Source organism: Pholcus phalangioides, unplaced genomic scaffold (genome assembly GCF_987345545.1).
Source record: "Pholcus phalangioides strain wild (caught in Gottingen) unplaced genomic scaffold, Ppha-v1.0 ptg000172l_1, whole genome shotgun sequence".
NCBI lineage: Eukaryota > Metazoa > Arthropoda > Arachnida > Araneae > Pholcidae > Pholcus > Pholcus phalangioides.
Genome location: NW_028301637.1, coordinates 6,710,744 through 6,854,922, shown reverse-complemented (window position 1 = coordinate 6,854,922; position 144,179 = coordinate 6,710,744). Strand labels below are relative to the sequence as shown.

At 37.2% G+C, this 144,179-nt stretch overlaps 2 protein-coding genes and 1 non-coding gene across 4 annotated transcripts in view; all 3 read left to right on the top strand.

Moving 5' to 3' along the window:
* The window catches only part of Lon (lon protease homolog, mitochondrial), a 54,129-nt gene extending 9,450 nt beyond the window's left edge, over nt 1-44,679 (top strand). Inside the window, exons 6-21 of the mRNA XM_089255784.1 lie at nt 5,516-5,648; nt 5,984-6,042; nt 9,213-9,296; nt 9,899-10,030; nt 11,005-11,093; nt 11,203-11,341; nt 13,601-13,723; nt 15,044-15,099; nt 16,374-16,461; nt 17,896-18,018; nt 18,175-18,291; nt 29,461-29,601; nt 29,799-29,964; nt 35,695-35,906; nt 41,060-41,224; nt 44,180-44,679. Coding sequence (XP_089111910.1) covers nt 5,516-5,648; nt 5,984-6,042; nt 9,213-9,296; nt 9,899-10,030; nt 11,005-11,093; nt 11,203-11,341; nt 13,601-13,723; nt 15,044-15,099; nt 16,374-16,461; nt 17,896-18,018; nt 18,175-18,291; nt 29,461-29,601; nt 29,799-29,964; nt 35,695-35,906; nt 41,060-41,224; nt 44,180-44,323 — 1,971 coding nt within the window. The 3' untranslated portion in view covers nt 44,324-44,679. The remainder of the gene's footprint in view (nt 1-5,515; nt 5,649-5,983; nt 6,043-9,212; nt 9,297-9,898; nt 10,031-11,004; nt 11,094-11,202; nt 11,342-13,600; nt 13,724-15,043; nt 15,100-16,373; nt 16,462-17,895; nt 18,019-18,174; nt 18,292-29,460; nt 29,602-29,798; nt 29,965-35,694; nt 35,907-41,059; nt 41,225-44,179) is intronic.
* Nucleotides 44,680-60,163: 15,484 nt separating this feature from the next.
* Syt4 (Synaptotagmin 4) lies at nt 60,164-143,883 on the top strand. 2 transcript variants are annotated; one of them, XM_089255789.1, is made up of 4 exons: nt 60,164-60,559; nt 117,381-118,288; nt 126,397-126,520; nt 135,704-137,480. In XM_089255789.1, the coding sequence occupies exons 1-4, from the start codon at nt 60,520-60,522 to the stop codon at nt 136,012-136,014; spliced, it is 1,383 nt and encodes a 460-aa protein (XP_089111915.1). In that variant the 5' UTR covers nt 60,164-60,519; the 3' UTR covers nt 136,015-137,480. The 2 variants fall into 2 exon arrangements, with proteins under 2 accessions (XP_089111915.1, XP_089111914.1); XM_089255788.1 differs by lacking the exon at nt 60,164-60,559 and adding an exon at nt 80,660-81,025 and having other exon boundaries at nt 135,704-143,883.
* TRNAA-GGC (transfer RNA alanine (anticodon GGC)) lies at nt 102,124-102,195 on the top strand. Its single transcript has one exon. It is a non-coding gene; the product is annotated as a tRNA-Ala (tRNA).
* Nucleotides 143,884-144,179: the final 296 nt, after the last annotated feature.

Sequence of the window (144,179 nt, the reverse complement as noted above, 5' to 3'; positions counted from 1 at the left end):
GTGATAACTAGGGATGGGACGAATAATGATTTGGCCGAATATACAGAGTGTTTGATGGCCGAATATTAATTTTCTTGAAATCCATCACAATTATAAATAAAATTGGCATTTTTAATTGAAAATAAAATTATTGGTAATTTCAAATGATATTGGATTTTAATTATCGTATATACTCGTGTATAAACCGACTCATATATAAGCCCCCCCCCCACTTCAGGACCACCAAAATCGCAATAAATTCAAAACCTGTATATAAGCCGACCCCAAAAAATCCATGCATTTCAGAGAAAAAAAAATTCTTATCTTTTCATGCAAAATTAATAGTTTTTACGGAAATTTACAATAGAAAACGATTCAAACTTTTTAATTAGTTTCTTCTGAGTCTCCAAGCTCATGGTAATCCATCAGATCATCATAGGGGGTACCGCATCTTCATTTTTATCTTCATCTGGGCTGCTATCGCCATTGCCACTTTCATCGAGGATATCATCTTCATTTCCGTCCATCGCATTGCTGATGCAACACTTTTTGAAGGATCGGATGATAATTTTGGTGGAAACAGAATTCTATGCCTCGTGTACCCATTGGCACACTAAGCCAATGTCAGGTTTCTTCAACGCACCACTTTTTTTGTAGTTTCTTTATCATCGGAACTCATCCATTCGATCTACAAATTCTTCAAATAGTCTTTGAAAGACTTGTTGATGCTCACATAAGGCTTTACAATCGAAGTTAACCACTTGGTATCAAAGCCAATGATGTTTCGATTTCTTTGTCTCGTCTTTGACATTATTGAGGTTTGAACATATCCCATACCAATAATGCCAGTTTCTCGAACACTGCTACAAAAATTACTACTGATTGTGGGGTCGAAATTTTCTCATCAAAAACTGACCCGAGTATAAGCCGACCCCCCCCCCCCACTTGAGGAACAAATTTTTCCACAAAAAAACTCGGCTTATACACGAGTATATACGGTACACAATTTATTATGTAAATAAATATTAAAAAAACTGGTAGCTAAAAGATTTTTATTGCCATGATACTGACAATGAAATTTAACGATGATATATTGTGTTTTAATATTACAGTGATACCTCGGCTAACGAAGATGGTTCATTCTACAATCACGTTTGTTAGGTGAAACGTGATTTCCCATAGGTTTCTTTGGAAAATAATTTGATTTTTTTCAGGTTCTGACCAAAATTAAAGAGAGGGGTTTTTTAAATCACCAAGGAATGCTATAAAAAGACAAAAACTAATTGAAGGCTGAAATAAAAAGCTTAAAAATCGTATGAATGTGAATGTACAGGAGGATGAGAGATGCTGAAGATCTTATTTACTTCACATTATGTACACAACCAACACACACCAGCTGTAGTCTACTATAAAGCTCGTGTTGACGCAACCCAATCGATTTCGCAAGTGTCCCCATCCACATTTGTGATTTGGTCAGCTCATTTCTTTGTCTAATACATGCAGATGGTGAAGATAATCTCTCAGACTTCAGCTTGATGCTAAGAGTGCACTAAAAGAATGCATTCTCTGAAAACATAGTGGATACTTTTTTTTTCAATGCATTTTCTATTTTGGCTGAATCTTTCAATTAATATGGAAATGATTCAAAGAATTTCAAAAAGAAAAGTGTAGGTACATCTGAAAAAAGATTCTGAGGTGGACGTGAGTTAATTAGGCCCTATTGACAGTAATTCTGATGATGATTTGTGCGAAAATCTAGCTCATGATGCAGATATTTTGTTAGTACGTGCATTTATATATTGAAAATATTCGTTAGCTGAATCTTTATTTATTAGCCGAAGCAGAAAAATCACAAAAAAATCTTCATTACAAGGAAAATGTGTAAGCCAAGGCATTCATTAGCCAAAGTATCACTGTACTTACAAAATCAATTTTTTTTTTCAACACTTGTTACAATTTTACATCTAATTCAAAGAATGTCAACCATTATTTATTCTCAAGTATTAATGCATCATAAAATTTAGGACTTATTTTCCCACTTTAGATGTTCTTTGCCCCTTTCAGTTGCTCAGTACATTTCTTGTCTAGATGCGTCCTTTAATTAGTGAACTTGTGTAATTCATGCTCACTTCCACATTTATTACAGTAGAATTCTATTTTCAGTTTCATGTTTTACTTTTACTAGAAATTCACCCTGACATAATCTCTTGCACATAAACTGATAGGTATGCACCACACAATAAAATATAATCAGTAAATTCTTAATTTATGTGAAAAATTCTAATTGAAATGATTTTTTAAAATCAGTTTGTGTCATGCTTAGATTTACACGGATATTTGGCTGAATACTTAAGCCAGCATTTCTCAATCTTTCAGTATTTGCGACCCAATTTTCAATCATAATTTTCATCGCCCCCCCCACAAGTGCAGTACAGAGGGGCACCCCCCCCCCATGAAATTTTTGGAACTTTCATATGGAATATTACATTCAAATAATTTGCTGAAAATTACTTTTATCAACTTATTTTAAACGAAAATAAAACAATCTTTCCTCTGAGAAAGTCACGAAAATACTGAACAATATGGGATGTATTCTAATTATTAAATACATTGTGCAGTACTGATAAAGTCCTATTTGAAGTGTATTATATCAGTGTAAATGCGAATTTTATTTTTTATTATCTTATAATGCATTTTGTTTTGCTTTCCTTTCAGAGTAAAATCATTTTTTTAAATAATACATATTTCTTTCGATATGCTAGCGCCCCCCCCACAGGTTGAGAATTGCTGACTTAAGCATTATTATTACTTGGCTGAACCAAATATTCGGCAAAAGGGCTGAATACTGAATAGACGCTGAATATTCATCCCATCTCTAGTGATAACGTTTTAGTGAAAAAATAGTGCACCATTTTTAAATTAAAACTTTCTTTTCAGCACTCAAATTACATGGAATAAATTTTAAATTTCTAACTTCAGAGAACGTTGTTTGGCATCATGTACAAATTTCATCAATATACTCGGGTCTCTTGTTTTTGTTGCATATGATTAGAAACAAAAAAAATGGTTACATATATTTTTGGTCATTCTTCTATACTCCAGATTAAAAAAAAACAAAAACACACGCACGCATGCGCGCACGCGCGCACACACACACACACACACACACGTAGAAAACATTGGATTTGGAATGGAACTTGGCATTTGTAATTATCATACTGAAATGTATGAATGATTAAAATATCAGAACAAATCAATGATTTATTGCGCAATGATATGGAAAACATTAGTACCGTGTTGGGGCCGCTGTGGTGGTCGACTGGTCATAGTGACGGACTCGCATCGCGGGGACCCGGGTTTGAGCCCCACCGTCACCACAGTGGTGGTCGGCCGAAGTTGGTTTTCTGTGGTTCCCAACTTCAAGGCGCAAATGCGAGCCGATCTCCCCGTTAAAAAGTCCATGGAAAGTAGATGGGCAAAATGTAGATGATGTTTACCTTGATTTCCAGAAGGCATTCGATCAAGTCCAACATGGTAAACTCTTGAAACATTTTCACGAGGTTGGGATTGGAGGCAAGTTGCTGAAACGGATAGAATCGTGGTTGAGAGATAGGTCACAACGGGTTATGGTGAACAGAGAATTCTATGATTGTACAGGCGTCACCAGTGGAGTTCCTCAAGGAAGTGTCTAAAGTGTGCCCATCACTTTTTATCGATAAACTCCATCAGGGTATCTGGTATTGCCCATGGCGATAGACCTGAGTTGTGCTCGGCTTGAAAAAAAAAGGGAAAAAGAACCTTGTTGGCCACCTTTGGTGCGGATACAAGAAAAGATATGGTCTGGGACTGATGCATATGGGTTCAGTATGTTAGTCTGAGGCAGATTTGTCCATGTTTGTTGTAACTGGGTCTCTAGTTCCTGCAGGCTTGCAGATTGATGAAGTCTTCGTTCCCAGCTGGTTTCTTATGTGCTCTTGATTTGCTCACGACTGCTGGTCATCCTTCATTTCCGTGTCCAAACTTAAAAATGAACTTCATCTCCTCCCTCTCTCTACTCTTCGTCTCATTTCTTGATTAACATTGTTATATAAAATTTTCCATTGTCAATTCAACATAGATACTTCTGGTATCTTAGCCAAACCATCCTACATCTCTAGAAAACTCAACCATTCCCTTAAATTAAAACCTATTTTTGCTTCCACTGACTGCTTTAAATACAGCTTCTTTCCTCATACCATTGGGGAATGGAACAAACTCCCAAGCTCTATTGTCGAATCTCCCACTATCACTAGTTTTTGTCTAATATCAAACAATATCTTTGTCATTTTTAATCGCATCCTCTTGTATAGGCCCCAGGGCCAACAATATTGTATAAATAAATAAATAACTGATTATACATCGGATGAGTAAGCCTCAGAGAAGGCTTCCAACTGGATACAGACTTTCTGGAGACACTTTTTCCGTATGTGTGAGAGCAGTATCATACTGAAAAATTCCTGCTAGAAGCCCTACAATAAGTAGTTGAACCTGTGGCTGCAAGATTTGCTGGACACATTGTCAAGCTTTTAGGGTGTCCTGCATCACGACCAGAGATAGCCTTCTTTCATAAGTGATGGCTCTCCAGATCATTCCACCTGCATTTGGGACTTTATGCCTTTCCAAAGAATAAGCTCTAGTTAACTAGTAGTTGCTAATCATTGGGGTTCTATTGTCTAACATGAGCATCATTGGGGTTACATTGTCTAACATGAGCATCATTGGATGCCAAACAGAATCAAATTGCAATTCATTGCTAAAGACAATATAGTACCAATCCAGAGCTATCCAGGTTCATTGCTCGAGACACTCTAGTGAACAGTCAACGGTGTTGGTCTGTCAGTGGCGCAACTTGAACAGGTGGTATGAGAAAAACTTCCTTCTCCTAACTATCTGGAAATGGTCCAGTATGATAGCAGGTTTCTTGATGAATATGACATCTGCGATCGGATGGTCTGTGCAATCACCATTGGTGCTGGTTGGGCTTGCCTACAGATGAAGTTACTCTCTGAAGTAACTCCCTCTGCTGTTGGTCAACCAGAGATCCTGTTTGATGTGCATGTGTGCCTTCACACATCCACTGCTTCCAGTATCTCCTAATAGTTTGGTCAAAATGGTCAGGTCGAGGGCAGAAAGTTGATGTGTTCATCCTGGCTTAATCCATTGATGCAATCTCATTCAAAATCCTGCAGTTGCATAATAGGTCCTTGAATGTGTCTTAGAGGCATTTTTAGCAAACAAAAATAGTTTATTTACCAAAACAGAGGTACAATTTGTAAAAGCAATCTCTAAGGTTGTTTTGAAGAGCAATGGGAAAAGCACTTTTATGTCCTCTGGTGGCGGGAATATTTGCATAATCCTTTTGGAATACTAATCATTTACATAACTACATATAATGACTTTCTGCCAATTCTTGTAGCAATTTAACTATTATTTCTTTTGACGGCAAGTATACATGAAAAAAAAGAAGATATTCAGATATATTTTTCTTGAATTTTAGGCATTATCACAAGAAGTTGTGAAAACCATACGTGATATAATAGCTTTGAATCCTCTATACAGAGAGAGTGTCCAACAGATGATTCAAGCTGGACAAAGAGTTGTGGACAATCCAGTATATCTATCGGATCTAGGTAAAAACTCATAAAATATATAGCTATTTTAATTGGTTGCATGGTTTTTTCCTTTTTTACTTAATAGCATTCTTAGTTTTTTATTGAAATTGTTCAATCCAAAATATCATGAGTATTGCCCCCTATACTTGTAACAATAATCGGAGGATCCAGTAAAAGTATGCAATTATGTTTTCTTTTCATCCCAAGCAATCTGGTTTTTTCATGCTTACTATAAGTTCATCATACATGCCAAATTTCTGTTGATTTTCATAAGGCTATGATATAACGTGTAGTATCTATGAAATTTTTTCTTTAACATTTTATTTATTTTGTTTTGTATTATGTTCCTTTAGGAGCAGCATTAACAGGTGCTGAGCCCCATGAATTACAAGAAATTCTGGAAGAAACTGATGTGAGTAGTAATGGCATAGGTCAGGGGTTCTCAAACTGTGCGCTACGGTACCCTGTGTGACACCTCTGACAAAAGTTTTTTTGACAAAGACTCTTTGTTGAATTGCTTTGGGGGGGGGGGCTGCGGATAAGCATTGATTAGGGAAAGGGGTGCTGCGGATGGAAAAAATTTGAGAATTCCTGGCATAGGCTAGTATTTTTCAACCTGTGGTCTGTGAGGATCGGTGAGAGGGGAGGTTAAAGGGGGGGGGGGATGAGGGTGTAAGAGGTCCATAAGATCATTTTCATTTACTACCATTGCATGAATGACACATTTTGTGTTGTGAAATCTCAATTGATTCGATTTTTTACGATATGCAAATTATAATAAAGCAATACAGTTTGGATTTTGTGGGAAGATGGCATCGAAATAGACTTTTTAATGCTATGTGGGGGGGGACCTCAGAATATTGGCCTTCACTTGACTACTTCATGCACTAACTGTGGTTATATCACTATACTGCAAGTTAACACCGTTAACGAGTTGGATTGGAAATGAAGACACCATCTGTCGGTGGTAGCCTCAAGAATGTTAGGAGAAAGTATATTGTTTTCTATATTCTTCCCTCCCCCCTTTTCAAACCTGGGACCTGATGGCAACCTTCACGGTGGTAGACGAGCATCTTAACATCACACCGCTCCAGGGTTTAAGCTACGGTCGCATTTTTTGCAAAATGCAAAAGAAAATCATAGAATGTAAAAGAAGTAGTAGCCACTTTCGTAAAAATGTGTACAGGAGGTACGAAACGAGTAGACATCCATCCATCAATCATTACATTAGCATTGTAGCATTTTGCTAAAGCTCCCCCCCCCCCATTTTCACTTTTTTGCAAAAAGAATTTTTTATCCAGCTTAAACCCTGCACCACTCTGGCACAAAATGGCTTCACTAGATGGTTTTGTGCATGTCTCCAATTGCAAATGAGCATCTGAAATCTGATCTATCTTAGCAGTGTGCTGTAAGTAGGGGAAAATATATGTAGTGATCTCTCTTTCACTTATATACCACTTATACCCATCTGTATAAGTGGTATATAAGTGAAAGCAGTCCAATTATCGTCCAGTAAGTTTGATGAGCTCCCTCTCGAAAATTTTGGAAATTATTATCAAAAAGCAATTGGTAAAGTGGCTAGACGAGAATAGTGTATTGTCGATAATCATCATGGGTTCAGAAAGGGGAAGTCATGTGTAACTAACCTCCTTTGCTTCTATAATCATGTGACTAAGGCTTTGGGTAAGGGCAAAAATGTAGATGATGTTTACCTTGATTTCCAGAAGGCATTCGATCAAGTCCAACATGGTAAACTCTTGAAACATTTTCACGAGGTTGGGATTGGAGGCAAGTTGCTGAAACGGATAGAATCGTGGTTGAGAGATAGGTCACAACGGGTTATGGTGAACAGAGAATTCTATGATTGTACAGGCGTCACCAGTGGAGTTCCTCAAGGAAGTGTCTAAAGTGTGCCCATCACTTTTTATCGATAAACTCCATCAGGGTATCTGGTATTGATAACAAATTCGCAGATGATGTGAAGCTAATGGGTGTAATTGGGAAGCAAAGTGATAGGTAGTTGCTCCAGACCCACTTGAACAGGATTGGAACATGGGCAAATGAATGTAGCATGAAGTTTAGCATTGCAAGTGCATGGTCACTCGTTTTGATTTGAACGACCTACGTTTCTCTTACAAGTTGAATGGTTTCACTATCCCGAATACAACTAGGGTGACTGATTAGGGAATTCTTGTTGACGAATGACTTAGGTTTTCTGAGCATTGTTCAGCGGTGGTCAAAAAATCAAATAGAATGCTCGGTTTTATTTTCAAAAATGTGGCTTCACGTTCCTCTAAAGTCATTCTTTTGTTTTTCCAAGGCCTAGTTCGTCCTGGACTAGAGTATGCTGTAAGGCTTTACGGAGAGGACTTGGTTGAAGTGGTACAGAGAAGAGCTACGTGTGTCCTTGTTGGCACATGCGGCTTGAGTTATGAAGAGAGACCTCATTTTTTGAATATGTTTACACTGGATGAACGCAGATGTTGGGGAGATATGATCGAAGTGTTAAAAATTTTCAACTGTATGGATAGGATGGACCATGATTCATTAATTCGCCGTGAATCAACTGCTTTTACAAGGAGACACCAGTATTGTTTGGTAAGGGACAATTCTGGGTTATGGTGTCGCAGGGAATTTTTCTCTAATAGGGTTGTTAATAAATGGAATAGCTTACCCCTGGAGACAGTAAATTCTAACACAATTGACAGGTTTAAAAGGAAATACAATGAAAATGTTGGGGTAAATTGAGAAGCTATTCATACTTAGAATAAGACAACCATAAATACATTTTATGTGCATTTTATAATATTTTATCATGTATATGTATATATATATATATTGTTTGTAATTTTTGTGATTAAATTTTTAATTGGATTGCTGTATTTTAGTAATATATAACATCCATACTTGTTATGGGCATCTTTTTCTCAGCCACCTCGGTGGGCATTTTGCCTGTTATGGCCTTGTATTTGTATTTGTTTCTCTCAGTTATAAGACAATTTTCTACTCTTCTGGTCAAAGAGACTGTATTAGGTTGATAATGCTATTCACTTATATGTCTCTCTCACTTATGTGTCTTTTCTTCTTGTTCCCTCACACCAATGCACAAATGAGAGATCACTGTATTATGAAGAGGAGGTCTCATGAGTTCAGGCAATCTGCAGCAGGGCTGGCAAGGTTTTGCCATAGTGGGGAAAAAACCACAGAAAAAACCTGAGTAAAAATCATGAAAAAAAAGAATTGCCCCAGCAAAAATAGTTTTAGTCAAAAAAAATTTTAGTTTAAAATATTGCACCTTTGTGGAGCAAGTTAAGATTCTCCGAACTTGCTCCATAAAATTTCTATATTGTACTAACCATGAGAATAATAATTGAGTACAATGAATAATTAATGGAGTTATACACACATAAAGTTATTTTTGTTCCACTGCATTATTAGCAATACAATGGATACCACAAGTTACCTCAATTTGATAATTAAAAATTTTGCTCCCTTCAAATTGTTCAATCAATATTTGAATGTTCTTTAAAAAAATTTGTTTTACTATAATGCAAATTTTTTTCAATGTAATATTTGTTACAGATTCCAAAAAGACTACTTCTAACTCTCTCACTCCTCAAAAAAGAGCTGGAACTGAGCAAACTACAGCAAAAAATTGGCAAAGAGGTAAATTTTCATTTGATTTGTGGAAAGTTAGAGCTATATATAATACTGTTGCATAACAGTTTCAATGAAATAACGATGCCATTGGGATGCAGGTGTGGTGCTCATACATAGTTTTCACATATATATTGCACTATCAATTTCCTTCTTTTTTTTACAAAATTATTGTTTATGAAAATGAAGCTTTTTTGTGTTTTTTATTGGATATGAGAACAGAATTTCGTCCCCTGCATGCCAGAAGCATGAATGTGTGAATTTTCCCTTTTTTATCAGCTGGTTAGATAGCTTATTTTGCTATCTAAAATGGCCTGAAATGCAAATGTGTATCACCATTGAAACATATGCTACAAAACATTTTAGGAAAATAACTTCCAAAGAGTAACATAGGTAGAGTAAACATTCAGATGCCATTTCCCATGTTTTTTTTTTCAAGATCATTGCACATTTGTACTTCTGGCATGAGAGGGGATGATATGTACTTAGTTTGTAGTATTTACATTCCAAATTTATTTTATAAAAATAATGGTATTTTATCTGAAAATTGTTATAAGTAACAATGTTTATAAATTTTTGGATATGTCAATAATTTAAATTTTGTCTTTAAGGTAGAAGAAAAGGTGAAAACCATGCATAGAAAATATATGCTTCAAGAGCAGCTGAAGGCAATTAAAAAAGAGCTTGGATTAGAGAAAGAAGACAAAGATGCTATTGAAGAAAGATTTCGGGAGAGATTGAAGGTCTGATTTTTCTTATATATACGTGTATATATATATATAACACGATCTTCATGTTTTCTCGAGATCTGTATGATCTGTCTAGGGAGTTTGTTAGCGTTAGTTTACACCATGCGCAAACCAAGATTCGAACCCAGACCTGCACAGTCGAAAGCTAGTATGCTAATCACTCGACTGCCAGGTGGCAAATTTGTATACTAATCTGATTGGTTCTGATTGAGTTCAAAATATGTGTACTTGTGTCTTAGTTAATTTTTAAGTTTTACCCGGGTGAACATAAATGAATCAGTGAGAAAAAAACAATACTAGTCCGAAATTCTCAATTCAGGATAATCAAGTTGTAAGTTTCAAATTTTTAGGCCACAATTTGTTGACCTCAAAAGTGAGCTAATTTTACCAAGGAAGGGAGGCTGGTCTAGCACTGTTCTTAAGCTCAATGTTTAGATCTACATTTATCAAACTGATTCATAAGAAGAAAAAAAAAAGTGGAATTCAGACATGTACTGTTCTTCTCGACAATTCAATTTTATGTATTCTCCTGTGACAAATGAGAAATATATCCATAATTACCAGCTATTATGCATGGTTACCTATCATATCAGTAAGTTTGATAAATTTTCCTAAATTTATCACTTTTACCAGTGATTATATATAATTTACTTTAACATTGTCTCTATGGAAGAAATTTTTGTTCCAGAGAATTTTATCCTTATGAGCAGGTTATCGGTTATCTGATTAAGCAGGGCTGACTATAAGAAAGAATGTTTCTAGACCTTCCAATGCAGCTTTAGTTTGTCCCCCACCCACCTCCAGATTAGTCATAAGAATACAATTTGCTCATATGTGATCTGATAATTATCTGGATAGAAAGATTTTATTGAATTTCTATTATTTCAATCTATTTACCTTTTGAATCACTGTAACTCAGGAGCTCTTTTTAATATACTTATATTTATTCACTTAAATTTCTACCTTAGGAACTGACAGTTCCAGCTGTAGTGATGGAAGTTATTGATGAAGAGCTTAATAAATTATCATTCTTAGACAACCATTCTTCAGAATTCAGGTAAGATGTCTCATTCATTTTTGTTTCTCATTCTTCACTTTGATCTTTTACATTGCCACTAGATTGGCCAATGAAATTGAAATCATAAATTTGTTCATTTGTATTAAAGTGTAACAAGAAACTACTTAGATTGGTTGACCAACATTCCATGGGGTAAGAGTAGCGAAGAAAATCTTGATCTAAAGAGAGCATCAGAAGTCTTGGAAGAAGATCATTATGGCATGGAAGATGTGAAGAAACGAATACTCGTAAGACTAAGAATAAAAATAAAAACAATATCTTTTAGTTCCTTCAAGTTTTTTAAATGTAACAAAGATACATTTCTTTGTCAAATGATGAAACCTCATAAAAGGATTGAAGAAAAACTGATCTAGAGATTATAAAGTATTTGCCTCTTGTACAGGCTGTCCCAAATTGTTTGTACAGCAGATATCTCTGCAGCCGTTGACTCTAGAAACACATTTTCAATTACACAAAGTTTTGAAATGATGTGCAGTTACTTAAAATCTCAATTTGTTTGAGAGGTTGTATACATGAAGAAATTAACATTTATACGGTCCCTGTGTGCTAAAAGCTAGGAAAAGTCATTTTTTAAATTAATTTAAAATAGATATTTCAAAAGCTGTGGTGTTACACTAACTTCTCGTTACCGTCATCCTACATCACCACTTCAATGGCACCACTTTTGGCAATTTGTGAACTGCACCTTCATTCATTGGTGATAAATGCTGAAAAATTCGAAGTCAGATATCTCTGTTAATATTGCATTTAAAAATATGAAATTTGTTGTAAATGACTTCTCAGAGCTGCATTTACATTTCACTAATTGGAAGTTTTAGCACACTTGGCCTGCATAAATAGTTGATTTTTCTATGTATACAACCCCTTGGAAAATTTAATCCATTCGGAGTGACTGTACGTCATTAGAAAACTTTTAAAACTTTTTAGATATATATATATATATATATATTCATTCAAGATGCGAGAGTTTTCAAGAGAAGTCAAGTTCACAGTTGATTTAGATTTCTACGAAGGCACATATATTCGAGCCTTCAAAAATACACTAGTAAACGATAATAAATCTATTTATACAAAATCTATTTTTTGTGATAATAAATCTATACTCTATACCCCCCAATCGCAACACCATGACTTAAATTCATTTCGAGCGGGAATTATAAGAAATTTTGATTAGACCAATCGGTTAGCACTATTCCGCAAGCATCCAATCAGGGCGCTGCATTAGTATCTCACACAGGCTCACAGCTTCATTCTGACCACAATGTTTGAAGTGAACAGACATAATTTTTCCGCTGAGCAACCGAGCGTTAAGATTTGGTATTCAACCCAAGTGGGAAATTCGGTGTGACTAGTGGTTAAATTTTCCTCTGAAGGCGGCACCCATTGGTGTTGAAATGCATTAGGACTTTTTGTATTTTTGTGTATTTGCCTTATTCGTTGGTGTCGTCTTAGTAAAATTTGTACGCTCTATGCTTACTTTGCTTCTTCATAGTATATAAGGTGTCCCATAAATTTAGACTTAGTTTAGATTTTAAAAAATCACAAAAAATCAACAAATCGATGTACCGGGTTGTGGTTTGCATCTTTAGACTTTTCAAAGACTCGGAAGACCATCTAGATTGAAGCAACTTCACCAATGTGTCTTTTCTGCCAGTGTCGACACCACAGTCTTTTGAAAAGGTATAATAATGAAGCATAGCCTTAATTTGATTCACATTCACTAATACCTGGGAAGAACTTGTTGATTCTCCCAGTGTTTTTTAACGGGATTAAATTTAGTATCGAGAAACAAGATCATGCAGCTCCACCTATGGATGATAATTTTGACTATTTTTTTCTTGTGTGAGAAAAATTTGACTTGATTGACAAAACCAAGGACACAAACCGCACCTCTCCCCATTTAAAAAATTTCTCTCCCTACACACATATCGATCAGGCATTTAGCATTTCAAATTCACACATAATATAACAGGCAAAATAGCCTGTCAAGTTGTTTGCTTCTGAATGTGGAAGGTAAGATGACAGTACTTCTCAATCATATAACAAGCATTTCTCAAACGAATATTAGCTGCATGCACACAACACACATGACACATTCCAACGTGCGCCTATTCATTAGAGAAGTGAGGGAATGTTTTAGAGGAATGTTATGGAGGTGCATGTGTGATTTAGTACTATGAAATTGCTGGGTGTTCATCAGGGTTTAAGCTATGGCCGCATTTTTCGCAAAATGCAAAAGAAAATCGTAGAATGCAAAAGAAGTAGTAGCCACTTTTGCAAAAATACGTACAGGAGGTACGAAACGAGTAGATATCCAACCATCAATCATTACATTAGCATTGTAGCATTTTGCTAAAGCTTCCCCCTCCCCTTTTCGCTTTTTTGCGAAAGGAATTTTTTATCCAGCTTAAACCCTGGTGTTCATTAATGTTTGTTTATTGCCATCATTGGTTGAATATAAATGTTTTATTATTATTTTTGTAAAGGAATTCATTGCTGTAAGCAATTTGAGAGGTACCACTCAGGGAAAGATTCTCTGTTTTCATGGTCCTCCTGGTGTTGGTAAAACAAGCATAGCGAAATCGATTGCCAGAGCATTGAACAGAAAGGTGAGTATCTCATACTAATTCTAATTTGTAATATTCTTTCATTGAATGTATGTTTTTGTTGCAGTGGTACTGTTTTTCTGTGTGCGTGTGAGGCTATGAAAATTTCTGGATTTCAATGTCAAGTTTGATACAGTGAAACCTTGCTACAATCCTTTCCATTCTTTTTTTCTGGAATTCTCAAAATGTTTTTGCATTTTTGATACTCAAAAAATGCATTAAAAAGATAAATGCCAGCAAATCTTTGTTTTAATTTTTTCAAATTTTGTTTCTGAAGAAATAATTCACTTTGTGCAAGTTTTTTCATCCAAGATGATTTAAGTTATATTCATCTTCACATACAATTTTTTCCAGAGTTTTATTACTGAATTTTATGTAATAAATCACACTTTTTCCAGAGGCATTTTCTCGTGGAAGCGATCTTAAACCTTCCCAAAAGTTGAACTTTAAGTGTCACCCTCTGATGAAAGCCCCAGAGTTTGTATTCACCATATTCCTAACTCAAAACTTGTCAAAGCTTAACTCCCTGATGGCAAAAGAAAAAAATTCGACAGTGAGAAAAAGCAACCCACATATTTGTGACACCAGTGTCTGAAAGGGATATATAATGATAAATCCCTCTACCATGATACTTTTTCAAATAGTGTTTGGAATTGCCTATAGTGTAATATTAAACTCCTCTTGATACAATAATGTTCTATACTATGAAAAATCTTGCAAAAACAATATTTTCTATATAATTTTTTAAACTGCTACAACAATATTATACTAATCTCACTGAAAATAGACTTCCATATATTTTTTAATTCCTTACCAGTTTTTGTGCTTTCAAATGGTGTTTTGTAAAATCAGCATTTTTAAACATCTACCTGCTGAAAGGAGTAATGAAGTTGCTGTTAAGCGGTTTTCTGTGTAGTATATAAAAGTATTGTGCGATAAACCACTTTGCAGGTTGAAACAGGTCGTCAAATTTTATTCATCAACTAATCAATTTGAATTTTTCGCTGCAAATTAATAGTTACAAATGCATTTTAGGATGGTACTAATAATGTCAATTTAAAAAAGATGCCAGCAATAGTATGAATTTGGCGGGGGACTGATGATAATGCTACTTCTTGGTATAAGGATAACCCTATCGACAACAATATTTTTTCTTGGTGTGCAGAGTGTCGTTATATTGAGCTTCACTGTATTCTCGAAAAAAAGAGGATATTAAATCAAAGTAAAAAAAGTAGGCTATTTATGGTAGCATTTCTCGTAAATCATTGTTAATTATAATTGTGTTAAGATTGTATGAGATTATAATAAAGTGATGTTTTATAGTATTTTAGGTTTAGTGTTGGTGGTATGACTGATATAGCTGAGATAAAAGGACATAGGTTTGTGTGGATTTCTTTCATTTTGGTAAACTGATTCTATCACATGACAGATTTATTTTTCTCATCCTTTTCATCAAAGCATTTTGGAACCAAAATATGCATCACCTTGTTGATGAAATTAAATACAGTCGAACCCTGTTGTAGCTCCAACTCCGCTTAGTACCATAACTTTTCTGTCAACAAATCTTCCATATAGGGATTATAATGTAAAAAAACTGTTTTAGTGCCAACTCAATATAACACCAACTATTGTTTGAATGCATAAAGTGATGTGTCAGTTTGCGAGAATTTCCACAACATTTCTTCTCCCATTATTTTGCTTCTTTTTTTCAAAAGAAGTTGAGGATTTATCTTTTTCATTCCACTGTTATTATCAATAAGCAAATATGAAAATTTTTAACAGCTGGCTGATGCGAAGATGAATTTTAGGAAAGAAATTCAACTTAGAAAATAAATTCTGCCCTTGCAAGGGCGTAGCAGGGGGGGGGGGACTTAGATGGTCTGGTTCCCCCGAAACGTGAGAAAATGACCGAAAAAAGGGAAAGAGATGGCCAAATCTATTGTTCTATCACTTTAGTCCCCCTGAAATGAAAGTGGTTCCCCCGAATTTCGTTCGGGGGACCACTTGCTAGGCCCCTGCTTGCCGGGAATTGAACCCATATCCCCTTACTTGCTGGGTGAAATCAAGTGAGGGAAATTTCTTTTTTCGAAAGATTTTCTGTGAATGGATCTGTGAAACGTATTGTACATTGAAAAAAGTACAGTAATTCATGATATGCATTACAGTTTCATTTTAACACCTCACAATGTCTGTGGCAGCAGGATTTTAGCTTAAAGGAGAAAAAAAATGTACTTTGTGTTTTAAAACTAAAAAAAAATTAATGCATTGAACATTTTGTAACCAATGTGGGAAAGAAAAACAGAGTTATCTTGTTTTACCAATCCAGTATCCATTTACCATACATCCTGTTTGATCAAATGGGATGTATAGTAACTGTATTTGCAAACAGGAATTTTTTTGGATATAATTAATTATTCAGGTATTGTTATCATAAACTCAGAGTCCCAATGTGTGCATATTAAGCGGCATGGACTGTATTGACTATTTCTTTTTTAATGCTTAAACATCTGTATAACTTGCCATTCTGAAATTTATAGTTCAGGATAAGTGTACCAATGGAAAGTTTCAAGAATTTAAAAAAATGGTATGTTTGGTTCCTTTGATATCAAGTATTTTGGAATTTAAAATATTTATTTTACTTTTATTTGCATAGGAGGACATATATTGGTGCAATGCCTGGAAAGATCATACAGTGCATGAAAAAAACCAAGACAGAGAATCCATTAATATTGATTGATGAGGTACTGTTAATGTGCATTTTCCTCCCTAACAGAAATTTGTGTGTTATTTCATTTGAGGCTTTAGTGCAGTGGTTCCCAAACCTTTTTAGGTTACAGAGCACTAGTGTTTTATCTAGCCTCCAATACGACTTTAGTACACCATTTCCCAGTCTTCTCATGAAGCACAATTTGGGAATCGCTGCTTTAGTTCATTAATACAGTAAAACCTGTCTTTAACGGAACCTGTGTTAAGTAGAAACCTGTCTTCAACAGATAAAAATATTGGTCCCGTGATTTTAATGCTAAAACCTTAAAAATCTGGATTTAACGGAACCTATCTAACACGGAAACGGAAAGGAAAATTGTATAGTATGCTCTTAACGGAAAATTTCAAACAAACACTACAGATGTTTCCCAAACCAATAGGCCAAGGGAATCACACAAAATGTTGAAGTGATCTACTGAAATTTTTTTATGCAATCTCTGTTTGCCAATGCGAGTTCTTTATCATCTGCCACTACATTAGCAAAATCTGTTTCCATACTTGATGCTGGGATTTTAATAAGCCATATGTAGTAAGGCAGTTACTTCCTGAGAGAGAAATCGTTACAAAATCTTTCAGAAAAGCAGGCTTTTCTACAAGAGAAGCCAGTGCAAATGATATGTAAGCTGTACAAAATTGCATGCAAGCTGCTTTCCGTGAACCCAGTGCGAAGAATTACATAAACCTAGATGAAAAAGTACAAACTGAACCTGACACAACTAATATAGACACCCTCATTGAAAGTTTTAGAAAAAGCCAAAAAGAAGAGAATGAAGATGAGGTGAATGTTGCTATTTTCAGAAGAAAAAACTATGTAGGGTGAAATTTTATACAGGTGCTGTCAAAAACCTTCAAAGAACTGCATGAATGAAACTGCTTTGAAGAAATTTAGCTTTGCAGCATAATGACTTGGGCATTTTTTGCATTATTTCTGAAACAAAACTATTTACTGAAAGTCAGGCAGCGAAGAACGGGAACTGCATGTAGAAAATACTCTGTTATTGACCATTGGAAAAAAAATTATTTACAGTAGTGTTTTAAATTTTTTACTCACTATTCGGCGATGCGAATAGTTAATGTATATAGTGGACAGTATATAGTGTAATGTTCAAGTAAATGCATTAAATAATGTATCATATCAAGTGATGAATATTTCATAATTACTTATTATTTACTAATTAATGTATGTTTTATTTATTTTTAAATTTACTTTATTTCAGTTATTTTATTTTTATTTTATTTCAATTTTTCCAAGATTTTTACATAATTTTACACATTATGGCAATTGCAATTGAACCTCTATTAAGCAGAAACCTGTGTTCAATGGAAAAAATTTTCTGTCCTTTGCAATTCCGTTGAAGACAGGTTTTACTGTATGTAGTATCAATGTTTTTAAGTTTTAATTCCAACAGGTTGATAAAATTGGTAGAGGCTATCAAGGCGATCCTTCATCGGCGTTATTGGAAGTGTTGGATCCAGAACAGAATGCTAATTTTCTTGACCATTATTTGGATGTACCAGTTGATCTTTCTAAGGTGATAAAATTTCAGAATCACAGCTTAACTATATTTCCTTTTTCTTCTCTTCCTTCTCACAACTTGTATATATTGTGATGGTTTAGATTGTGTATTACACATTAGATGTCTGTTGATGTGGCAAAGAATTTAATTTTATATAATTTATGTTTGTAGGTGCTGTTTATATGCACCGCAAATGTCACAGATACGATTCCTGAACCCCTCAGAGATCGCATGGAAATGATTGAAGTTTCAGGATATGTTGCGGAGGAGAAAGTTGCTATTGCTGAAGTAAGTGCTCACAAATTTATATATTTAATCATCTGTGAAATTTCAATTGCTTTATAATGAAGTTTTGACTAATAAAGGGATGAATCACATCACAATGATGACCAGCTAATATCCATAATAACTTGTGCAACTACAACTAGGTGGTCTCAGATTGACAAGCACTATGTACCAAGTGGTAAAATCACACCTACAAAATTGAACAAAGCTAAAATTTAACACTTGTACTACTAAACCACAAATCCTCCTCGTCCATATTCCTCTGTGATACTTCTAACGAATTGGTACATGTTGTGAACCTAAACATAAAGCTTGGTTTTTTGTTTGATGCTTGTTATAGTGCTGTCATCTGGCATCTATTTTTCAAACTATTAGTGAATTATAATGACTGAAGATTTGTAATGTAGGTTTGTTGCTCTCTGTGGCGAGACTTTTTAACAAAGAGATCAGCTTGCATTCATGTATCAAAGTTGGGAACCACAGAAAACCAACTTCAGCCAACCACCATTGTGGTGCCACTAGAGTTTAAACCCGGGTCTAATGAGACTAGTCTGTCACTATGACAACTCAACCGCCAAAGCGGCAACAACAACACTATGTACTGAAATATATTGAGCGTCGGTTATTACAACTGTTAATGTCAGGTCTTCAAGAACTATTACCATCATGAAGGCGCAAATCATCGTTTCTTTGACAATGATTCAAGGAGTACCAGGACTGTCCCTTTTTTAGCTGTTTGCCATCCTTATGAAAAGTTCTTGAAACAATGAAATGATATTGCATGAAGCTGCATCCTCATACAGCTCTACGATTTCATATTTTCTTTGCCATTTTACTAAAAAACCCTTTTTTGATTGAAAGTTCCAATGTTCATTGTAAATACTATCCATTTTTTTAGAGATAGAATGACATTTGTACAAGGTTTTAACAACTGGCTGTTGCAAAGATGAATTTTTTTTGTAAAGAGAAAACTCAACTGTCTTTGTGGGGAATCGAACCCACGTCCTTTCACTTTCCGGGTGAATGCCCTTGACCACTAGACTAGAGAGGATACAAATATCTCAATCTTCCCTTGGGGCTCGTGTGCACTGAAAGGGACCATACATGAACGGCTAGACAAGATTTGTTGCCTTTGTAGTCTAGTGATCTAGGGTGTTCACCCGGAAAGTGAAGGGACATGGGCTTGATTCCCCGCAAAGGCAGTTGAATTTTCTCTTTCCAAAAAAAAAAATTCATCTTCGCAACAGCCAGTTGTTGAAACCTTGTATGGATAGTGGAGAGTGACATCATCCTTTCAGAATGAGTTGTATCTCCATATTATTTTTGCTTGTTCCTGTTAAAAAATGTCTTTATCATGTATAGATCTATGGAGTAAAAAGTGCAACAATAGGTCTTTAACTCTACAGCAAAATACTATACTTCTCAAGATCTAGGTGATTCTGGATAAGAGAATTTTTAGATTATGGATCCAGTTTTTTTATTTTCCAAGTTTTCTTATTTAAAGCAGTGAAATGCTTCTTTGATTCATATTTTCTTTTGAAAGAAAACTAATGAAGCAATATAAAGGGTCATTAGTTAATTCTCCTTGTTTCATTTCACTGGCAAACGTTACTCGTAAAGGTATACTTCCAATTACAAAAATTCAGGGCTCCCACTCATCCTACTTTTCCTACTTTTGATTAAAATATCCTACTTTTGTCCTACTTTCCCTAACCAAATCCTATGTACAAAATTTGTGTAATTGGTTTTAATTGAGCAGAGAATCATTGGTATATTATCAAATAGTACAAATGTTGTAGATTGCAATTAATGATTCTGCCAAAGCAGAAATTTTATAGCTTACGAGATTATTTGGGGGGGGGGGTCATATGTGGACCATTTGGTTTATTAATTTTTGATTTGATTAGTTTAAGGGTTCAACAAGTAGAGTAGTCATCTAAGACTTTTGCCTAGTTGAATTATAGGTATTGGGCAGTAATTAATATTCATCATTCAAAATTATGGCACACATTTTGTGTATAGGTAAAACAACAACAGTTTACATTACAAAGTAGTTGGATACATAAGCTTATTCTAGGTTTGCTGATTCTGATGATACCCAATAGCATTCCATTGTGTTCTGTATAAACAATATATACACTCATTGCCATAAAAATTTGTGCACCCAGAAGAAGTCGTCAAAATGAAACGAAATTTTACACATGTAAGTACTACGTTGATATAAGTAAGTGATTAGAAAATCCAAGAAAAAGGATAATTTATTGCAGAAAAAAGTACAGATGAACAGAAGTTTTAGTACTCTGTTGGACCTCCTCTCGCGCGAATGCACTATGCGATACGAGTGGGCATTGAGGCATACAAGTTCCGTATGATGTCCTGAGACATATCGTTCCACAGTTGCTGCAAATGCGCCTCTAGTTTGACCAACCTCGTAGGGTGTCCAATTTGCCGTCCCAAATGATCCCAAATGATATGCTCGATTGGTGACAAATCTGGGGATAGAGCAGGCCAGGGAAGGGTGGTAATGTGGCGGAGGCAGTCTTGTGACATCCTTGCTGTGTGTGGCCTAGCATTGTCTTGTTGGCCTGACAAGGCCTGGGAGCCCTGCCATGAGTGGCAACACATGTGGCTGAAGGATGTTATGGACGTACCGCTGGGCTGTCATTGTGCCATGGATCAATATTAGGGTGACCGTGTATCGTAAGCAATAGCACCCCATACCATGACACCAGCTGTGGGAGCGGTGTGTCGCTGTAAAGCGAAGGCAGGATTGAAGCATTCACCATGGGGCCTCCACACACAAGCACGATTGTCATCACTGCTCAAGTTGAATCTCGATTCGTCGCTAAAGACGACCTGGTTCCATTCCGTTGCAGTCCAATCCCGTCGTGCTCGACACCACTCCAAACGGAGGCGTTGGTGGGTGGGTGTCATTGGCAGCACATGTAATGGGCGCCGCGATACCAGATGTCCTTCAGCCAGGCGCCTTACGATGGTTCGAGAAGACACAGGGGCCCGTAGTGAAGCTGCTGCCTGTGTCTGGATAGCGGCCAATGAGGCAGTTGGCTCTACGCGTGCGTTTCGGATGATGTGACGGTCTTCTCGACGACTGGTCTGTCGAGGGCGTCCTGAACCTGGTCGCCATGTAAATGACGTCTCTTCTGTCCACTGGTCCCAACACCTTCTCACAGTAAAATCAGAACGGCCTAGTTGACGAGCTACTCGCCGAGCTGACCACCCAGCTTCCATCATCCCAATGATTCTTCCCCTATCAAACTCTGACAACTGCTCATATGGTCTTCGACGGCGGTGTAACGGCATGTCTACCTCAGCATTTCCTTTGCAAACGATTAAATACATTCCAGCAAGCTCTGCTTACCTGTTTTATACTCCAAGGAGAACGAAGTTCAACGCCCTCTAGTGGCATTACGCAATGCGCAATCACGCTGCATTTCTAATCATTTGCATATCTGCCCGATATGTACCTTCAGGCCAACTTTCGTTTCGATCCCACAATTATTTCTTGGTGCGCAAATTTTTATGTAATGAGTGTATATACAATACTCAGCAAAGAGCTAGAAATGAAAGTGCTTCATTTTTCAAAAAACTATTACACTGGTATTGAACAGTAAAATGTAAACAAATCCCTTTAAAAAGGGGATGGCAATGCAGTAAAACCATCTGGTTCACCTTGACTTATTTACATCGGAACTTGTAATTTACATATTTTGTACACTGTGCTTTTGAAAGTGGTCCCCGAAGGAGCATAATTGTTGAAAATCTTACATGCCTTCATAATTTGCTGTACGTTGTCGAAGAGAGTTGACAGGTTGGACTGTGGAAGACTAAAAAAAAATTTAATTTATAATTTGAGGAGAACAGAAAAGAATTTTCTTGGCTGCTAGTGCACTGTTTTGGCCAAAAATTGTTTTTGTAACCAAGTCATTTCTGTCATTTTGCTTTGACTTAGTCGTATAGGATACTGAAATAGTGCTATTGAAAAAAATTAATGGGCCGAATTAATGAAAAGAAGGAAATGCTCACAAGTAAAAGGGTCGAAGTAGAAGCATGAACATTGAAGTAAAAGGAAATGCTAAAAGCAAATCCTTTAATCTGTATTAATAATGATTATCTTTTACTCACAAGTAAATCATTCTCATCTATTAGTAAAAGGCGAACAGGAGCCAATCACGTTGTCTCCTGGAAATCAGCTGTTTTGCCCTTTAACTACCTTCTCTACAGGTTGGGGGGGGGGAGGGGCTCTTTAATCTGAATCCTGAACTGATTGCGAACTCACAAATTTTTATAAATTTGAGTTGAAACAAATTTTTTATTCGGGATAATTGTCTATTAGCTTAGCTAATTTTTTTCTCACTACTTTTCCTTGATATTGAAGGTGATTTATATTCCCATCATAATCCACACCTCCGTTGTCTTCATTTTCTTGAGGGTCCCTTTCATATAGTTCAAAGATTTGGCTATATTGTGCAAGCAACACATGCAATCACGAAAATATCCGGAAAATTGTGATTGCATGTGTCATGCAGTTTTACACGACAAAAATATTTCAGGATAAGAAATCACCGCTTCAGCTGTCCGAAACATCTCAACTATTTCTTTTTTTAGAAGCCATTGGATTTCTTTTCTGCATTCTCGGCTGCATTTGAGAATGGAGTCATCAGGCAAGGTTCTAGTCCATAACCGTCATCAATCATTAGAATCGTGTCTTGCAGTTTATGCATGGCTTTTCTGACCTAAGAATTTCTCCAGATTCAGGAGTCGTGAACAGATCTAGGCCAACTAACATCAACCCCTGTGAAAATTTCTCCGCCATCACAAGTTGCTTGAATATTTAGAGTTGGTTTCCCTTTCTGGTTTATGTACTCATCACCATAGATTTTCGGTTTCAGTATCCCTACATGGGCACAATCAATCACCTTGATAACTGTTGGAAAGCGATATTTTCTCTGCCATAATTCCTTTGCCTCTAGTATTTCATCTTGCGTAGTTGAGAATTTTATCCAGCTATCGACCTGTGCTATTGTACAGTCTACGACATCACGTACAATCAGCGATACTGTAGCTTGCGAAACTCCAAGTTCCTCGGCAATTAAATTTTGATAACCAGGACCATTGAAATACCGCAAACATATTTTCATGTTTTACGATGATAAAAGTGTATCGTCTCTACATTAGACTTTTTCATCTATAAAGTAATTTGTTAGCCATTTCAAATTGTTTTCTTCAAAATGAAATAACCTTTTAAAATCGGAGGTATGTGGGTTTCGATGAGACTTGTAATTTTTCACTTTTCTCACATTAACTAACTCAGCCATAACAGAATGAAAATGCAGAACAATCTTTTCCTTCACAGATGAGTCTGCCACTGACCAGCTTCATCATTTCTGAAGGATTTGCTCTTGCTAGTAAATAAAAGGTGCTTTTTATTAATAACCACTTACTTGATTCTCCAGTAAAATGCCAACTGAAGAAGGATTTGCTTTTACTAAAAAAGAAAAGGTTTTGCTTTTTTTATTAATATGAGAGGAAGGATTTACTTTATTTTTTAAAAAAAAGTTTTTTAGGAATTCCTTTTTGTTATCAAATTCACATTCCTGTGATCGTAAGGAGTTGCTATAACAATGAAGTACCGGTTTTTCCTAATGGCGAATCCACCTCAATATACGAATGCAAAAGGTTTAACATTTTTTTGTTGGCATTTCTCAGATCAGAAATATATATATATTTTTTTTTCTGAAGATAGTAAATGACAGATTTTTTGATTATCACATGTACTTAAAGCATTATGTTTCCATTTGCAGCTTTTACCTGCCACATCACTTGGCGTTTTCAGCTTGCTTGGAAATTTGCTTAATCACAGAAAAAATAATAGAGCACTGGATAAGTTCTAAAACACTTAACCCTTTACTGATTCTTGGAGGATACTCTGAAGTCCATGAAATAACATTTTTGCTTTCTGAAATGGACTACCAAACTTTCACTGCTTACCTAAACCCCCCCTTCCCCCAAATCCTCTCTTACCATTCAGCTCCTATATTGTGTTGTTTCAAAACAACTGTGAGTTTTATCGTGAAGCTTGAGCTGACTTTTTTGAAATCCAATTAATGGAGCATCTACACTTGTCTTTCTCATTCCTGCCCCTAACAAAAGTTGTCAATCATCCCTCCCTACCCTTTCACAATAATCTCTTATATACCCTTAAACCCCCCTCCCCCATATATCGGGTGTTTGCTTGTAGAGCCATCTACGGTTGTTATGGCCAGTAAAGAGTTAATTAAGTAAACTGTTCAGCACGAAGAAATGAAATTAAGAAATAAAATTTTTTGATCAAAGCTGACATTAATGGCTGATCACATTCAATCGCTTTCATTGTTTCCACTTTACAAGAAATTTGAAAACTGCAGTAGACATTAGCGATACATCAAGGGGGAAAAAAGAAAGTGAATCAAAAACATAAATGTAATAGAGAAAGTTAAAATGATATTGGGTAAAGAAAAAAAACCTAAGTCCCCTGGTTGAGGAAGAAAGAAAATCTCAGCAGTGGGTCTGGATTAAAGATAGGTTTTACTGTACATTAGGGATAGACAAATCCCAGGTTCTAGGTCATCATCGCAGCTAAAAAAACAGGTATTGGTGCCTAAAATTTTCTTTGTGTAGTTACATAATTGCAAGCACACTCAGAGTTACGCAAAATGTTTGGAAATTATACATGGTTCGTACGGTCCTTGAAAACCTTGAAAAGTCCTTGAAAAAAAAAAGTTCATTTTCAAGGCCTTGAAAGTACTTGAAAATAAATAAGAGTCCTTGAAAATAAATAGGAGTCCTTAAAAATAAATAAGAGTCCTTGAAAAAGAATTTTTTTTTAAGAATTCTGTGAGAGTCCTTGAAAAATTTGTGTTTTCCGAAATAGTTTTCGCCACTTTTTTTTTTTACTTCGTAAGTGACGTCCTTAAAAAAGTGCAAAGCACAGGGAAAAAGCCTTAGTAGCCAATAACCCTGGATAATTGGATTTAAAGCACGTTTTTCCCCATTATTATAAAGCCGGGTTTTCGTAGGAGCAGGTTTTTTGTGCCGCGTGCAAAGTGAATCGCCCAGCGTGACACGCCGTCCACTCAATAATAATAAGAAAACAAGTTCGACTGTTTTCCTAGAGAGCGCGACAAGCCTCACACGGCAGTGTTTTACGTCGGGCGTGATTGGCTGACTGTTTCTGGAGGAGTCAAATGCGTTGTGCGCCACTCGTTTTACCGATCTTCTCTTCATTTTTGTTTTCTTTTACTTCCCTTCATCGAGCTCGATGCTTCCCTTCAAACCGGAGCATGCAGATGACAGAGTAGCTGATAGCAGGGCCGTGAGCTGATGCGCCACGGTAGGAATACACAAACGCGTAGTGTGATTATGTGAAACGTTTCTGTCGACGCGAAATAATACAGTTCGGTTCATGCGGTGCCAAAAACCTATGTTGGAATGTTTTTTCCCTTTTTATTCTCTGTGCACGTGGAACCGCTCGGCCCGACGCAATATGTAAATCGCTGGCGGCATGCTCACGGGAGCTCGGCTTTGTACTGTAGGCTGGTTTTTTTCCGCGTCTATGTCGGGATTGTTTTTTTTTCTCCGAGATTGCCGGTTGTTATTTGTCGGCCGTTTTATTTATTTATTTCTTTTATGATCGTAAATAATCTTGTTTTTTTTCCTTGCAACTTTTATGGAATAAAAGCTAGAGTTCAAAATGAACTTCCGATCGTTGTTTTTTTTCTTCAGCTCAGTCGGCACACTCTGACCCTCAACAACCAACCAATACCTATTTCTAGAGTAGAAGTCCTTCTGTTCTAGAAGGTATCGCAACAACCCACTTCTAGGAAAACCCGGCTTTATGGTAGCATGTATTCTGTGATCGTACGTAGACGTATTTGGAGTCGTTGGAAGTCATTAAACTTTTGTACTAGGTATTTTTTCTGGAGGACTTGAGAAATCAATATCTTAATAAAAAAGTGCCATAATTTTTGCCGAAATAAATAATTTCAGCCTTTCGGTCCGTAAGTGAGCGAAGCTTCCTCTGATTACTGTAAACTATAGGCGAAGATTGACTTGGAAGTCTGGGGGGGGGGGACACGATGTTGATGTCAATTCATATATGCATATATACATTAGATCAGTCAACTTCACATCCCCCCCCCCCGTATCTCCGCCCATGCTGTCTAAGGTTGTATAAGGTTCTTTAAAGAAAGAAAACAAAAAATGAGTAACAAGTGTGTGTACTTTTAATTACTTGTGTGGCTGAAAAATCCCTTCTATCAAGATTGGTTGCTGAGTGTGCCAGACAAAAATGTCGCCAAATGCAAGCTGTACTTCAATGGGTGAATCGGCGCTGAAATCCATTGAGCTTATATTACTGGAGGGAGTATGACGCAGGGCTATAACTAGGATTTTTGTATTGTCTTGCCGCCCCCACCAATTCGGAATTCGATAATTTTATAACGGTGTTCACCTAAAAATTGCCACCCGGGGCAGTTCCCCCCCCCCCTCCCGCGTTCTAGTACCGGCGCTGGTATGACGTCAGTGGTCTACATAATTACTTGGAAGATCACGTGACGCGTTGGATGTCGGCGCATCTCCGTTATTTTCTAATGGCATCCATAGTTGTTTAAAGGAGTTTAAAACAATAAATGAAAGAAATAATTTCAGTATCGATGATATGATTCCAAAATTAATGAAAGAGATAGTTCCAGAATTAATGAAAGAGATAGTTCCAGAATTAATGAAAGAAAGAATTACTGAATTAATGAAAGAAAGAATTACAGAATTAATGAAAGAAAGAATTACAGAATTAATGAAAGAAAGAATTACAGAATTAATGAAAGAAAGAATTACAGAATTAATGAAATATAATTCCAAAATTAATGAAATATAATTCCAAAATTAATGAAATATAATTCCAAAATTAATGAAATATAACTCCAAAATTAATGAAATAATTTTAGAATCAATAAAAGAATTCAGCATTAGCGAAAGAAACAAATCCAGAATTGATGAAAGCAATTATTCCAAAAGTTATGAAAAATTATTCCAGAATTGTTGAAAGAAATAATTCCAGAATTGGTGAAAAAATTCCAGAATTAATGAAAAAAATTATTCCAGCATTAATGAAAAAAATTATTCCAGCATTAATGAAAAAAATTATTCCAGCATTAATGAAATAAATAAATTCAGAATTAATGAAAGAAATAATTTAATCTTTTTTTATCTTTAGAAGAGTTCTTTTTTTTTAGTCTTTAAAAGGAAATTAATTGCAATATTTAGAGACTAAACTACGTTTCAATGAGGAAATTGACAGGCACGAACTGTGTTATTCAATGTGTCATATGTTTTGTATGATATATATGTGTATGTGGCCTCCTTTATTCATTACAGATGATGTGAAATAAAGTAGGGAGAAATGTAATCTCTGAAAGTTTTAATCAAAATTAAATATGCGCCTATTCATGTTAGAAATATGCTTTTGTAAAAAAAGTCCTTGAATTTTTAAGTTTTACCTTGAAAAGTGCTTGAATAGTCCTTGAATTTTTTTTCGTTGGAAGAGTACGAACCATGTTATAGCAGCATATCTGCCAACATGAAAGAGGGTCACTGTGTCCTAAAAAAGTCAAACGAAGCATTTTTTGAACCTTTTTCTCTGGGTAAAAACTTTTTGGCACTTAGATTTTTTGCGATTTGTTCAGCTCTGATGTACATAATACTTTTCGGATGATACAAGACAATTCCAATGAAAAAATCATTCTCATTCTTTATTGAATAGGCCTTGTAAATATAAAATCACTGAAAATGATTGTATTCCAGATGTACAAGTGGATCCAGAAACCCCTTGTAAATATTTTTCAGAAAACAGATTGCAAGAGTAATAAAATTCATCCTCTGGAAACGTGCAAAACATGCTCTAAGTCGACAGATATATGTTCAAATGTTTTATACACATTTCAGCACTTATTCCAAGAAATCCAGTATACAAGGTGTCCTGTAAGTGTAATGCAACCTTTATCTCATCAACCATCTGTCGTATATAGAGATATGATTCTAATTTAAAAAATACTCAAAGGGGGGGGGGGTTAAAAAATTACCCTGTACCAGTTTTGAGAGTGAACAGAGTGAACATATAGTGTGTAACGAAATAAAAAATAATCTAAATTTTTATACGGTCCCTCCGTCCTCTAATTTCCAATTAAGAAGTTGTTGCGCTGTATCTCCTGAGGCCAACAGAAAAAAATGCATGTTTCTAAAAGTGCAATATTCGCTAAGGTATTGGTATTGAAGAATTGGAAAAACGTTATGAAAGACCAGCACATCACTCACTTCACTTCTGAAATATAGATGGCGGCACTGAAAAATCAAACACAATACTACATACACACTCAGACTGTTAGGTACACACACAGCTACACTTCCGGCACAACTCACTAGGTAGTAAATCGCCCATAGATGGTGATAGACCTGAGTTGTGCTCGTTTGAAAGAAAGAAAAAAAAGAAAGTATAAACAAATTACATTCCCGCATATACCAATTCGTTAGAGGTTCCGCAGAGGAATATGGACGAGGGGCATGTGTGGTTTTGTAGTAGCATAAAAAAATGGGGAACAACGCTTCTTTCCCTTATTTATGCTGCCCTTTCCCAAATTTTTCCCGATTTTTGAATCTGAATATCTCAGCAAATAGCAAGGAATATAGAGGAATATGGACGAGGTGCATGTGTGGTTTAGTAGTAGCATAAACAAACAGGGATAACAACGCTTCTTTCCCTCATTTATGGTTTTTGAAAAAATCATGAAATATGGCACACTTAGAAACATGGCATGAAAATTTAGATTTTATTTTGTTACGTACTATGTTTTCTCTTACAAAACTGGTACAGGGTAATTTTTGAATGCCCCTTGATAATTTTTTTAATTGAAACCATACCTCTACAATGGACGTTTGATGAGATAAAGGCTGCATTAGTACTTACACCCTCTATATTTTTCACCATGTTAAATATGAACTTTTCAAATATATGTACAATGGAAAACTTTGGTGAAATTTCTGCAAATTATCAAAACTATATTGCATATTCATGATTTGCAAAATATACTTTAACATGTATGTTATTTTTTCTTACTGCAGCAATACTTGATACCACAGGCCAGGGAACTTACTGGCGTTACTCCAGAACAAGTCACTATAACCAAAGAATGTTTACAAACTCTTATAAAGTCATATTGTAGGGAAAGCGGTGTGAGAAATTTACAGAAGCATATTGAAAAAGTGAGCATCTGATCTTGTTATCTCTTGAACATTCTTGTCTCACCCACATTTTTTTCCTTCTTTCTAGGCCACCTCAATTTAAAAATCAAATTTTTTCATTTGCACATTTGATGTTAATGATAGTTGACCCTAAAATTCAGTCATTACTAATAAGTTTTCTTCAGTTTGATCAACTTTAAAAGAATTTTCCTCTTTAGATCCTCCGCAAAACTGCATTCAGCATAGTGAAGAAGGAACATGATCAGATTGCAGTGAGTGAAACTAATGTTCAAGACTTTGTGGGCAAACCTATTTTTACACATGATAGGTTATACGAGAACACTCCTCCTGGTGTAGTTATGGGATTAGCATGGACAGCAATGGGTAAGTCCTTAAATTTGATTCATATGAGAATCATGGTTAATATATCAAAGTTAATTTTTTAAAATTTGTTCCTTGTTACCATTTTTAGAGATAATTATTTTTTTCAATATACTGCTTTAATGAGAAAATAATTAACTCATTTTTTAGTATATATGCACTGAATATTGATCTAAAAAAGGGTTCATGGTCTTCATTTTATTGGTACATGGAGTCCATGGAGCACAAAAGGTAAAGAACCCCTTGATTATAGAGGAAAACTATTTATAATGCTTGTACAGTCTTTATAACGACTCTCATCGTTCTGCAGAAAACTGATGCTATTTTGGGACACTGTTGTATCAAAAGTTTAAAAAACTATCTTCATATTTTTTTGTAAGGAATATAAAAGATTGAATTTGGAATAGGAATTCATATTTGTAAGGAATAAAAAATTCTGTTATTCAATTTTTTCATAATGCAAGTACTTGTACTGAAAATGCCTCTCAGGTTACAAAATGAAATTGTGTAACAGTGAATGCATGTGCACACTTACTTATGTGTACCGAATTCTCCAATATCAAAGATCAAGGTTAAACACGCTCAAGAATTTATTGTTCATTTCTTAGGGGCAGAGTCGAGTGTGGACATTTTATCAGATGAAATTGTTGTTATACTGGATTAAAAATTACATAAGATAATCTTATCTTACCAGTCATTATAATGGTGAGGCGCAAATGCAAGCTGATCTCCCAGTTAAAAATTCTCGCCTCAGAGAGCAATGAGCCTGCTAACGGTCTAAATATTCAATCATACACTTCACTTCTGAAGTATAGATGGCAGTACTGAAAAATCAGGTGCAACACTAGATACACACTCAGACTGTTAAGTACAGACACTTACACTTCCGGCATAACTCAGTAGGTACTAAATTGGCCATGGTGATAGACCAGAGTTGTGCTCAGTTTGAAAGAAAAGGAAGAAAGTCATTATAATGGAACAGTTGCAATAATGCATAGTCATTATAACGTGCATCAACTGTATAAGAATTGGGAATGATTTTAAAAAAAAGGTTGTTTCTTTGTTTCTCTTCTCAAATCAGGCCTATAGTTTTCATCTTATAAAATTAGAATGTTAAAATTAAAGTTTTAGAATAGCAGTTGTCAACCAGTGTATCACAGAATTTTTCTGTTCTTTGAAGGTTAAGAAAATACTGTGAAAAAAAAATGAGGTGCAGGTTGGAATTAGGGACAGACGCGTAATAAAATGGAAACATTGAATTTTCTATTCCTCACTTTCCTCAAAACTTATAGTCACATTTTTGTGATGTCTGAAGAGATGGTAGTCACATTGAATTTAAGATCAGGATTACTAGGGGGATGATAAAAAATCACCCATCCAAATTTTTTAATTGTTTTTGTAGTGCATGCAGCCATGTGCAGGCAGGCATTATCGCTAGGAGAAGTGTTCCTGAGCTCAGCATTCCCTGTCATTTGTTTCGAATGGTGCAGCACAGTTTTGAAAGTGTTTCACAATAAACTTGTGATGTAACACTTGCTCCAGGCTCCACAAAATCAATCAAAAGCAAACCCTTTTGGTTCCAGAATACAGTTGCTATGATTTTCCTTTGAGACGATTTGTTTGAATTTTTTTTCTTTTCGGTTTAGGTCAACCAAAATGATGCCACTACACGGGTTGTTGTTTTGTCTCAGCATTAATGTATGAAATTCACGTTTCATCACCAGTGACGATGTGAGAAATAAATTTGTCTCCCTTGTGGTTAAAGCAATCAAGAAAAACATCTGCAGATGCCATTTTAAGAACTTTGTGTGCATTTTCTATGCCCATCTTGCACACAGTTTCTGATAGCTTAGAGTTTTAGTCACGATTCTCAACGATGTTGTCCTAGAAACTTCTCTGTAAATTCTATAGAAAGAAAAAAAAATCATAAAGCAATGATTGGATTTTCTTTCACTTGTGCATCCACATGCTCAATGAGATCATCACTCCTGACACTAGGTCTCCGCCACTCCACTCTTTGTGAACATGTGAATGGTTTTCCTTAAACTCACGACACCATTGTCTCACTTCTCTTTCCAGGACCGTAGCGTACCTTCTCGGGGCTCTGGGGTAGACTTTTTCTTAGAGGCCTCCTAAAAAAGTTATTATGAAAAATAAGTGTAAATTTTTTTTTAGGCCCCCAATCGGCTTGGGGCCCTGGAGAGGGCTCTGGTTGTCCCAGCCCTGTCTCTTTCACTCATTGCGTAAGCCCATATGTTTCACACAATTTACTGTAAATTTTAGCAGCATTATGCCCTCTTGTGTTTAGAAATGATTGAATTTCACAACTGGCTTTATTTGTTAGTACTGCACTCATTTTAACACACTGTCTTGCAAAGGCGGGTGATAATCAACTGACAGCAATATGAAGGTTGCTTTCCCAACAGACTAATGCTACTGTGCATGCATGAACCAATCAGTATTGCCAATCGCTTTTTATATGTTATTGGCCTATAATTTTGAAAATCGCTTTGTATAAAAGCTAATTATACAAATACAACGCCACAACAGGCAAAATACCCAACGAGGTGGCTGAGAAAAAGATGCCCATAACAAATATGGATGTCAAAAATATAGCAACCCAATTAAAAACACAATCACAAAAATTATAAACAATACATGCTCATGATAAAATATTATACAATGCCCATAAAGAATATTTATGGTTGTCTTATTCTAAGTATGGATATCTTCTCGATTTACCCCAACATGTTTATCGTATTTCTTTTTAAACGTGTTAATTGTGTTAGAATTTACTGTCTCCGGGGGTAAGCTATCCCATTTATTAGCAACCCTATTAGAGAAAAATTCCCTGCTGCACCATAACCTTGCATTGTCCCTCACCAATCGATACTGGTGTCCCCTTGTAAAAGCAGTCGATTGGCAGTGTACAAAAAGTTCATGGTCCATCTTATCCATCCTGTTGAAAATTTTGAACACTTCGATCATATCTTCTCGACACCTGCGTCCATCCAATGTAAACATATTCAAAGAAATGAAGTCTTTCTTCATAACTCTAGCTCGTGTGCCAATAAGGACATGCGTAGCTCTTCTCTGCACCCCTTCAACAAAGTCTATGTCCCTCTGTAGGTATGGTCTCCAAAACCTTACAGCATACTCCAGTCCTGGACAAACTAATCCTCAAAAAAGTGGAAGAATGACTTTAGGAGAACGCGAAGAGACATTTTTGAAAATGAAACCAAAAGCATTCTATTTGCTTTTGTGACCACCGCTGAACAATGTTAAGAAAACCTGAGCCGCTTGTCAATGAGAATTCCCAAATCGGTGACCCTACTTACATCCTGGAAAGAGACACCATTCAACTCATAAGAGATCCGTGGGTTGTTCGAACCAAAATAAGCCACCATGCACTTATCAATGCTAAATGTCATGCTCCATTCATTTGCTCATGCTGCAATCCTGTTTAAATTGATCTGCAGTAACTCCCTATCGCTTTGATTCCCAATTACCCCCATTAGCTTCACATCATCTGCAAATTTGCTAGCAATCCCATCGATACCCTGATCGAGTTTATCGACTAAAAGTGAAAAGGGTATGGGCCAAGGACACTTCCTTGAGGAATTCCACTTGTGACGCATGTCCAACCAGAGAATTCCTGTTCACCATAACTCGTTTGCGACCTATCTCTTAAGCACGATTCTATCCAATTCAGCAAGTTGCCCCCAATCTCAATCTTGTGTAAACGCTTCAAGAGTTTACCATGTTAGACCCGATCGAATGCCCTCAGGAAATCAAGGTAAACAACATCTACATTATTTCTCTCACCCAAAGCCTTAGTCATGTGATCATAGAATCAAAGGAGGTTAGTTACACATGACTTCCCCTTCCTGAACCTATTCTCGTCTATCCACTTCACAAACTGCCTTTTGATGATAATTTCCAAAATTTTCATCAAAAATTTTAAATGTATGATGTAATATCTTTCAACCCAAACAAAAATATTCTATAACTATTGAAATTCATAGTTAAATTTAAAGTTTATCACACTAAATTTTTGTTTTTCATTTTATCAAGTAGTTACAAACTATTATAATATTCAAAAAATATTCTTTATGTATTGCCACCCGAAAAATTGTTGTATGTTATTCAAATGAATTTTGAAAAATTTGATTAAAATTCTTGTGTATTCAACTGAAAACATTTCCATAACCAACAAAGGCAACATTGAAGAAATTTCTACCATTTGTAATATTGTTGGTGTTTGGAAAAAATCTAGGTTTTCATCACACATTAAAATGAAACTCAGAAATTAAATGGATATAAATAGTGATGTTTCCTTTCAGAAGAGGGAACTTTTTTTCTCCAAAATACTATTTGAAATGTAAACAACATATTACAGTAAAACTTTGGTTTATGAGTGTCTCACAAGATGGGCAAAAATGTAAAATCGTTTTAACAGATTTTGAGTTGATAAATAAGATCTTTCTCACAGTATGATCAGTAGATATACTGCAAATTGCTAGGGGAGCATTAGTCTGCACGAGGCCTTGACACCCTCCCTGTTGAGCATCCATGATCACAAGAGGGCCATCTTACTGCATGGGGTCAATCCAGGCACGGCTTGTTGTTGTCAAGTGCAGAGGTGGCCTCATGAAAATGAGATCTGATTTTAAAGTTTTGAGAGTAAGCATGCAAATTGGTTGGCGGGTTTTTCTAGCCAGATAGAGGGGGGGGGGGGACTAAAAAAATGAATTTGCCCAGGGGGAAGCCATAATGCTCTCAAGACAGCCCTGGATCTCAACTAAAAAGCTGCCTGTTCTTTTTTTCTTGCTCCAGGCAAGGTCATCTTAATGAATTAAGAGGACTGGCTCCAGCATTTTTCGGGGCTCTTTTTTATTATTATTTTAGTGGAAGGTTAGATTGAAAAATATGTTGCATGCATATGTGCATTAACAAAACCATTCATTAGTTTAAGGGCTATTTGATTTGGGTCAATTCATTAAGACGGTGAAATCACAGGCCCATGATGAAAGACTGTTTCACTCTCTTATCTGATGTTTATACAAGATGGAATTTCAAAGGAAAACACTGCCCTTCTGTATCATTCTGGAAATAACAGAACCTTCAGTATAAAATTAGTAAAAATAAGTCAACTCACACATTATATCTTTGAAAAGAATTGTGGCTGGCCTATGGGGAACAGAAGTCAATGGAAGAATCACATTTGAATTTAAATTATTTCTTATAGGGAAGTTTGATTCAATATATGAATCTTTTGTATTACGGGCATGTTCACAGAAGGAATTATGCTCGTAAACTAATGGTCCCCTGTAAATTGACACGATGAAGTTTTCACTTACTCAAATGGCCCTGAAAATTAGTTCGGGAATGGGAAAGGCATTCAAAGAAATGACATATTGATCAGGACCAAATGACTAACTCATAAAAACATGTTCACACACACATAAAATTGAGTGCTGACTCTGTTTGATACTGATTTTATCTTGATAATTAAGCTCTTTTCAGTAAATTGTCTTGCAGTAGAATTTAGTAATATTTAGAAATATTTCTGGGCACTCATCTATTTTTTTTTTTCAAACTGAAAAATAACAATTATGTGAATAATATTTATGATTTCTATAATTGATACTGTCCATTTAGAAAAATAATATGGGATTGTCCATCATTCTAGTGCTGTTTTTATTAATGAATTTAACTTATACACACACATAGGTGGATCTACACTCTATATAGAAACAGCCATATGTAAGCCGCTTCCAAATGATCCGAAAGTTGATGGATCACTCCAGTTGACTGGCCACTTAGGAGATGTTATGAAAGAAAGTGCAAATATCGCCTATTCATTTGCTAAGTCGTTCTTGATCAACAAGTGTCCGGAAAATACTTTCCTTCAAAAAGCAAACCTCCATCTTCATGTACCTGAAGTGAGTATGGAATATTTACCATTTATAAAACTAAACAAAATTACTTTGATATTAAAATTATTTCACTTTAGATAAATACTGCAAGAAACAGTGGAATCTTGATTATCTGATGTGATTGGGACAAGCCTACGTCAGTAAATGAAAATTTGTAGATAAAGAAAAAATCCATTGACTTAAGATCGCAATAAAGTTTAAATAGTAGAATCTCTTGATTATCCGACATGATCGAGATATGCCTAAGCCAATGAATCGAAAATCCATAAATTTACAGGTCCAATATTGTCTATATTAACTTTAATTGAATGCATCTGACAATATGCAATTCAGTTGCACTTTTCTTTGCAGATGAATCAACATTATTGAATAGAGCAAATGAATAATCACAACACATTGTGATTATTCATTTGCTCCATTTACAACTGATATTCGTCATATTGAAGGAAAAAGCAACGTTATTGTGTAACATTTCTTGAATATTCAGTCTGTACCAGCATCTCACGTCAATAAATCTATAACATTCATCCATAAAGAACTGGATCATTTCACTCCTGTTTTCTTTGTAACGGCATTGTCAAGAAGCCCTTGCAATGGCCATATAAAGGCTCCTATGAAGTGGTCGCAAGGAGCGATAATACTCTCACCATCTGATGGAAAGGAAGAAACATATGTGAGCATTGCATATAAGTCAGGGCACTCAAACTTTTTCTTCCCACAGCACCCCTTTCTTTAACTGTTAAAAGGCCAATGCTCCATAAATGGAACATGGTTTTTATTTGCAAAAATGTCAGACAAAAATTTATTCAAACATTTCCGGTTTTTTATCATATATAGAAGAGAGTTTAAAGTATTTTTGATATAAATTCAGAAACTTCAGGTTGATATAAACGTTTTTGACAAAATTGTGAAATTTGACATTTTTTGGGCATTTTTTCCCCATTTCCATTAAAATTTGCCAAAATTTTAATTTTGAACTAAACTGAAAATTATTTTGAGTGTTTCTACCACTTATAATATATTAATCAATTTAAATCAATTAGTTTCTTTGTACTGTTACATGTCAGCAAGCTACATGCGTTCAAAAATGCATGTTCCAATTATGGAATATTAGCCTTTCGGGAGAGTGGGATTCTAGTGATCTCCAATACACATTACACTGCTTCAATTTTCCCATTCGAATCACGGGTGTTGTCATCATTCAACATGTTTAAAGGGGGCAAATTCTGGGTAGTATGACACAGAGGAATGTGTTTTCTGGGGGTGGAATGTTTGTATTGGGTGACTACTTTTTTTATCCTTGCTTTCTTAAAAATGCTTGTTTTTGCAAATTGCAGACTAGTCAAACCAAGATTGTCAATCGTAGATAGTCTTGTTATGTTCAGCTGTGTGTAATCATGTTGTTAAAGATATCTCACATTAGAAGAAGCTGTAAGATATTCAGAAACTTTCAGAGTCTGAATCAAAGGACATAGATATATGTCAATTACCTGCTGATGAACCTGGGAACATCACAGATGAAGAGGATAGTGTTGAAAATGATCTAATGACAACAGCTGTTGTATGTAGAATGGTAGATATATTTTGCAAGAACGAGGATGAAGTGTTTGAAACTCCTGAAAAATGTTCTTCAAAAGATTTGGGGTGGAAAACAAGGGCAAAACGTAAGTGCAACACTCATGTGAAAATTTCAAGGAAAGGTAAGAAGGCTTTGAGCAATCCAAAAAAAAAAAAATATTGCATGGGATAAAAAAGTTCTTTCAAGAATCCGTTCAAATCCATGACTGTGGATTCCATTGGAAAAATATTTACCAATTTAGTACATCTGTTACCCATAAAATTATTTTTTAAGATTATACATTGAACATTTGGTAAGCATGACTCAACTTTATGCAATGCAGAAAGGAGAGAACATTGATGGTGAATTCAATGACATCTTGCAATTTTTTGGACTCTTACTTCTGAGTGGTTATCGCGTTCCTACTGAAAATTCATACTGGAGCACAGCAGAGGATACATCTGTCTCCATTGTTTGAAGTGTCATGTCCTGCAACCGACTCAGAAATTATGGTAAAAAAATGTCGTGAAATTTGTGTCATGAAACGTCAAAAAAATGTCATGAAAAATTTTCATGATGTCATATGAATATTAATTCACAAAAATTTTATTCTCTTCACATTTCGTATTCCAGAGCTATAAGCACTTATACCTAGATCCGTGGTTTGGGCCATTTTGACCCAACGTACTATTTGATGGAAAAAAACGGGTGTAGAATTTTCTCGGAAGTAGTTACTCCTTTCAAAAATGTATTTCTAAAAAAGATAATGAAGAATAAAGGTCTTTCAAGGTCAAGGCCAATTTATTGTCCAAGGGGATTATCTTTTTTTTTTCAATGAAGGAACGGCAAGTAGAGTTAAATATATATATATATTTGTAAACTTCATGAATACCTGGTATTTTGACAGAACACGAAAATGATTTTGGAAAAGTAAAAACTGAACTCTAGAAAAAACGTGTAGCTGAAATTTAATTTCTGTATGCAAACGATGTCACAGAAAGGGAATAGAATTCTGGCTTGCAGTTGAAGTGGACACCAAATACATTTTGAATTGATTACCAAATCTAGGGAAGGATCAGCGTTCAACAAGTCTTTCTTTAAGAGCATGTAGTCATCCAACTGATCAAGCCATTTGAGAACAAGGACAGAAATCTCACTACTCACAACTTTTTCACTACACTGAAGCTAGCTGAAATGCTAAAATCCAAAAAAATACTAGCTTAGTAGGGACGGTGAAACGAAATCGAAGAGAAGTACCTGCCACAATAAAGGTGGTGAAACTGCAGTTGCACTAAATATCACTACTGGAATACAATGATGTCATAATGAAAATTTATCAAGGAAAAAAAACTTTTTATCAGTCAGCACGCTTCATCTGACAGTCCCAAAAAGCCTCCGCAGAAACTATTTCATACTAAAATTCAACAAAATTTGTTGTAGATGTACCGATAAAATGACTGAAAAAATAATCGGTGAAGGTAGCCTCACAGAGATGGTCTCTGTCCACATTTTCTACAACATCCTAGTTCTCACTATTATAAGTTCCTGGATTTTTGATAGAATAGTACAGAACGGCAAAACTATTTTTCGAAAGCAGTTGCTATAAAATGTTATTGAAGAAATGCATTTATCATATGTGTCACCCTTACGCAAGAAGACACATTTGTGCGCTCTTGATCTAGTAATTTCGTTAACCATCAGAAGAAAGAAAGAAAAAAAAGGAACGAACCTGATTTTTTAGGTAACATCAAAATGTAGAAACAAATCTGTTAATTTTTACATGAGTTGTGCAGCTTCAACATGCAGTAAAGTCCAAAAATCTCATAAATGATTTGCTCCAAACTGCTCATCATAAATGATTAAACCATTTATCGGTAAGAAATCTATATTTATTTTGACAGGATCATATTATAGACTTTCTCATTCTTAATTTTACACGCTCGTTATACATCTTTTTTGTCATATTATGGAATTACTGAAAAAAGTTTTTGTATTGAGTGGTGTATACAAAATCTTATTTTTACTGAATTACATCATTTTTTAGATAATTTTGAAGCCTATTTCATATTCATAAACAAGCATATTTTTCGGTTATTGAATACACAGTTAAACAACGTTGAATAAGAGTAGAGATAAACTCCGGAACCGAAAATAAATTCTTGTTTTCGCTACGGAACACCGTTTCTTCATAGTTTGGGTCAATTTGACCCAGTCTGTGGTTCTAGGTATACAGGAAGTGCCGCGGTTCTAGTGTTAAGAGGTATTTTCACTGAAAAATGATGACAAACTTGGAAATCCATCTATGAAGACATTTCCAAAAATCTACGGCGGTTTGGAATATGGCATGAAAAATTGAGCATTGATGAATCTGTGGTTCCTTATTATGGTGGGCACTCTTGCAAAATGTTCATTAGAGGGAAACCGATATGGTTCGGATTTAAAATTTGGATGTTATGGTCATCAAAAAAATACCCTATGAATTTGTCGTAGAAAATAGAAAATTTTGTATGATAAATGTAATCCCGAAATCAGAATATAGACGATACCAGTTTTCGCTTTTACCTTTCCCCAAGTGCCAATGTTCTATTTATGGAACATTGTGAAAAACAAAGAAGAAATTTGTTTTCAAATTTCAAATTTGATCTACTTATAGCCATGTAAAAGGACTTTGAATTCCAAATTTCAAACAATAAGTGACTTTGTTCATAGTTCGGCCTTTAAACGGTTAATCAATGCTAATCCACAGCTCCCCAGAGCAGTTTTGCAATGAGTCTCTTTGAAAAACGTTTGTCATTGCTGCCATTCTGTGGCGCCCCAACGAAGGTAGGCAGAGCACAGTTTGAGAACCCCTGGCATAAGTGAAACCAGCACACAGAACCAAAGATAGTAACAGTGAAAACAATGAGTGCACTAAGACTCGTTAAAGCAGCACAAGTCTGCAGAATTGCCTCATTTTATAATTGCATTTGTAATTTCGTCCTTGTGTTTGTATATATTGTGAATAATTAGTTTGTGTGACCTGCACTGGAATGGAGTTATTGTGATGCTGCTGTCTCAAATAGAAACACAAGCTACAGGAAAAAAGAGAAATTTTTCCCTGACACTGAAGAATCAACATTAATATTTACTCTGTAAATGAATCTGAGATGTCTGGTATTACATTGTTTCTTGCTTATATTATCTTATTATTGTGCTTATATTATTACAGTGTGTCTTATCTCACGGTCTTGTGCAGACATTATCCTCCTTCTAACCAGATCATGGCCCTCTGCTCCGTCTCAATGAAGAGAAATAAGCAGGGGTAAAGAAGACCTGTGCCACATGCTGGAAAATTTACCTTTATGTGATGTGAAGTTTGTTTCTGTGTGATGCTTGTCATAGTGCTGCCATCTGCCATCAATTTTTCTGACACAGTGAAGTGTGATGATTGAATATTCCTACCATTGTATACCTGTTGCTCTTTGTGGCGAGAATTCTTAATATCGAGATTGTGCAGACATCACCCAGAACAATATATTGGGCTTAAAAGAAATTTAATGTAGTTTTTGAAGTGATTTTTAAGCAAATTGAATAAATAATGTACGAAAATAATGTATTTCAGGGTGCTGTCCCGAAAGATGGGCCCAGTGCTGGCTGTACAATGGTCACAGCTCTACTCTCGTTAGCCTTAAATAAGCCTGTCATACAGAATGTTGCAATGACTGGTGAAGTATCATTGACAGGGAAAGTCCTGCCTGTTGGTGGTATTAAGGAGAAAACTATCGCAGTAAGTCTCTCTTCTTGTGTCTGTTAAAGCACCAGCAAACTTACAGGGGGTGATAAAAGGCATTGAGAGAAACAAAAATTTCCATAGAAAATGCTAACACAAATCATGTATAGTTAGTGAAAATACTTATAAAGGGTCTGATGTCGATCAGGAATAACAAAAGAATACAATAATACAAAAAAATGTGTTCTTGGCAGCATGTTTGCAGAACAGTCCATGGTTCAATGTCAGAAAGGAGACGATGAGCGGTTATTACTGAAGTTGCTTGAAGTTGTGGCTACAGAGACATATACTGCTCACAGCAGTAAAAAAGTTATTCTTTGACACTTTTGAAGATACTTTACTAACCATATGCAGCCCTGGTCCTGGCAATTCACTACCATTTTACCTCTTTAGAAATGGTAGGTAATGGCTGTGTTGAGGAATTAATTATTGTTGTCCGTAACTGTGAATTTATTTGATTTTAATGCATGCACATATTCAGATACTCTTTCTTTCAAATCGAGCACAATTCAGGGTTATTGCCATGGGCAATTTACTGCCGAATGAGTTGTACCAGAAGCATGAGTGTGTGTATCTAACAGTCTGAGTACGTATGTAGTGTTGTGTCTGATTTTTCAGTGCTGCTATCTATATTTCAGAAGTGAAGTGAGTGCAGTGTAATGATTGAATATTTGTACAGTTGTAGACCTTTTGCTCTCTGTGGCGAGATTTTTTAATGGGGAGCTCAGCTCACATTCACACTTCAAAGTTTCGAGCCACAGAAAATCAACTTCATCTGACCACTATTGTGGTCCCAGTGGGATTTGAACCTGGTTCCTCGCGATTCGAGTCCGTCACTATGACCACTCGATCACCACAGTGCCACATTTAGATGCTGTTATTTATCTTCTGAAGATGAAACTGGCAATGAATAAATTTTTATGATTGCAATTAAATGTTGTAAAGTCTGTTACTCTTTGTGGCATGATTTTTTTCAAAGGGGAGACCAGCTCACATTTTTGTCTCGAAAGGGTGGTGCAAATATGAGCTGGTCTTCACCATTGAATAAAACCTCTCGCCACATTGAAGATGGAACAGAATTATTGACAGAATCTCAAAAATACTGGGTGTGCTATGTATAGGTGCCAATGTGATGAAAATGTGCTGTATGAGATGCTATACCATCATAAGTAAATGATTTAGGGCAATGTTTCTCAACCTTCTTCACGCTATGGCCCCTTCTAAGACCATATTTTCTTCTCGTGGCTCCTTTCCAAGAGCCAAATTATATGGGAAAACAAATATTTTTTTTTTCAAACCGAGCACAACTCAGGTCTATCGCCATAGGCAATTTGCTACCTAGTGAGTTGTGCCGGAAGTGTAAGTGTGTGTACCTTACAGTCTGAGTGCATATCTAGTGTTGTGTATGATTTTTCAGTGCTGTCATCTATATCTCAGAAGTGAAGTGAGTGATGTGTAGTAACTGAATATGGGAAAACAAATTTCTTTTTTTTTATCCGAGCACAACTCAGGCCCATCGCCATGGGCAATTTACTACCTAGGGAGTTGTACCAGAAGTGTAACTGTGAGTGTACCTAACCATCTGAGTGGGAGTGTTGTGTTTGACTTTTCAGTGCTGCCATCTATACTGCAGAAGTGAAGTGAGTGATGTGTTATGATTGAATTACATTTGTACTGTTTGTAGGTCTGTTTCTCTCTGTGGCGAGACTTTTCGAAGGGGAGGTCGGCTCACATTCGCACCTTGAAATTGGGAACCACAAAAAACCAACTTCAGCCGACCACCACTGTGGTGACGGTCACTATGACCACTCAACCACCACAGCGGCGGGAAAACAAATCTGTAAAATACTGGACGACTCTCTGATGAACCTGCACAATAAATCAGCCCTTCTATCACATCACCCTGGGTTCGCAACTACCTTTGGCTACTACTGAACCACACATGCACCTCGTCCATATTCCTCTGCAGAAAACTACCCTGGGCTAGAGTTCAGTGACCTTCCTTCTTGGCGGGGTGGGCTATGTATGCGCTATCATAATATCATGCATTTCTTTGAGCAAAATTATGTTCTGGGGGCGGCTGGAAGTAACGACTTACACACATATACTTATATTGTAAAATCATAGTACCAGATCTCATGCAGACCTCATATAAGTATGAGGTCCCAGCAGGGGCGTAGCCAGAAATTTTGTTTGGGGGCGACCAAAGTAATAGAACAATAGATTTGGTCATCTTTTCCCCCTTTTTTTGATCATTTTCTCACATTTTGGGGGCCCCCCGCTATGCCCTTGGGACCCAGTTATGCTGACATGAACACAAAGGGTCAACATGGCCTTGTTTCTACGCATAGCTTATGTTCTGAAAAAAGTTGTCATATCTTTTTTTTATCATATTTCACTTGAAAGATTTATTTTCTCAGAGCCCTCTGTGGCTCCATTCACCATTTGTCATGGTTCCCCCTTTGATGTAATTGTCACCCATCGCCCCCTAGAATATTCCAGGACATGGGGGGGGGGGGGGCTATGTGGTCCCAAGTTGAGAACTACTGATTTAGGGTATCCCTAGAATAAGTTGTCCAAGGGATTAAGGTACTGTGAGTATGGAAGCTGAGCAACAAGACCAGCATGTCCAATTTATTTCTCAGGATGGAGGTGGATGGCATGGAGGTGGTTATGCACCCTCTCTAGAAAAATGTGTATGCATGAACCACATGCTGTGCAGATCTGTGGAGCGCACCCTGCACAAGTACTTTTTTGCAATCTTCATTGACTAAATATAGTTTGCAATAACATTTTTCTATTGCAATTTATGGTTTCTCTTGATGCCTACTATCACCGCTCTGAGGTCTGTCGCCACTTGAACAGAACATACTGTAGACACTCTGTCTTTTAAAAATTCATTATCTAGTGAAACTTCTCTGGAATCATTGTTATTATTTTCATAAACTATAGGCGAAGAGAGCTGGTGTCACTTGTTTGGTCATACCTGCTGAGAATCGTAAAGACTTCGACGACTTACCAGAATTCATAACTGAAGGAATCGAAGTACATTTCGCAGAACATTATAATGATGTTTTCAATATTGTGCTTTCCTAGCCCAGTACTTTTAAGCTAATGTTATATAATCTTATGGTATATAAATGTAATACATTGTTTGTATATATAATACTTCTGTAGATAATTATGATCAAATCACGTAAATTTGAGCTGATTTATTTTATATGATACTTTTGTAACACATGTTACCAAAAAATGTCAATTAAAGAAACATCTACTGTAGGTATTTTTAAGTACACAAATCTATGGGGTACATTATTGTGTTTAAATCGGTACAATCAAATCCAACGAATGCAAAATTAGTGTTGAGTTTTTAAGTTTGACTTCCAGACCGGTTATTCTGTACCATAGTAAAAATATGTTGATCCCAATTAAAAACTGGTTGCGGTTTAAATACACATGTGCAGTGTTTTTTTAAATCACATTATGTATGGCAGGACCTATAGAGTATCCATATAAAGGGGGGGGGGGGGAACCTACCATGTATAATACACAACTTATTTGGTTTTTTAAAGTTATTCAAATGAATAAAGACATGAAAGATGGAAATTAAACTTTTGCTCAAATATAATTTTATATTTTATGGTGCAATAAAAATATCAAATGAATACAGTATAAAGTTCAATTAAGTACTGTACAGGGTGGGCAACAAGTCTGTAGGAACTTTAAAAATTGATAAAAATTGGAAAAATAACCAAAATAAAAAACGGGCTAGGTTATCGCTAGGTCACAGGAATTTTTTTAAAGCAAAAAAACCGCAAATAACAGCCGATAGGTGGCGCTAGTACGAGCGAATTTGGTAGAAATGTGCAAATGAGATGGTTCAGGGGTGGGAACACTGCACCAAAATTAACATCTTGCACTATCCTGCTCCAATAGTGTACTTTCGTATTTTTCTGCGCCAAATAGCCAAAATAGTGAATTTTGCCTCAGTAGGTCTGGAATTTCGGAAAGGACAGCAAAAACTTTTTGTTCCTGCTCGCCGCGAAACGATTCTTTCTGAGAAGAGCATGTTCGATTCCTCTGTACTTTTCACCACCACCTCCTCCCTTCTGTAGTCGTGCTATCTTGTGATCTTGAAAAAATAGAGGTCTCTAGGAAACAGTTATTTTCCGGATATTATTCTGAGGTGAGCTCGGAAAGAAAAGTCATTACGTCTCCACCGGACTTTTCTTTCCGAGCTCACCTCAGCATATTATCCGGAAAATAACTGTTTCCTTGATATCTCTGGCTGAGAAAAAAGCCATCTATATCTCTCTATCAGCCACCTCGTTGGGCATTTTGCCTGTTGTGGCGTTGTATTTGTATTTGTATTTGTATAAAGGTCTCTGTTGGAAAGTAGCTTGACTGAAAGCTGGTTAACCAGCTCTTTTAACCAGCTTAATCAGCTTAAATTACTCTTTAACCAGCTTTGGTTTGACTACACTGTAAAGTAAAGTGAAAAAACTCCCGGGCTAATCATGTGTGCTTTTCACACTTTGTAAGCACTACAGAGATATTTTTACATTTGAACAAAAATTTTCATTCAAAAATATTTAATTTTTATTTACCCTTTGCAACTTTACCCCCCAAGACAGTTTTTTTTTTTTTTTAAAGTGCCACAAGCATGTCAAACCGATAATCCATCTGGTCTCTTGTTGAAAGAGTTGTCGGAAGTCCAGAAAAGTTTTGGAAATTAGACAGAAGGTAAGATAATTTTTTTTTACAAATGTTCCCGGCAAGTTCCCACGCTAAACTTTGCCCCAGAAAATCAGATTGGAATAACTGCGATCCCTTATTTAAACTATCGGCCTCTCACACATCAGGCTTTCCATCGCGAAACCCCAATAATAACCATGATCATGCAGCTGAGGATGGTTTGCAATGGTCTTTCAGCTTTAAAGCACAAATGTGAGTCAGTTTCCATTTTCAAAAAAAAGGAAAAAAGTTGCCAGTGCAAGCAGCAGAAATTACTATAGTCAATCGTCATTGCGTCAAATCCCGATGTTTCGTGAAAAAATTTCATTCCGGGAGTAAAAAGGCAAATCCATCAAATTATGAATGCTAATTTAGAAACTTTGTCGAGTAACGAGCGTTAAATGGCCAATGTTGCCAAATAACGAGTGTCAAATCGCCAAACATTGTGTTAATTCTTCAGAAATTCTCTCCCATTTTGCAACAATTTCTTTCAAAGTATAAAAAAATTGAAAACTTATAGAAAATTTTTAGCCCATTTAAACTGCGGCTGTTCCAGACGGCAAATAGTGCCCTCAGTAAACAAAAAGTGTGTCATCTTAAATAGACTAGTGTGAAAATTTTTATTTGTGGTTCGCCTGCAATGTGTTATCCCCTGTGGTGGTGATCATGTGGAACACATACTGCTGTAATAAACGTTTTGGAGGTATTCTGTTCGTTATTTGCGTATCTTTCCTTTGACTTGTGTATGTCAGCGCCACCTATCGGCTGTTGTTTTTTGAGTTTTTTTTTCCCTGTCTTAAAACAATTCCCATGACCTAGCGATGCTAATCCTGCAAACCATTTTTTTATATCAGTCATTTTTCCAGTTTTTATGAATTTTAAAGTTTCTACAGACTTTTTACCCACCCTGTATTTTACATACAATTTACGTTTCAAATATAACTACATACATACTGCAGAGTATGGGAAAAAATCATGACTTTAAAAAAAAATCAGATTTTTTTGATTAAAATTAACTGACTGCTTATCAGGGTTGGTAAAAAAAACCCCAAAAAACTCTGGTTCTTGGTTTAAACCAGGTTTTTTTTTGTTTAAATAGCATTTAAATTGAAACAATTATATTTCTGAAAAATCATTCAAACTTCTAACAAGTAATTGAAATGAAATGTTTATTAATGTAATTAATAGACTATTCTCATACTAATTCATCTATAAATGTGTCTTAAATTTTAACAAAAACCACCTTTTGCAATTTAATTATTTTATTGTTTGCATAAAGCTTATTGCTTACATATAGCTGATTATTTTTCATAAATCACTTACTAAAGCTTAATATCTATTGAATAATGACACAGCCTGGTGGTGATATATAATATATGCAATATGAGATGTGCTGCTTCTTATGGAAAGAAAATAAAAATTTCTGTGAGGCAATGTAACTACTAGTAGACTGGTCTTTGTCCTTTAGGGGCAGCTGGTGTCTTTATTAGATTATAAAGACCACCTGTGTGTGTGCCCCTAGCATGATGAAGTCATTACTATTGATGCTTCTTTGTGAAGGAGAAAAAAAGAAGCCTGTGAGAGATAATACAACACAACATTTAGATTTGTGATGCACTTCTAATTCATAAATTTGTTAAACATTGAGCATCAGAATGTAACTGGAGGTTAGAAAATGTAGTAAGAATGATAAATTTTGGTACTGTATATAACTTCAAGTATAACTAAGGTACTTTATATGAAAAAAAAAAATGAAGAAATATATATATATTCAGGTTACTCTCTTATGAGATTTTTTAAAAAACACTTTTTTATACAATTTAAAGATATACCATGAGAATGTATCCCAAGGTTAGAAAATGTGGTAAGAATGGAGCATTTTGGCTAATGCAGAACTGATATGATACTTTACAAGGAAAAAAATTATATTTAAGACACTTTTATGTGTGATTTGAAAAAAAAACAAGATTGGTTTCTTTAAAAAAAACCACTTGGTTAAAACCAACATGGCTTATTATGGTTTATTAATCCTGCTGCTTATTAATTAAAACAAATTTTGTTAACCATTAAGAATGCATATTTTCATGTCACCTACCTATTTTTTTCACCTAATCTCTCAAATTTCAGCATTAATGAATAAACTACAAACTAAACAATAAACAAACTACAATCAAAAAATATGAACACCCAAAATCTGTGTTTATGTAACATGAAAGGTAGTTGAGCCCAAATTAACTCCATGAATTAACATTTCTCTTGTAGAGAAAAGTGCTTTTATTCATGAGAACTTCCCCCTCCCCTCCTTTAAAGTAAATGCCTGGTGGTGATTCAGTATCATACATAATGCAAAGTTTCTCAATTCACTTGATGTATAATCAAAGCATCATATAAATGAAGAACATATTCTATTGGCAAGTTGTGCAATTGATGCATGCATTTATTATGTGTTTAAGCATGATGTGTTGCGTAATAATTCAAAAATTTTTATTTTTTCACAGATTTTATAAGTTTTGGTAAAAAATAAGCAAACTTTGTACCTTTTTCACTTTTCGTATTAAAATTTCAAGTCCAACAGTATTTATGTTGACACAATATCTATAATTAGCTTTAATACCTGGTGCTGCCCTGGTTTTCTTCAATTACTGGGAGGATTGAAAAAGTGACAAAAACCATTACAAAGGAATAAACTATTATATATATGCTGACAGTATTAAAAAAATGACAATCTATTGTAAAGGCATATGCATGTCTGAAACACATTGCTAGGGAACCACGGTAATCAAAGTAAACATACCAAAAGTGGTTGTTGAAGCCCAAAAAACATTGTTGCTCGACAGTTTTTTACCCATTTCAGGCATTTGCCCCGAATATATACACAGAAAATCAATTATATAACAAGTTATCTAATGCCAGATAACTTAAGCCACATTACAGCTCTTATTGACAAGCTATCCTTACTTTCATTTATCCTGTGAAGAGCAAAAATATAATGGGGTGACCTCTATTGAGAAATTTATTTCAAAGGCGTGTTTCTGATGCTTCAAAGACCAGACGAGGGAGAAGCCGAATTTTTCTTTTGCCTTTATTTGATTGTTCCGGAAAAATTACTGGTTGGGGGCACCAAATTTACACTGGTCCCCCTAGTGACAGTGAATTCTTGTTTATGGTAGTACAGTTCCATGCCCTGTCTGTTTCCTCAAATTTTCTCATCTCCGTCATCAGGGTATGGCTCAATAGCGTGATGTCATGTGAATCTTTACTACTGGAAATTTTTGAAAATTATGTCATTCATAAGCTAAGCTGCCGCCCCTTATAACCTGCCACCCGGGTGCACTGCACCCCTTGTACCCTCGCTTAAACCGCCTCTGCAATAATGGCCATACATACCATGCTAGGTTATTTTTACTTCAATATTATTGAAGTTAATACAAAGGAAAAATGAAATTAACATTTTGTGATTTAAATCAATGATTTTTTTGACAAATTGAGTGATTTTAATCAGCATACCCTGGCACTTTATGCATAATATAAAAACAGGTCATGGGAACAAAATTTCACATAAGGACCGGAATCCGTATCGAAATGAAGATCGATCTGAAGTGCTTCTCAGCAACTAAAAGGAAGGGTGGTGGAAGAGCGACAGAGAATCCGAATAAATGATACGAATTTCGAAAGAAGTTACGGGGCGGAATGTCAATAGAGAGGAGAATAAGATCGCATGAAATACCGCTAAGCGACTCGACTCGAAGTTGTTATTAGGCTTGTGCTAACAAAGTGTGTGCTGAACCGCGAGCCAATCACTTCTGAGGAGCGGATTGTGTCTGCTACCTCCGCAAACTAGAACGAAAAGTGGCACTCCTGCCCCGTAAACAAGAACGAAAGTAGTTGCCGCCCAGGCACGCATACGAACGTAAGTGACTGTGCTGGTAAGCGTATAATAAAGAAAGCGGCTGTCCCAGCTTTTCAAACCCTTAACACTAGAACAAAATTGCGAACCCGCACATAAGTGGCTGTCCAATCGCACATGTACGAGGTGTTTTATTTTCAGGCATATTTAAGATGAAGTTAAATGTAGCAAATCGCCAGCTAAAATACAATTGTGATAGTTTCATCCTTAATAAAGATATTTGAGAGAAATACCAAAATTAAATAATTTTTTTACACATATAACTTGCAATATAAATTAGTCAAAATTTGCACTTTTTTAAACCGACATTTTTGTCGAAATGTAAGCAGTTGGAACTTTCATTTTTTGCCGCTTTTCATTTGAAAATGATAGCAAGTACTGAGTAGTAAGTCTTGAGATTTTACATAATTGGTCAGTTTAGCATGTGAAAAGTGGTAAAAATCGAAAATTTTAATCATCGAGATTATGCGAATGAAATTCTCTTTAAATGTTTCGTTATCAATTTCTTTCTCAGTGTTGCAAGTTTAACCGATTTACAATTTTTTATTGGGAACCGTGTGAAATCTTATAGTTTTATATTTCCCTCAATCATTATTTAAGAAATATATATATCAAAACTGAATTAGAGCTTGCGTAATTTTCCAAACTTCAACTAAAAAACGGACACTAGAATTTTTTCACTTTCCAACGCATACCTTGATTACGTTACGGTAAATGTAACAAATCGGTAATTATGCATAATTGACAGATCTATATCAGTTACTATGCGTATTCGCCGACCGAAACGTCGGTGATGATGCATAATTCACCAGATTCATCACATTTACCGTAAAACACATACACGGCACCAATGTATAAGTATTGTCGAAATTAGTGCTCCGTGATAAAGTTTTCTTCTGAAAAGTGCTGCGCGACGTAAAGGTTTGGGAACCACTGCTTTAGACAAATCAAGTGTCAGCACAACGTCCCTTGAGAATTTTTTAAATTGAAACCATACCTCTACGACGGAGGGTTGAGGAGATAAAGGCCGTGCTTCCACTTACAGGACACCCTGTAGGCCTCTATAAAATTACATATCCCGAGTGATTCATCATCGCCGAGTCGAAACTGCTGAAGCTATTCTATAATCACGTAATTTGGTCAGTAGTTTCATTTTATAATTCAAAGACTCAATAAGAAGGAGTTTTTCAAAATTCGACCCCTAAGAGGGTTTAAATATATATATATTTTTAATTTTTATTTATGACATATAATTACACAACAGTAAGTGTTCGAAACACCAAGGGATCGCATGGACCATGTTGGTGATTACAAGAAATTATTCAATATGAACATGTCGATTACATGCAAAAAAAGTAACAATAAATAAAAAAAAAATACAATCACGAAATACGTGTAATACAGAAGTGTAGTTTGATTAAATATTCAAGGTAGAGTGAATCAAGGAAAAAAACTTAAATTTCGTAATACATGTTGGTGGCAAGCAGAAGTGTCAGATCATGATGTAAATAAATATTTTCAGTCATAAAAGCGATTATTTTAAGAGAAATCAAATACCGTACATGTAAAGAGAGAGAAAAAAATCATGCATACACTGTTTTCAAAGTTCACGTATACACATGTTTACGTATACATAGAAGGGCTAGATTCAGTACGTTGCTTCAACATCAAGACGAGCTCACATAGTAATTCACTCCTTCAATAGTAATTTTCTATGACATGTAATTGACAAAGTAATTGTTGATCATGACAAAGTAATTTTCTATAAAAATAAACTCATTTTGAATGTTTTTTATGACATGAATGTCGCTCTCCACTTGCCAACACAAGACATACAGAAGACTGGATGTTGTGAAGATATTTATTATTTGAGATGTTAATTTTTTAAGGAAGGAAAAAACTCATCTCTGCCTCTACCGGGAGTCGAGCCCGGGTCCCTCGATTGCCGGACGAGTGCTCTGATCATTAAGCTACAGAGGAGATAGAGATTTTCCTTCGCTAGAGCGTATATATGCCGAACGGAACCGTGCAATGGACGGTTTTGAATGTTTTTTACATTTACTGGCAAACTATTATATTGTTGAGGGGCTAGGTATATGAAACTTTTGCATAAAATGTTCTCATGAGGTTTGGGGTTCACTAATATCTGGTTTAGTCTCCTTGGATTAATCGCTGCACGTTTTTCACACAAGTTGAAATTTCTGTAAACAGTTAGACATACTGTATAGAAATAGAAGTGTCTGATTGGTAAAATGTTTAAATTGTTATATGGAGAAATCATGTCGAGCGTAAATCGCTGAAGCTATAAATATGAAATTTGGTCAGTATTTTATTTTATAATGTAGCTACCCACCATGATGGTATTTCTGAAAACTCAACTTCCAACGGGGTCATGAGGTGTTCAAGTGTTACATGGGGGGAATTATTGCAAAGTAATTTTCAGATTATCAAATCCACGTTAGCGAAGCCGCGGGTAATATAAAAAGTTGGTTTCCTCTGATTTTGACCATTTATTCGGTGTCAATTGGCTTGTACTGCATATTAAATCCTCAATTATATACCGGTTTATCAATCCCGACCATGTGAAGTACCTGCAATTGTGACTAGATTTCAATATCAGGAGTCCACCCTCTCCCCCATCTGCAGCTGAGTTTTGGGCCGTGCCCCATGCGTTAAGACGACACTATTCTGAACTCTGTGAAATGAACTCGTTAGGGAAAACATCTTATCTATATCCTACATCGGGTTTGAACCAGGGACCATGACGGTAGGTAGATGAGCACCACGCCACTCGGGCAATATGTAGCCCCCGCTCTTCTAACTTCCGAATCCGATAGTTATTGTCCCGTCTCTTCTGAGCCCAGCAAGAAAATTGGAGAAAAGTTTCGAAAGAAGAGATAAAGTAGTGTGGGTGAACAATGTGACCCCCCTACCTCGAGTTTGCTGACTTTTGATGACAAAGTGAGAGGTGGGGTTGTTTGGATGAATCTTACGTCATAAACCCCCCGTAATTCATACTGTTCTTTCCCAACTTTTTCCTTTGTTTTTTTTCATTCAAATATCTCGGCGAATATTGCAGTTAAAAACCAAGGGTTTTCGTGGGGGGGGGGGGTGGGGAGGCTCAGAAGAGACAGGGCAACAACTTCGTTTAAAATCTTAGATTTTTTTTATTTTGTGACACTGTATTTTCACTTTCCAAACTGGTATAGAGTGATTTTTGAACACATTGTGATCATTTTTTTTCAAATGGCCGGAGATACCCCAGCGTCAAAGGTGGGGTCGACTAATCTAATGTATATATGAATTAACATCATCATCATCGTGCCCCCCCCCCCCCCACAGACTTCCAAATGTATTTCCGCCTATGATCAGAACCATACCTCTACGACGAACGGTGGATGAGATAAAGGCCGCATTAGGACTTACAGGACACCCCTTTAACATTTGTTCGTTTGGCGTTTGATTTGATATTGTTTGGCAGTTTTTCCTCAGTCATGCTCACGACTGTATAAATCCAAGCTCTACATTCTTTAATATCACGAGATAAAAATGTAAGCAAAATGCAAAAAGTCTCGAGAGTATTAATGATATCTTTTCCCAATTCAAGTGCAATTGCTAACCGAAAAATGTACTTTTTAACGCAAATTTATCTCTCTCTCGTATGACGCATTCCCGTGAGGGGGGGGGGGGACATTCAAGTATTACGTCAGCATCGATGGGGGTGGGTGGGAGGATTTCCTGACTTTTGATGACAAAGTGAGCGGGGGGGGGGGGACGAGGCTCACGTCATAAACCGCCCTCTTTATAAACATGAAATATCCTTAATGGCATCTTACTCTGTGTGCCAAAAACGAAAGGAATCTTTCGCTATTTTGTGTGCGTCTAAACCAACATTCCCCTATTGAGTCCTTTGTAGAGCCACTTTAGTGATCTTTAAATGTTCCGCGGATCCTTGAAGAAATCCGGGAATGTTCCCGGGACGGTCAAGTGCTATAGAAATGTGTTGTGGGCCGATTAAGTGTTCTGGAACCAGGCCGCGCGTCAGTCAAGTGATTTGTAATCACGCCGCAGATCACTTAAGTAATCTGGGAATGTGCCGCGGGTAACTTGAGTGATGTAGAAATGCGATGCGGGCTGCTCTAGGGTTTTAAAACTGTGCCACTTCAGGGATCTCTAAATGTTCCACGGACCGCTTAAGTGTTCTGGAACTGTGCCGCGGGTTCAGTGATCTGCGAATGTACCATGGACCTACTTGAGTGATCTGAAAATGTGCCATGGGTCGCTTAAATGCTTTGTAATTGTGCCACGGGTTACTTAACCGACCTGTAAATGTGCCTCTTAGTTCATTTTTAGAAAGTTAGGGTTGAGGGTGGCGGGCAGGCCGTTGGCCCCCCCCCCCGGCTTTCGAAAATACACTAAAAATGGTATATTTATATACATACATTGAGTACATGTGCTTTGCCCCCCCCCCCCGGGAAAAAGTTGAAATGACGGTCCTGGTGGCGGGCCTCGTCATATAACTCCGGGGGCCACATTTCACCCACGGATCATGGATTTAGCATATATGGCTTAGGCAATGGGTAGCTATGAATTTCTTAATGAGAAATTTTGAATTCTTTGCTTTCAATAATAGCATTGAAATTAATAGAAACTGATTATAACAATACATAAAGGTACTTTCTTACGAAATTTTAATTTTTAAAAATTTTTTTTGCATCAAAAGAATAAATTTATGATCGCCTGGGGGAGAAGCGTAGGCCCCCCCCCCCTCCCTTCCGCGTACGTCTCTGATACCATTATGCGTTTAGGAGGTAGGAGGCAGAGCTGACGAAATTTTGCTAACAAGGAGGGGGGGGGGGGAGTGGGTCAATAATGACTAAAAATCTGCTGACGTAATACTTGAACGGCCCCTAAATGAAAGCAAAGTAATGGTGTCAAAATTTCGCTATGGTCGCAAATCGTCCGATTATATTGGACATATTCCGTGGAAAGGGTCCCCCCACCCCCCTCCAACCCTTTTGTTATCTTGAGTTGTTGAACTCTTTGTCCGCCAATTATTTTCCGGATTTCGTCTTCCGGAAACGTGTAGAAGTAACGGAACATTAATTTCATTGCAATACCGAACGTTACAGGGTGTGTTTTTGAAATGAAAAAAAGAAACAATAACACAGGGCAGGGCTAGTCTGCCAGAGAGCGAGAAATGGCGTCAGTGGGGTCGTCTCTTTTCTTTCCCCGGGTCTTTGTGCATATCTTTATATGACGCCATATTTATCGGGAAGACAGACCACTTGTTAGTGTTTCAACGTTGACAAGGCTCAACGCGAATATTGCAAAGGTACAACAGCAAAATCGACTCGACTGAGGAAATGACAGCCAAAACGTCGGTCGCTCCTGGCAACCAACGCGCCCTAATGAGAATGAGAGAGAACTGGAAACGTGTGTGTGTCTCTTTGCGCTCATTTTTGGTGCAGTTCTCTCCATTATGGCGGATAATGCCCACAACCCCCCTATAGATGGGGGGGGGGGTCGAGATACCCTTTCCCCGCTGTCTTTCTACTACACCAAAAAATATAGAGTACTGAATAAAGTTTTATTAAGTAGGGCCGTGGCCAGAAATTTATTTCGGGGAGTGGGGGATCCACCATATTGATCAAACAATAAAACCAAGTATGTTATTTCCTTTTATTCGAGATCCGGAAATTTCGCATGCCCTGACTGTCTGTGTGAGTGACGGAGTTATTAGGTGACTGACCATATAAGTGGGTGGGTGACCAAGTCACTGTATAAGTGACCGTATAAAGATCAGGTGAGTGACTATGAGTTATCAAGTGAGTATGCAATGGACTGAGCGAGCGAGCGAGGAGTGAGTGAGTGACCAAGTGGGTGACCGTATGATTGTCAGGAGGAAATGACAATGTAGGTTATTCGTTTTATGAAAACATTTGGAAACTCATTCAACCGGTCGTTTGAAATAAAATGATCGCTTTAACGAGGCGTCGTTAAATTTGATTGTCAATATCATGACAATGAAAATCTTTTAATTACCAGTTTTTTTTAATATTTATTTACTGTAAATAATTAATTGCATAATTAAAATTAAATATCAATCATTTAAATTTACCAGTAATTTTATTTTTAATTAGAAGAATTTTATTTTCATTTATAATTGTGATGAATTTTAAGAAAATTGATATTCATCCGCCAAATATTCGGTATCCGGCCAAAACATTAGCCGAATATTCGGTTATTCGGCCAAAAATCACTATTCGTCCCATCCCTAAATAAAACACCACAGCTTATAAAGCTTTAAAATTCGATTTTTAGCTCTTGCGGCCGATTCAATGCCGTGGCCTATTCAATAACTTTTTTTTTCTGACTTTGGGATAGGAATTTTAATTATTAACTATATATTATAAGTATTTTCTATGTACAGTCGGCCCCCCGTATTCGCGGGGGTTACGTTCCGGGGTTGACTGCGAATACGGGAAATCCGCGAATAACCGAAACCATAGTTTTCTTCTGGTATATGTCGATTATTGAACATTATGGGAAAGAGCATGGTGACGCAGAGGATAGAACGAAATGTAAAAGAGGGTGCAGCGATTGTTGGCGATGTTTTCTGAAAGAACATTGTGATTTCTGTTTGCCGTGTCTTCTTCATATCATCAAGCATGTTGGAATATGATGACAAGGCTTCCTCTACCAATTTTTCTAAATGTGAAGAGCGTACCATATGGGGATCTATGCCATGAAAACAATCCATTGCTGATTTGAACGTGCGAAGTTCTTCCGCTATGTTGGTACTCATGGTGAACTTGTCTTCTACTTCTTTATCTTGATCTTCATCTGGTACTGCTTCAGTTTCAGGAGCAGTTAACTGCATAATTCTTCACTGGTCAATACTTCTGAATTGCTATTAATTAGCTGTTTCACTTCTGTATCCATACAATTGAACCCTTCTCCACCCACTTCTTTCGCTAACGTGACAATGTCTTTTATAGTCTCTTCAGTTGGCTCTGTAGAAGTGGTTGTATCCTTTAGTGCACATTGTGGCAAAAGGTTAATCCAACCCAAGAGGACTGTTTCTCTCTTGGGGGGGGGGGGGCTGCTATGGCTCTGGTGATGACAGTAATGTCATTAGCGAGCCATTCTAAATATGAACAACTCAAATTTTGTAAACAAAACACATGAATGACGATTTCTGAGTGTTGGAAAAAAAAATTCCAATAAAGGAAAGAAAACCGCGAATACAGGGGGCCGACTGTACTGTGCATATTTCTTATCAATTACAGTAAAAAAAAAATGTTTATTCTAAAGTAATGTCTAATAGACTTTTTTCTGGATATCATGCCGAGGTGAACTCGAGAAGTCATCTGGTCTCCGTCGGTAATTGAACCTAGGTCCCTCTTGCAAACAGAGCAGGTGTGTTACATAAGGGGGGGGGGGGGGTACGGACGGACGGACGGACCTGGGTTTAATTCCCGGATGAATTTCCTTCCCGAGTTCACCTCGGCGTAATATCCAGAAAAGGTCTAATTTTCCTTGATCTGTTGAGCTGAGAAAAAAGTCGTTCCACTAATGCAAGGGTGCTTAACCTTTTCGGAGAGCGCGGGCCACTTCATTGGTTTGAAATGTGCCGCGGATCAATTAAGGGATTTGGACATGTGCCGCGGATCACTTAATTGAAGTGGAAAAGTGCCGCGATCAACATGACTGAAGTAAGAATGTGCCACGGGCCACTTGAGTGATCTGGATCAGCCCCTCAGGTCACAAGTGACTTGTTAATGTGCCACGGGCCACTTGAGTGATCTGGAACAGCGCCTTAGATCACAAGTGACTTGTGAATGTGCCCAGGTCACTTTAGTGACATGTGAATTTCCCACGGGCCACTTAAGTGATCTGGAAAGGTGCCACAGACCTTTTAATTAAAGTGAGAATATGCCACGGACAACTTAAGTGACCTGGAACTGCATCACGGGTCACTTGAATGACCTGTAAATGAGCTGCGGGTCACTTAAGTGATCTGGGAATGTGCCGCTTAGTTAATTTTTACAAAATTAGGTGTGAGGTCGCGGGTCTCATAAGATGACTCCTGGCCCGCGGGAAGGGGGGGTCGTAAACATATCCCTGCCAAGAAGTATTTTTATCAAATTTTTTTTTACTGCAGAAATTGCCCGAAAAAAGAAACCCCCCTGTTTTGCCCCATTTTTCCATGTGTTTCAACAACTTTTCCCACAAATTTCTTCTACACAAAGGATACACGTTTCAATGGGTTTTCCACTGCAATTTGAATTTTAAAAGTCGGTTAAAAAATAACGAAGACAAATAGGTTTTTATTCCACCGCCGAATCTTGATTTATGAGTACAAACGTTGCGTTGATCAAATGCATTTCTTCTTCGGTGTGCGTACAAGTGTTGCTGAGATCAGCGTATTCTTTTCTGCTGTGTTTATGAGCAACAATCAAATACAATCACGTGAATAAATCTTTAGTGAGTATTTGAGTATAATCTTCGGATGAAAAATACAGGATTTTTTAAAATAATTCCAGGAAAAATTCAGCTTTAATTTCCTGATTCGTTACACATTTTATCATTGCCAGATACGCATTCACTTCCGCCGGGACATATACAGGGTTATTCAGAAAAATTGTGGGGGAAACTTTAGAGTTGTTGTAATACACACCAATGCAAACAATTGTCATCAAAGAATGCATGGTTTGCACTTGCCAGCGCGTTTGCGTTTCATGTTAGAACATACATTCTTTGATAATTTTTGTCGCACCACGGTCATTTTCTGTACACGAGGGCTAATTAGACCGGGACCTACAATTTATCGTTGATTCCGAACGGCAGCCTTTTTTTTATACTCACCGAGAGGTTGGTGCGCTAACGCCTTGGTGTGGGACTCCATGCGGTAGCAGTCTTTTTCTGTGGTCGTGTAGCCGTATCTGTTGCCTGTGTCAGGAAAGTTTCTGACAAAGACGAACCGGGTATCGAACTCACGACACCTCTAAACATCCTTTTGGTACTTTAGGCGAGTATCTCATCGACTTGGGCTACCACACCCTGCATTCTTCGATGACGATTGTTTGTATTGGTGTGTACTATCACCTCTTAAAGTTTTTCCCATATTTTCTGAAATTGGCAGCGTAAAGGTTAAATAATTTTTTTCACATGTTTATATGAATTTTGTGCTCTGTGTTTTGAAACTTCATTTGCTTTTTTTTGGGGATCAGTTTGAAAACTTTTTTTTTTTCAATTTCCTCTTTATTACACCTATTTTTCATTCTTTTATTTACGAATACCGTGTTTTTCGGCATCTTCAAACACGGGGAGTTCAACGCACGTTCTGCGGGTCACGTGTGTGGTCCGAAAATCAGAATTACAGAAAGAAATACAGAAAGAAAGTCTCATTTTTGTCCCTGTTTTATTCGGGGATCCTATCGGCCCCCTTCTATAAGATATCACGAAATTAGATGAACTGCTACCCCGCGGGCTTCGTGGGAAGTTTCAATTTGTGTGTATCCCACTTTGTCTGAAAAGTTGAAGACCCCTTTCATAGGTGGCCCGCGGGCTGACTTGATATAATTATTCATCCGTTGTAATTGATATTAGTGACATTCATATGGGTTCAACTAAAATTATACCTTCATACTTTGGTTCACTATACATCATCGGAGGAGAGAGTGCAGGATATTGCAATCCTAAATAGGGATATCACTAAATTTTGCCAAAAATTGTAAGTTATTGCTTTAAATGCAATTTGCTAATCACTGCTTAAATTACTGAAGTGTGTAGAAATAAAGGGCTGCTACAAACTTGCTTGTAACTTTAATTGAAATTAATTTTTTTTTTCGCTTACAAAATAATTAATAGAAACAAATCAATTTTTGAACTTTCAAATTATTAGATCTTATTGCTACTTTTAACATTATTGAATCACTTTCTTTCAGATAAGCCTGGAAAATACCGGCTGATTGAGCTACACAATTTTTTCACGGGGCGAGCAACGTCGCCGGGTATCACCTAATATTTAATAAGAAATTAATAAGGTTTTTTTTCGTTTTTTACTTCAAAAACATCGTAATCTTGGCTCAGCCCCCCCCCCCTCCTCCTTGCGTATTCCAACTATATAGGAGCAACAGAAAAAATCCCCGGATATAAAGAATCAAAATGACTGAACCAAAAGTAATTCTTATAAGCGGCGGCTACTTTGTAGCTCCAATTTTCGCCAAAACGAGAGCCAGGTACCGGAGCCAATACGTAATTCCCCGTGTGTGTGTGTGTGTTCGTTTGAGGCAAACCTATTAAGCGTCCGGGGTACTTCTCCGGAATCTAGAATCCTGGGAAAATAATGAACTAGCTCTCGCAGCTGCGAAAATTCCAAGAAAGATCGAAAAATACCCATTTCTTAGAAAATCTTTCCTTAGGAAAAATCTGAAATAATAGCGTGAGGCACATATATTGCATCGATAGTGTTTTTCGTACCGACGATGTTCCTTTTCGTATTGAAGCTGTGCTTAATACGTCTGAGTTTCACCGGCTAGGAAACAGCAAAAAAACATCTGGAATACACAATAACACTCAAATATTATACGCAACATTTATACATTTATATAAATATTCTCGGAAGAAGTATCTAAAGGGAAATATGCCTCCCACGGGACCAGTGGAAAGTATCCACGTTTCAGGTGAGTCTAGATTTCCATGTGTGTGTGTGTATATATTCCGTGCATAAAATGTTATTGCGTCATTTTCAACGCTTTTATAAATGCGTTCAGAAACGGAAAACAACGCCCAGGGGGAAAATATAACTGCAATATTTCCTTGGAGTAATAAACGCGCTGCGGTGTTTTATTTATTTACGATTTTCAACATTGGACCGTGTGACCGGGTCCATTCGCTCGCACATTTAAGAAGCCATTAATCCTTATTGCTATTTTAAATTCCCATTCCGGTATTTAATTGCAAGTTTTGCATCTTCTATTTCATTGTGGCCCGTTAAAGGTTACAAACCTATAAAGTAGTTCAATTTTTTTTTTTATTCACAGGTGCATATAAAGTTTGCACCATTTCATTGTGAGCGTCAAAAAGTGAAAAAAAAATCACTCAAGTGGCCCAAGAAAAGTTAAAAAGCCATTGAATGATTTGTTCGAATTTGCATTCATAGGTTCATAAATTTTGCGCCATTTTATTGTGGTCCATAAACAGTAAAATAAATCACTTAAGTGGCCCGCGAAGAGTTAAAAAAATCTAAAAAGTGGTTTAAATTTCCATGCACAGAGGTATAAATTTTGCATTCTTAATTCCATTGTAGCCCGTGAAAGATTAGTAGCTATGAAGCGATTTGAATTTCTATTTATAGATGAACAAGTTTTGCAACCTCAATTTCATTGTGTCCCGTAAACAGCTTAAAAAAAATCACTCAAGTGGCCCGCGAAGAGTTAAAAAAACTATGAAGTGGTTCGAATTTCCATTCATAGATGCATAAAGTTTGCACCATTTCATTGTGGCCCTCAAACAGTCAAAAAAATCACTCAAGTGGCCCAAGAAGGGTTAAAAAGCTCTATTAAGTGATTTAAATTTCTATTTACAGGTGCATAAGTTTTGCAACTTCAATTTGATTGTGTTAACAGTTAAAAAAATCACTCAAGTTGCCTGCGAAGATTTAAAGAAACCTATGAAATGGTACGAATTTCCATTTATACAGGTACACAAAGTTTGCACCATTTCATTGTGGCCCCTCAAACAGTCAAAAAAATCACTCAAATGGCCAGAGAAGTGTTAAAATGCTATGAAAAGTTATGAAAATTTCCATGCATAGATGTATAAATTTTGCCCTATTAATTCTATGAAGTGGTTGAAATTTCCATTTGTAGGTGCATAAATTTTTCACCATTTCATTGTGGCCCTCAAACAGTAAAAAAAAATCACTTAAATTCCCAAGAAGGGTCAAAAAGCTATTAATTTCTATTTATAGGTGCATAAGTTTTGCAACTTCAATTTTATTGTGTGAACAGCTAAATAAAATCTCTCAAGTGGCCTACGAAGAGTTAAAAAAGTTATGAAGGGGTTTAAATTTCTATGCATAGGTGTATAAATTTTGCACTCTTAATTCCATTGTGTCCCGTGATCAGTTGAAAAGTCACTCAAGTGGGCCGCGAAAGGTCAAGAATCCATTAAGTGGTTTGAATTTATATTCGTGGGGTGCATGAATTTCGCACCTTTAATTTCATCGTTGCCCTCAAACCGTTTAAAGAAGGTCACTCATGTGGCCCGCGCGAATGGTTACAAACCTACGAAAGTGGTATAAATTTACATTCGCGGGAGCATAGATTTTATACATTTAATTTCATTGTGGCTCACAAACGGTTAAAAATCTATGAACAGGTTTACATTTCCGTCCATAAGTAGATGAATTTTCCACATTTAATTTCACACATTGCAGCCTTTAAACGGTTTAAATAAAATAATTCGGGAGGGCCACGAAGGGTTACAAAAAGCTTTTTATCTAAAATATCTATCTTTCTATCTAAAATACAAAAATAAGCGATGTCGGAAGGGGGTAGATCTCGAGATCGCTTTTGAGAAGAGTCATTTTACAAATTGTTATGAATAGGGTGACCATACGTCTCGCATTGTATCCCGTATTTTCCGGGACAATCCCTTTTTTTTTCTCCGTTCCGATTTTTTAGTCGAAGATTTTTTGAATTTTATTATTTAATCAAAAACATTGATACAGGTAATTTTCTACGGATTGATTGAATGCAATATTGTCATATAGAAATCACGAAAATTTCATGAATTATCGCATTGGAGGCAATATTGCATATATATTGATCACTCCTGATCACCCCCCTCCCCCAGAACCGCACCTGGTCGAGTGGTTCGAGCACTCCCAGTGTTTTGTATCACAGGACAGAGCTCTCCACCCCCCAAGTTGATTCAGAATTCAAAATCTCTTATGTAAAGCTTAGGACAACCATCCACGGGTATATATATATAAAAACAACTTCAGCTTCCCTGACAGAAATTAATAGAATCTAGAATTGATGAAAATTCGGAACCATCAAAATTTTTTTGAACGAATTTCAGAATTAATATGAAAGTCTTTAATACCTGAAGGCCCCTGTTTGACTCGAAGCCATGGGCTTAGGATTATGAGTAGCATACCGCTATCATTTGGATACCATAGTCTTGAAATCATTGAAAATAATTCTTTGAAGTTGTTTTATATTTCAAAAATGTATGTTCTTATAATGATTTTTCATCTGCTACTCATGTAGCAGAAAAATATAAAGGGAAAAAAAGGAACAGTTTTTCAATATTAGTTGAAAAAAACGCAAACATTACTTACCAATTATTTTTCCATGAAACTAACTGAATAACCACACTGATTGCATACAGGCTGTTTCGCCATAATTGACCAACCGAAAGGAATATAAATTCTATGGTTCATTTTAAAATTCAACACAAATATGAAAAATGATCAGCAAAGAGAACGGAATCAATCTGGGTAGTTGAACCCCCCAATAATGATTTTTGGGAGGGGGGGGGGGGAGGGGAGAAATACAAAAACACTAAAATTCGTATATGGACTCCAATCTAGAAATTCAAAAGAAAAAATATTGCGTTTTGACTGAGTAGCCAATTAGGAGCTGGCACTGTGACGTCACAAAACTTGCGTTCCCGTGCGAGATATACTCTCGTCTGGCCAGGGGGGTGCGGCGTCACGGGGAGTTGGGAAACATACTAAACTGTCTTTGTCCGACACAAAAACTGTGCGAATTCCCTCCACCCAACTTTATTTTTTTACACCACCGAACGTCTATTGGCATCCCCCCCCCCACCACCACAACACATCTGCTTCTCGGACCTTCATCAAACAATCAGTTAGAGCGAAAAAGAAAGTTTTGTTTTGAGGGGGGGAAAGCTTTTCAGTTTTTATGATGAATTCATTTCCCTCACAGAAATTCGCTATTATGTTGCTTTCACTGCTATGTCGCTGCAGAAACTTCACTTCAAAAATTCAAAAAAAAAGTAAATCTGGTCTTTTTAGCCATAATATAAAATGGAGTTTATGATTTAAAAGATATTGTGAATATTTTTATTTAAGTGAAATTTCTACAGCGACATAGCAGTGAAAGCAATATAATAGTGAATTTCTGTGAGGGAAATGAAATTCCTCATAAAAACTGAAACGCTTTTTCTCCCCTCAAAACCAAACTTTCTTTTTCGCTCTAACTGATTGTGTGATGAAGGTCCGAGAAGCAGATGGGTTGTGGTGGTTCGGTGGTGTAAGATAATAAAGTTGGGGGGGGGCGAATTTGCACAGTGTTTCTGTCTCGGACAAAGAGAGTTTAGTATCTTTCTCTACTACCCGTGACGCCGCACCCCTCTGGCCACAGGATAGTATATTTCGCACCCGAACGCAAGTTTTGTGACGTTACAGTGCCAATTGGCTGCGCTGTTATGACGCAATTTATTTTATTTTGAATAAATTTTTATTCAATTACATTGATGTCGGGCTATTTTATCACGCGTGCAAGCTGTGTTTGATACATTTTTAAACTTCATTTGACACAATTTATATTACATTAGCATATTTATAATAATTACAAATTTTCGGAAATTCGTGAATCTGGTCATGTCAAACCTAGAAGTTTCACTTCTACCGCGCGAGATTCTCACGCAGATTTTTATTATTCATTTATCTAAATGAATGCGCAAAACAATAAATAGAACAATAAAACGTGAAACAATACATACAGTTGAATTCATACATTACAAAGACAGTTGGTGAAATTAATTGTTCACACAAATGAAATGATTGCATCCCAAAATATTCATTAATTAACACTAACCACACTATAGGTTCGAAATTCTTGCATTGAATTTAGAATGCAAAGCAAAATGTGTGCTTTTCTTTTCATTATGCGGAAAATTCTTCTTCGTAAATATCTATCTTATAATTGTCGACAGTAAAAAACTAATCATCAAAGATAATTTGTGATTCCGCTCATTCAGAAAAAAAAAAAAAATTTCCCTTTCTCATTACTGGTTAATCCCCCAAATGCCGTTAGATGAGAGAAACTAACATCACGTCGAATTTAGATCCAAATATTACGGAATAGTAAGGAAAGAGACCTTTTCTGGATGTTATGCCGAAGTGAACTCGGAAAGAAAAGTCATCTCGTCTTCGCTGGGACCTCTTGCAAACCTGGCAAGCATGCTACCACCTACATCAATTCTGGCCATACCGTTATATTGTAATCAGTGAGATGGGTTGGAAATGAAGGCGATGTCTATCGGTAGTTCGCCTCAAGCTCGTTAGGGAAAATATCTTATCTAAATCCTCCCTCGGGTTTGAAACTGAGATCATGACAGCAACATTCACGGTGGTAAACGAGCATCTTACCACTACATCCACTCGGGAGCTCCACCTACGCCACTGGGGACATGACCCTGCTTTCTTTATTTCACGCACTGGTGTGAGGCGGTGAAGTAGAAGCATTAGTAACCTCTCTTGACTCCAACAAATGCCCTTCCCCCCCAGGTGGGACGGTAGAGAGAGATAGACTGCCTTTGTCTCAGCCCTTGAAGATATCAAGGAAACACATATTTTCCGGATATTATGCCGAGGTAAACTCGGAAAGAGGAGTCAATAAAGCAGGGATAAGAAGGGTAGGTTCGTGTCTCCTGTGGTTTGGATGGTAGCGTGTTTTCCTGGAATGCAAGATGGCCTAGGTTCGAGTCCCGGTGGAGACCAGGTGACGTTTCGAGTTCACCTCGGCATAATATCCAGAAAATATCTGTTTCCTTGATATATTGGGCTGAGAAAAGAGCCGTCTATATCTCTCTTCACGGAGTAAATTTCTTTGAGTTACATAGAAAAAGGTGCAGAATTTACTAATTGACATTTTTAAAAGATTGGGGATCCATATTCAAATTTTAATTTTTGTATTTCCTCCCCCCCAACAATGATTTTTTTTGGTTGGGGGAGGGGTAGGTTCAACTATCACAGATAAATTCGGTTCTCTTCACTGATCATTTTTCATGTTATTGTTGAATTTTAAAATGAACCATATAGAATTTTATATTCCTTTTGGACAATTATGTGGTGAAACAACCTGTATACCTATTCTCAACGAAATTCGTTTTAATATGAATTGTAATAATGTTAGATCAAATTGTTTATTTTCCTTCAAGTCTTACCAATATTGGTCAGATACTGTGTTGTATATACTGCTTCCTCGACATATTGATATTTTCTATTCTGTACCACTGGTTTCAGGAAGTATGTTTTGTAATTGTATTCTTGAGTAGAGTTTTTTGTATTTTATTTGTTTTGTGTATTTTATTATTTTATTAGTACAAGCTGTTATTGGGTTTTGGCCTGTTTCTTTGTGGCTTTTTTTTTAGATAAATAAATAAAACCCACACAAAAGATTCAACGTCCGCTATGCAGACTGTCTGACAAATTGTTTGTACAGCAGATATCTTTGCAACTATTGACTTTAGAACAATATTTTCAATTACAAAATTTTTTAAATGACATGCAGTTACTTGAAATATCTTAAGTTTTCCAAGTAGTCATATGCATAAACATGTAGAAGAATTTACTTTTTATGTAGACCCTGTATGCTAAAACTTCCAACCAGTGAAATGTAAATCGCGCTCTTAGAAGTCATTTACAAAAATTGTATATTTTTAAATGTAATAGTAATGGAGATATTTGACTTCGAAGTTTTCATCATTTTGTCGCCAATGATTGAGGGTGTGGTTCACAAATTGCGAAAAGTAAAGTAAATACAAAGTTGTGGCAATTCTGTAATTATCAAAAAATGTAATTTTTATTCATTGCGAGTATAAGAAATGAAATGGTTCAGTACAAAGTATGAAAGACTGCATACCAAGCGGAGATGGATGGAGTTCGGAAAAAAAATTCACAGGCCCACAGAAGCATGCAAATTTCTGCTTTAAATGAGGAAAACCATTTTACCCACATTTAACGCCTTTCCCCCCCCCCCCAAAATTTCCTCTGTTTTTGAATTCCAATATCTCAGTGAATATTGCACTTAGAAAAGTAGAACTTCTTTTGTTGGCATCAAGAAAGACAGGGCAACAACTTTTTAATCGGGTTTCTGAACATAGGGTGTGTCGGTATAAAAACTTAATTTTTTTATTTTAATAACTATACAACCCCTCGCAACATGGATGACATATCTGAGTACCACCAAAACCTCCTAGATCGACTAGATAGTAGTATCTAGGAGGCTTTGGTACTACACGTTATACGAAAACTTTTTCCTAATTGGAAATATACCTCTAGGATCAACTAAAATGTCATACCCCTGTTTGGTATGCACCCTGTATATGATAATTCATACATGTATTATATCACTATATCGGGTACGATCGTAAAATTTGTTTTCATTATATCGGGGTGCAACTATATTCATCACATATGCTAGACTAGTTTAGAAATTTTTTCATATCTATCAATTCACCAATAACACAAGGGTATTTATGCATAATCACAGATTAAGGCTATAAATTTCAGGTATTTATTACCAATGATACACACACAGGCGCGCGCGCGCGCACGCACGCACGCACTTGGTTATGTATAATCACTGGTAAAAATGATGTTTTCAGCATTAATGAAATTTACCAACGACGCTTGGTTAATATGCATATTTACCGGTAAAAGTGATATATTCGTCAAACATGCCAAAATGATTGGCAAGAATCGGCTATTATACAATAACCGATTCATCACATTTCTCGTAACACATACAGGGTAATTCAGAAAAAGTGGGAAAAACTTCAAGAGGTGACAGTATACACACCAACACAAACAATTGTCATCAGAGAATGCATGGTCTAACATGAAACGCAAACGCGTTTCGAAACAACCGCTCTGCAAACGTTAAAGCGGCATTCCTGTTGAAATTTAACGGGAGAAAACACCATGCATGTGAATTTATTCCAGCGTGCAACTGTTCTTACAGTTGTAACGTACGGGATACTGGCGCACTTTAGTAATACTGAGTCCGCGCCTTTTATTCAATGTGAAGCAGATTTGTATACGATTTTTTCTTCTTCCCCAGTTTACATTTGCATGCATATGGTGTTCTTTTTCTCTGGTAAATTTCAACAGGAATGTCGTTTTAACGTTTGCGGAGCAGCCGTTTCGAAACGTGCTAGCGCGTTTGCGTTTCATGTTAGATTCTTTGATGACAATTACTTGTATCGATGTGCATTATCGCCTCTTTCCCCAACTTTTCTGAATCACCCTGTATACAGGGTGCATAGCAAACGGGGTATAGCAATTTTTCTGGTGAACTATTGATCCTAGAGGCATACTTCCAATTAGAAAAAGTTTCCAAATGACGTGTAGTACTCAGATATGTCATTCATGTTTTAAGGGGTTGCATAGCTGTTAAAATAGAAAAATTAACTTTTTATTATACATTTTCCATGCACTCCAAAACCCAGTTGTAAAGTAGTTGCCCTGTCTCTCCTGATGCCAACAAAAAAATCCATATTTCTAAGTTCAATATTCACTGAGATATTCGAATTCGAAGAACAGAGAAAATTTGGGGGAAAAAAAGCGTTAAATGCGGGTAAAACGGTTTTTCCACATTTAATGTTGTCTTTTTCCTAAATTACCACCGTTTATCGTAATTGAATATCTCAGCGAACATTGCACTCAGAAACGTGGAATCTTTTTTAGTTAGTCGGCATCAGGGGGAGACAGGACAACAACTTTCTAATTGGGTTTTGGGGCACACGGGGACTGTATAAAAAGTTTTTTTTAATTTGATTTTTCAATAATTATACAATCCCTTGAAACATGACATATCTGAGTACTACACGTTGTTTGGTTGGAAACTTTTTCTAATTGGAAGTATACCTCCAGTACCAATGGTTCGCCAGTAAAATGTCATATCCCTGTTTGCTATGTACCTTGTATATGGACTGAGTGGGAGAAGAATGTTGCTGTACTTTCTGTAAGTTTGTTTCTTTGCACTAAGTCTGATTATGCAAAGAAAACATTGCCGTGTCTTTCGTATCCATTGGCAAGAAATCGAAAAGAAGCTGTCGTTTTGCTAAGAAATACACAGCATCCGAGGATAACGTCACTCTCCGCTATCCATACAAAAGGTTTTAACAGCTGGCTGATGCGAAGATATACTTTGGAAAGAGAAAAAATTCAACTGTGCCCTGCGAGGAATCGAGCCCACGTCCTTTCACTTTCCGGGTGAACGTCCTAGACCATTAGACTACAGAGACAACGAATTTCTCGATGTTTCCTTAAAGCTCGTGTACACTGAATGGGACCGTACATGGACGGTCGGACCTAACTCGAGCCAAAGCTCACAATTGCTGACAATGACACCAGATGGCGACTTAACCGAGGATGATGTTACTCTCCGCTATCCATACAAAGGTTTTTAACAGCAGGCTGGATGACACATTTTGGAAGGACGTGGATTCGATTCCCCACAGGGGCACAGTTGAATTTTCTCTCTTTCCAAAATATATCTTTGCATCAGCCTGCTGTTAAAAACCTTTATAATGCATAGCATACAATCAGGTTCAAAGATCATGTGTAAATGGTTAGAAAAGGGACGCTACCAAATGAACTTAATTCATCTAATATTTCTTGTACAGCATCAGAGGATGTAAAAATAGCTTTTTTGTTGCTATTTTGGAAATAACCCCCATTAGCCAATTTGTGGAGAAACGTTTGATCACTGGAAACAAATTTACGACGTATTCGAATTCATAAAAAATTCATAGAATTCATAAATTTTTTTACGTTTTCTTTTCTTTTGAAATGAATGAAGATAGATGATCGTATCAACGAATAGTTCGGCACCTAGGTCCAATAAATTGTTTCTACGGGCAGTACCTAATTGTTTACACAGCAGATATCTCTGCAACCGTTGACTTGAGAAACATACTTTCAATTACGAAAAGTTCTTAAATGAAATGCGGTTGCTCAAAATCTCAAAATTTGTTTGAGGTGTCGTATCAGTATAATCCGAAGAAATAACCTTGAACAGTAATTTTACTCCTCCCAAAAATTTTCAGCGGTGTTTCTCTGTTAAAAATAGAGGGGTATTTTTTTATTTACCAGTGAGAAATAACTCTATATTTATGACTTTGCATATATACGCTCTAGCGAAGGAAAATCTCTATCTCCTCTGTAGCTTAGTGGTCAGAGCACTCGTCCGGCAATCGAGGGACCCGGGTTCGACTCCCGGTAGAGGCAGAGATGAGTTTTTTCCTTCCTTGAAAAATTAACATCTAAAATAATAAATATCTTCACAACATCCAGTCTTCCGTATATCTTGTATTAACAAGTGGAGAGCGACATTCATGTCATATATATAGCCCTCTGGTGGCTCGTCGTCCATGAGCTATTAGCTGATCGGTTTCACCGTCCATTGCACGGTTCCGTTCGGCATATATACGCTCTAGCGAAGGAAAATCTCTATCTCCTCTGTAGCTTAGTGGTCAGAGCACTCGTCCGGCAATCGAGGGACCCGGGTTCGACTCCCGGTAGAGGCAGAGATGAGTTTTTTCCTTCCTTGAAAAATTAACATCTAAAATAATAAATATCTTCACAACATCCAGTCTTCCGTATATCTTGTATTAACAAGTGGAGAGCGACATTCATGTCATATATATAGCCCTCTGGTGGCTCGTCGTCCATGAGCTATTAGCTGATCGGTTTCACCGTCCATTGCACGGTTCCGTTCGGCATATATACGCTCTAGCGAAGGAAAATCTCTATCTCCTCTGTAGCTTAGTGGTCAGAGCACTCGTCCGGCAATCGAGGGACCCGGGTTCGACTCCCGGTAGAGGCAGAGATGAGTTTTTTCCTTCCTTGAAAAATTAACATCTAAAATAATAAATATCTTCACAACATCCAGTCTTCCGTATATCTTGAACTCTATATTTAAAAAAATACCTAAAATTTGAAGGAGTATTTTCAATCCTCAACGAAATTTGGGAAGGAAGGGGTAAAATTGAATTTTAATGCGTGAATCGCGCATCTGGATGCGTATTGGCGAACACTGGGTGGTATGAAGTATGAGAAATAGGAAATTAACTTTCCATACAGTTCTCTGATGTTAAAAGTTCCAATTATTCAAATGTAGATGCCGCTCTGAAAAAAGTCATATTTCTAATGAATTTTTTAAATGCAATAATTTATCGAGGTATTAAATATATGAAATCACTATGATTTGGCAACTTATCACTGTATTGGCTCGTTTTGATTCATTCGAACGTCATCATTTTTAATACATAAGTAGAGTGAACTCAACCATTTTATTTCTTTATTCACATAGATAGCAATTGCATTTTCTGGCAATTATTTTGACAATTGCAGAATTTTTACAACTTTGAATTAAATTTACGTTTCGCAATTTGTGAACCACACACACTCAAGCATTGGCGACAAATGCTGAAAACTTCAAAGTCTAATATCTCCATTAATATTGCGTTTAAAAATACGCAATTTTTTTCAATAACTTCTCAGAGGCGCATTTACATTATTTCACTAATTGGAGTTATAGCAAACGGGGGTCTACATAAAAAGTTAATTTTTCTATTTTTTTTTTGTGCATACAACCCCTTAAGAAAGTTTATACATTTTGAGTAACAGCGCGTCATTTGAAAACTTTTTGTAATTTAAAGTATGTTTATAAAGTCAACGGTTGCAGAGATAACCACTGTGCAAACAATTTGGGACCGCCTATATTGCAGAAGTGGTCTTCAAACCCTGGCCCGTGGGCCAAATGTGGTTATCGAAGCTTTTTTGCCGTAGCCCGCCACCCATTTAGAAAATAAAGCTATTTAATATACAAAAACGATTAAATTATGTAAAAAAAAAATCGTAAAAGAGCCTGGCCGCTTAAATCCGTACTGCTGTATTTAGAACTGTGAGATACTTTCCAGATTCAATAGTAAAGCTGTGCATTTAGTACATGAAAAGGGCCACCGTAATGAATTCGGGGGGGGGGGGGACAGAGCCAAAACACTTTTTGAGAACTATGACTTCATACAGGCTACAAGCAGTGCCGTCTTAAGGCACCCGGGCACAATCCGTGGAGCATGGGCGGAGATATGGGGGGGGGCATTGCTTCCCCCACCCCCCAGAGTCAAAGGTTAAGTTGACTGATCAAATGTGTATATGCATATATGAATTGACATCATCATCGTGCCTTCCAGAAATAATTACCGTGCCCCCCCCCCCCAGACTTCCAAGTCTATTCCGCCTATGCCATGGAGGGGGGAAGGTCTCAAAAAAATGAGATCTGGTTGAAATTTTTGAGAATTTGCCTGGTAGGGACTCAGAAAAATCACTTTTCCCGGAGACACATGATGCTTTTAAGACGCTCCTGGCTACAAACTGCATATTTCGATAGGCCGATATTTGGCATCCCATCCAAAAGGTATAGATAAGTACAGAATTCGCATAAAAATGCTGAAAAACAATTTAATGATAAAAACACTGAAATCAGTTTAGAATTGTTGAAAGAAAATAATTTCATAATTGATGAAAAGTTTTTATAATTAACTGAAAAAACAACTACAGAACTAATGATAGCAACAATTGCATCACTACTGATAGGAATAATTTCAGAATTATTTAGAGTAATTTCAAAATTGTTAAAAGTGATAGTTCATGAAAAGAATTAAGAATTTGTCGGAAAAAAAATAATTTCATAATTAATGGAAATTTGAAATTAATGAAAAAATAATTTCAGAATTACTGACACAAATTTCGGAATGAATGAAAAAGTTGTTACGGAATCATAAAGACAAATTTCAGATTTAAGGTATCCGACTACGTTGAAAACGTCATTTTGGAAGAAAATATCACAATTTCCATTTTTTATGAAAAAGCCCTATTCTTTTTATATTAAAAAACAGGCCTTGTTTTGTTTATATGATGCTTAGAATGAAAGTTACGTCCACTTCAGAGTTGCGTTTTTTACATACAAGTGCAATACGTGAATTAAAAACTGTAAACACGCTTAATGAAGAACGTTATTTTTGATATTTTACTCGAGTTTGAAACATGATTTCAAAAAATCGGTTCATAGTATCATTACCAAATTTTGATATGATATTCTACTATATATTGTTGGGGTTATGAACTGAAATCTAAGGCCTATCACGTATATTTGTCTAATTACAATGTTTTATAGATAATATGTGGAATGAAATTTCAAAAAATGTACCCGTACATTAACAGATTTGAGTGTAACTTATGGGCATATCATACAATCCAGTAAGTTTTGGTCCATAACTTGCACCATTACTAGCTAAATGTACTGTAAAAATAACAAAAAAAAATTCGTTCGTAGATATTTTTGCAATCGTGTATCGAATATTACACGACTTCTCGAAAGACTGGTTATATTTTTGGAGATGATGATAAAATGGAAGAAAATTCATCTTTGCCCCCCACGCGGACTCAAACCCCAATTTCTCGTTTGTCGGACGAGTGCTCTATTAACTAAGCTATGAAAGCAGATAGAATATTTCTCAATTGGAGCGTATATTGTTTAGTTGGTAAAGCACTCATCCGGCAAACGAGAGACAGATGGGGGCAGAGATGAATTTTCTCTTCTTTGTTATCATCATCTCGAAAAATATAACCAGTCTTTCGAAGAATCTTGTATTAACAAGTGGAGAGGACATTTCTACATATACGAATTTCGCTTAAAATTTGACATAAAAATTAATTTTTTTCATAAAATTGGCATAGATAGTCCAAAATTTACTTCTGTTTTCATCATTTCGAAACACTTTCTATCAAAAAATGGCACATTAAAATTCACTCCAGTACCATTTTATGGAAAGGTGCCTCTAGAACGTAGTCGGATACCTTAATGCAGTGGTTCTCAACCGGTGCTCCGCGGAGTCCTTGGTGCTCCTTGTGCATTCTACAGGGGCCCCGTGGACGCTCGGGGAAAATAAAAAAAAAAGCCAGTAAAATTTAAAAAACACCAAATTCAATGAAAGAAATTATTTCAGAGTAAACAAAGAAGTGTTCAATATAATTCAGGGTTCATTGTTCGAACGGGGAATACCACGGATATGTATTGGTGGCCCGCGGGCTTCATGGAAAGTTTTAATATTTGGACCGAATGTCTGGAAGGCTAAAGACACCTGCTGTATAGTAGCATTTGAATTTTTTTTTGGTGACTGGAGATTTTGACATTTTTCAATATTTTCATATCGCAAAACCATAAAGAATTTCAGTTCTACGAATATTGAAAAATGTCAAAATATTGAAATTATTATTTAAGACAGAAGAAGAATTACAGATCTTGATGAAGTGTGATCTAATCACCCAGAAATGACCATGAAAAAAAAAATCACGTTTTTTTCTCTACTTCCTTGTCTCATTAAATCTGAAATAAGTGGAAAGGAAAAACGCGATTGTTTTTTTTTTTTTGCTTTCGTGCCAACGAACGATCGATCGATCCGATCGATCACGTCCCTCTCTCTCTCACTCTACATCGCTGCATAAGAGAGCCACACGAGCGAGCACACCATATGCTTGAATGGCTCTTTCCTAATTGCCGAGAACCTCGAGGATGCGCAGAAGTGTTGAAGGTTAAAAGACCTCCTTCCTTCAGGCTGAATTGCATTTACAGACTTGGCGGCATTCGACACCAAATGGGCGTTTGATTCCGGGACAACCACCCCCCACCCCCACCACCTTTTTTTTTCAATGTCATTTACGATGACGTCATTACGATGGCTGTCTTCTAAGAAGATATGATACTCTCTCTCGAGATAACACTTTCGGTTTTAAATTATTCAATGAATTGATATCGGGTGAAACGGTGTATTTTTACGTTGTAGTACTATATGTGAAAAGATCTCTTTCTACATATTTACAAATAGCATGTGCTATCGTGCTTTATAACGAAATTTCGTTATAAAGGAATTCCAGGTTCTTTCATTGTTCATATATAAACTTATCTGGGTGACTAGAAAAGTGTTCGTTAAAACGAGATTTTCGCTACAACAGTATTCGTTAAAACGGGATTCGACTGTATTTTAATGAAGAATCGATATATATATAGAATATGTAGACTATGTGTGAGGAAAAGAAATATTCAACGAAAGGAAAAAGTTAAATTTTTCACCACTAGGTTAGTGTCAGTTTAATTACACTTCCCACCTTCGACGTGCAAATGCGAGCCGTTTTCCCCGTTAAAACTCTCGTCACAGATAGCAACAAGCCCTACAACGTCACAGTTTTTCCAATCATTACATTTCACTCATAGTTAGACAAATTGATGGAAGATGGCGGCACTACACATAACAAGCATTACACAAAAACAAAACTTTTGTGTTAGGTTTGCAACACGCACATTCCATTATGTACCAATTCGCTAGAAGTTCCGCAGAAGAATATGGACGTGGTGCAAGCGTGGTTTAGTACAGTCGAATCCCATTATAACGAACGCCAAAAGACCGGAGGAATCACTTCGTTAAAACGCAATTTCGTTATAAAGGAATTCCAGGTTACCTAGCATTGTTCCTATGCAAACTTATTTGGGGGATTAGAAAAGTGTTCGTTAAAACGAGATTTTCGCTATAACGGTATTCGTTTAAACGAAATTCGACTGTAGTAGTGGTTTAATTATAATGAATGGCACTACCCCGACCTATCTCGCCCCCGTTGTGCGGTGGACGTATTTCATTAAAACTTGGTATGTACTTTATTATGACATTGGAAAAACTGCAATAAAAGAATTAAAACTGCAATAAAAAAGCGCAACTTTTTCACCTGGTGGTCGAAAATTAAACTTTTTTTAAATCGAATCTTTCTTTTTCCCCCCATGGTCCACACTCCCCCCCCCCAATCCTATATAATTCCAAGTTACATCAAAATACCTCCATAGTCAGTTTATTTATAGCCTGTGTAAGCATGTTTATAAATAGCATGTAATGGATCGTGAAGTCATACACACACTTACAAAATGGCTTGTAATAACTAGGGATAGGATTTTTATGACCCAAAAAAACCGACAGAATATGCTCCATGAAAAATGTATTTACACCCTAAAAAACTAAAAATATGCTTTCATAAATAGGTTGACCATATTTCCTCGAGAAAAATACGGGAAACCACCAATCATTGTCAAAAATGATGCCTGATGTAAACAAAATTTTGTAATCAAATTAATTCATAAAATTGTAATTGAATTAATAAAATTATCATTTGCTGTGCTAATATCGCCGAAAATTGCCAATCATTTCCACAAAAGATGCCAAGTGTAAGCAAAAAATCGCCGATTGTTGTTCATTGTTCCGCTGAAATGTGCAAAATAATGCTTTAAAATACAAAAATATGCATTAAACTCTGAAAATCATGAAAAATGTGCAAATACTAGCTCTAGTAAATTTTAATTTTGGGTTTCTTTACATTTTATTTTTGGGATTTTTTTTAATTTTCAATTTCTTAATAATTTAGGTTAGTTAATTATTGAATACAGTCCACGCCGCTTGTTGTGATCACATCGAGACTCGGGGGTTTCTGATAATAATAACGAAACGGTAACTGTATCCAAAAAAAGTCCCGTTTGAGATCACCCTGACCATACATCCAGTTTGGTCGAACGCGGCATATGGTTAAGGGCTGCTGCTAAAACTCGACAACTCCACTTTCCTTGCGTGCATAGTGGATTGCGAAATGTTCAATCGTTCTATTTTTTTTTGTTCTTTTTCTTCTAGAACGGGACTTCTTTTTCCGTTAAGCTAAATTGATCCTGCATTTTTTTGCATTCAGCCATTGTGAGGCGTTAGAACGAAACTGTCTAATGTATAATCGTGAATTAATATTTGTTAATGAACACAAATTGTACACATTCATTGATCCCTTCAGAGTAAGCTTGTTGGAAAAAGAAATTTGAATTTAGCCAACTGAAAGGAAATGATCAAGAACTGAAGGAAACTGAACAAGATTTTTTTTCATACATTTGCCTTCACTATAGGAAAACCATTGCACAAAAGCAGCTCCGCACGTACATAGATCACGATGAATACTACGGACCGCTTATGGAGTACGGAAATGTTTGTCAATAAGGGGAGGATAAAACACCTTCTAGTCTCCGACATAGTCTTGCAACCTGATAACGATAACTTACAGGGGAAAAAATAAGTTTGGCAAAACTTACCTTCAGAATGCGCAAAAAAAAAAAAAAAATTCGACAGAAAAAGAATGGATAACATTTTCGAAGTAACGATAACTATAAACGAATTTCTCCCCCCCCCCTCCCCATGTCATGGTATTGGTCCGTTCCGTTCTTTGTAAAAGTGATAATGATACCAGAATGATTCCATCATCCGTGATTGTTATGAGTCGCATCGACTGTAAATAGATACAAACATATAAACGTAAAGAACATACACTTTGTGACCTCAAGGCAGTTTGAAGGTCCTTCCAGCAGGCTACAGGGTGAGAATTTCGAATATTTTTCAAGCAACAGCTTATATAAAAAATACACACGTCATATTGTATATATGTTCGTGAATTTACGATTTCAGTGTACTGTATACAGTCAAGTTACTCATTGTGAAGATTATACAGATATACAACGTGCATAGCAAACGGGGGTATGACATTTAACTTTTTTATACAGCCCCGTGTGCCTCAAAACCCAATTATAAAGTTGATGTCCTGTCCTTTCTGATGCCAAAAAAAAAGAAATTCCAAGTCTGTAAGTGGCAATATTCACCACAATATTCTCGAATTCGAAAAACGGATGAAATTTGGGAAAAAAACAGCGTTAGTTTCATCCGCATTTAACTCAGTTTTCTGAGAAATATGGCAACAACTTTGTAATTGGGTTCTTGAGCACAGGGTGTCCGTATAAGAAGTTTTTTTTTATTTTAATAACTGTACAACCCATTGAAACATGAATGACATATCTGAGTACTATAAGTTACTTGGAAACTTTTTCTAATTGGAATTACTCCGCTAGGGTCAACGAACGGTTCATCAGTAAACACCATATCCCCCTGTTTGCTATGCTCCGTGTATAGTTAAGGTACTCATTGTGAAGATCATACAGTTGTACAATTAAATTACCTATTGTGAACATCAGTACAATGCAGTGTAAACATTACACATATATGTACAAACACACATATTTGCACATCTGAATAATTCACACACATATACATTCATTAAAAACTATGCGATTTTGCTTTTTCTTGTACTTTTTTTAATATCTAATTACAATGTATTTGCCATAACCGTTTAGTAAACAATTTTTTAACAAATAGTATGAACCGATTTTCAAGGTCAAATTGGAAGAATAAATTTTATAATCTCCCCCACCCCCATTTATTTCGTATTTAGAATGATTGTTTTAACCAAAAATTATCAACTCGGAGGAAAAAGAATTATTTTTATATACAGGGTGTTTCAAAAATAATCACCCAATTTGAAATGCGTGTATTACGAAAAATATTGAGCATAGACACTTAAGATTAATTTTATATTACATGGCTAATCATAATCTTTTTTCACAAACCAAATTAAAGGTGCTCAATATGTCACCTAGGGATGCACGGCATGTGTCTATACGGTAGTCGAATTCACCCCAAACTTTTGCGAGACTGTTTGCATCCACTGAGACTAGATTTCTGTGGACTACGTGTGAAACTCTGTCGGATGCCCTCTACATTTTCGTCTGACATGACGGCGGCCTGTCCATCCCCTTCAGACAACCGTGTCTAGACAAACACAGACAACCCGTGTCTCGAAATTGTTTATACCATCGCTTAATGCTCTGAGCGGTAGAAAGTTCAACATCATGGTATTGTCGACGAACAGTTGTTACGGAGCTTGGAACACAAAACGATTTCTGTTGTGTAGTCGCCATCTTGATAAACACCGAAGTTACGGCCGAAGGACTGCTCATATCATACTCTTTTTACTCCGGCGGTGACCTATCGGTTAGAAATTCTTCGGAATATGGACTGGGTCGCCGTTTCGGTTAGTAAGTAAGTAAGGCCGAAGGAAGAGCGTTAGCGCTACCTGTCGGTAACTGCGTGAAACTCGAGATTTCCCTCTTCCTACCTATACATTATTCAATCAAAACGGATTAAAAGTTGAATAGTTTTGAATTTTTTTAAATCGGAAGATTCTTTTTGAAACACCCTGTATTATTATTATTATTATTATTTGCGTTTTAAACGTAGCATTGCTAGTGTTTTTGGTGGATAATCAAACACTTTTTGCCACGGGTAGCATGTACATAATAACAATATTTCCTTATACTCTGAAATCTCGTTACAACGATACTTGATATAACGATAAATCCCTCTACAACGATATTTTATTCCAATTGTCGTTTGGAAATTTGTATAATGTAATGCAAGTGTCTTCAACCTATGGCCAGCCGCGCATTTTTAGAAAATAACTGCTTTACACTGAAAAAATGATTAAATTACAAAAAAAATAGTCATTGAAGAGCTCTGGCTATTGAGAAATCTGTACTGTGCAATATTTAGAACTGTGAGATTCTTTCCGGATTCAATAGTAATACTGTGCATTTGATACATTAACGGGGGGATCCTGAGCCAAAACAGTTTTTGAAGCCTGTTATTTCGTACAGGCTACATATTTGCAGAGGCCGAACTTGGCATCCAAAAGGTATACATAATTACAGAAATACTAAAAAAACACCTCAATGAAAGAAATAATTTTAGAATTATTGAAAAAAAAATAATTTCATTTATAGTCAATTAAAAAATAATTACATAATTACTGAAAGAAATAATTGCAAAATAGTAGTATATTGGAAGGATTATTAAATAGAAGTATTTTCAGAATTGTTAAAAGCAATAATTTATGGGAAAAAACTTGGAATTTTCGGGAAACAAGAAAATTTCATAATTAATGAAAATTTAAAATTAATGAAAATTTAAAATTAATGAAAATTTCATAATTAATGAAAATTTCATAATTAATGGAAAACAATTATCACAGGACAAATTTCAGATTTAATGAAAAAATAATTAATAAGTATCAATTAATTAATGAAAAGCAATTATTTATTAATAAATAATTCAAATTTAATGAGAGAGATAAATTCCGAGTAAATAAAAGTGTTCATTAAAATTCGGGGGTACCCTTTTTTTTAATAACCGGTATGACATGGTGGTCCGCGGGTTTCGTGGAGAGTTCAACTCGGCCAGCAATGCCTGAAAGGTTGAAGAACCCCCTACTCTTAAGTTAAACATCTAATTCCCGATATAACGATTATCCCTCTATAACGATATTATCTCTTGGTCCGCAAAGTATCGTTGTATCGAGTTTTCACTGTATATCAATAAGCTCGTTTATGTTATCGGTGAGTCATTATCGTTTATCCATCCTTTTCTCGTGGACTATTTATAGTCTACAAAGATTTTCCTAAGAAGGAACGAAACGAAAAAAATCAGTTTTTTGAGAAAGATTCGGAAATATCACAGCGGAAAATACCCGTATTGTTGAATATTATCTCACTCGCCCCCCCCCCCCACCCCCAACGGAACATTAAACCCATTGTCGTCGAGTTCAATTCCTAAACGCGTATATGACAAAACACGTCCTTGTGTATAGTCAGTCACTCATTGGTGGATGGTTCCCACGGTAACACTCTTGCGTTTTTGGAGCATGCGCTCCGTAGTCACTCGTGGGCGAGCACCAAAATCGATATCACCCAACTCTCTGGGACTCCAATATTTTCCCGTCGTGTGTGTGTGTGTGCTTGGCTGAGTTTTTTTTGTGTGTGTGTGTGCGTATGTGTGGTCCGATGTTCGGTACCACCGCCCCTCATGTACCACTCGAGTGTTTTTGCCCCTTGAAGAAGAAATTGACTGATTTATTTTTGTTTTCTTCATTGAAGGATTCCGTCTTGATTTCCTCGAGTATATAAATTATGTAAGTGTGTTTTACGTGCCTGATGTGCGTGTTGGTACTGACTGACCGAAAGGGTAAAAATTTGTTGACCGTATACCGAGATATTACCGAGAAATAAAAAAAAGGATTATGAAGCTGAGAACACATACGCCGAATTTCGGAGAAGAAATAGAGGTGAAACCTGTCGAAGAAGGTAAGGGAACAAATAAGTGATATTTTACGTGTATAACGAGAGTTTCTTCTGTTGTTTTTTGTTTTGTTTTACTACGCGATCCAGATGGAGCAATAAATTAGGCTTAATGGGAGGTTATTGCGAGTGGAAATCTGTGCTTGTAACGCTGTAGGTCATTCATACAGTAGTGTTTAGTCGTTTTCTCTCGCTATCAGGATTACACTGAGAATGAGTCTCGTTTATCGAAACGAGTCTCAACGTTTTCTTCAGTCCAAATGTACGAACTATGCCAACAGCATGCGTAACCTTCAGATATATACATGTACAGTATGAGTCATACATGTCCGTTGATGTCGTAGAATAGAGTTTCGCAATCTTTTTGAAAACAGGGACCAGTAAAATGAACGAGACAATTTAACGGAAATTTCCTGAAATTACTGGTTTGGTTGTCCCGATTCTTTTATTTTTTATACATTTGTCACGTTTTTAAACGATACTTATAGTCGAATCCCGTTTTCACGAATACCGTTATAGCGAAAATCCCGTTTTGACGAACACTTTTCTAATCCCAGATTAGTTTACATAGGCACAATGCAAAAACCTGGAATTCCTTTATAACGGAATTTCGTTATAACGAAGAGATTTCTCCGGTCACTTGGAGTTCGTTATAACGGGATTCGACTGTATTTGGATTTGTAGTATTTACTAAGGTAGTGAGTACAATGTGCATTCATAATGTAAATTATATTACGATAATTATGGCAAAAAATTATAAATATTCATCGCCCACATATTTGCCAGGCTTAACGTTTTGTCCCAGTTTTTTTTGGAATTTTAATTATGATTGGTGATTGTGCCTACTTCTGACAGTATTGTTTGATGACTATTGGCGATGCCCCGTATATTTTTTATGGATTGTTATTTAAGATCAGAGATCAGATCCCAGTTTACCGTATTTCATTTTTCCTCAATGAAATACTTTTTTTTCATGAAATACATTTTTTGTTTGTAGAGATTGGTTTCAGTTCTTTATTCCCAAACCCTTCAGCAAGTTTGGCAGTTATTAGAAAATTGCATTTAAAGCAATAAATTGCAATTTCTGGTAAAAGATTTCGTGATATCCTGTGTTTAGTATCGCAATTTCCTGTATGCTCCTCGATGATGTATGGTGAACCAAATTATCAAGGTATAATTTAATTTGAACTCGTATGGATATTACTAAGGTCAATTGCAACCTATGAATAATTTTATCAAATGTGTTTGCGGATCATAGGTTGAGAAACGTGGTCATAGAACGAAGACTCCAATTAGAATTTTGTACATTTCTGTTTCTACGAAATGTTTTTAAACATAATTTTGTTTGAATATTGAATATTTTTCCCAAGTAAACTCATTACTAAACACTTTTTACCAACGTAACATTTTTGTTTAGCTTAGTTATTTTAAAATCAATCGAAGTCTATAACCGTCATATAAGAACCAATAACTGTCTTTAATTTGAAGGTGTTATTCATATGACTCGCAATCTTATTTCATCAAGGTATCTTTCTCTTTCTTGTCACTTTTATATAAAATGTGACACTGGAGTGAACTTTAATAAAAAATTTTTGATAGAAAGTGTCCCTTAATATAGAAAGGGTCTGGTGTGGAAACCAATGATAAATTTTGGACTACATATCTCAGTTTCTATGAAAAAGTCATTTTTATGTCAAACTTTAAGCGAAATCAAAACGCGATTGCAAAAAATTCTATAAATCAATTGTTTTGTTATTCTCTCAGTACATTTAACTAGTGATGGTGCAGGTTATGAACTAAAAGTTAAAGGATCGTATGACATGCTCATATAAGTCACACTAAAATCTGTTGATGAACGTGTGAATTTTTTCCTACGTATCGTCTATAAACCACCGTAATTAGACAAATATATGTGATAGACCTTAGATTTTTGTTAATAACCTCAAATATATATAGCAGAATATTGCATTAAAATTTTGTAATTATACAATTAATAGATTTTTAGAAATTATGTTTCAAACTCGAGCAAAATGTCAAAAAATAGTATTCTCTGTAAAAACGCATGTAGAGTTTTTATTTACAAATTATTTGTTTGTAAAAACACATCACTAAAGCGGGTGCAACTTCGGTTCTAAGCATAATATAAACAAAACAAAGCCTGTTTTTAGAATGACAAGAAATAGGGTTTTCATAAGAAATAAAAATAAATAAATAAAAATCAATATTTTCTTCCAAAATAAAGTTTCAACCTTTTAAGTATCACATTATGAAAAAATCAAATAATTATCATGAAAAATATTTTTGGTTGGTTATTTCAGTTCTAATTAAGACCTAATTTTTTTTTACATTATTTAGTGCACAATGATTTAATTAACCTGACACAAGTTTCGTCAGTGTTATAGCCTGCAATAAAAAAAAAATATATTTCAAATATGTCAAATAATGCTTATTGTTTCATTTTACCATAAGCCATAATTTGTTTGATACATTTATTAAGGAACATTTTGTGTTTTACTGCATCAATCAAAAGTATAATGCAGTAAACATTTTTACAGGGGCCAAACATCTGACCGAATTTTATTAATCAACATATTTAAAAAATTGTTATTCCCACACTTGTGCTCTCATCTGGTAATCATAAAGTAGTTACACAGCCTTTACACGAGGTGGCTGGGAAAAAGATGCCCATAAAACAAATATGGATGTCATATATTTCAAAAATACAGCAACCCAATTCAAAATGCAATTAAAAACAATATATATATATACATGATAAAATATTATACAACGCCCATAAAGAATACTCATGGTTGTCTTTATATATACTTAGTATGGATAGCTTCTCGATTTACCCCAACATGTTTATCGTATTTATTTTTGAACGTGTCAATTGTGTTGCAATTTACTACCTCCGGGGGTAAGCTATTCCATTTATTAACAACCCTATTAGATAAAAATTCCCTGCGACACCATAACCTTGCATTGCCCCTCCGCAATCGATACTGGTGTCCCCTTGTAACAGCAGTCGATTGGAGGTGTACTAAATGTTCATGGTCCATCCTATCCATCCCATTGAAAATTTTAAAAACTTCGATCATATCTCCTCGACACCTGCGTTCATCCAATGTAAACATATTCAAAAAATGAAGTCTCTCTTCATAACTCAAGCCCTGTGTGCCAATAAGGACACGCGTAGCTCTTCTCTGCATCCCTTCAACCAGTTCTATGTCCCTCTGTAGGTATGGTCTCCAAAACCTTACAGCATACTCCAGTCCAGGACGAACTAAGCCTCGAAAAAAAGGAAGAATGGCTTTAGGAGAACGCGAAGAGACCTTTTTGAAAATCACACCAAGCATTCTATTCGCTTTTTTCACCACCGCTGAACAATGTTCAGAAAACCTAAGCCGCTCGTCAATGAGAATTCCCAAATCGGTGACCCTAGTTGCATCCGGGATAGTGACACCATTCAACTCGTAAGAGAACCGTGGGTCGTTCGAACCAAAATGAGCGACCATGCACTTATCAACGCTAAACGTCATGCTGCATTCATTTGCCCATGCTGCAATCCTGTTTAAGCGGGTCTGGAACTACTCCCTATCCATTTGATTTTCGACTATCCCCATTAGCTTCACGTCATCTGTGAATTTGCTAACAACTGCGTGCCTAAATGAGCGACAGTTTGTGTCAAAGTAATGTCAAACGTCAATAACTCAAGCAAAAATGGACATAGTGAATCCATCTTAGTCTCACTTTAAAGAGGAAGGATGGATGCTTTTGCTAATACCACTTTGACATTCGTGAAGGCAAGACTTAAGGAACTGCCCACGCGCAAAGTGAACCCACGATTTTCGACTTTTTGAATTCGATATGAAACATCGAATAAAGTAAAGTAAACGGTATCAAAATCAATTCAAATATCTCATCAAATACAGGGCGTCCATAATTAAAAGACCCTACTTTACAGTGGTCTACAGGCGAAACCAGTCATCAGAAAAGTGTGAAATTTTGTGGAGGACTTCATGAAGTTATGGGAATTTGTTTCGGAGAGGGGGTAATTAGTTGCACATGTCGCGACCAGAGGGCATTTTATTAAGAAATGGCACATTTAGGCAAACGTTAACAATTTTAACAATTGTTAAATACTTTTACAATTGTTACTGCAACAAAACATGTTCCACATGATGGCCGTCATTTTCAGATACCATGTGGAATCGCAAGATGGCATGTTTCACAACTGACCGAAGTGTGTGCGGGGAACCGTAATAATTTCGTTCTGTAACGGCAATGTATATCGCTTCCCGGTAATCGAACATGTCACTGGACCTGTAGAACGTAACTCCTCGTAGAAGTAGGGACCGAGAACAAATGATGCAGTAAATCCACACCATATTTGCATTCACTTTTAGTGAATACAACGAAACCTCTAAGATAGCGTGCGGATTTTCGGGTTCCCAAATTCGGCAGTTGTGAGTATTGATTGCACCATCCAAGTGAAAATGCGCTTCGTCTGTCCAGAGGATATTCCAAGGCCATTATGAATCGACCTCAACGCGAGCTGGAAACTCCAGTGAGAACCGGAGTTGAGCGTCATAATCGTGTGGAAGCAACCGCTGCACAAGTGAAAGTTTGTACGGATAATATCGGAGGATATTCCGCATGATCTTATGGATAGTTGAACGTGGCCTATCCAACGCCTGTGCTACACGCCTGACACTAGTGCCAAGAGAATTTGAAGCTCTGTCCTCTTCCACCTGAAGCGAAACCTCCTGTACTGCGTCTATAGAAAGAAACGGGTTTTAACACTCTTCCAGGACGAACAGCTAACGATCCTGTGGTTTCAAATTTCGTTATCATACTTCGAAGGTTTTTAGCATTCATTGGACCTTTTCGAATCCTCTTCCAAGTCCGATATTTCCGTAGAGCAGTTGCTGTTTTGGTAAAACAACTTGACCAAGAAAGCGCGATCTCGTGAACTTATCGTCATTGTAAGCAGCAAACACATTGAGAAACAAGATCTCCGCGAATATTTCTAGGTTTTATAATAGCTGACATCACACAAATTTACATTACTGTACTACAGGTATTCAAAGTGAAACGCCCTGTGGGGGGCGACATGTGCAACTAATCCCCCCCCCCTCCCCAAAACAAATTCTCATCCCTTCATGAAGTCCTCCACAAAATTTCACACTTTTCTGATGACTGGTTTCGCATATAGGCTATTTTAAAATAGGGTCTTTTCATTATGGAAGCCCTGTATTTCACTTAGAAGCGTGGATTTTGTTGTTTTTTTTGTCGTTGGTCTCAGGCAAGATAGCAACAGATAAGACACGGAAACAATTTTCTAATTGGGATTTTTAGTACAGCGTAACCGCAAATAAAAAGTTTTGTTTTTCATAATTATGCACACCTTTCAATGTGAATGATCTGTGTAAATGAAATCTATATACACGTTTTTTGAATAATTTTTCTAATTGGACGTATGCCTCGAGCATTAACGATTTGCCTATTAAGGACCAAGTTCTCGAATTGAGGTATCCCCCCGTAGGCAACGCAATTGCGTCAAGTACGTATGTGGATTACAATGTTTCTTACATTGCTAATGTATCCAAACATAATCTATGATCCCTAGCACAGAATTTTATAATACGAAACATTTAATTTCAATTTACTCTATGATTGAAGTTTTTACGCAAAATAACAGCAGCAGTGTCCGGCACTACCTATCCGTTTTTTTTTACGCTGAAAGTGCATGAGAGGTAGTCGCCATCATTTTTAGACTTTTCTGTTGTTTTGCTATGGAAAGGAAAAGGAAAAGTTTGGGCAATCGAAAAAGAACCTCAGATTCCATTACTTTTATTCGAATGTGAAAAAAATAATGAAACAAAAAGTGAAATCGCTAAAAAATTCGGGCTTCCAACTTTGTTTTCTTATATACTGTATATACAGAGTATCCTGTAAGTCAGTAACGCGAAAACTTTTTGAAGCGTTACCCTCTGGTGACCAAAAACTAAACCGGCGACCCCTACATAGACTGATCACATGTCGTGACTTTCCGGGATATTCCGATTTTTTGCCAATAAATGTGTTGCCCCAAAAGCACTTTTCGAAACACTTGTTTCGATTTTAATTGACTTCCAAACATATTCAATTTTTTTAATATCATATAAATATATACTTTATTTTTCGATGTACTTAGTGTCTCTTATCCAAGATGGAGGTATTGCGAGGTGTATGGGGTTTGATTTTCGTATGAACAGGGTGATTAAGAAGTATCCGATTTCAAAATGTGATTTTCTACACTTGAAATCGACCGTTAACAGAAATTTTTCATAAAACGTAGACACATTCCCCCCCCCCCCGGTATATTCACATATCACTTATCATTCTATTCTGTGTTTTTAATTTTTAAGAAATATACAATTTTGAGAAATCGGGTGATTCTCTCCGAGTCACCTTGTAAAAGTACTAACTTGATATCGTCCGCCGCATGCGCGCCAGAAATTACGAATGTACAATTTTTTTTTATATACATATACCAGCCGTTTGGATACCTTGTTTTATTATGAAAGTTGTGCCTGAATGTGTATCCCTACACACGTTACAAAACATTTTAGAAAAATGACTTCCATAGAGTAACATGGGCAGAGTAAACATTTATCGCGTATCTCATCAACCGTCCGTGATACAGGTATGGTTTCAATTTCAAAAATTCTCAAAAGGCCTTTAAAAATTACCCGAAACCTATTTTGAGAGTGGAAATACAGTGTTTGACAAAATGAATAATCTAAATTTTTACGCTGTCCCTCCGTTCTCTAACTTCCAATTACAAAGTTGTTTGCCCTGTATCTCCTGAGGCCAACAACAACAATAACAAATTCCAAGTTTCTAAGCGCAATATTCGCTTAGATATTCGCATTCAAAAACCGGAGAAAAGGTGGGAAAGGATAGCATAAATGAAGGAAAAAAGCGTTGTCCACCAGGGGTTTTGCTGTTTTAGAATTCAAATATCTTAGCGAATATTGCACTAAGAAACATGATACTTTTTCCGTTGGCTTCAGGAGTAATTTTGAACATCTTTTGAGCATTTTTTTGAATTGGAAGCAGGCCTCTACGACGGATTAGCAATTACAGGACACCCTGTATACAATCAGCATTGTGTATGCATAAGCAATTAACTCTAGATTTCAGCAAAAAAAAAAGAAAGGTAAATTTATCTAGTTTGTTTTTTTCCTATTTATATGTTCCTATGCAAAAAAAACTAGAATTCGTTTACAGCCAGAAGTCCGTTATAACAACAATCTTCCCTCTGATTGTGAACTGCCGTTATAACGGACTTTTAGTGTATTTCTTTTACGTTCAGTAGTTTTCCAGGAAATAAACTTTTCCTCCTGTGCCTAAACATTTAAAACAAACTGTAAATATTTTGCATCCATATGCTTATAATTAGTGTTTTAATTGTGATTGTGATTGAATTCAGTTGATTGGTTTCTCTTGTAAAAGTAACATTACACCATGACGACTCGTGTTTCGATTTTTTTTTCTCCTTTCCTTCCACTTTGTAAATTTGTGAATTTATATGATTTGTTTATAATTGATAGTTATACAGTCCAAATCGGTTATAGCGACATTGATTGTAATGACACCTCGGCTATAGCGGCAATAGTTGATAGTGTGGGTTAATTCCCACGGAGCCTTTCTTATAAGGGATCATTCAAGTAATACATCAGCATCGATGGGGAGTGGGGTTTCAGGTTTACTAACTTTTGATGACAAGGCGGGGGGGGGGGGGGAGGGATTTGAATTATGCCGGCGTCATCAACGCCCCATTATAAAAATATGAAATATTCTTAATCGCATCTTTGCTGAGTGTGCCAAAAACGAGAAAAACCTTCCCCTAGTTTGTTGGCACCTGAACTAACATTCTTCCTATTCATAAGTCCTCTAAAGAACCCCTTTAGTGATCTCTAAATGTTCCGCGGATCCAGTGATCGGGAAATGTGTCTGGGCCGCTTAAGTGCTCTGTAACTGTGTCACGCGCCGCTCAAGTGATCCGTAATTATGCCGCGGATCACTAAAGTAATCTGGGAATGTACCGTGGGTAACTTCAGTGATGTAGAACCACATTGCAAGCCTCTTAAGTGCGCTAAAACCGTTCCACATGTCAAGGGGGGACATCATTAAGGGATGTCTAAATGTGCCACGGATCGCTTAAGTGTTCTGGAACTGTGCCGTGGGTCACTTAAGTTATCTGTGAATGTGCCTACTTGAGTGATCTGAAAATGTGCCACGGGCCGCACATATATACTCTGGAGTACTCCCCCCCCCCCATTTCCCGCCGAATTTGGTCACCCTGATCTCAGCTAGATAGCAACATCGTTCATAGTACACTGCTGGCCACCCAAATTGCAACACCAAGAAAGATAAGAGATATGGCAACAATATTTATTTTGTAGATAACATGTTGACCAAGCATCAAATGATTAAATTTATAGACTTCTGTGAAGTGTGGTTCCTGCCAAAATCAGTAGCCAGAGTAGCCGCCATTGTTGGAGATCACCGCTGCCACACGCCTCGGCATTGATTCAAAGAGACTTTGGATGTGTCCTTGGGGTACAGCAGACCAAGCAGCTTCCACGCGTTGCCAAAGTTGATCTGGTGTGTCAGCTGGGGATGTAATCTGGGTCAATCGTTGAGCAACCATGGACCACATGTTTTCTATCGGCGAAAGATCCGGAGAGCGAGCTGGCCAGGGAAGCAATTCAATCTGGCGATTGACGAAGAACCTTTGGACAATGCGTGCCACGTGTGGTCGCGCATTATCCTGTTGAAATATGGCTGTGGGCAAGCCCTGAAGGTAAGGAAGGACAACTGGCTCCAACACCTCGGAGATGTAGCGCTGGCTTTTTAAAGTACCGGCAATGCGTACTAGAGAAGTGCGAGAGTGATATCCAATACCGCCCCATACCATAATACCCGGTGCAGGACCAGTGTGGCGGTGCATAACGCAGCTGTTCAGCATCCTCTCTCCACGGTGTCTCCAGACTCGAATCCGACCATCGTGGTGTTGCAGACAGAAGCGTGACTCGTCAGTAAAGACAATTTCATTCCATTGTGCCGTCCACATCCTTCTTTCATCGCACCATTGGCGGCGGAGACGTCTGTGGTTCTGCGTCAAGGGTAGACGAAGCAATGGACGTCTTGCGGACAGACCACTCTGCTGTAAACGGCGTCGAATGGTACGCGCAGACACTGGATGATGCGGTACAGACTGAATGTGCTGTGCTATGGTTCGTGATGTGGCTGAGCGATCCGTCACTGCATACGCCTGTCATCACGTGAAGTGGTGCACTGAGGTGGATGCGATCGAACACGTCAGTCCGTCGTACCCTCCTGCATCCAACGATCACATATCCGCATTACAGTTGTTTGGTTTCGCCCAACACGACTACCGATTTCCCTGAAAGATAATCCACAATCTCGGTAGGCCACTATCCTTCCTCTGTCGAACTCGGATACTTGATCAAAAGATGATCGCTGTTTTCTACGAGGCATAATTGATCGTTTTTTTGAAAAAACCACAAGAAAAACACAATTGCCGTACTTCAAATCGTCGAAATCTCCAAGCCTTAAATAGCGCTTTGAAGTTGCGCCACAGGCGCGCGTGATGTGCGTCTGCGCTGAAATTCTAATCATTTGCATATCTCACCTCCGCTAATGCATGTTGTAAATTTCATATTATTTGCATGCTTCCTTCAGGGTGTTGCATTTACGGTGGCCAGCAGTGTATTTGATTGCATCTATAGTTACATTTTTGGTAAATAAAGTTCGTAAAAACGCGTCAACCCCGATTGTAACGAAAAAATTTAATTGAATCTTCAATGTCGTTATAACCGAGTTCGAATATATAAATTAAAAATTTAAAAAAATCCACGTATTTTGAATTTTTATTATTAATAAAGAATATAGGCCAGAATCAGTTCGATTCTGGTCTATATTCTACTTGATCACAATTTCAAAAACCAATGGGCCACGTTCCGGCGTGTTGTACTAACGTTAGTTTACCGTACACAAAACAACAACCATTGAAATTTTGGAACAAACATGACACTTTAACTATTATTATCGCTCATAAAATATTTATAAAAATAATTTTTTATTGACTTTTTCTATACGGCACATTAATCAGAAACCGTTCACAAATTTCAATAGAAGAATCACAACAGTTGTATATTTTATTTGATAGGTGGCAGCAGTAGTTCCGGTTCAATGATGTTTCTTAGATGTAATATAATACCGTACTGCAAAGGTTTTCAATCTTTTAGGCATTGCGGGCCAAATTAAAACATTATATTCTGCCCGCGGCCACCAAGTCATACCATGGCATTCCCCGTTGTTATAAACAGGGTTCCTCCAAATTATATTGAGCATCTGAAATTATTTCTTTCATTAAATTTGAATTTTTATTTGTTTTGAAAAAAATTTCTTTCACCGATTCCTATGTTTTTATTTATTAATTATTTTTTTTATTAATTCTGAAATTCCTTCCGATAATTCTATAATTATTTTTCATCAGTTCCGAAATTTCTGCCAGCAATTGTGAAATTATTTTTTAAAATTTATTATGGAATTATTTATTTCAATTTTTAATTTCTTTTTTATGAACCACTTTTAAAAATTCTGAATTTAGTCTCAATAATTCTGAAATTATTCTCAATAATTCTGAAATTATTCTGAAATTATTCTCAATAATTCTGAAATTATTCTCAATAATTCTGAAATTATTCTGAAATTATTCTCAATAATTCTGAAATTATTCTGAAATTATTCTCAATAATTCTGAAATTTTTTTTGGTTCCGATATTGTAGTTTTTTTTTCATTAATTCCGAAATTTGTGCCAATAATTCAGAAATCATTTCTTTCACAAATTACTGATTTCTTTTCACATGAACTACTACTACTCAATAATTCTGAAATTATTTCAATCGGTAGTTTTGGAATTATTTCTTTTAGTAATTCTGCAATTATTTTTTCATTGATTACAAATTTTCATCAATAATGAAATTTGTTTCTTCAATAGTTCTAAAATTATTTTTTCATTGAGGTGTTTTTCTGCATTTTTCAGTAGATTCTGTAATTATGCATAATTTTCGGATGCCGAGTTTCGCCTCTCGGAATGTGTAAAGTCATAGATCTCAAAAGAGATGTTTTGGCTCTGACTCCCCACAAATTTGTAACTACGGCTCTTTCAATGTACCGAATGCACAGCAGTACAATTGAATCTGGAAAGTATGTCACAGTACTACATACCGCAGTACAGATTTCAGTGGCCAGCGCTCTTTAACAATTTTTTTTTTTAATTTAATCGTTTTTCTATTTTGAATGTCATTTTCTCAAAATGGTCGCGGCAGCCACAGCAAAAAAGCTCTGGCCCCTGAAGATCCTTGACTTAAGTGATCCTCAGTTACAGATTACTCAAGCACCTAGCGCGTTACATTTAAAGATTACCTAAGTGGCCTGCGGCGCTGTTTCAGATCAGTTAGGTGACCTGCGGTGCGATTTCAAACAAATGAAGTGACCCACACTCTCCCTAAACGTTCAGCACCGTTGCGATAGAGAGTCCTGTCGAACACTCCCAATTCCTCTCAATTTAGAATATTTTGTAGGGCCGCAAAATGTTTGAGCCCGGACCTGCATGTGAGAGTCATTTTCGCGGCGAATTTGCTGTCATGAATAACGAATGAAAACAGGATCAAATGCGTGTAGGATGAGAAAAGGTTTTAACTTCCACCCACACGCAACGTTGAATTATATATTCATAATCGCAATGATGATTTCCAGTAATGGCATACTATTATTAGGACAAATCAAAATATACTAAAAGAAGGTTTTTTTTAGCAATAACGATGTGTCGCAATTTCCGATTCATTTTAGAGTTATTTTTAGGACATCATTAGAGACCTTTGCACGTTGGAAGCGTCGTCGTCATTAGGCGGCCTGCCCTTTGAGTTTCTTTGAAAAAGTGGTGATGAAACTGCCTTCGAAAAATTGTCTTCAATATTTTTTGAGTCGAAGCGTCATTTATGCCTCGCATTAGAATAAAAGGCGTTAGCTAAAGGCGTAGAATACGTCAAAATGGGTCAAAATCGTGAATTAAATAAATACAGTGAAGCCTCGATACAACGATAATCGATATAACGATGAATCCCTCTACAATGATTTTTTTTTTAAATCTTGTTTGGAATTGTCTATAGTCTAGTGTTCAACTCCTCACGATATCCTATACAGTGGAACCTACCCTAACGGACACTTTTCTGATCCCCGATGCCGTAGAATGGGGCTTTAATGTATTTAACTCCCCGTTAGCGGACAGTAAAAGTTTCTTTCCCAAACTCTAATTCATTAATTTTTGGTCATGGTTGGAGAATTTATCACATTCAATTAAGATTATATTTAATCCCAAGCTCGTGTTGGTAAATATGAATCATCAATTAATTACTTGATTTACTGAACATATCTATGGTTCAGGATGGTGAATTCGAATGATATTGTTGGTTTTGTTTGCTGATACGTGTGAAGAAGCCAACATTATAAGACTGATAATGTTGTTACGTATGCTTTAACTTCTTCACACTTATTTTAGTTTAGTTTTTATTGCAAAATATGTGAACAGCCCGTATCATGTACGGGTAAAAATAATACATTGGTATAATGAAGATAAGAATGGCTATAAATTTTTCCATTTTTATCAGACTTTCTAACTTTATATGGGAACTAGGGGGACAAAGCCCCCTGACCTAACTACTCGTCACATCCTCTTTCATCATCAAGCAAAATATTCCTCGGGCACTGAAAATGGCTGCAAAATAGTCATTCAATTGCCAGTTTCCCACTCTGGTTTCGATAAGGAATGCACTGCCATAAATACAGCACAATACTCGATGCACCGCAATACATACGTGATATATCATGATAGGCAATACAGCACAATAAGTAATGCACCACTATACACAGTGCATCACAATAAGAAATGCACCACTATACACAGTGCATCACAATAAGAAATGCACCACTATACACAGTGCATCACAATAAGAAATGCACCACTATACACAGTGCATCACAGTAAGAAATGCACCACAATATGCGGATAAATATGCACTAAAATACGATAAGCAAGCGATGCACAACTATTTTCAGTGCACCACAATAAGCAATACAGTCCATTAAGTCCATTACGAAATGCACCACAAAACGCAATAAGTACTGCATTGCAATGAGAAATACAGCATGAAATGCACAATGATGCATAATGCATAACAATACGCAAAGCACCACAATCAGCAATGAACCACAATACGCACTGCATTATAATAAGCAGTACAGCACGCAATGCACCACAATACGCAATACAGTACAATACATTATGCATCACACAGTAAGCAAAGCACCATAATAAGCAATGTTTAGAATAAGCAATGTTTAGAATAAGCAATGTTTAGAATAAGCAATGTTTAGAATAAGCAATGTTTAGAATAAGCAATACAGCACGCGATGCTCTACAACACGCAATGCACCACTATTTATAGTGAACCGCAATACAGCATAAAACGTAATGCACTACAATACGCGATGTATCGCAATAAGCGAAGCGCCATAATATATGCAGAAAGTACTGCATTATAATAAGCAATACACCACGCGATGCGCTGCAATGCACCACAATCAGCAATGCGCCACCACCGACTCAGTACACAATAAGCAAATGCGCCATCATAGGCAATACAGCACAGTAAGTAGTGCACCCTTATATTCAGGGCGCCACAAAAAAGCAATGGACCACTATATTCAGGGCACCACATTAAGCAATACAGCACAATACTTAATGCACCACCATCGGCAATCACACAATAAACAAAGCATCATAATAAGCAATGCAATGCTTTAGAATAAGCAAGCAGCGTTAGTGCATCGCCATGTATTCAAAACACTGCAATAAGCAATGCATCACTATATTCAGTGCACCACATTAAGCAATATAGCGCAATACGCAATGCACCACCATTGGCAATACACCAATAAGCAAAATAACACAATGCGTAATGTACCACTATCGGAAATACCGCACAATAAGAAAAACACCACCACCATACGTAATTTACAGCACAATAAGAAAAACACCGCCACCATACGCAATACAGCAAAGCACCACAATATGCAGTGCACCAAAATACGCAATGAACCACAATACACCATAAACACTGCATTAGAATAAACAATATGGCACGTGATGCACTAAAATACGTAATGCATTATAATATTAATATGCGCAATTGACTAATATTTACAGTGCACCACAATGAGCAATGCAACACAATACGCGATGCATCGCAATAAGCAAAGAGTCATAATACGCATTGAACAATGCAGCACGTAAAGCATCACAATCAGTAATATAGTGCACCACAATAAGCAATGCAGCATACTACCCAATGCACCACAAATCGCAAAACAGCACATTATGCGATGCATTTCAATAAGCAAAGCACTATATTACGCAATGCACCACAATACGCAATAAACACTGCATTACAATGAGTAATACAGCACGCGATGCACTACAATATGCAATGCACCATTATTTGCAGTGCACCACAATAAGAAATGCAGCGCAATGCGCAATGAAAAGCAAGAAAACCATCAGATTCATCCTCGACTCGAAATGAAACTTGTTAATGAAGATATCTTTCTAATGCTCCGCCCTGGGTACCCGGACCCTGTGTGTTGGGAGCACTCGTGATGTATAAATACCTCTGGGTACATGCACGAAACTTGGTTCCTACAGGGCAAGCAGTTCCCGATGTGTTCAGGAGTTAAATGAAAACTCAACCCAAAATCGTCACCGATTTCCGTAACATAAAATCGTCACTATTTCCGTTGCATAGAAACGGGCTCTTTTCGAGTTTGTGATTTTATATTATAGAGTAGAATTATGCATAATCGCCAGTAAAAGTGATAAATGTAGTGAAATCTAATCAAACTCTTTCTGGACCCGATTAGTGATTATGCATAAAACACCGGTGTTTCTCTTACAGTAATTAAAATGTACAGAAACAAATTGTGATCAAAGCCAAACGTCGTATAAATGAAGTTCTACTGCATACCGCACCTTCTCATTAGTGGACACAATTTTTGGTCCCATGGGTTTTCGTTATCGAGAGGCTTACTCTACTACGACAAATCCCTCCATAAAGATATTTTCGTAAAGAATTTTTGAAACTGCCACAAAACGATATTTTATTGAATCTCGCTCAAAATAAATATTACTATATTTTTTAAGTTCCTCAATCAGTTTTTGTTCTTTCCAGAGTGTTCAATAACATGCGCATTTTGTACCATCTACCCTTAGAGGAGAAATAAAGGTTGGAACAATGAATAATTAAAAAAAAATTGTACACATCTCATCTTTAAGCATCTACCAGCCAGAAGTGAGAATGGAGTTACTGTGAAGCTGTTTTCTGTGTAGTACAAAAAAGTATTGTGCGATAAACCCCTTTACAGGGTGAAACAGTCAAATCTCGATAAGTCGAATGTGTAGCGGCCGACGAAAAACTTCCAATTATCGTTAGTTCGACTTAACGGAAATTCCGATTTCAGAGCGGGAAAAAAGAAAGATTTATTAAAAAATGTCAGTGATATAGTATATACACTCATGTCCATAAATTAAGGATAATTCAGAATCACACGGAAATCGAAATGTAAAGTAACAATTTTACCTGTAGAATTATCACACACATCTGCAAGAATGATATGTAAATTTCAGGGAGCCACTAGATGATGCCGATAGTACGTCACAATGACGAGAGTGTAAGAGGGGGGTATATAAGGAATGGTGGCAAAGAAGTAAAATCGTTCACAAGAGTTCTGTAAGGCGCTCAGTGCCATAAGCGAATAGTTATGACACAGAGGACGCATGTGGATGATTTTTTACGTGGTAGAATTATCGGCCGCCTGGAATGTGGGCGTACTCAGATGGAAGTATCCGAGGAACTTGGAATTGCCCAAAGTGTTATCTCTAGGCTTTGGCAACGATTCCAACATAACGGAAATATCAGTAGACGTTACAGTACAGGTCGCCCCCGAGTTACAACGCCGAATGAAGACCGGTATTTGGCAGTAACTGCCAAAAGAAGCAGACGGAGCACAGCATCCGACCTGTCTCGTCAGCTATCTGCAGCCACGGGTACCACAGTTTCAAGGCAAACCGTGTACAGACGTTTGGGAGATATTGGTCTAAATGCTCACAGGCCTGTCAGATGTGTTCCGCTCACGGCTACTCACTGTCGGCAGCGATTAGCCTGGAGTAGAGAACATGCAATGTGGATATCGTCACAGTGGGCTCGTGTGATGTTTTCCGACGAGTCCAGGTTTAGCTTGCGGTCTGATTCACGTCGGACTTTCATATGAAGAACGCCAGGTACCCGTTACCACCAAGACAACATCATTGAACGACACCGTTACCACCGAAACCACTGAATTCATGAAAGCAGTTTATTTTGTGACATAAAAACCAAATAAGAAGAGGTTTCTCGACATTCGACCCCTAACGGGGATTCAATAAGGGAGGGGGAGGTGACATACGGAGAAATCACGCCGAGGAGCTATAAATATGAAATTTTATCAGTATGTTTTAATAGCTGTTGTAATGCAGAATACACACAAACCATAAATATGGAATTTAGTCAGTGCTATATTTTATAATGTAGATACCGACTCTAAGACGGTATTTCTCAAAATTCATCCCCAAAGGGGGGGGGGGGAATCACGAGAGGTTTAAGTGTTATATGAGGGAATCATCGCCGAGTATTTTTCAGATTACCAAATCCACGCGAGCGAAGCCGCAGGTAGCAGCTAGTAACGGATAAAGTAATAATACTCAAAAGTTTTGATATTTAAAGTTTATTAAGTGATATCAAATAAATATGTGTTTAATCAATTTGTTTTATTCAATTTTTTTTTTTGAATAACTGATATATTAAGGAAACAGTTATTTTCCGGATATTATGCTGAGGTGAGCTCGGAAAGAAAAGTCATCACGTCTCCGCCGGGACTCGAACCCAGGTCCTCTTGCATACCGCTTGCAATGCTTGCCCGGTATGCAAGAGGGCCTGGGTTCGAGTCCCGGCGGAGACGTGATGACTTTTCTTTCCGAGCTCACCTCAGCATAATATCCGGAAAATAACTGTTTCCTTGATATCTCTGGCTGAGAAAAAAACCATCTAAATCTCTCTAACTGATATATTGTTTTGTAGAAATAATTTGTTCATCTTGACACTAAAAGTTCGACTCCTTAACACGTCGATTGGTCTGGGACAGAGGTGAGTGTACCTCGCGGATGCCCCAATACGGCTATAAGCCTAAAATACTGTTTAGTAATGGATGCGTTCAGGGCCGCCCTTAGGTGTGTGTGACAGGTGCGGTGGCACCGGGCCCCGCGTTCATAGTGACAATAGTATCTTTCACAAATTCTGAATTTTCATCAGTTCTGGAAGTATTTCTTTCATTTTTTTCATTCATTCATGTTCATAAATTTCTAGAATTATTTATTTCTTTTATTCTGAAAATTTTCAAAAATTTAAAATTATTTGTTATTAATTTTTTTTTCTGAATTTTCAATTCTGGAATTCTTTCTTCCATTTATTCTGAATTTTCTTGATTTTCATTTCCTGAATTTTTGATTACCTTCTCTCACAGAAGAAAAAAAAATCTGGAGGCCCTGCTGTTACTTTCACACCGGGCCCAGCATCTGATAAGGGCAGCCCTAGGTACGTTTAATAAATTAATTAAACTATTACACACACACTATAATATTTGCATTAATTAGAAGAGTTATCGCAGCATAAACTATTGTACAGGGTGGGCAAAAAGTCCGTAGAAACTTTAAAAATTCATAAAATCCGGAAAAATAACCGAAATAAAAAAAAAGGATTGGCATCGCTAGGTCACGGGAATTGTTTAAGAAAGGAAAAACGACTCAAAACACAGCTGATAGATGGCGCTTGCACGAGCGACTTCGGTGAAAATATGCAAATGAGACGGTTATAAGAACTTCGCTACTAATCCACAACCAGTACACATCATGGGCGGAGATACGGGATCTTTAAACAGATACAGATCTTTAGATGTGCCGCTGGCCGCTTAAATGCTCTGGAATTGTGCCACGGGTCACTTCAGCGATCTGTAAATGTGCCGCTTAGTTCATTTTTACAAAATTAGGCTTGAATTTTGAATTGGCTAGCCACATCAGGTAACCCCGAGGGCCACATTTGACCTGCGGGCCATGGATTGAAGATATATGGCTTATTGGGTGGCTCGCAATGGATTTTTTAAAGAGAAATTTCGAGTTCGTAGCCTTCCACTAGCATTGAAATATAGAGTAATTTATTATAGCTAATAATATATTTTTTGCATCAAAAAATAAATTTTTAATCATCTGTGGGGGGGGGGCATAGAAGGCTCGTGCCCCCACCCCACGTGTGTCTCTGATCCCAATATGCGTTGCTGACTTTTTTTGACAAGAAGGAAGTGGGGAAAGGGGTTGAAAATGGCTAAAAATCTGCTGACTTAATAGTTGAATAGCCCCTAGTCTTTAGTTAAAGGCTAGGGGCCCTTGATTTTAGTAAATAAAATCATTTTCTTTGAGCTCCTTCGTTTTGCGCCTTTATTGGAGATCCTTCCAATATCAAGTGTCTGGGAAGGGACACACCCCCACGTGGCATCTTGCAAACTGGCGCCCGACGTCGTGGCTCGAACGCAAGGTGGCACTACCCGCTGAGTCATCCCCGTATCGACGTCAGACAGATGAAGGCACCCACCTTTTCAGCAGCGAGAACTTTATTCATTCTCAGAAGAATCCCATAGATGCTCCAAGTCAGGGAGAGGCCTGAAACCTTTCCTCGAGCATTATATCAACATGAGTAGTGGTGACAGAGAGGTGGCGCTGTAGAGAAGGCTACGAAAAGTATCGCTCATCGAATTCTCGCTCAACCTTGCGAGAAAGCAATGCTTTGTATAACTGTGGTCAACGGGGACACGTTGCCCGAAGATGTTTGGATCAGATGGTGTGTTACCAGTGTATAACTCTTGGTCATACTGCCCGTAACTGTCTAAGCAGCCACGCTGATAAGCTATCCCGCTCGATTCGTGAAGGAACCCAGCGGTGTGAGCTGTTGAACCTTGTTGTAGTTAAGAAGACTTCAAGGACTCTCCAAGAGACACGACCGGGGAATGATGTTTAAGATAAGACCATCGAAAACGTTGAATCTACCCAGGAAACTGGAGATTACGCAAACGAGAGAAAACAAGAACTCATTTTAAATCCAGTAAAGCAGTGCCGACTCCGAAGGGAGTTGGTTGACTCCATTACGAGATGCTGAGATCACAACCGTAGTTACCCGGACCCCAAGACAGCGTTCTCCAAAAGTGCATCCGAACCCTAGTGGACGTCCTGAGAACCGACTGAACGACGACCCGAGCCAAGACTGTCCGTCAGAAATTACTCCCAAAGGAAAGATGACTCGGCTCCTCGCCGAGACATCGTCGGTGCCATAGGGAGAGATTATAACGAATCTATTTTATTTCAGTATGGCCATTTCTACTAACTTTCTGTGGCCTTGTACTACATGACGTGCTTTGTTTTGTTTATGCGTTGTTAAAGGAAAGTGTGAGAAGAAGGAAAATTCTGTCTTTCGCGTGTGAGAAGATAGCGTGAATGTGGCTTCCGTCATGGAAGGTGGTGTTTTTAAGAGTTGTGCTGTGAAATAAAATCATTTTCTTTGGGCTCCGTCGTTTTGCGCCTTTATAGGAGATCCCTCCAATATCAAGTGTCTGGGAATCTTCCGCCACCGCTTCGGAAGTGACACACCCCCCACCTGTCGTCTTGCAATTTTATGATAATAATTATTCTTTAGAGAAATTTACTGAACTTTATCAAATTTAAGAAAAGTGTTTTTTTCGTTTTTCAATAAAAAAAAAATTCTCTTAATTACATAGGCGGAGATAGACTTGGAAGTCTGGGGGGCACGATGATGATTATGTCAATTCATATATACATATTTACATTAGATCAGTCGACTCCACCTTTGACGTTGTCTCCGCCCATGCTTAATTAGTTTTGAACGAGATTCGCTGTTGCAAAAAGGCTTTATGTTCTGCACTTACAGCAACCTTTCAGTGATGTGGACTAGTTAACCCTTTAAGCGGCACAGCAGAAATCATTGAAGGCCTTTTTTTTAATTATGCCAAATTTCTTCCGATTTTATGCAGGTGCAAAATAAAGGCTAAAGGCTATTCAACTATTAAGTCAGCAGATTTTTAGCCATTTTCAACCCTTCCCTCTTGTCAGCAAAAGTCAGTAACACTCTGACTCCCTCATGTCAGCTGTGCCCCCCACCTCCCAACGCATATTGGGATTATAGACGTACTCTTTTCTCTTTAAAAAATCCATTGCGAGCAACTCTCTAAGCCATATATCTTCAACCCATGGCCCGCAGGTCAAATGTAGCCCTCGGGGTTACCTGATGTGGCCAGCCAACTCAAGTCTAATTTTGTAAAAATGAACTAAGCGGCACATTTACAGATCGCTTAAGGCTTAAGCGACCCGTGGCACAACTCCAGAGCATTTGAGCGACCAGCGGCACATTTAAAGATCCCTTAAGTGGCATGTGGCACAGCTTTAGATCACTTGAACAGAGTGCGGTTCTACATCACTAAAGTTACCCGCGACACATTCCCAAATTACTTAAGTTACCCGCGACATGTTTACGGATCACTTGAGTGACTCACGGCACAGTTCCAGAGGCATACATAAGCGGCCCGGACACATATCCAGATCATGAGGGATCGGACGAGTGCTCTACCATCTAAGCTATGGAAGCAGATAGAATATTTCAACCTTGGAGTATTGCCTCTATGAGCAATTGCCTTGGAGCGATTACCCCTATGTTGAAAGGCATCGTACATGGACGGCGTCAATCAACTAATAGCTCGCCGTCCATGTAAGGTGCCTTTCAACGCAAATACGCTCCAAGGTTGGAATATTCTATCTGCTTCCATAGCTTAGATGGTAGAGCACTCGTCCGGCAAGCGAGAGACCGGGGTTCGAGTCCCCGTGGGGGCAGTGATAAATTTTCTTCCTTGTAATCTTCATCTCCACAAGTAACCAGCCTTTCAATGACTCTTGTATTGACAAGTGGAGAAGACATTTCTATGTGCACTCTCTCAATGTGTACAATATCAAATAATTCAACAATGTGATTTACTTTGCAACAAATTACGAAAATTACCCCAGTCTCTTACAACATAAGTTTATAGCATCTTTTACAGTATAACTTCCATTCAGAGAAAGTAGATATATAGACATGTGAACTTTAACAATGTCAGCAGAACCATTTAATGTGAGTTTTGAACGTTTTACAAACATATTAGAAAAATATAAAATAGAGTGGAAGAGGTTAGAAGGTTATTTACAGGCATTAATACATCCCCCCCCCCCACACTTTTTCAACAAGGCAAGTTGTTCTCTTACTTTCTATGTATTCCTCAGTGTGATGACGATCACTTGTAGGAAAAATAAAAAAAAGAGAACGCCCTTGTTGAACTTCAAAATGCATGTAAAACAATGCATCAAGAAAAATACGAGCAAAATAATTTAATACTACTCATGACTGACTGAGGTAGATACATTTTCTCAGGGCGTACCGAGTTTTTAAGACTTCCATAAGCTTCCCTGTTTGATGCTGCTCCGTACGAGCTGGATGAAGAAGTTAAGAAACTGCTTGTATGTGATAGTTGAGTGTGTGAGTGTAAGTGTATAAGAGGCGTGTGTCAATAAAAGATAATAAAATTTACAGCCCATGCTGTACTTAGAGAGTCAGTATACGTCAAATTAATTCAGATCATATTAGAAAAAATGAAGGAGGTAAAGTATCAAAATTCAAGAACGCATTTTATATACAATTACAAAATCGGTCAATTATCTCAGCAAATAATTGACAAAACACTGGAATACTGCAACTAATGGTTACAACAGAGTATAAATATGTTCATTCTAATGAATTGCGTGATTAATTACAATATATATGATTACATGTGGATACAAGATTAAATGCGATAAATATAGGTAGGCGTTCAGTATATATGCAACACTATGCCTCCAATCAATGAAGAGAGAATTAGAACTATTTACACTTTTTACAAAACTAAACCAATTCATTGGGCCATATCAGGCCAGTATATTCTGAGGTCAAAGAAACCTCAACACCTCTCCCGCAGGATAAGGTGAGATGTCTCTTATGTACTGATATTCTGATGTTTCAGCTCTATCGAAATATCCGCTATGTAGTTTGACTAAGTAGTCATGTATGGTTTCAATGTTCAAATCCTTCATTATGTCAAGATTTCTGATGTACCATTGTGCCCCGGTATATCGTCGAAGTATTTTATTTTGCTGCACTTGTAATTGTTTGATGACAGAGGGTTTCGCTGTGGAAAAGCATGGTGTTGCATAGCACATAATCGGTCTAATGACTGACTTGTACATAATGGTTTTGTTTTTGAGGCTAAGTGCAGAGCGTGTGTAACAGACTCTGTTTAGAAGTCCTGCAGGCTTAGCGGCTCGAACTTTTGCCTCATGAATGTGAGCTTTGAAACTGAGCTTTTTATCCAAAATAACACCAAGATATTTTGTCTGAGACTTGGGTTGTAATATGGTCTGCCCCACTGTGATAGTGGTGTTCGGAGGGAGTTGTCTCCTTGCAAACCATATAAAGTTGCATTTACCCTCGTTTAAGACCACTTCATGTAGCTGACACCAGATCTCGACCCTTCGGACCATTTCTTGCAAGTTCCTCAGAGCTTGCTGAGGGTCCCTGGATGCCATAAGGATTTTCGAGTCGTCAGCATAAGAAGCTAAGATTCCTCTTTGTGGAGCAGGAAAATCGTTAATAAAAATATTGAAGAGTATTGGGCCAATTACCGACCCTTGACAAATAGATGCCTTAAGTGGACGTCTGGTGGAGAGGGCGTTTTTGATACGGACCTGAAATGTCCTATCTCTGAGGTAGCTGTGAACCATATGTATAAAGTGGGAAGGAAACCTTCTAAGTATCGTAATGGCAATCAGTGTTGAGTGCTTAACCTTATCGAAGGCCTTCTGTATGTCTGAATCAAAACATGCTACATAATCCTTGCGGATGAAAGCATCCTGTATGTACTCCACAACACGGACCAGTTGTTTTACACAAGAATGTCCGCTACGAAAGGCATGTTGTTCATCTCGGATAAAGCTGTTATCCTCGAGATACAAAGATAATCTCGCCTTAAAAACTCGTTCAAAAATCTTGGACAATCCCGGAAGCAAACTGATCGGGCGAAAATCATTCGCAAATAGACTTATCTCCCTAGTTTTTGGAATGACTTTAATAATGGCATGTTTCCAGCTATACGGAAAATGACAAATTTTTAACATACCATTAAAGATGTTTACTAATGTGGTGATAAAATTAGATGGAAGTATCTTGAAAGCTGTGTTAGTAATATTATCAAACCCAGGGGCCTTTTTTTCTTTAAGTCCTTTAATTGTCTCCAGGATCTCCTCACGATCAGTGGGAGCAGCCGTCAAGATGTTATGTGCCTGGTTGTTTTGTAGAAAGTTGTTAACCACCTGTTCAAATTGTGTTTCTACAATAGGCGGTTGGTTACTATTTGGTGAGAACTGGTCTTCATATGTATTAGCGAATGACTCCGCTATCTCTTCATTAGTGTATACAAGACCATTTGTACCATGTATTCTGTTGATGGCTCTATCAAGAAAATTATTCTACTGTGATTAATATTGCTCATGTTTTCGAGGAAAAAAGTTAATAGCATTTTTTTTTTTGAAATATTTAACGTCGAATTATAAGGCGTAAATTTTGTAAAAATTATTTATTTGTATTAAAAATTGTATTAATTAATATTTCTGCAAATAAAATTTTTGGATTATGATTTTTTAATTTTTTTTCTAGTTAAAACATGTGACTAATATTTCTTTAATAGATGGCAGCATATTCTAATAAAAATAACATTTCTGGTTGAAATGTGAAATATATACGAGTTGTTGAATATTGTGGTGACGTTGACAAAGGGCTCGCGAGCTCGAAATTGAACACGAGCATCGAGTACTCTGGCTACTTCAGGGAGTACCGTGGTGCTCAAGAGCAACGGGTTGAAGATATCTGCACTATTACCGCACATGTATATTATAAACTCCATTTTCTTCGGCGTCGTTGGAACCTCTTTTAATCTTTTAAAGGCACTAATTTAATCTCACGTTAGTGTTTTTTTTAAATTACGAAACTAAAGGAAAATACGATTAGAGCTCTATCCAGTATGCAAAGATTCTTCGTAAATTTGTCAGACGCTAGCCACGTTGTGAAGTGCCTAAACAAGACTTCAGCAGTGACATATCAACAGGAGTTTCTGAATATTTCCATCAGTTCTGCAATTATTCCGGAATTGCCATCAATTCTGGAATTATTTCTGAATTTTCATCAAAATGCTTCAGTTTTTTCTTTACATTAATTCTGAATTTCCACCAATACTGGAATCTACGTATATAAAAACGAATGTATGTCTGTTTGTCCTTTATGCATTACTACACCATTTATCCGATTGCCATGAAACTTTGGGAAGTTGTTGAGTACATTCCAACGAAGAGGTTTCTAGCATAGTTTTTTTTTTAAATTTTTTTTTTCCTTTCCTTCATTTCCTTGAATTTCCTTTCTTCTGAGATCGCAGCAACGCGCGACGGGTAAGCTAGTTATTTATAAATTTCCATCGATTCTAAAATTACTTTTGAATTTTCATCAATCCCAGTTTGTTTTTATCATTAATTCTGAATTTCCATCAATTACAAAACTAAATCTGAATTTCCATCAATTCCAAAACCACTTCCGAATTTCCATCAATTCCAAAACCACTTCTGAATTTCCATCAATTCCAAAACCACTTCTGAATTTCCATCAATTAAAAAACCACTTCTGAATTTCCATCAATTAAAAAACCACTTCTGAATTTCCATCAATTCCAAAACTAAATCTGAATTTCCATCAATTCCAAAACTACATCTGAATTTCCATGATCTGGGACAGTGTTGTTGCTCACTTGAGTGATGTGGACCTGCACTGTGGGCCGCTTAAGTGCTCTGTAACTGTGCCGTAAGTCACTTAAAGGATCTGTAAATATGAAGCGGGCTGTTTAAGTGATCTTAAATGTGCCGCGGTCCGCTTGAGTCATCTGATAATGATCGTGATAGTGATGATAATGAATGAATCTTTAGATGCCGATCCCCCCACCACGAAATATATAAAATTAGGGCCAAGAAGAGCCTCGACATTATTTTCGCACCAGGCCCCTGCGTCTGATAAGAGAGGCCCTGGTCTCAAAAGATCTCTGAACGCACTGGCTCCCCCGCATCGCCAAGGATATGGAAGTAGAAGGCCTGTTCGGTGGTCAATTCAAGGTGAATCGAAATGTGGATAAAAGAATCGGCTTGGTGCGCAAAAGTTGTCTTTTAAGCATACTAACATACATGCAACATTTTTTCAACTTCAATTTATTTCTTCCGGTGCCCCAAGACACTCAAATATTTGCCAAAAATCGATTTTTATGCACATTTTGAATTTTAAAAAAATGAGTTAAATAATCGATTTCACAGGGAAAATAGTACAAGCAGAGAATGAGAGATCATTTATTGTTTATTATTAAATGTATAAAATTATTTAGTGTTGTAAAAGTTGGAAGCCATGGTAAAAGTTGGAAGGAATGGTGAAAATAGTCATGCCGTAGGCGAATGCATCTTTCAACTGCATTCGCCTAGTTCTGAGGCGTCGGAAAGTGTGTGTGGAGAAAGAAGAGACACGACTTCATATCGAATAGGATAAAGATCAAGAAGCCATAATATCAAACATTTTAATACCAAAAAAGCATTACAACATTTAGAAATATGTAAATCTTCAAATTAATGCAATTAAGAAAACCATTATATAAGTTTTTATGATTTATTGCTTTGATTTTTAAATTTATACTTCGCGTAGTATTATAAAATTATTATTATTTCTAAGTTTATACTTTCAATGCCTGAATACTTTTCAAAATTTATAAACATTTTTCGTTAATTTAAAATTTTTAATGCTTTTTCATAAAAGTGTGAATTTTTAAATATTTTTGGGGCGCTTGGGCCACCGGAAGATATGAATAGATTTCAATAAAAAAAATTACGCAAACTGATATACCCAAGATACAACTTTCCCACCTCCAAGCCAAAAGTAGTCCCGAAAAAAAATTTCCTATACTTTTCGATCCACCATTAGTGGCCATATTAAAGTGGCCAATCAGTGTATATGTTACGGTAAATGTGATAAATCCGATTATTATATATAATGACCGGTTATTATGCATCGAGTTAGGTCGAGTGTTTTGATAAGTTTAATAAATTTCCCTAAATTTTTACCGCAATTATGCACAATACCCAAGCGTCGCGTCATTGGTAAACATTACAAATCGTACTATATGATACACTATACATGATGATTCATACTTGTATTGCATCATTATATCGGTGTACGACAATATTCATCATATATACGAGACTCATTTGGATTTTTCTTTCATATTTATCAAATTTACCAATTACTCTACGTTAATTATGCATAATCACAGACAAAGGCGATAAATATAAAGTACTTATCAAATGTACCAACGACAATTAATAATTATGCGTAATCTCCGGTAAAAATTATAAAATTATCAAACTCACCGACATGATTGATAAGTATGTATGATAACCGATTTATATCACATTTACCGTAACATACAGTATTCCTCTTTGTATCAGAAATTTAGTTATCAAGCTTCGTGGGCAGGGCCGCAACTGAAGGGGGTGCTGGCGGGTTCTGTGGGCCGCGTGCCACAGACCAGAGGGGAGGGGCGCAGATTTCACCCTTCAACCTCTTGTTCAACCCTGTCTTTGGGTCCCCGGATTGCTGTTGCAAATGAAAAGTCCGCGCATTCAGACTGATCGGTTATGATCAAATAATTTTTGATTTTAGCGTCATCTAGGGAGCTTACAAAAAAGCTATTGTAAATTATTTATATTCAATCAAAATTGAGAGCAATGCAATCTCTCCCGGAGCTAATACAGTCGAATTCCGTTATAACGAACGCCAAGAGACCGGAGGAATCACTTCGTTAAAACGAAATTTCGTTATAAAGGGATCCCAGGTTACTTAGCATTGTTCCGATGTAAACTTATTTGGGGGATTATAGAAAAGTGTTCGTTAAAACGAGATTTTCGCTATAACGGTATTCGTTAAAACGGGATTCGACTGTAGTACTAATCACGTGAGGCAGTGGCGGCATTTTACCAGTCGTTAAAATTTAAATTAATTAATCGCCAGAAACCATTAATTGACCAAATTCCCGGACTTGTAAAAAAAAAAACTTTCCCAATTCTCACATGCACTCACACATTTTAACACATACATTACTCCCTTGTCTTTCACTTCACATGGGGCCCCGACCCTTACGCTCTCTTATGGGCTCGAAATAGAGCCAGTCACGGGCTTTAAACTTCTGATTCTGGTTCTTGCGCGAAGGATTGGAGGGCGCGGTGTTCAAGAGCGCGTTGTTATACATTCTCGCGTGCGCTCTTTCCCGCACGAAAGGCGGCCCCGTTCAGAATTGTGCGTGTAAAGGGAAGCGTGTGGCGAAATTCATACGCTTTTGCGTGGCGCGTGGATTTTCGGGGAAGTACAACACTCCACGTTCCTGGCCCACAGTTTTTTCCCGTTGGCTGATCGAATTCGGTTAGCGCGGAAAAAATATCGATTTCAAAATCTTATTATTACCACGTGAATTATTCATTTTTAAAAATGATTTCAATAATTATTAATTGAAATTACTGTACAAATTTACGGTAATTTTTTTGATTTAATTGATAAGAAATCTATATAAACTGAAGAGCCAAAAAAACTGGTACAGGCATGCGTATGCAAATAAAGAGATATGGAACCAATCAGAGTACGGTTCTGCGGTCGGCAACGCCTATATAACACAACAACTGTCTGGCATAGTTGTTAGATCGGTTACTGCTGCTGCAATGGCAGGTTATCGAGATTTAAGTGAGTTTGAACGTGGTGTTATAGTCGGCGCACGAGAGATGGGATATAGCATCTTCGAGGTAGCGATGAAATTTGGATTTTCACGTACGACCATTTCACGAGTGTACCGTGAATATCGGGAATCCGGTAAAAAATTAAATCTACGACATCGCTGCGGCCGGAAAAAGATCATGCAAGAACGGGACCAACGACGACTGACGAGAATCATTAAACATGACAGATGTGCAACCCTTCCGCAAATTGCTGCAGATTTCAATGCTGGGCCATCAACAAGTGTCAGCGTGCGAACCATTCAACGAAACATCATCGATATGGGCTTTCGGAGCCGAAGGCCCACTCGTGTACCCTTGATGACTGCACGACACAAAGCTTTACGCCTCGCCTGGGCCCGACAACACCGACATTGGACTGTTGAGGACTGGAAACACGTTGCCTGGTCTGACGAGTCTCGGTTCCAATTGCTTCGAGCTGATGGACGTGTACGGGTATGGAGACAACCTCATGAATCCATGGACCCTACAAGTCAACAGGGGACTGTTCAAGCTGGTGGAGGCTCTGTGATGGTATGGGGCGTGTGCGGCTGGCGTGATATGGGACCCCTGATACGTCTAGATACGACTCTGACCGGTGACAGGTACGTAAGCATCTTGTCTGATCATCTGCGCCCATTCATGTCCATTGTGCATTCCGACGGACTTGGACAATTTCAGCAGGACAATGCGACACCCCACACGTCCAGAATCGCTACAAAGTGGCTCCAGGAACACTCTTCTGACTTTAGACACGTCCGCTGGCCACCTAAATCCGCAGACATGAACATTATTGAACATATCTGGGATGCCTTGCAACGTGCTATTCAGAAGAGATCTCCACCCCCTCTTACTCCTACGGATTTATGGACAGCCCTGCAGGATTCATGGTGTCAATTACCTCCAGCACTACTTCAGACATTAGTCGAGTCCATGCCACGTCGTGTTGCGGCACTTCTGCGTGCTCGCGAGGGCCCTACACGATATTAGGCAGATGAACCAGTTTTTTTGGCTCTTCAGTGTATATAAAAACGAATGTATGTATGTCTGTCTGTTTGTCCTTTATGTATTATTACTACACCATTCATCCGATCGCCATGAAACTTTGGGAAGTTGTTGAGTACATTCCCACGAAGGGGTTTCTGGCATAGTTTTTTTTTTCCTTTCCTTCATTTCCTTGAATTTCCTTTCTTCTGAGATCGCAGCAACGCGCGACGGGTAAGCTAGTTGAGAAATAAAATTTCTGTGATCGTTAATTTTTCAAATTTTTATTGTTTCGATTCGACTTTCATTTGTTTCTTCGCCTTTAATTGCTGTAATTAGCTCTTAACTACAATTTCTGAATTTAATTGGTTAGATTGGTTACACAGCCGCCTGACAGTCGAGTGGTTAGGGAACTAGCTTCTCATTGTGCAGGTCTGGGTTTGAATCCCGGTTCGGGCATGGATGTTTACTAACGCTAACAAATTCCCTGTTACGGTAAAAGCCCGAAAAACGCCTTCACACTCTTGAAGGCGGTTCTGAAGGCGACAAATGGAATAGCTTACCCCCGGGGGTCGTAAGTTCTAACACAATTGATTAAAAAGGAATACAGGGTGTTTCAAAAAGAATCATCCGATTTTAAAAAAAATCATAACTATTCAGCTTTTAATCCGTTTTGATCGAATTCTCAGCCACCTCGTTGGGCATTTTGCCTGTTGTGGCGTTGTATTTGTATTTGTATAATGTATAGGTAGGAAGAGGGAAATCTCGAGTTTCACGCAGTTGCCGACAGGTAGCGCTGACGCTCTTCCTTCGGCCGTAACTTCGGTGTTTGTCAAGATGGCAACTGCACAACAGAAATCGTTTTGTGCTCTAAGCTTCGTGAAGTGTGAGTCCGTAACAACTGTTCATCGTGCTTTTCGTCGACAATACCCTGGTGGTGAACTTCCTACCGCTCAGAGCATTAGGCGATAGTATAAACGATTCCGAGACAAGGGTTGTCTGTGTAGAGGGAAATCCCCTGTCCGTCCCCGAATGTCAGACGAAAATATGGAGCGCATCCGACAGTTTTGCACGTAGTCCACAGAAATCCACTCGCAGTGGATGCAAACATGCTCGCAAAAGTTTGGGACAAATTTGACTACCGTATAGACACATGCCGTGCATCCCAAGTTGGACATATTGAGCACCTTTAATTTGGTTTGTAAAAAAACTTTATATGATTAGCCATATAATATAAAATCAATCTTAAGTGTCTATGCTCAATATTTTTCGTAATACACGCATTTCAAATCGGGTGATTATTTTTGAAACACCCTGTATATAAAAATAATTCTTTTTTTTCCTCCGAGTTGATAATTTTTGGTTAAAACAATCATTCTAAATACGAAATAAATGGGGGTGGGGGAGATTATAAAATTTATTCCAATTTGACCTTGAAAATCGGTTCATACTATTTGTTAAAAAATTGTTTACTAAACGGTTATGGCAAATACATTGTAATTAGATATTAAAAAAAGTACAAGAAAAAGCAAAATCGCATAGTTTTAATGAATGTATATGTGTGTGAATTTAGACGTGCAAATATGCGTGTTTGTAAATATATGTGTAATGTTTACGCTGCATTGTACTGATGTTCACAATAGGTAATTTAATTGTACCACTGTATGATCTTCACAATGAGTACCTTAACTATACACGGAGCATAGCAAACAAGGGGATATGGTGTTTACTGGTGAACCGTTCATTGACCCTAGAGGAGTAATTCCAATTAGAAAAAGTTTCCAAGTAACTTATAGTACTCAGATATGTCATTCATGTTTCAAGGGGTTGTACAGTTATTAAAATAAAAAAAGAATTCTTATACGGACATCCTGTGCTCAAGAACCCAATTACAAAGTTGTTGCCATGTTTCTCAGAAAACTGCGTTAAATGCGGGTGAAACTAACGCTGTTTTTTCCCAAATTTCATCCGTTTTTCGAATTCGAGAATATCTTGGGGAATATTACACTTACAGACATGGAATTTCTTTTTTTTTTTGGCATCAGAAGGGACAGGGCATCAACTTTATAATTGGGTTTTGAGGCACACGGGGCTGTATAAAAAAGTCAATTTTTTTTTTTAATGTCATACCTCCGTTTGCTATGCACGCTGTATAACTGTATGATCTTCACAATGAGTAACTTGACTGTATACGGTACACTGAAATCGTAAATTCACGAACATATATACAATATGACGTGTGTATTTATATAAGCTGTTGCTTGAAAAATATTCGAAATTCTCACCCTGTAGCCTGCTGGAAGGACCTTCAAACTGCCTTGAGGTCACAAAGTGTATGTTCTTTACGTTTATATGTTTTTACGTATCTATTTACAGTCGATGCGACTCATAACAATCACGGATGATGGAATCATCCTGTATCATTATCACTTTTACAAAGAACGGAACGGACCAATATCATAACACGGGGGGGGGGGGGGAGAAATTCGTTTATAGTTATCGTTACTTCGAAAATGTTATCCATTTTTTTCAGTCGAATATTTTTTTTTTTTTTTTTTTTTTTTTTGCGCATTCTGAATTTAAGTTTTACCAAACTTATTTTTTCCCTTAAGTTATCGTTATCAGGCTGCAAAACTATGTGGGAGGCTAGAAGGTGTTTTGCTCAATTGACAAACGTACTCCATAAGCGGTCCGTAGTAATCATCGTGATCTATGTACGTGCGGAGCTGCTTTTGTGCAATGGTTTTCCTATAGTGAAGGCAAATGTATGAAAAAAAATCTTGTTCAGTTCTTGATCAGTTTCCTTTACAGTACAGTAAAATCAGTCTTTAATAGAACCTGTATTAACCAGAAACCTGTCTTCAACGGGAAAAAAATCTTGGTCCCGTGATTTTAATGCTAAAATACACATTAAAAAACCTGTATTCAACGGAACCTGTCTAATGCGGAAACGGAAAGGAAAATTGTATGATTGAAAATTGATTTGAAAATTTCATATAAACACTACAGATTTTTCCCAAACCGACCAAGGGAATCACACAAAATGTTGAAGTGCTCTACCGAAATTTTTTTATGCAATCTCTGCTTGCATATGTATGTGTGTGAGAGAGACAGAGAGAAATTGTTACAAAAGTTTTCGGAAAAGCACTTTTTCAAGGTGAGAAGCCAGTGCAAAAGTTGAATTTCCAAAAGATATATGTAAGCCGTACAGAATTGCACGTAAGCTGCTTTCCGTGAACGCAGTGCCGAGGATTACATAAACCTAGACGACGACGGACAAACTGAACCAGACACGACTAATATAGACACCCTTATTGAAAATTTTAGAGAAAGCCAAATAAGAAGATGAGGTGAATGTCGTCATTTTCAGAAGAAAAGACAATGTAAGGTGAAGTTTTATACAGGACCTGTCAAAACCTTCAAAAATAACTGTAGAAATTTTGATTTATAGCATAATGACTCTGGCATTTTTTGCATTATTTCTGAAACAATACTATTTACTGAAAGTCAGGCAGCGAAGAACGTGAACTGCATACAGAAAATACTCTGTTATTGACCATTGGAAAAAAAAATTATTTACAGTAGTGTTTTAAATTTTTTACTGACTATGTGGCGATGCGAATAGTTAATGTACGTAGTGGACAGTATATACAGTCGAATCCCGTTTTAACGAATACCGTTATAGCAAAAAAAATCTCGTTTTAGCGAACACTTTTCTAATTCCCCAAATAAGTATCCACAGGAACAATGCTAAAACCTGCAATTCCTTTATAACGAAATTTGATAAATATTTAATAATTAATTATTGCTTTCTAATTGATTATTTTATTTATTTACTTTATTTTTCAGTTAATTTATTTTTATTTTATTTCAACTTTTCCGAGATCGTTACATAATTTTACACATTATGGCAATTGATCCACTATTAAGCGGAAACTGGTGTTGAACGTAAAAAAAATCTCGGTCCGATGTGAGATGAATAAAGTTGAACCCCGATATAACAAGCTTCAATTTAATGAATTCCTCGATTTAATGATTTTTTTAGAAGTTTATTAAAGTATATTTGTATTATTTTTTGCCTCGATATAACGATTTTTCTCGATTTATCGAATAAAAATGTTGGTTATAACTGATACGTTAAATCGGGGTTAGACCGCGTAAAAATAAGAAATTCGTCGTATCTGTGAGCGCCACAAAGTTTCAGTGTTCACAAGACCATGCTCTCTCATGTCTTCTATGGTCAAGTGACCTAAGGTTTCGGGCAGCATATTTCGCACATGCACGCGATTCCGTTGAAGACAGGTTTTACAGTACAATAAACATGCATAAATATACAGGGCGCCCATAGGGTTAAGTGTTGTTTAAGGCGTTCCCGTTTCAGGCGGCAACTCCCACATTTAGCGCAGTTATTACCACTAGATAAACGTTTCTCAACCTATGGTCCTCGGACCAGAGGTGGTCCACAGCCATACTCGATTATTAAATTCTAACAATGAAAAATTATTCAATTTTGTAATTGATATTAGCACGTAGTATTCAATGGGTTCAGCCGCTGTGGTGGTAGAGGGGTCATAGTGATAGACTCGCATAGCGAAGCCACAGTGGTGTTCGGCTGAAGTTGGTTTTTCTGTGGTTCCCAACTTAGAGGCGCAAATGTGAGCCGATCTCCCCTTTAAAAAGTCTCGCCACAGAGAGAAACAGGCCTACAACGGTAAAATCTTCAATTATTACACTTCACTAATAGTTAGAAAAATTAATGGCAGGTGGCATTACTAAATATAACCAGCATTAGGCAGAAGCAATGTTAATGTTGGGTTCACGTTATGGGATTGGACACGCACATTCCGACATCTACTAATTCGTTAGAAGTTCCTCAGTGGAATGTGGACGAAGTGCACGTTTGATTTAATAGTATCCAGTGGGTTCAAATGAAAATTCTATACATATTCATACTTAGGTTCACCATACATCATTCAAGGGAAATGCTGTAAATTACGATCCTAAATACGGGATATTACGCCAAAAAATTCATTTACGACAAATTTGCTAATTACTGCTAAAATGGAAATGTATTCGGTGAAAAAAAACATTCAAACGACAGGATGACCATATTTCATGGAGAAAAAATAAGGCGCATCGGGATCTTAAATACGATAAAATACTGGACGTTGCCAATTGTCCTCAAAAAAGTCGCCATGAGTCGGCAATATCCCCAATAGTAGTTAAAATCGCTGAAAAATTTACGAAAAAAACGTTGAAACTGACAGAGAGAATATTTGTATATAGTCATAATTACCCAATAAATAATGAAAACGCTGTTCACTTAAGATTTTAATAAACATTGCAAATTCAAACGAACATCGTTGAAAAAACGGGACAAATATATAAAAAAATTGAAAACAACTAAAAATACGGGAATATCCCGTAATACGGGACACACGTGGTCCGTCGAATTGTTTGTGACATTTTACTGGTTTTTTTCGTCCAGAAAGGTTGAGAAACGCTGCTCTAGATCATAGATTTCCAACCGGTGTTCCGCGGAACCCTGGGGTTCCATGAGAGCTTTTTTTGGGGGTTCCGCGGAATCAAGTGCTACGTATCCCTAAAAAATTTGAAACTCGGAGATCTTTTAAAAAAAAGAAATTCTTCTTACGGATGTTATTGTTCTCTATTTTGCATCTTGACGAAAAAGTGGTACATATTTTAAGAAATTCGGACCACTTTGGATCGCCAGACAACAGTGAAAACAGTAATTGTAGAGAGAGAGATAAACGGCTTTTTTCTCAGTCCAAGATAACATATATTTTCTGGATATTATGATCAGGTAAACTCGGAAAGAAAGTCATCCTTTCTCCACCGGGACTCGAACCTAGGCCCTCTTGCATTCCGAGAAAGCATGCCACCATCTACACCACTGGAGACATCACCCTGCATTACTTATCCCTTTTTATTGTCTTTTCTGTCCGAGTTCACCTCGGCATAATATCCAGAGAATATGTGTTTCGTTGATATCTTGGGCTGAGGAAAAGCCGTTTATCTCTCTCCCGTCCCACCTACTACACCAAACACCAACTCTGGCCATATCGCTATAATGTAATTTACTGACATTACAGATGGGTTGGAAATGAAGGCACTGTGTGGTTGCCTCAAGCTCGTTAGGGAAAACATCTTATCTATATCCTCCTCCCTCGGGTTTGAATCTGGGACCGTGACGGCAACCTTCAGTGGCAGACGAGCATCTTACCACCACGCAAATCGGACGCTACCGTCGCACCTGGTTCTCATTTCCTGAGATTAAGACAAGTTATTAATGCCTCTACTTCAGCAGGTTCTGTTTATGCACTTTGGTTCGTCGAACCTACAAGAACGAGAGTACCGCGTGACTGTCTCGTTTGAGCGGCCAAACCCCAGTTCAGTTCCAACATCGCGCAGGCGCGTTTTTTTCCCTATTACGTGGACAGCGCCATCCAGTGGTGGACGCTGTCGCCACAATTTTCCCATATAAAAGAACCACTTCAAAGCATAATCAACGGAGATAAATTAAGAGGGGGAACCCTCTTTCCCCCCCCCCCCCTTCAAACTTGGCTCCGCCGGCACTCGATCACTCGATTCGGGTATTCATTCCCAATCTCACCCTGCTGGAGTTTGTGCTGAGCGGGATAGCGGTGTCAACTCTGCATGTAATATGCATGTCCTAGGGGATGGGACTGGGGTGAATCACGTGACTGACCCGCGGCACATTCCCTGATCTCCTAAGTAACCCGCGGCACATTCTCAGATAACTTAAGTGACATCGTGTGGCATATTTGCGGATTACTTGCAAGACCTGTGCCACAATTCCATATCAATCAAGGGGAGCCTGCACCCCATTTCTAGATAACTGAAATGACTCGTGGCAAATTTCCAGATCACATAATTGGCCCGTGGTAAATTTACAGATCACTTTGGTGACCCACAGCACATGGTTCTAGAGTACTCAAGCGACCCGCGACACCAATGAAGTGGCCCGCATTTTTCGAAATGTTGGGAACCCTTGCGTTATGTTGTTTGTTTATGTTGAATTGTGATTTGAATTTCATCATTTTTTCACACTCAGAGTCACCATTTATATATATATTTTTTTCTTCCAGTGACGACTCCGGCTCTGGTGGGGATATGCATCGGGACAGCTTTCTTCTTCGTTTCGATAGCAGCCGTGACCTGTTTCTGCTACCGGCGCAGGTCGTCGACGAACGGCAACCGAAAGCTATCGTCAAGCTTCAAGAAGAACCACCCGGAAAAACCCCTGGTCTTGAGGAAACCCTCAGCTGTCAAGAGTCCCAGCAGCGGACCGGCAGGTCCGATACTCAAGAAGAGTCCCAGCCCGACTCAGCAGAAGCACCCGCCGGGCCAGAAGACACCGCCAGGATCGACGGACGTCGAGAAGAAAGGCGGGCTGTCGGGCAACGAGGACAACAACACCGTGACCGGCAAGAACCACCACAACAACAACAACATCAACGGGGACACCAACAACAGACACCAGTCGACAATATCCAAAGTCAGCATAGAGAACGAGAAAGACAGGTGTCAAGACAAAGAGAAGTTTAAGTACGAGACGGAGACAAAGGAGAAGGAAGTCTCGGACGAGAAGGCCAACAAGTTGGGAAAGCTGCACTTCAAACTCAAGTACGACACCGAGAAGCATGCCCTGCAGGTCACCATAATACGATGCTACGACCTACCGGCTAAGGACACCAATGTGGGAACGTCTGATCCCTACGTCAAGCTGCAGCTCCTGCCGGAGAAGCAGCACAAGGTCAAGACGAGAGTCCTGCGCAAGACCCTGAACCCGGTCTACGACGAGGATTTCACTTTCTACGGGATAAACCCGAACCAGCTGAGGGCCACGACGTTACACTTCGTCGTACTGAGCTTCGACAGGTACTCCAGGGATGACGTCATCGGCGAGGTCATCTGCTCGCTGTCGGGCGTCGAGTACGAGAGCCTGGAGAAACAGCTCTCGCTCACCAAGGAGATCACACCTAGGAATCTAAAGGTGAGCCATGCTTAAGGTGACCTTACTAAACGAAAAATTAATCCGCATTAATCGATGTCCGTCCCACAGAACGCGTGTGCGGAAAGTTCACCGCCACGCAGACCACCGACGTGACAATGCACCACAAGAAAAATTTCAAAAAAACAAACAATTCATTGACATAGTGAGTGGTGAGCAGGTGAATGATTGATGAAGTGAGTCAGGGAGTGAGTGAGTAGGTGAGCGAGCGAGTCATTTATGCAGACACTTGCGCAATCGCTTACTCACTCTGTTACTCGCACGGCTACTCACTAATTCTGTCACTCACCCACTCATACAGTATTTGACTCGCTCAATCGTGCACTCATTCCGTCACCGACTCTCTCAATAGCCTCACTCGTGCATTCACCAGTTCACTCATAATGGTCACTCAATCGCTCACTCACCCATTCAGTTTGTCACTCATTCAATCGCTCATTAACTTGTTAACTCACCTACTCATTCAATTGCTCATATGGTCACTCACTAAATCACACGATCACTCACTCACTTGGTAATTCACCTCCTCACTCTACCACTCATACAGGTACTACTCTCTCTCGGTCACGCATATAGTTACTACTCTCTCTCGGTCACTCATACAGTTACTATTCTTTTTCGGTCACTCATACAGTTACTACTCTCTCTCGGTCACTCATACAGTTACTACTTTCTCTCGGTCACTCATACAGTTACTACTCTCTCTCTCGGTCACTCATCCACTTTCTTGATCATCATACAGTCACTAACTCACTTGATCAGTCATACAGCCACTCTCTCGGTCATTCATGGCTTCACTCACTCGTTAGTCACTTGCTCACTCACTTAGTCAATCATTTAATCACTCACTAGCTTATTCGCTAGCTCATTCGGTCACGTACTAGCTCACACGATCACACACTTGCTCAGTCACTCGGCCATTCACTCACTTGACGAACTGTTGTCGGTGAATTTTCCATAAATTCCTCCCCGCTACAGAATACAGGGCCGTCTTAACAGCGCCATGAGTACCTCTGGGTCGAAGCGTGATTACGGGAGGGGGCCGTTAGCGGGATATAGCAACACCATCTACAGCAGAAGGCCTCCGCGTGAAGCTCGTAACATCACTGAAGAAAATCATCTCACCTATAGCCATTGGATATAGCAGGTACGCGTACGCCTTTTTTGTAGTACATCCAATAGCTATATAGGTGAAATGACATTCTTCAATGACGTCACGAGCTGCTTCGCGTGGAGGCCTGCTGTAGATGGCATTGGCTGTTGCCCAGACCAGCAAATCAGAAGAGGCGGTGAATTTGAAGAATGAGTGGTCGAGAAAGTTAATAGAATGGGTGAAAAGGGACAAAATTTGTGTAGCGCTCACGGGCGCTACGCCTCTATAAATACGCCTCTGCCTAGAAAGTGAGAGACTAGATCAGCGCGAGACCAAATGACAGACCTGGACAGTTTGCAAGCATGTCAATCACCTAGTGGGAAAGAAACCAGACGCACTAATGACCAGAAGAGTGATCTATAGTGTTTGGAAGCATGTGAGTAGCCCAGAGAGCAAGAACTACGTCACTGAGGGTGGTATTCAACGACAGGGTTTAAACTATAATCAGTTTTTTTGGAAAGGATATCAACACGGATTGGTCACAAGCATGTTAGTGACATACAGGGCAAGAGACCAGGTCAGTCAGCAACAAAAGAGTGGCATACAGAATGAGGCACCAGTTTGGTGGGCAAACAAAAGAGTGACCACACACACAAGACCCGAAGAACGTGGGCAAGCGTGTGAATGACCAAAAGAATAACCTACAGAGCGAGATACCACGTCCGTTAGCAACCTAGAGTGTTTACAAGCATGTTAGTGACCAAGGGAGTGACCTAGAGAGCAATAACATGGGCGGAGATACGGGGGAACGTGTCCCCCCCCCACAACGGCAAAGGTGGAGTCGACTGATCTAATGTATATATGTATATACGAACTGACATCATCATCATCGTGCCCCCCCCCAGCAAGAATGACCTTGCCCCCCCCCAGACTTCCAAGTCAATTTCCGCCTATGAGCAATAACCGCTGGTCCCAGTACGTATGAAGATGTACGTGCTCTATTCTTTTGATCAAGTAGGCACTATGCGACAAAAGAGTATCATACAGTGGGCGTGGCGTCATATTATCCAATGAACATTCACTACTTTGTTCCGACAGATTTTAAAGCACTTGACGACTTAAAATTTAGTTGCCTATTGAATCACTCAACTCGTGTAAACGGGTCTTAACATGCAAAATTTCTCAAATTACGGGCAACCAGTGTAAAGTCGCAATTCAATATATTTGCTAAAGAAATACTCTTCCACACCAAAGCGAAATCACAAACTACAAAATCAAATGAGATTGAAAGAATTGGTGGTAATCGGTGTTATCTAAAAATGTAATCCTGAAGAGTAATTTCACTCCTGTCCAAAATTTTAACTGGTATTTTTTAATCAGTGAGAAATAACTACTACTACTACCTGAAATTATGAAGTATTTTCACTCCTCAACGAAATTTGGAGGAGTAAAACTGAATTTTGATGCGTGTATTGGCGAACACTGATACCAGGTTAAAATGGAATCGCCTTTTCAGTAAAATGTAGAAAGCAAAACAATCCAAAGATGTTTGCTAAAAAATATACCAAATTCAACGCCACACAGCTGTTTCGAGGCTATTATAGTCCCTTCGTTAGTAGAAAAATGAAATGAAATGACCTGTCATAGTGCATGTGACTCTCTTAAATGAGAGCACATGTACTCGGAATTTTCATTTAAGCGAGTCACCTGCGCTATAACAGATCATTTCATTTTATTTTTCCACTGACGAAGGGGCTATAGAAGTCTCAAAACAGCTGTATCGCGTTCAATTTGGCATATTTGTGGCAAATATCGTTGGAATTTTTTGCTTTCTACTGGTACCAGGTATTTTTTTATTACCCCCTCCCCCAGACGGTGCGCATTCTGTTATTTCATCTACACAGACCTGTTGCTTCTCTGCGCAAAATAACGTACTACCTTATGCGGAGTCATAGGCGGGGACAGACTTGGAAGTCTGGGGGGGGGGCACGGTCATTATTGCTGGGGAGGACACGATGATGATGATGATGTCAATTCATATATATGATGATGATGTCAATTCATATATATGATGATGATGTCAATTCATATATATGATGATGATGTCAATTCATATATATGATGATGATGTCAATTCATATATACATTAGATCAGTCGACTCCACCTTTGACGCTGGAGGGGCAATGCCCCCCACGCCCCACGCCCCCTCCCGTATCTCCGCTCATGTGCAGAGTGTCGGTTTTCAAAATAGATAGTAAGAAAATGGTGACAGATATTAACTTTTGCGGAATATAAATGTACGAAGTCATTGATTCCAGCTTCGTCATTCATGTTCCAAGTGGTTGAATAGTTATTAAAATAAAAAAAATGCCTTTTTATATGGACACCTTGTACCCAAAAGCTCAATGAGAAAGTTTTTTCCCAGTCTCTCCTGATGCCAACAGAAAAAAATTCTCACGTTTCTAAATGGAATATTTGCTGAGATATTTGAATTCAAAAATCGTGGGAAAGTTGGGAAAGGACAACAAAACTAATCGACGACGCTTCTTTCCTAACTTTTCTCCGATTTTTGAATTGAGATATCTCTGCAACTATTGCACTTGGAAACGTGGAAGTTTTTTTTGTTGGCATCAAGAGAGACAAGGCAGCAACTATCTAATTGGGTTTTTGACACAGGTTGTCAATATCAAAAGTAATTTTTAGTTTATTTTAATAACTATGCAACAACTGGCAACATAAATGTCGTAGCTAAAATTCCTGACTTCGCACCATGGCCCTCACATCCTGTAGCGGGGCCCCTCGGTCAGACTTTTAACGGGCCCCCTTCTGTTGTTAATTCATAGCGTGAAAAAGTAAAAAAATGACGATAACCGTCCCGGGCCCCAGGACTAGAGCCCTATCAGCCCCGGGTCATGCTTCGCACATTTATGTTCCGCAAGAATGCCTTTAATATCTGTCACCGTTTTCTTGCTATTAACATTTTGAAAACCGTCAGTCGATTGTGGGACGCTATGCACAATATATAACTAATTTTTTTTCTTTTTGTTCAGCAAAACATTATGTGTACACAGAGCATTTTCTCAGTCATTTTTCGTTCTCTAAAACGTTCAGATTTTTTAAACGCAATGAAAAAATGGTGCCTTTCTCAGTTACTTATGCTCATAACCGATAAACGGGTAAAAATAGAATTTTTTATCAGCAAAAATATGCCATCTAGAAAATAACCATACAGTACAGCAGTGTGCACCAATATGTCATCTAGATGCGTGATTTACGCATCAAAATTCGATTTCACTCATCCAAATTTCATTGAAGCATGAAAAAAATTCCTTGAAATTTTAAATTTCCCTTTTAATAGAGTAATTTCTCTCTTTATACAAAATTACCCTTTAAAGTTTATTAAACAGTGAGAAATTACTCTTCAAAATTTTTCATCGATAACACTGCGGAGTATAGTGTTATATATAACATGTAGGAAAGAAACATCATTGAACAGGAAAATCTGCTGCCACCTATCGTATAAGGAACACAACTGTTATAATTTCCGATTAAAATTAGTAACCGGGGTTTTTTTTTTATGTGCCACACGGAAAAAAATATATGGCGTGATATTACTAAATACACAGCTTTACTTACGTAACATAATTAAATATATAAGCACGCAAATTCGTAAGCAGAAAGAGTGATTTCTAGCCAGGTAGAGGGCCTCAGAGAGATCACATCGTCCAGGGACCCATGATGTTCTTAAGACAGCCCTGCATCATACTTAAATTTTACTGCGAAAATAACGATGTAGCAATTATATTCAGCAAAGAAAATGTGCTACAAAAAATATGTAGAAAAAATTATCAAGACCAATAATAATGCTCTATATAAAAATGTAATTCCTTTTAGCATATCTTTACTCTTCTGAAGTTCTGATATTTGAATAGATGTTCAAATATTCCATAGTTGTTTGCGATTATTAACATGCACGATGTATTTTTTCATAATATAATTTATCGGTTAATTTTTAGTCGATTTACTATCGAAAAATGCATTGATAAATTGGAGAAGGATTTTCTATCAAATTTTCAGAAATTTGAAGTCGTTATCCGCCTTTAACTGTTTGAATATTTAAGTTTGCTTTCAATGCATAAATTTGTTGGTTAAAAAAATAAAATTATTTTTATATAAACATTGAAATTAGCGCTATTGCACATTTGAAATGCCTCGCGAAACATCAGTGGAAATGTCTACCTTGTTTGCACGCACCACTGTTCCGTGATCAGATACGAAAATGAAGATATCGTAGAGTTACGCAAATTATCGTAGAAGCTGAAGCAACGTGATTGGCTGTGTGGAAAAAATTACGAAAAAAATCGTGTAATCGCGTGCATGTGCGAAATATGCTGCCCGAAACCTTAGGTCACTTGACCATAGAAGACATGAGAGAGCATGGTCTTGTGAACACTGAAACTTTATGGCGCTCACAGATACGACGAATTTCTTATTTTTACGCGGTCTAACCCCGATTTAACGTATCAGTTATAACCAACATTTTTATTCGATAAATCGAGAAAAATCGTTATATCGAGGCAAAAAATAATACAAATATACTTTAATAAACTTCTAAAAAAATCATTAAATCGAGGAATTCATTAAATTGAAGCTTGTTATATCGGGGTTCAACTTTATTCATCTCACACGTTCGTCAAGTTCCCATTTTTTACATGAAATACATTTTAACTCGCTTGCTGTAACATTTCATTTCTCGCCAGGGGTTATTTATAAATAGAGCCCGGATTATATGCAAATACATATGTGCATCTGCTTTAGCATATTTTGGCCTTTTTTAGCATTAATGCATGTAAATGCATAAAATTAAAGAATTTTCAGTATAAGTGCATATTTTTGAAGGTTTATTTAAGCGCACTCAATTTTTTATATAATTCTTCAAATAAATATTGTTTACATAAATTGTTCATACAAGTAATATTGTTCATAATACGGGGTGATTATAAAAAAACTATCCCGACATATGGGCCCCTAACTATCATACCATTCACAGAAACTGAATGAAATTTTGGCATAAGGTATTTTGAAGTATGCGCTCAAGAATGATATGGAAAACAACAGTGTCACTCTAACAGTTACGGTTACAGTGAGAAAATTTCGAAAATATCAAATGGCAACACCAAGTTTTTTGTATTGGAATGCGATCTCCATACTGAAAACCACTAAATAGCGTTGGAATGGCAACGAAAATCCCCAGAGCTAGGCAAGGAAAAAGTAAAAAGGACTTTGCCGTGCACCAGAGCATTAATGTTCGTTTCATTCGTCACACCGTTTCATTCGGCTGAGATCCCAGCGTGATTAGTCCTCCACAAGGTCATGTGGAAAATTTGTGAAACACAATCAAATGCTTTATTTTATGCTGCTTCTCTGTCCTTATTGGTTGTCCTCACTTTTAGCCTATCTACCGCCGGTCATTTTCATGCTACAGCTGCCGTTCGAACGCTATTTAGGGTTTTTCACAATGGAGATCACATTCCAATACAAAAAACTTGGTGTTGCCGTTTGATATTTTCGAAATTTTCTCACTGTAACCGTAACTGTTAGAGTGACACTGTTGTTTTCCATATCATTCTTGAGCGCATACATCAAAATACCTTATGCCAAAATTTCATTCAGTTTCTGTGAATGGTATGATAGTTAGGGGCCCATATGTCGGGATAGTTTATTTATAATCACCCTGTATTTTCATAACGTCGGTTTTTTTTCCCCGCAGGTGAAATTTAGTGAATTAATACATATTTATAAAGTATTTTACGAATATTAACCGTTTTATTGTAAGACTATTTCTAGAGATATGTCTAAGTGTTTTTAGAAATAGTGTCGAAATTTTTTGTTACTGGTATTTCCGTTATTGAGCAGCTTCAACAAACTAAAAATTAAAAAATGCCTGAATAAAAAATATTTAGAGTTGCTTATGCGGTGTATATATAAATATATATGAGGGAATATTTTTTTCTAAATGAATACATATGCACTGAGAAATAGAAGAGATGAATTTTAAAAACACATCTGCTTTTTTTGCATGGTAATTTTTTAATGCATATTTTCTCATTTTTTGTACATACTTCGGAATTTTTGACTTTTTCAAGATTTCTGGTGCATACATATTCTGGAGTATTTAATGCATATTTTGGCATTTTAAGTGCACATTTTGTATTTTAAGCACACATTTTGTATTTTAAGTGCACATTTTGTATTCTCACATTTTGTATTTTGAGTGCACATTTTCTATTTTAAGTGCTTGTTTTTGCATTTTTAAGTGCTTGTTTTTGCATTTTTAAGTGCATATTTTTGCATTTTTAAGTGCTTATTTTTGCATTTTTAAGTGCTTATTTTTGCATTTTTAAGTGCTTATTTTTGCATTTTTAAGTGCTTATTTTTGCATTTTTAAGTGCATATTTGCATATTTTTAGAGCATATTTTGTCACTTGTTTAGTGCATATAGTCTGGGCTCTATTATAAATTACAACCAATAGTTGGCAATTTCGTCAACATTTGGCTACATGTTTGGTTAGAATCGGCAGTCCCGTATTTATTATCCCAATTTTCCGTATTTTTCTCTATCAAACATGGTCTCCCGAATTATAAAGAAATTAAAGCAGTATTTGATTGCCACCGATTATATTTTTCATGGAAAAAGGACTCAAAAAGGGAATTGGCGATGTCCCATATTACTTATACTGATTTCCCGTATTCTTTTCGATCAAATTGGTCACCCTAGTCAAATAAAATAACCCTAAGAAATATAAACTGCGCAGTATTAAATCGATTATATTTTGCGCCAAAAAAAATGTCTTCTTCAGATGTAACGACACCCGGTTATAACGAAAAAATTTCCTTTAATATTCTATGTCGTTATAACCGATTTTGACTTGTATAAGTATGTATGAGCCATATTCACCCTGTGAGTTCAGAATTGTCTTATCTTTTCCTTCTCAGATCCGATACCAGGGACGAGGAGAGCTGCTCGTTTCATTATGTTATCAACCGGCAGCGAATCGGCTTACGGTGGTCATCCTGAAGGCCCGAAATCTACCTAAAATGGACATTACTGGACTCTGTGGTAAGTTTGAATACACTTTAAACGATTGATTTATACACTAGCGGTGTATAAAATCACCAAAAATACTTATAGTCGTGGACAGTGCCCTCTTAAGAGCATCATGGGCCCCCCGGGACAACTTATTTTTCTGGCCTATTCTCGAAAAATTTAACCTTTTTTTCGTTTTAGTGAGGCCCCTCTTCTCTTGAGGGCCCCGGACCGTGTAGGGGTTGGCCCATGTGTTAAGACAGCACTGGTCGTAGACCCTCGTAAATCTTGGTGTCTGCTATGGACCCCTCATTTATAATTGCAGAAACTACTGCCATCTATCAGCGAGAATGTTCTATTCCGTAACTAGGGAATATGATGCGACAGAAATGCCACCTGCAGGACCAAAAGAGCTAAAACAACGTTTCATACTCCTATGGAGAGATGTTCGCCACAATTGTTATGAAATCATAACAATATTATTACTAATACAAATAAATACAAATACAACACCACAACAGGCAAAATGCCCAACGAGGTGGCTGAGAAAAAGATGCCCATGAAAATATGGATGTCATAAATTTCCAAAAAATATATAGCAAAAATATATAGCGACCTATCTCTTAACCCCGATTCTATCCAATTCAGCAAGTTGCCCCCAATTCCAATCTCGTGTAAACGCTTCCAGAGTTTACCATGTTGGACACGATCGAATGCCTTCTGGAAATCAAGGTAAACAACGTCTACATTTTTGCTCTTACCCAAAGCCTTCGTCACGTGATCACAGAAGCAAAGGAGGTTAGTTACATATGACTTCCCCTTCCTGAACCCATGCTGATTATCCGACAATACATTATTCTCGTCTATCCACTTCACAAACTGCCTTTTGATGATAATTTCCAAACTTTTCGAGAGGGAACTCGTCAAACTCATTGGACGATAATTGGACACCGCTTCTCTACTACCCTTCTTAAATATCGAAACAACATTAGCAAGTTTCCAATCCCTTGGGACGATACCCTCAGCAACACTACTCCTGTATATCTGTGTGACTGGCCCCAACTATTCTTTAGCAACAATTCTTTCCTGAGGACCCTGGGATAGATATCATCTCGTCCTGGTGCTTTGCTTACACATACATTTCTTAGAAGATTTAGGACCCGCACGTCTTCTACTTGAATATCGTTGAGGGTTTTATTACTCCATGCAACACCCGTATATCGAATATCATTATCTCCATTAAAACCTGACGCGAAAAAGTCATTGAAAACACTACACATGCCTACATTGCTCTCTAACCTAGAACCTCCTATCGAGAGGGGGCCAACTGTCCCCTTACATCCATTATTGACGTATCGAAAAAATGATTTTGGGTCGGAGCCAATGTTATCTGCCAACCTAGATTCAACTTCCTTTTTACTATCCCTTATCACTTTCTTCAACACTCTTCTTTTATCAGTAAACAATGATAGGTCACTTCGCCCACTTTTATACTCTCTGAATGCTCTTTTCTTTTCAAGATAGAGGTTACGCACGCTATCCGTGAACCATAGAGGATGCGATGTACAAACACACTTTTTACGAACAAATGGTATGACGTCGTGCAAAACAGAGGACAGCTTCGTACTAAATTCTTCCCATTGACTTACAACCCCTACTGACTTCAACCGGTCTTCGAAAACATCCGCTAACCTTCCTCTCAAAACATCAAAGTTGGTTCGCCGAAAACAAGGAACCATTCTTTTGTTATCAACCTTACCCGAGGAAAAGTTACAGTGAAATCTGACGATACGATGATCACTGGAAGAAAACTCTTCCCCCACCGAAACATGTTCAACTAGATCCTCAGAACTAGTAAGAACTAAATCCAAAATAGCAGTACCCCTAGTGGCTTCTGATACATGCTGATATAAAAAATTTTCGAGCACCAACTTAAGAAAGTCTCTTTCATACTGATCTCTAGACGAAAGGTTCTCCCAATCAATACCTGGGTAATTGAAATCCCCTAGTATGAGAACCCTCTTACGCTTACACATGTAGGAAATTTCATCATGCAATTTGGCGATGTAGTTTGGATCCCTATTCTGTGGATTGTAACAAACCCCAACAATAAGTTTGACGTCTTTTGTTCTCAAGTTCAACCAATATGGTTTCAATATCACTTCTCTGCACGTTACACTCTCTAGCCTTCAAACAGGATTTCATGTATATCAACACTCCACCCCCTTTCCTATCAGATCTATTTCTCAAAAAAGTATCGTATCCTGAGATGTGTAAGAAAGATTCATCCCCATCGTTTGCCCAAGATTCTGTAATGGCTATAAGATCCAGGCCCTCCACAACTATCATAGTTTCTAAAAAATCTTTCTTATTACCCAAGCTCCTGGCATTTATTAGCACACATTTTAATTTGCCCGGTGATTTAGTGTCAATCGAGAAGCCATTCAAGTCAGAGGTGGGTAATTCCCCGTCAGTACTGTTGTGATTATCATGAACTAATCCGCATTCCCTACTACGTGGTCTGGGAGTAAAAAACCTGACCTAAGACTATCGTAACCCTCCCAGACCCCCCCCCCTTCTTATTTAGATGGATCCCATCCGAACGAAGCCACCTATCGGTAAATGCGGGAAGCTCCAAGACCGTGACCCCAAGTGAGGAGCAAATGTCCTTCAGGCCTATATTGAATTGGTGGATACTACTCCTATACCCCCTACTACCCCTTGGCAGCACTGGAATCACTGCCACATCTGAACCCCCCTCCGTAGCGGATAATAGTAAATCCCGGTACTCTGACAGAGACTCACTGATATTCGCTCCTACCCACAGTATCACCCGCAAGGGCAACTTTCGGTGATGAAAATCGTCTCGAACGTTGCCAATCTTCCCCCCCCCCAGGAAGACAACAGCGCTCGAAACCCCGAAAATCCCTACACACTCGATTCCCAAGTTCCCTAACCATAGAATCGCCGATGATTAAACCCCTATCACTATCCCCCTCTACCTCATCCACGACCACCCATTCACCCTCTAAACTGTCGTTGTTCGTGGAGATTGCTTCTTCATCAACAGGTGGCTCGACGACCAGAGGCTCCGTTATAACTGGGCCCTCTAGCACCCTAACTTTTTCCCGTAAAGCTTCGAACTCGAGTTCCAGCCTTGTCCTATCCAAGCACCCTTTACAATTGAAACTATCAGCTACTATACCCCTAGACCAGGGAAATCTCCCGTCGCAAGCTCTACACAACACTAGTCGAGGTCGAGGCATACTAACACTATTGCTAGAGCTAGATAATAATAATAATTAAAAATAGAAAAATGAGAAACGTTAATTGGAAATTAAAATAATGTAAAATACATTACTATGCGAAATATACGTAAGAGATTGTACGAAAAAATTACGTAAAATAGAATGCTCAACACTAAATCACGAAAAAGAAAATATATATGCATATAAAGAAAAAAAACCTTTTTAAAAAAAGTATTAAGCTACAAAGTACAATTTATATTTATTAGAATTAGCTAACTATCTCATATCACTAACACTACAATAATAGGCCCAAGTGGAAGGAAAAACAAAGTTATGGAGAGTACCCGGGAAAAAGTATACACTGTTTGCTAACACTAACGTCCAAAAAATCACGAATTTATACCAAAGAAGCGAGAAAATACAATGAAAATGAAATGCGAACGAGAAAAAAAATTTAAGTCGATCAAAAATACACAACGAAAATTAAAAAAGAAATGAAAGCAATATAATAAAAAAAACCAATTATCTCGCAAGCCAACGTGTGCTAGAAAAAAAAGAAAAACACCGTAGAATATGACCCAAAAATAAACAATACGCTAAGTAAAACTCACGAGAACGAAGAAAAACACAAAGAAAGACACAAAATGGCGCACTGATGTGACGGATAATCCTTCGGTAATCCCCCGGCAACGGTTTCGGATGAAACTGCTACTATTGGTCGGTGAGCAGAGCGCGATAAAAACACGTCCGTTCCCAACCACGGCTGCGACACTACAGGCTACCAACGTTGCAGCGGTGCTTTTTCACGTAAATTTAGTAAAACTTTTCTTTTAAAGCGATTTATTTATGACCTCAGCATTAATTTATTGTTTCATAATTTTATAATTGGGCCGTGGACCTCAAGGCCGTCTTAAGAACATCATGAGAGCCGTCAGGTCAAGTGATTTTTCTTAGGCCATACCAGACAAATTTACATGCTTACCCTCGAAAATGTCAACCAGATCTCATTTTTGTGAAGCCCTCCTCTTCTCTTGAGGCGTTCGGGTCATACGTTAAACTGACACTGTTGGATCCCTGAGGGTCCAGGAACCCCATTTGGAACCACTGTTATACATGACTGTTCATAAAATAACACAGCTCTTAGAAAAATAATGCAGTTACAACTTTCTTTTTTTTTTTTGCTGGAATATGATTGAGTAGACATTATACTGTAGAAGAGTAGGCAGGAAGGCAGGGTAGTGTTTCCAGTGGTGTAGGTGGTGGCATACTTGTCCGGTTTGCAAGAGGGCCTGGGTTCGAACCTCTGTGGAGACCGGATGAATTTTCTTTCCGAGCTCACCTCGGCATAATATCCAGACTTGAAAATATCTGTTTCCTTAGTATCTCGGGCCGAGAAGAAAAGCTGCCTATATATATATCTCAGTATATAGAAGAGTGTTCTTAAATCTTTTAGTACTTGCGGACCAAAGAAGTAAAGTGAAAAATTTCATGGATATCATCGGCATAAATGAACAATGGAAATAAAGAATTTGCGAACCGCGAAAACAAGATACACAGTAGAGGGGAAATTTCCTAACCTTCGGAAAGTAACATTTATTATATGCAGGGTCTCATTTATACTACTACCACTAAACCAAACATGCACCTCGGCCATATTCCTTTGCGGAACTTCTAACAAATTGGTAGATGTTGGGATGTGCGTGTATGTGTGTGTGTTACACAGAAACAAACGTGATTTGTTTCTGTGTAATGTTTGTTATAGTGTGTGTTCTCGAATTTTCTAACTATGAGTGAAATGTAATGATTGAAGAATTGTGGTGTTGTACGCCTGTTGCTCTCTGTAGCGAGACTTTTTAACGTGGAGATTGCCTCGCATTCGTGCCTCAAAGTTAGGAACTACAGAAACCCAACTCCAGCCGACCATCACTGTGGTGACGGTGGGGTCGAACACGGGTCCTTGAGATGCGAGTCCGTCCGTTACTATGACCACTTGACCGCCACAGTGACTCTCATTTATACTCATCTCCTGCAGCTACTTATCAAATAAAAACACAAATCTATTTGTTATAACTCTTAAAGTGATATATTGGTTGTAAGTTAAAATCCGGTGTGCAGCATCAAAATGAACAATATGTTATATACACCATAATATTTTTTGTTCATTTTTATTCTCAACACCGGTGTAAATTTTATGCACCATATAATTCCGGTTACTATGTTCTTATGTTTACCGAAGAATTTCAGCAATTACAATTTTGGTCTAGGACCTGTGCTGCCACCTATCAAATAACAAAACGCTTAAATATTTCTGGAAATAAAATTGGTTGTTGGTTTTAAACCGTGTATAGTAGCATGAAAATGAACATATGGTATGATATTATACAGGGTGTCCTTTTAAGTGCTAGCACGACCTTTATGCCATCAACCGTCCGTCGTAGAGGTATGATTCCAGTTTCAAAAATGCTCAACTGGCATTAAATTACCCTGTACCAGTTTTGAGAGGGAAAATACAGTGTCTAACAAAATAAAAAAATCTACCTTTTTATACGGTACCCCTGTGCTCTAAGGTTCAATTAGAAAGTATTCTAGTTCAACATGTCTGTCTTGATTCCAAGATAAAGAATTCCATGTTTCTGAATGCAATATTCACAGAGATATACGAATTCGAAAAATGGAGGAAATTCGGGAAAGAGAACAACGTTAAACGCTGTTAACGCTCTTCTATCCCAAATGTTTTCAAGCTTGCCCAGATTTCCAGCATTTTGGTATTTTTTGATGTGGGACCTCTGCATTCATCTATCCAAACAAAACTATTCGTAAAGTAAAATCGGTTGGTTGAAGTAAAAAACTGGTGTGCAGCATTGAAATAAAATTTGGTATGATATTATATCGCTCCCTCATGCCAGAAGCACGAATGTGCGAATTCCCACCCCCTCCCTTTTTTTTTATCAGCTGTTGGATACCTTATTTTAGTATCTAAGTCTTGCTTAAAACGCAAATGTGTATCCCTATTGAAACACATTTTAGGAAAATAACTTCCATGGAGTAACATGGGCAAAGTGACCATTCAAAAACGTCATTTCCCACGTTCTCTTTTTTTTTTTTTTCCGAGGACATTGCACATTCTGCTTCTGACATGAGGGGACACGATATACAGTCAAATCTCGATAAGTAGGTTGTGCAACAGCCGTCAAAAATCTTCGAGTTATCGTTTGTTCTACTTATCAGAAATTCCGATTTCAGAGTGGGGAGAAAAGACAGATTTATTAAAATAACAGCACTATTTATACGAATATCGTATTAGCACAACAACAACTACTCGAGATGAAGAAATTCGAACAGATAAGTTTATCCTAATTTAATCATATTTAATTTTTTTTAATAAACAAATCGCAAAAGCACAAACATATATACAGATACAAACATACACATAAGTACACACATAAATACATATACTCTGTGACCCATTATATACTCGTATAAATAAAACCAATTATAAATAAAGTGAATACAAAATTATTTTCTGTCAAAAATGCAGTGATTTTTGTCTCTCTTTTTTTGTTCTTTCTTCGTGAAAAAGTCTTTCACTTTTTTTTGCAAGTGGACAAATGAATCTGCTAAATTCTATTGCTGAATGCTAAATTACATCATTACCAAATGCTATTTTGTGTTCCAATTTCTCTCATTCCTGAAAACTTCGAGTTGATGGAAAATTTTAACGCTAAAGTACAAGAAAAGTTTTAGGGCAGAATGAAAAATTTTCGACTTAAAGAGATATTTCAGGTATCGGAATTAGACTTACCGAAAATTGTTCATTTTCATGCTGCTCACCAATGTAGATTTTATGCGTCGTTCCCCCCCCCCACCCCTCCTCTTCTCCTCTTTCCGTGTTTTCAAGTTTGCCGCGATCTCGCAATCTGAAACTCCTGCTGCCACCTATCAATATAAACAAAACAATTCTTAAGTTTTGTATAGAAGGCGAATAACAATTGTGTAATTGCAATACATTAGAACAGCGGTTCTCAATCTTTCTTGACTCGCGGAGCCCTATCCAGTATATAATTTCTATGTCGGAGCCCTGTTTAACTCGAGGAGCCCTTTTCTGTACATAATTTTTATGGCAGAACCTTGTAGGCCTCTTTCATTCATTTATCTATCAAATTTACTGATTTATATTATTTTCCTCGAGCCACCGCGGAGCACCGGTTGAGAACCCCTGCATTAGAATAATTACAATAACAATATTGTAAGACCAATGGCAATCGTCGCACGGCGATTGTTACAATTCTTAAAGTAAAATTAGTTGTTGGTTTTAAGCCATCGTGCAGCATGAAAATTACTGTTCATTTTCATGCTACTATACCACACATGTACCTCGTCCATATTCCTATGCGGAACTTCTAACGAATTGGTACATGCGGGAATGTGTGTGTACGTGTAGTGAAACCTGACGTGAAGTTTGTTTCTGTGTAATGCTTGTTATGTGTAGTGCTGCCATCTGCCACCAGTTTTTCTAACTATGAGTGAAGTGTAATGATTGAATAATTAATCGTTGTAGGCCTGTTACTCTCTTATTTTCATGCTGCACACCGGTGTAAATTTTATGTTCCATGATAACGGCTGCTATGTTTTCAAGTTTTATAATAATTATACAGGGTGTCCTCTAAGTGCTAATGTGGCTTTTATCTCATCAACCATCCGTCGTAGAGGTGTACGATTCCAATTTAAAAAATGCTAAACAGGCGTTCTAAAATTACCCTGCACCAGTTTTGAGAGTGAAAATACAGTGTGTAACAAAATAAAAAATATATACATGATTATGCTGTTCCATTGTTCTCTAATTTCCAATTAGAAAGTTGTCGCCCTATACCTCCTCAGGCCAACAGAAATAATTCCATGTTTCTAAGTGGCCAAGATATATAAGCAATATTCGCCAAGATATTTTAATTCGAAAATCGGGGAAACGTTATGAAGGAACAGCAAAAAAGAAACGAACAAGCTCAGGAACGCCGGAACATATATGCTCATGTTGCTAAACACCAGTCATTTGAATGGTATTGCTCAGCAACACAAATCATCATTCAAATATAGCTCATACCCCTCAGTTAGGGCGACGGGAGATTTACTAAAAACGGGACATTTTTCTTGAATGTGTGACGTATGGTCTTCATACATATTCAAGTGAATATTATGTTCATTACTCGAGCGATACAAAACATTTTTGACTTCTGGCGTCCCTGGACACGCTCCTTTCCCCCATTTATGCTGTCCTTTCCCAACTTTTCTCCGCTTTTTGAATTAGAGAATATGTCGGCGAATATTGCACTTAGAAACTTGGAATTTTTTTCGTTGGGCTCAGGGGATACACGGCAAAACAACTTCCTAATCGGAAGTTAGAGGATAAGGAGGACCGTATAAAAATTTAGAATTTTTTATCTTCTCACAAACTGTATTTACACTCTTAAAACTGGTACAGGGTAATTTGTGAATGCCTTTTGAGCATTTTTCAAATTGAAAGTATACCTCCACGACAGAGTTTATGAAATACAGGTCGCATTAGCACTTGGAGGACACCCTGTACATTAGTTATTATATTATTGGGTATACATGCGTACGGGATCGCGATTTGTCGCAGAATGATAATGACGGGCAATTATGATGGCTTGAATCCTTCATTCTTGACTGAATCTTTTTACCTTGTTGCAGTGGATACACGTGACCAATTACTTTTCCCTAAATAAAACCGTGATGTGGAAATGGTGGTCATGATTTTCTGATTGCTAACACACTCTGACATTTCAGGTTATTAAAAGGACTCGTCCCTTGAATAGTAACTTAAGGACGAGTCCCTTAAATAGCAATGCTAATTATTTCAACTCCACTTGAAAATATTTCACTAATCTTTTGAAGTTACATTGATAACAACATGTATAATAATACTAATTATTATTATTATTATCACTTTCAGATCCTTACGTGAAAATATATCTGCTCTACAACAACCAACGCATCGCCAAGAAAAAGACCCACGTGAAGAAGCGCACGACGAACCCGGTTTTCAATGAATCCTTCGTCTTCGAAGTCCCTTACAACGAGGGCCTGGAAAACATAAGCCTCGAGTTCCTGGTCTTGGATTGGGACCGAGTCACCAAGAACGAGGTGATCGGAAGGCTCGAGCTCGGAGCAAAGTGCTCCGGGGAAGCGGCCCAGCAGCACTGGAACGAGGTCTGCGTCTCGCCCAGGCGCCAAATAGCCGAGTGGCACAAACTCAGGGAGTGAGTGAGTGACTCGGCCGAGAGCTACATTAATTAAAATAACAATAATAATCGATTAAGTAATTTTTAAAAGAAAAATGCAAAAAAGCGGCCTTTTTTTTTCTCCCCCTGCATGTAAACAAAGCAAAAAATATGGAAACATAAACAATTAAAAGGGGTTTGCCGGGGTCCTTTGAATTTCCGCTGTTGGTTTACTTTTTTTTTCGGTGGGGGGGGGGGCTTTAAGTTGCCATTTATGGCATATTTAAAGACCCATTAATTTTTAGGGGTTAGGCCTAAGGAAAGGTCTAAACATTTTGGACGTTAAAAATACATATATTATATGGGAGCCTCTGTATAGGTGTCATCTTATAAGCTCTGTATGTTGTAACTGCTTTTTTCATATATAAATATTAATTAAGTGGTGATATCATCGTCGCTTCGTAGAAATATTTACCTATATATACACATTTTCCCAGTGTTTTTTAGGGAATATCCTCGGAGGAAAATGATGGTTTTTTCCCCCCTTTAATGCTTGAATTGAATGTAAAGCAATTCCTTACTGATAATTATAAAGCACAAACATTGAATTAGATGTAAATTAGAGGGTTGAGGGGAAAAAAATATACGAACCTTGTGATGTACATATTGAAGCATCACCATGTGTTTAATGCTCAGACTAATTTTTACAGTACGTTTATAACTGGTTTTGATTTCCATTTACATGGAGCAGGATGTCTGAAAACGGGATTTTTCGACCTGTTGTGTGCTCGCGAGTAACGCAGTGCTCGGTGATTTGTGCTCGATTTCGTACTCGTGTACTCCCTTGATTGAACACATTAGCACTATGCTAGTTTTAATTCAGTCATACGTTGAAGTTTCCGAACGAGTGCTCTTCTAAGGATTTGCTTAGACCAAGGGTTTTTCAATGTTTCAGACATTGCGGGCCAAACTGAAAATTCCCATGAAGCCCGCAAGCCAGCATTATATTCTGGTATTTAGAATTGCGAGGTGGTATCTAGATATACGTGAACTCAATATGAGTGACCGCAACTAGGGGAGCGTCTGATGCCCAGGTTGCTGGACAAGGAAGAGCAACAAGTTTAGTCTTCATTCCTTCAAAATTACGACGATAGGGCGCGGAAATGAATACTTGCCCCGGGTGACGAGGTCATTTTTTGTTTCTAGGTGAGGCTTTGGATATAATGTACAGTGACTTCTTAAAGGGTGAGCCAACGGGACTCATGTTCAGAGCCCGAGTCATTTACCAAAAGAATTCCGTTAGTTCTGAGATTAGTTTTTTCGTTGAACCATTTCTTTCATTAAATATGAATTTTCATCGATTCTGAAATTATTTCTTTCAATGAATAGGAATTTTGATTGATTCTGAAATCATTTCTTTCATTGACTATGAATTTGCGTTAATTCTGAAAAAAGTGTTTTCATGAATATGAATTTTCATTAATTCTGAAATTGTATCTTTCAATAACTCTGGAAGTATTTTTCATTAATCAATTTTGTAATTATTTTTCATTAATTCTGTAATTATTTTTCATTAATTCTGTAATTATTTTTCATTAATTCTGTAATTATTTTTCATTAATTCTGTAATTATTTTTCATTAATTCTGTAATTATTTTTCATTAATTCTGTAATTATTTTTCATTAATTCTGTAATTATTTCTCATTAATTCTGTAATTATTTTCCATTAATTCTGTAATTATTTTTCTCATTAATTCTGTAATTATTTTTCCCATTAATTCTGTAATTATTTTTCTCATTAACTCCTGTAACTGTTTATTCAAATAATTCTACAAATCTTTTTCCTGTTAATTTTGAATTTTCATTAATTCTCAAATTATTTCTTTCATGGAATGTGAATTCACATAATTCTCAAATTATTTCATTCATGGAATGTGAATTCACATTAATTCTCAAATCATTTCTATCAATAAGCGTTTCAATTATTATCGATAGAAATAATTTCAATTAAGAATCATTCTGAAAGTGTTTTTACCATTAATTATACGAATTTTCTCCAATTCTGTAATTATTTCTCTCATTGATTCTAAAATTATTTATCGTTGAATTCTGAAATTAGTTATGAAATTATTTTTTTTTAACCAATTCCTGAATAATATTTTCCGTTAAATATGAATTTTCATCGATTATGAAATAATTTCTTTCATAAATTCTGAAACTATTAATTGGTCTTTCTCTGTTTCAACTTCTGAAATTAATTCTTTTATAAATAATTTGAAAGACTTAAAACTATGTTTAAGAATTTCCGTAATTATATGTTTGCCTTCTGTTCCGACGGGCCACGGGGGAAAAAAAAAAAGCTCCGAGGGCCACATGCGTTGAAGAATGTGTTACCCGGGGCCACAAGCGTTGCGCGTAACTCGGAATAGGTTGAATACTCCCCTAGTGCAAAAGCCTAAACCAGGATATATATAATGTTGGATGATGTTAAAGAAAGTGTTGAAAACTCATACTCTGCTAGAAAATGGTTCCTCGGCATTACATACAAGAACTTGATAACTTTAATTATTAGTTAATTAAATTATATTAGATATAAGCAAAATGAAAACTTTGAGGCAATAAAATTTAGCGTCAATTTAACGAATCGATCCAAATTTCTTGTGTTCGCGGATGGAAATTGAAATTTCGGAACAGAAACGAGAGTTTTAGGATGACCAGCAAATATTTATTTCCTTGGATTGATTTCCCATCGCACTGGCATTATTTGGCATAGTTATGGTGATTTACTCGAAGAATTTGGCTCAAAACTTATTAACATTAGCATATCAGCCAAACGAATCAAAAAAGAAAATTAATCTATAATGAGAGGCATTTAATTTGCTTGATGTAAATAAAATATATGAAAAAAATCACTTTTTTTTTCTGTTTGCTTGCAGCAAATCAAAAAAAAAATCTATTTCCTGATGTACATAACATTATTTTTTAAATTAAGATGCATATACGTGTGTCATATATATGCATATATGCAATAAAAAAGCGATGAAAGAGTGCCAAAAAATTATTATTTAAAGTTGGGAGAGAGGAACGTATGAACACTATATTCAGAGGTGTTGCAATATGAATGATGCATCGCAAATGTCGAAAGCAAGGGTACCAAGTCACCACCATATAAACAAGTCACAGCTATCACATTCAGTATGCTATTCTCTGGGGAGGGGTCCCAAAAATCTACACGCGTCATCATGAACTGCTCAAACTTACACACCTCTTATATCTGAGCTACCAATTTAGTATATTCTCTCTTCTTTTAAGTTCCTTTTCATTTCCCAAAAGTTTTCTTTTGGAAGTTCCAAAAATCGACACGCACCATCATAAACTCCTCAAATCTACACGCGCCATCATAAGATCCTCAAATCTACACGCACCATCATAAACTCCTCAAATCTACACGCGCCATCATAAGATCCTCAAATCTACACGCACCATCATAAACTCCTCAAATCTACACGCGTCATTAAAAGCATGTTAATTTTACACGCCTGTGTGTGTAATCTGATTCTTCCAAATTCTGTAAGCTCTTCTCTGGAGGTTCAAAAAATCTACACGTGCCCCATCATTAGCTCCTCAATTTTACATACACCATCATAGAAGCTCTTTAATTTTATACGCCTCAAATCTGAGCAACCATATTTCGTACGCTATTTATTTTCTGGAGGTTCCGAAAATCTATACGTGTCACCATAAGTTCCTCTAATGTACACGCCTATATAATCAACCCAGCTGAGTTCATGAGATGGTAGTGGAGCTGAAATCATTATGACTTGGTACCGTTTTCACATTTTCATGGTTTTTTCTAATATTTGGAAAATCGACATTATCTGATGTAATGGGTGTGAAATTGAGGTCAGAACACTCTAACCTGTTTTTGATCCTAACCTGGAATATACAGAAATGCCTTAACTAATTCGTGATTCAATCGTTCGATTTTCGAACTGGTATTATTAATGAATCAATCATTTCTGTTCAAATAACCCGTATATTATCTTACTGATTCGAGAAGTATTGGCCAATTATAGGAATGATAAAAATATCAGATCAATGATGAGGACTCTTATAGCTCCCGGCTAACACTAAAAAGTACAATTACAGATTTTCATTTCTCCGGAAATGAAATGATTCTATACATGAAATTCATCGGTTAATCCTAAAGCAGGGATTAGTCTGAGGAGCTTTTATCAGCAAGAAAATGGATGTTTAGAGTGTTGATGGGGTGAAGGATTAAGAAACGTTTGAGGATCGGCCTAAAACAAAAAATAAGGCGCACTCTCACGGAAACGTCACTAAATAACCTCACTGACGAATCTTATACATTTTTATGAAAACTACAGCCCTAATTTACATCTATTTGCCGTTAAATGTTAATAATGGAGAATAAAAAAAATTAATGATATAGCTTATATAGCAAAATTAGGAGAGGGATATTTTGTATAAGTGAGGATCATGGTCTTTCCTTTTTTTTTGGAATTCGTGGGTTAATAGTTTCGCCCATGCGCAAAATTACTTGCACTACTCTTTCATCCCTTCCACACGAACAGACGCAATTTCGAATCACGTCGACAATCACTTGACAAGAAGCTTTCGAATTGTCAACGTGATTCAAACTGGCATCTTTTTGTGCGCAAGGGGGATGCCTGGAGAGCGCGCGCATATGCAAAATCACAAACGCGCGAGTTTTAAAAATGTATTGCCAAAACGGTCCTTATTTTAGAAATGGCAATAGCATATTTGTGAATCATTTAATAAAAATGATTGCAAAAAAAAAAAAAAAACTGACCTTAAACAAAAGATAAATCAGAGCTTTAAACTAAATTTAACAAGTATTATTCGGGCAATTTTTTTTCCATTTTTTTCGGGCAGTTTTCTGAAATGAAAACTTGCTTAATAATAATTGTTATTTATAAAACACAGAATAAATTACAACATACACACAGGAAAAAAAAAAGAAGAATACACGTGAAATAAATAAACGGCAAGAAGAAAAATTATTTTTGCTATATTAAAATTTGCCTTTTTATCTATAAAAAATGTCAAATAAATCCGCAAAATTAGAATCATATCAGTTGGAGCTATTAACGCATTGTTAATCAATACAATAATTACATAACGTAGAGGAAAAAAAATGCATTATTACTTGCAAGGTCTATTCAATTTTCAAGTACTGTGTCCAATAGGGTCATTGCTTATTTTTACGATGGTGGGCAAAAATGAGATACAAATGCTTAAAGGAATGCTTACCAGGAATTTTTGAGACAATTATTAAACCCGATTATTACCTTAATCAGTCTCCTATTTGTGATTGAATCACCTATGTGCTGAATCTATTTATTATCACCGATGCATAAGGTTTTCTTGAGAGCTATTTTAGATTCCGAGATAGCCGATTAGGAAATCTGGGACAAAATCCCCTTCATCCGTAGTCCTGACAATGCCAGAATCTCGACATCCCAAAATCCTGGCAAATCCCAACAACGGAAAAATTAAGGTAATACAGAAATCCCAACTACCCAAAGAATCTGGGAAAATCTTTAATCCCAACATCCGAAATGAAGACGATACGGAAATCCCAACATCCCAAAATCTTGGCAAAACTTCAATCTCGACGTACGAAATAAAGGTAATACCGAAATCCTCGCAGCCCGAAATCTTGGCAAAATTTAAATCTCAACAGCCAGAATTTCTGACAATACCGTAAAATCCCCACAGAACCAAAATCGATTTCTAAACTAATATTAGATACTGATTAACTCAATTTATATTAGGCTCAATTAATTAAGACTCCTTGAAACCCTAGCGAGGGTAGGAAAACAAGTTTTCTGTTCAATGTGACGTCAAAGTGACGTCTGATCGTTAAAAAAAAACGGCATAGAGGACAGCTATTGGTTGTAGTGATAATATTGACGTCACACAGTGCGCAGTAATGGCGGATGATGAGTCGTCCTAGATCTTTCCAGTGGCTATTATCGATATGTTTTTTTTATCAATCATTAACGCATATTTACACGCGCACAAATCTCATCGAATATCCTTGCTGATGACTTTGATAATCTGCATAATTATTTTGTTTTGTATTTAGTAAATCCAAGCTGTGATTATAAAGCAAACGCAAAAAGAAATTGTGTAATTTATAAACGGTGTGTCATTTATCGATTCCCTCAACACTTTTATCCTATAAGAAATGAAATTTATAAATCAGGATTTTTTTCAGTGATGTCGGGATTTTCAGCTTCCGGGATTTCGATCTTCTATCGATCTCCCCTCAGAACTTTCATTCTATATATAGATAATATTTATATATAAATGAGAAAGAAAATTTGAAAAAAAAAAACAGGTTGTTCGAATTTTTTAGTGATGTCGGGATTTTGAGTTATCAGTATTTCGACTGTAGGGATTTTAACTTGTCGGGATATCGACTGTCAGCTTGTGATTTCCACTGCCGGGATTTCAGTGATGTTGGGGTTTTGAGCTGTCGGGATTTCGTCTTTTGTGGAAATTTCGGCTGATGGGATCTTTGGATTTCTCTTCCAAGATTTTGGCTGTCGAGATTAATCGGATTGTCCGGATCGCGTATTTACAATTCCTACACTTTAGCCAGTGCCGTCTTAAGGCATGAGCCCACCCGGGCACGGCCTGGGGGCCTCAAGAGATAAGGGGCCTCACAAAAATGAGATTTGGTTGGAATTTTCGCGAATTTGCCCGGTAGGACCTCAGAAAAATCACTTGGCCCGGGGGGCCTATGATGCTCTTAAGACGGGCCTGCTCTTAGCAACACACGAGGGATTAGCGCGCAGGTGATTGGTTACTACGAGCAAGAAAGATAGCAAGACGTCACGAGGGGCAGAGCTTTTGGCGAGACCGAATTTCGCCAAATAACTCACTTGATGCTTTTTAGTTGACGCTACAAAAAAGTAATGAAATAATTATGAAAATAATAATATAATTCAAGCCTTTTTGAAATTAATAAAATAAAACAATGAAATTCGATGATCGAAAAAACCGCCTGAAACCACGTGCGAAAATGAAACGATAGAAAAAAAAAACACCACTCAACTTCGCCAAATTAGAATTTCGCTAAGTATTTCACTATTAAGTATGACGTAATGGTTCATCACTAACTTCGACCAATCACGATGAGCGAAATTTCTATATTGTCGCTAGAAAAGTAGGATTTGTTTATACGCGTCCGGATCCGTACTTATTTGGTGGGGTCTGAAGAAAAAAAAATAAATGGATGCTTTTTTTTTTTTGAACATACCATGTATTCCGCGACTGTTTATAGCGCACGTACGTGAATGGAACTTAAGAAAACTGTACCATATGGGTTCGGGGGAGCAAGCACTATGTTAAAATTTAAAAAAAATACATAAAAAATTGTAATTTGAGGAATAATTGGAATCACAATTGACAATGAAAGCACTCCTGTTATGTTTTTCCTTATGAAACTACTTACCCTCAAAAAGGTGAAGAATTCATTACTTATTATAAACATGAACATTGTGATTCGACGACTGCATTTGATGTTACAGTTTTTACTTATACAACATGTATATAAAATTGAACAAAAGCAAAAAAAAAATTCCATAGCTTAATCCATGTGTGCGTAAGCTATACTTTGTAAAAAGCAAAATTAAAAAAAAAAATGTTATGTCTATATACAAAATAAAATATATATGTATAATGCGAAAAATGGACCTCCTGTGCAAAAGGTCACAACTGTGTTTTGTGTGCAATTAAACGTTGTTTTCTCTTTTTTTTTTCCTTCGGACCACCATTATGTAACATTCCCACCTAAAACCTGTGGGCTATATAGTAATATGTATCTGGTAAGTTGAAATAAAAATATGTTGAAATGAAGTGCTGTCATTGTGTCGAGTTTATTCATGCCTTTAAGGGGTTCGGAAATTTCACCTCCGATCATTTCGCCTGCTCTGACGACATGAGTGACCAAGTGGTTGGTTAGTGGCCGTATGAGGAACCAAGTGAATGTGCGATTGACTGTATGAGTGACTGAATGACCGACCGTATGAGTAACCATTTTCGCGATCAAGTTAGTGACCGTATGTGTGACCACACTCACTTGATCTCTTATACGGTCACATACTGTCTCTCACTCATACGGTCACCCAGCCACACCTTTGGTCAGTCTCACG

Excerpts from the sequence above, each read along its gene's own strand:
- Syt4 (XM_089255788.1), top strand. The coding sequence starts at position 80,962 with ATGAAGCTGAGAACACATACGCCGAATTTCGGAGAAGAAATAGAGGTG. Across the intron at positions 118,289-126,396 it reads TCACACCTAGGAATCTAAAG|ATCCGATACCAGGGACGAGG; the intron begins GTGAGCCATGCT and ends TTTCCTTCTCAG. Across the intron at positions 126,521-135,703 it reads GGACATTACTGGACTCTGTG|ATCCTTACGTGAAAATATAT; the intron begins GTAAGTTTGAAT and ends TATCACTTTCAG.